The 121896-nt window shown below is 38.1% G+C and overlaps 1 protein-coding gene across 3 annotated transcripts; it reads right to left on the reverse strand.

Annotated features, from left to right (window-relative positions):
• Positions 1 to 14895: 14895 nt before the first annotated feature.
• Gbeta13F (guanine nucleotide-binding protein subunit beta-1) lies at positions 14896 to 120695 on the reverse strand. 3 transcript variants are annotated; one of them, XM_083135296.1, is made up of 9 exons: positions 120555 to 120695; positions 56077 to 56165; positions 36922 to 37067; positions 34114 to 34284; positions 29580 to 29702; positions 26072 to 26201; positions 24123 to 24194; positions 20920 to 21136; positions 14896 to 18325 (listed from the first exon to the last, which is right to left on the reverse strand). In XM_083135296.1, exons 2-9 carry the CDS (start codon positions 56131 to 56133, stop codon positions 18219 to 18221), a joined length of 1023 nt encoding a protein of 340 aa, XP_082991422.1. In that variant the 5' UTR covers positions 56134 to 56165; positions 120555 to 120695; the 3' UTR covers positions 14896 to 18218. The 3 variants fall into 3 exon arrangements, with proteins under 3 accessions (XP_082991422.1, XP_082991424.1, XP_082991425.1); XM_083135298.1 differs by lacking the exon at positions 120555 to 120695 and adding an exon at positions 89424 to 89797; XM_083135299.1 differs by lacking the exon at positions 120555 to 120695 and adding an exon at positions 68162 to 68550.
• Between the last annotated feature and the right edge of the window lie 1201 nt (positions 120696 to 121896).

The raw sequence follows: 121896 nt of genomic DNA on the forward strand, positions 1-121896 counted from the left end.
AAACACAGGAACAATTATGGATTCTTTCCACTGTTGAGGGATTTCTTCTTTATTCCATATTAAACAAATTAATTTATGAATTTGACATATTAATGAATTTCCACCATATTTAATTAACTCAGCTGGTATTAAATCAATGCCAGGTGCTTTGTTATTCTTTAGCCTTTTAATAGCATCTTTAACTTCAGTCAAGTTAGGTTCTGGAACTAAAGGTTCTGCTGTGTGTACTTCATTTACTTCTGATTTATCTCATACACGGACATTTAAAAGGTCATTAAAGTAGTTCTTCCATGTATTTAGAAGTAAAATGCATTCTTTTAAAAGGCTTCTTCTTCTATTCTTCCTTCTAATTTGGGATAAGGCTTCTTCTTCTTTTATCAATATCATCTATGGTAATACGAAGCCTTCTTCTTTCATCAATTTCTTCTATGATTATATATATTATATATATGTTTTTTTTCTCTGTATTTTGTATGGTTATCAGAATATAGATCCGCATTTTACTATATCCTCTTGGCTATAAAACGCATTTTTATTTGGAATTCTCAAATAAAGAACCTATCCCCATGAGATTAAGATATCTGCAGCCGTGGTAAATAACATTTAAGTACGTACCCCCAAGGGGCGTAGCATTAATGGCGACCAACGTTGCGGCTAGCAGAATTGTGAATAAGAAAGCAAAGAGAGAGAAAGCCAAGATGGAGGAAGAAAATAAAGTCGAGGACGAGAACAGAGAAACTACAGCGGAGGAAAAGCAAGAGAAAATAAAATAAATGACCGTGAAAGAAATGTTCCAGAAGTTATCGATGCAGATGGAAGAGTATAGCAGAAGATTAGAAAGAAAGTTAAAAGAGAATAGCAGAGAAGCAAAAGAGTATAATAGAGAATTAAAAACACAGATGGAAGAAAAAGAAGATGAAAGAAGAAAGTTCTAATGACGAGCATGACAGCAAGATAGAAGAAGTAGATATAAAATTACGAGAAAACAAACACTCAGGAACTTAAAGAGGTCAAAGAAGAGGAACATGAGAAAATAGAAGAAGAAGAAAGAGGAATAGAAGGAGATGAAAAATTTAGTTGTCAATGTAATGATGAAGAGATCAATGTCGAAATGAAGATGAAAGAAGAAAGTTCCAGTGACGAGTCTCTGACGGAGGAAGAAAAGAAGTATAAGCCTAGCAGAAGATGTAAACAAAGAAGAAAGAAAAGTAAAATGAAATTTAGATATATTCACGTAAAGACATGGAAGAAGAAGAAGAGAAAGAAATTAAAAATAGAAATGAACCTGAAGAAAGTTAAGAATATGCTAAAAAGGGTCAACATAGATCAAATGGATTTTGATGCTACTTCGCCAAAGAGAAGGAAGAAGAAGACGAAACGGAAAAGACAAGGAGAGCATGCATTTTATGAAGATGTTGTAGAACATAAGAAGAAATCTTGGCAGAAACCAGATTGGAAGAAGAGAGAAATGAAAGTAATTTCTTTACTGGAAGAAAGTTGGAAGAGGAGGAAGAAGGATCTTGAGAAGAATAGAAAAGAAAATAGAAGAAAGAAAAGAAAAAGGGGAAGAGAAAAAGAAAACAAGATATTGACAAGCAACGAGTATTTGAAAGAATCGGAAGGAACAAATAAGACTGAATAGTGCAAAGGAAGGAGATGTTATGATTTACAGAATAGCAAGCGTACGTTTCTAGAATTATTAAAGTTGTCTGAAAAATTTCCAGTTCACCAGAAGAAAAATTCGTGGAATTATATAAGTTTGAGCAAATAATAATGATCTATTTGAAAGAAGAAAATTTTAGTTCTTTAATGTTAGTTTCTGTAAAAAGATATATATGATAGCCATCGTTGGAGGAAAATCTATTCTGCAAGTTATGTCTTAAGAAAGAATAATGACTGTTAATTTATATCACCACCCCATTGAACAATGAGACTGATAGCGAAAGATCAAACCTATAAAAGGAAATATGCCAAAGAAAGTAGTATGGGAAATGGAAGTAAACTTTTCAATTGTACGAACAGAAGAACGAAGAAGCTACAACAGTTAGGCACAGAAGGAAGTTAATTATGAAGAAAACTCTCAGGAAAAGGAGAAGACAATATGAAACAAGATCGAATAGTATCAGTGAAATGTATTCTTTGTAAGCTTAGACGACTAAAAGTCATCGTGTATTTAGAAAAGTGTAAAAGAAATGGGTTGTAATCCCAGAAGTTAAAGAAGAATCGGTTGTATTCCGAGAATTGTGTTGTAATCCCAGAAAATAAATATATCTAGATACATGCTGATATGAAATTAAGGCTGATGTGAAGAATTATTGTAGCTGATGGTCAACTTAGAGAACAGAGAGAGTTCTTTGAAACGGAAAAATCTGAGCTAACTGATAATCTGCAGAGAGATTGCTGAAAGAAGAAAAGTGAAACGAAAATTACTATTTTGGCAGGACATCATAAGGTAAAATCTATCTTGGAGAAATTAGACGAGTAGATTTGCAGGAGATGAACTATTGAAGAATTATATTTTATATTTAAAAATAACTTGAGAGGTCACGAATATTTCCGGAACGTTGTGATAAGATATCTAGAAACGAAAATAGAAAGAAGCAGTAGAAATGAGAGCCAATGAGAAGAGTCAAATGAGATGTAGAAAAAGTGGAAAAATTTATCTATTTCCAAAAGATTTCTTCCAATATCAGAATATAAATCTGCATTTTACTATATCCTCTTGGCTATAAAACGCATTTTTATTTGGAATTCTCAAATAAAGAACCTATCCCCCTGAGATTAAGATATCTGTAGCCGTGGTAAATAACATTTAAGTACGTACCCCCAAGGGGCGTAGCATCGGGAACAAATTTATTGAGTCAAGTATCACTTCGTAGGTTTCTGAAGGACATAGAGAGACGAAACCTGTTGATACAAGCAGGACGAGAAAGGACTGGTACCCGGAAAGGATTTTTACGACTTACATTTTGTTACAAACATGTTGATCGTTTATTTGCGTATTATGTTGTGATGAAAAGCACACTCTTAGTGAGGTTTCAAACCGAAGCGACACGCAACAGCAGTGGTTCGTACCGAAGTGACAAGCGACACAGGCCCATTTAGTCTATAAATAAGCATTTACAGCTCATGGGAAATCAAGTCTCAGGCGGCACAATACACGCCATTGGGAATCTGAGCGACACGTCCAGCTTGTCGTGTCGCTTCGGTTCGAAAAATTTCATTGATCATTGAGGATTTACTTTATTTTAAGTGGCACGGAGATTACACACCGAAGCGACAAGCAACAGCCTCTTTACTCTAAAGGAACCAATTCATCTTGCATACGAGTACAACAGAGCGAGGTGACACGATGTATGGTACTAAGAAAACAACAGTCCAGTCCAAGTGACGCGTAAGGAAGCTTTCAGACTGCAGCGATACGTGTCTCTTGGAAATCAATATTAAAAAATAAACAATACCTTCCGAACGACAAATTGCAGGTGTCGATTGTCGCTCGGACTGGGCCGCTTTATCAATACCGTGCATTGTGTTGCCCCTGCCTGTTATTTGCGCAAGCGTGACTTGTGAATGGTTTGCTTTAGATCGAATGCTTCTGTGCGAAACCCCGATATCGCTTGTCGCTTCAATCTGAAAACTCCCTTGTTGCTTGAAGTAAATTCATGCAAGTGAAAGTGGCATGCCATATCATAGGTTTTCCCTAAATCGCTCAGGCGGAAAGGCGACGTTGAAAGCACATATATTTACTAGCATTTGTTATGTGTCATTACTTCTGCAGATTTGTTGGCAAAGATTCACTTAAGCATACTTTATAATATAATACTATCACTTGTTTTATAGAATTATCTTTCTTTCCATTTACAATATAATTCAATATATTTAAACGTTCGTCATGCGTGTACATGAGATACTTGTATGTACGTAGATTCTGTGGTACGTAGTGTGCTATACAACTGGCGGCCACAAAGACACGTCATATTTTAATAATCTGCTCTGCAGTTGATCATCCGACGGATTCTAGACGTCCACTCCTTCATAGTAGAACTTTAACAAATACCTTTCTTTACTATCGTCGCATAACTGATGAAAACAAGTGCTCATTTCTTACTTCGTATGCTGGTGAATCTGTACTGGCAACAACGGGGACTGACATAAACCGGAAGTTCCGGGGGACCGGGCAAGACCTCACCAATGTTTATGTTTACATTTTTAACACGGTCTATATTTCATAAGTGAAAATCCGGGACACTACTGACTGGTAGCTTGTTAGGGAGCGGGGGGAGAGGGGGGGGGGCTGGACCCATTAAAGTTGTATGTATGTACAACATGATTGTCATCAGTGGCGTAGCGTTATAGTACGCCCGTACGCCCGGCGTTCCCAGATTTAAAATTTCAAAAATGCTAAAATGCTGTGATTATAAAGTAAAACGTGACTAATTTCAAATATGTATGTTTAGTATTCATTTGAAAACTCTTAACATCGAATGGTCTCTGGACAAAATTATTTTAAAATGTTTATCAGCATTCTCAAGATGTAATAAACAGTGGTCTGAATTACTAATCGGCACTGTTACGTCAGTAGAGTGTACGATATTTGGATCATCCACTCTGCTATGCACAGTGCGCCAAGACGACAGAGGTCCCTGGTTCGAATCCCAGCGTGAGCACGGGTGTTCTTTGTCAGTGTCCCTTCATCAATATCATCACTCATATTCATATTCGCGATTAACCAAAAGTGGTAGAAAAGCGAAGTAAAATAAACCAAATCAATGGGTAGTTGGATCAACCACAACAATGACGTCTGCTGTTGTTCAAAGGCGCTTGTGATTCAGGTAGATTTTCTAATGACTTGCGTCATGCAGAAAGGTATAAAACACCAGAGTTCAAAACATTTGCGGCATAGTGAGGCATCTAATTGTCTAGCTAAAACATGCATGGATGATGTTTTATTGAAAACCCAGCTGACTTCAGGCAAATAAACAATACCTGTGGCGACTAATACCATAAGTAAGTTATTAAGCAAGAAAGGGCCGACCCTTCCTTCGGACTTGGCGTTCCCACCCGAAATGTCCATGCTACGCCACTGATTGTCATTTACATCACATATTGTGTGGGAATTTTATTTGAGAACTGCGGACTGAACAGACAGGCACCCTAGCAAGGACTCTTTATAATAAGCAGGTTACTATACAATAGAAGAGAATCGTAACTGAAATTCAGCACTGCTAGCTGATGTTTGCAGTACCCTCTGTATCTCATTAACTTTGTATTATGGAGAGGGAGTGATTCAATGTAGAGTTAGATTGTTTTGTAAAATGAGCATTTTAAAATTACGTCCACGCATTTAAATATAAAAAAAAAAGTTCAGGAAAGTATAGTCTTAATCATTTCTTCTTTCCCATCCGATTCCTAATAACGTAGGCATTTAGCCTAAAATTAAAAAGCTTTCTCCCGTGACGCCAGAACAAAAGGTTGCTCAAGTGTTGTGCGATAAGTGAGATTCAATGAGAAGACAATGGGCCCGTTCCGAAAGTCGCACAAGTTTAACGCGTTAAACGAGTTATGGTAACTGCGTGTCCCATATGTGCTTCCGTGCGTTTCGTGAGGTTCATTATGCTGTCCCAAAACTCGCATTCCGTGCGTCTCGTGAGAGAACGAGATTCACCAAACGCACGGGCCAGGAGGCTGGTTTGTTCGGTGAGAATCGTCTGCTTCTCGCAGACAAGGTGCGTGCATGATGGCTTCGAACTGCACTAGTTCAGAAAATGTATTATATTTTTAACAGAGAGCAATATGAAGCAACATGCACAAGATGAGTGTGCCTTAACTCTTCTTACAATGTGATTAAAATTAGTAACAGTGTTCGAAGCAGAGTTTATTTATGCCAGAAGGACATGCCTTCCGCTGGACGCCATGCGGAATATTTCTATAAACAAAACGCTGCGCCTGCGCTTTCGTCTGGAGAGTCCCATAAGTCTGTAAAATAACTGGTTTCAGAATGTTCACGAGACCAGTTACTTTTGATCGATTCGTTCGTTTCGTCAAGACTTTCGGAACGCACCCAAGGTTGTCAAACAAAAAAAATATCACAGACTATAAAATATCAAATACCAAAATGTGTTTTAAACACTTCTAAAAAAACATGTTTAAAACACATTGTTTTAAACGTTTAAAACATTTGTAAAGAAACAAAGTGTTTTAAACACTTTTGTTTTAAACATGCCAACCCTGGATGTATCCGATTAAAATCTTGTGCAATGGCATGCCAACTTCTCTCCCTAGACGTCACTTTGATCTCGATGCGTTACCGATGTGCTAAACAAATTTTAAGGCATTTTTCTAACACCTCGAAAAGGAGTAAATTGGTACAAGGATTCAGTCATAACTTTTTACTGGTTAAAGATACATAAAAAAAACCTTCACCATTGCATTTCTCGTGAAATTCTAGCCTGATTAGATATATCACATTACCCCCTTCCCATTTAAAATTCTGAAGTTGAATTCAAGATGGCCGCCGTCCATGCGTGTGGCGTCGATGTGGTTCGCCCTTGGCCTGGCAACGATTGGTCATCACCATTTCCATGTTGCGCGCTGCAGTGGCCTTGTACCGGGGGTGTTAAGTAACTTTTTGAGCCACCCTGTATATATCTCACTCCCTTAATTCTACCACCCATTACATCAGCACCATCAAAAAAGGTTATTGGGCCAATCCGTTGTTTACTCGTGATGACGAAACGACGGTAAGAAGTGAATTTATCAATGAAATGAATTCCAAATCTATGCGCTAGTGTTGCACTATGCAGATAGGAAAACCATACCATAAACTGAACACACGAAATCGAGTACACAAATGAGCATTTCCACCCATTTACATTTTGTGGCTTTAGACAAATTGAAAATAAATATCGATAGGTACTTATTATTATGCGGGACAGAATATTATTGATCGGAACGGGATTTTTTTTTAAAATCCCGTCATTCGGGACGGGAAATATTCGCAATTTCTCGACTAGTCGGGAAATTTCCGAAATTTTCCGACGCTCTGGAAATTTCAAATTCTACACGTCATTTTCACCTTAAGTGATTGTCTTTGTATTTCTGGAATGAAAACTAACAATTTCCGATAAGTTCCAGGCACTTACAATGTAGAAAATAAAATAATTAATACCGTTTTGAAATGACCATTCGGTATTTCCCGACTGCTCGGGATCCAGAAAAGTAGGGAAGTCATTTGCTGAAGTCGGGATCGGGACAGAATTTTTCTTTCCGATCCCGGTCCCGACTTTTCTAGATACCGCACACCACTTGTTATTATTATTTATTACAAGATACATCTTCCAAGTACGTTGAACATAATGTACTGTGTATACCAGAAAAGAAAAGTTCAAATGAGCATTTATGTACGCTATATTTACACTAGGCTATGCACTTGTATTTTTCTCTTAGGTGCACAACATGTTTCCGCGAATATATCAAAGTCTGCCTAACATGAAATGTAATATTGTACAACTTTGTTTTCACGCAAACTTGGCATAAAGTAATATTTCATTCTCACAGGCAGTGGTGTGCCCAAGGGTAAGTTGGTGGTTGTTATAACCCTTCCCGTTGGCCCAGTATTCCTAAGAAGAAAGAACGTCAAATGTAGGAAAAGATGGCAAAATGAGGGATGACTACCAAAAATAGTGTACGTAACCCCTCCCTTTCGAAAATCCTGGGAACGCCACTGCAGTCTCAGGTCAACATGCAAGGGCAGATTTTTTCCACCTTTCGATGTGTAGTCTTTAATTTCTGCAGTAGAAACCAAGTGTGGCTTCTTACCGATGTGTAAAATGATTAATACAACTTTCGTGTCGGTATTTTATAAGCACAACATATACACGAAGTTTTGTTCAAAGCTAAGTTGCGTTACTGCGAAGCCGTAATTAGATTTTGATCAGCTGTAGGAGTTTAGCTTAATGGTTTAATTTTTGCTTTGTAACTTGGCCATAAAGCAGAATTGAGTTGCAGAAGTATTGTATTTTTTAATATCGCTTATACGTTCTATGAAATAAATGTTAATGTGTCTGTAATGGTCTTACATAGTAGTATACATTTTTAAGAATACTTCAGTGAATTGAACACGTTGCCACAAATATTTAAAATACTATTACTAATTTGTATAATACATTTGAAACTTGTGCTCTATAGAATCCTTCAAAATGTCACCAGTATTTTTTTCATACAATCAAAAGAACATCACGTTTTGAATCTCCTGCATGTGATTGCAGAGTAATCAAACGAACGCGAAATTATCTATTCTTCCATTGCACGTTAAGGAACAAACACAGACACGCCCTTTTTTAACAGACTACACAGAGCCAAGATACCATTTCCTGTATCATACACTCCCTGTTATCGTCTCCCCACCCCCTCGTACAATGTGAATACTATATAGTTTTGCAGGCCAGATTGGTATTTAATTTTAAAATTTGTGTGTATATGCAAGTTTGTGAAGTATAGTATTGCGATATCTATATGACCACAGCTACTACTACGAATTCAATTCTATGATAGTCCTCCACAATTCCCAGTGTTCTACACCTTAGATCCTTGACCAAGACTGCCACATACCCGGCGGTGAGGGTCACGAAGGAGAAGAATTACAAACGCTGTCTTGACTTTTTTATATTTTTTAATCAGCACTATATGCCTTAACTTTGTTGAGATGTCAAATGGGAGAGGTCTATGATGCGCTCCTTCAAATAATTGGCGACAATAAAACTGTCCAAATGGTCGCACATGAGGCTCGGTGTATTGTAGTTGTGTGGCTTTACATTTCTTTGCTCACTAGTTATATGGTACGTATGACTTCTTATTCCACGTAATGTAATGAGCAAATGCCTTCAAAATATTAATGTAAATTGATGAGATTTAGTAAATCATTTAATGAAGCGACTAATCGCAAAGGACATAATCAGCTCAGATCCTATTACTTCTTCATGGTATGTGACGTAAAGTTCCCGCTCAACAGTTTGACGGCGTTAGTGGCTATCGCATCTCCTTTTCCACAGCCTGTAGTACACATCCTCATCTAGACAGTGTTCTTGTTCTGGTGTTTAATATCTGCATACTGCAACACTGTCGTTTTGTCATTTCACGTGACTTTACATTGAAGTGATGGATTCACTTGGCCGGTCACACGTCATCGTAAGCAAAAACTTCAACCGTTACCATGGTTTTGGGCCAGGGCTGCCATCAAATCTATTTGGATATCCAATTCCGATCTAGAATTTGGAATATGGTTTATCGACTTTCGGGATTATCAAACAGTTCGAAAATTTCAAATTATCAAAAAATTAGAACCTAAGGAATACTTAAATCTTGAATGGTAACAAACCATATCGGGAACTTGTAATGCAATTATAATGTTCGCGCTATAAGTTCACAAACAGCTAGCTGCTTCGGGCAGAAATTACATGTAGCAACTATAGAATTTGTAAAATGTCAGGAGTTTTCTGAGTATTTTCCAGAGAAACTACGAAACTATCAGGAAATGCAGACATTTGCTTTGCAGTCCCATCTGGTGTGTGGAATTAATTTCCCATCCGTATCACGTTCTATACGCTTGTAATTTATGAGAACAACGTAAGTCTGAAGAATTTTTTACGAAGAAGTCTCTGTGCATAGCGGATAGAACAGGTAATCTGGTAATTTTACTGAACCTATGGAAGGGTTGGACCCGTTGAACCCCCCCCCCCCTCCCTTAAATACGCCCATGCACATACTCTATTTTATATATTAGGCGACAGTAATAGAAAGTGTGATGGTAGACAATGGTGAAGAATTAAATTACTTTCTCGTAAATACATGTTCCTGATCATATTATTTTCATCATATGAGTTTTTGACTGAAACTTTGGGATTAACGATCACTTTTCTTGGCATACAAAGTTATTGCAACTGACAAATGTATCTGAATAAAAAGGTAAAGTGTTCCCCTGTGCTTAGCACCACGCCATGAAGGCGTATAGGGGGTGTGGGGGTAACGCCCCACACTTTCTTGATCCGGTCGTGAGTGGGGGTGATGTGATCAGCATCACGCCCCTGACCGCCTTTACCCCCCAGGGTTTCCCCCAGGTACCCATCTTATTCGACGCTGGGTGGGCGCCGGGGCCGCTTCCATCTGAATGTTTGGAGTAAAGTCGATCGAGTGCCAAAACTTGGGGGCAAGGACAGCTTACATTTTTGATAGAAAAGTCTTAGCATTAAGAGGCCATAGCGCGGGTGCAACAAGTTGCAAAATGTGCCGAAGGGGATCTCCCCCCCTCGCTCCTCCTAATTGCCGCCACTAAGTATTTGGATTAAAATTAATGTCTTATTGGGAATGTAAACACACACACACACACGGAAAAAACAATTCATTGTTAATTCTGCATAAAGTATCCCTAGGCTTATGAAAGATTATTTTGACAAAATATCGCTGAAAAGTAATAATCAGCCGGCCCCTGTAGCAGAGTGGTTAGCACATCGCGCTACGACGACAGGGTCTCGGGTTCGAATCCTGGCCTGGGCATGGATGTTTGTGAGTGTCTATTCATCAATTTCATCATATCGTCACTCATTCCCATCTTCGCAAATTAGCCAAAAGTGGCACAAAAAGCGAAGTAAAATAAAGCAAATCATAATTCATAAAAAAAAGTAATAATCAAGTAACATTGAAAAATCTGTTAAGAATTGAATAGATTATTTGCTACGTTGCTATTGGTTTTCTGAAGTAAGTCTTTGTTACTCATGCGGGAGAAGTAACACACATCTGGTTAGATGAACACATGCACTCAGGGGTGTCCACAGAGGGGATCATTGACGTGCTTGCGTCATGGGAAATTTTGGGGGGACAAGATTTTATACCAATTCTATAAATCTTCACACAAAAATGGGGGGAGGATAGTTTCGTTTGATTGACTTGTTATTGGTTTTTAGTTATGGTTATTATGTACAGTTTCTCAATCTACCTGTGGGTGATCGCGGCGTTGGGGTGAAATGAAACACCACCTCTTATGCCTTTAGAATCGGTTTGGATCCCGATCTCATCTTGACCATACCCTGCATAATTTTGCACCTCCTAAGCCTAGTAGCTGCTTATAATCACAGAAGTATTCAATTGATCACAGTTTTTTTGTTTCAAAATCTCTTAATTCCTTTTGCTTTCTAATGACAAAGTTAAAACAACTTTTATGGAATGATGATATGTGAACATTTCTAGTATAGATAATATTCATGAGTAAAATATACATGTAATGAACACCAGATTACACTTATAGATTGGAACATTCACATATTCACAAGTAAGTGCTTTCCAATAAGAATGATATGATTTTGAAATGAACTGGCAACTGTTTCATTTCTCGTGAAGTTCTAGCCTGATTTGTATATCACTTCACACCCTTTCCTTTGAAATTTGTGTTGAATTCAATATGGCGGTCAACAATGTGCCGGACCTGCGCATGACACAGAGCTAGGGATCTCCCTGTGCCTAACCTATTTTTTTCAGGACCAAGATAACTCCTTTACATTTTGTAGGGGGTGTTAAAAGACTTTGACTCGTCATAGTTCATGTAATGAGGCTTTTTATCAGTCACATAGTTACACATAATATTTTGTATCTTCTGATTCCATTGCAGTCCCAGAATGATTTTTGATATGTTTTATAGTATGGCATGAGGGACCAAATAGATTTTTTTTCACGATTTTTGGTGATGACATGTTTTGATATATTCAATGTCAAAAGTCAAGGTCACGCAACAAAATTATATTTTTATCCAAAGGTAGGCTTGTTATATATCACTTGAAAGCTTGTTCAATTCCATGTACAATAAGCTTTATTTGAGCTTCCTAGGCGAAATAGGGGCAGAGTTACAGCACATTTAGTACAGCTAAGCGGGCTCAAAAAGGGCAATTTCTGCTAACTTTGACCTTGAATAATTTAACAATTAAAAGATGCACAGGACTAAAAATTTTCATAGTTACTAAGTTCCATGCATAGTTTCAACTCCCCAAATTTCATGAAAATCTGAGATGGTCAGGTTGAAAATTGCACATATCTGTGTTGATTTGGCATGGAATGACTCATAACACTGGTAAACACACTTTTTATTGCCAACGAAAATAGTCATTCTACGGTATCTTTGCCATTGTGATTTCAAATATGATAGCAGTTTTTCTACATTGGCTCTAGTATTTGAGTAATGGCTGTCCCTTAAAGAACATAAAAAAGCATGAAATCTCATTGTTAATCACTCTTAATGATAAGAAAGTCTTCTTTTTGAGATTTTCTTGTGTGTAGGGTGTCAGAACAATCACGTTTAATATCCCACCAATAGTATGCCACACTAGCAACGATTGGGTACTAGAACAGGGAGGGGGCAGGTGCAAGGACAGTTTCGTCTCCCTTAGTAGACATGACTTATCATTAAGAGACCATGGTGCGGAGGCAAAACGTGTGTGGGAAACGTCCTCCACATCCCTCCTAATCGCCACCACTGCTATCTCGTATCTGTCCCATCTGCCTTGAAATATTTCCTCCATCATCTCCTTTATATATTGGTGGACCTCTCCACTTGTTTTTCATTAAAATCACCAAGATTATCTGAAAAACTGTCACAGTGGATTTGGAGGAAATTTACAGTATCTTTATGCTCATATTAATACAAAAATATTTGAATTGATTTATTGATTTGTTTTAAGTCCACTTATGCACAGAAAGGCTAATCGGGACTGGACCTACAGTTTAAAGTGGGATCTGAAACACTTGTGCCTCCGCCGGGTATCGAACCCGGGACCCTTGATTACAAGATTTGAAGTTTGTGAGCAAGTTTTGCACAAGTTCTTCATAGTTTTCGTGTTTGTGATTGCCGAAGAAGTTCTTGGCAACTGAGACATAACTGAATCATGTAGAAGCTTCAATATCGCTCTAAAATTTGAGAGATTTGAATCATTAATGAGTTTACGAGTTTGAGCCCCATCAAAGATCCCCATTTTTAGTTTCTCAGTACTCAGTCCATGAAAGGAACTAAGTATGTAATGAAACACTCGCCACCTTTATCCAAAACTTAACTTCAATATGCAACATATACTAACTTTACACAGTCAGTGGTGTTTTTCTTTGTTTCTGCACAGAATATTCCCCACAAATGCAGCACAATCCATCAGGATCATTTACACGGCCTGCTCGTGAAGAACTCGTTTTATTCCCCTAAATTATAGAAACTCAAAAATAAAACAAAGAAAAAATAACTTTTAATAAATACATTCTGTGCAATGGATGGACTAGAGAACTATTTTTATATTCTAAAATAAAAGCCATGCCCTATTTCATATCAACATCTATAACTCTTATTGAAATAAACTTAAAATCGAAGGATATCAAGTATCTCAAGAACTACAGCGAAGTTGGCAAACTTCAGCACAATCAAAAACAAACAAATACCTAGAGGCACATATTTTTGGTAAATAAAAAAGCAAAATTTCGGTACAAAGACGGAGCCAATTTCGGGTTCAAAAGCGGTAAATAATATAAAATATCGGTGTTATAGCGGTGAAAAAATGGATGGAAAGTGGTATATAAAAAGACATATTGGTTTTAAAATTGTGAATATAATCCTAAATTTGATTTAAAAACTACATTTATTCCACAGAATTAACATTTCACTTCTAATAGCATATTTATGTAGTTAGCAGAGTATTAAGTTTATTTCTGTGTAAAGGAGTCCATTTTTGTTTCTCCAATATTAACAGCAGAATTAATCAATTTTCCGGGAATTATCTCAGGATAATTCAGACCTCAGAAGGTGTCGCGTCGGTGAATAAACCCTGAATTTCGTGTGTAAGAGTTAATTTCGCTTTTTACAGTTCATTTCGCATTATTTCGTGACAAAATATGGTCACAAAATGCATCTCACACCTTTCAAAAACATAAAAAATTAACACTACAATGTGTTTTTCCAAATTTCGTTTTTTTCGTCAAAAACGAAATATGCATGCCCCTACAAATACCATAAACTTGTTCAAAAATCTTCGGCACTAAAAAAAAATATTTTTTTTTTTTGTAGACCTGTGTACATCAATGTGGATCACAAAATTGTGTTACCTTGACAGTGAAAGTATGCCTGATATTGGATTTTCATAATCTAAACAAACTATTTTAAATTCCCCAAATTGTGGTTGTTGCTTCCATATTGTCTATAATCTGATGGGCAAACATTTAAGTGGTACAAAATGTTACAGGCTTCCTTGTATTTCTGTCCTAGGTTAATAATCTTTGAAGTGCAACATGCAATACCACCTCTGTCCCAGATGCTGTAACCCAGGAATATAAAGGCAGTCAGTGTTGCCAATTTAAAGGGCCTGTGGGGTCAAAGCCCACCGAATAATTTGTCATTATTATACACTTGTTATCGTGATTCGTGAATTGCTTATTGCAATCAGTAAATATTTTTTTTTTCCCTTTTCTTTTTTAAAAAGTGTGGATGTGATGGCTTGTGTTCGTCCCTTTTGGTCTAGTTGATCTGTCACGCAGCGTGTCTACAACAATGAACAATTGTCAATTTTCTGGGGTGAGGGAGGAGTGGGGTTTACCAACTCTGCAACGAACAAATCAGCTGAAGTAAGTTTGGATTTGCATGAACATTGTAATGTGGTTGTGGTTCCTCTTAATCAGTTTGCAGAATAAGGGCAATTTGTAAACCTGAAGTTTCTTTTCCAAGACCTTTCACATTGTTTTCATAAATGCCTTACCTATCAAGAGCTCAACAGTTCCCATGACAAATATGCATTTAAATTGAATGGTTTCCTTATATAGGCACACAAATACAAGTCAGCAAAAACATAACAGGGGTAATTACAAACAGACATCACTAAATATATTTAAAGACAAATAGCTTTATTGGACAAGTGAGATATACTTACATGACAGATCACAAACAGGATTCTTTAAGCTACATTTTCAACTGTTCAATGAATGATGAAAATAAAAATTACAATTCACACCCTGCTGCAGCATATCCCTCACTTAATTTACCATTAAATTTCATGCATCATTATTATCAGCTTGGTACAGAATGCTTATTGTGTGTAATTACAGTGAGGGGATACATGCTACTCACTAGCCTTCCAAAAAGGCTTTGAACAGGTAGAGGCATGAAGTAACATAATTCATTGGGAAAGGGATGGTAAACCTTTGCGTGGTTGGTAAGCCCTTAAAAAAATTGACTTTAGGATCAGTGACAAATGTGGTGTGATGTCTTGCACTGGAGGTCTCCAGGACAAGGAGTTGGAGGGGGGCATTGAAATGTAAATACGAAGGGACCAAAATACTAGGCAGTGCTTCCCAATTTACCAGTATGTCACCATTTTTAATGATATGGAACAGCACTTCCAAGGAGGTTACTATCTACATGTGCAGTTTTTCATTTCTGTACAGATTCAAAAAAAAGGGCAGCAACGTTTTTTTCCCAATACAATGAGGAATCGTGTTAATGCTACAACTGACACACACACACACTCGGGGGATTCATCTTACGACAGGATTACCATTTGTTAATTTAACATTTGCAGGAGAACTACTACCATTACTTTTATTAGAAACTTGGACATACATCCAACCCACTGAACCATTCGCTCATAGTGGCCCCATGCAGGCGATATCAGTGTCAACATTTAGATATGCTAATGAAACAGGTAAAATGTACAGCTTTTTATATATATGTATATATATAAAGAACGAGGCATGAGGTAAACTTCTGAATGATGACACTGACCAAATCACCATCATTTGTTGTGCAAAATGAGTTCCTAGAGTTTCTTTGGTTAACTTGAAATCCACAGAACAGTCCTGAGCCCTTGCACTGGATGGTAAAAAATGCAGCTGTTCTATGAACCTCCAAGTACAGAAACTACATGTGGGAACAAAACATCGTGGATGTTTCATTTTGCTCAACTGAGCTGGTACCAGATGTGCTTTATACAATGAGTTGGCAAAAACATACATTGGGAACAAAAATTTACAGAATCATAAATAAGTTACTTTTCACAAAGAAAAACACTTGAATGCTGAATCTGTACTCACAGTTTTTTTTCACCTAATACTTATTTCACACAGTCACACCATAAGCAACCCAGCACTTATTCACATAACTTCTTTTTTTTTTACATTTTTTTAAAATTACATTTTAAACATTGAGGGGCAAGGGGGAAACAATGTCACGCTCATCAAAAGAAATGCAAGCACCTGAATCTTAAGACTTTGTTGTGTTCAACGAGCAGGGTGAGTAGATGGTACATGAAATTGTCCACCACACATTTCATCAAGCATATCTTACATGATTCAAAACATGATTGTGCTTCTTTTGGTAGTGTGTGTGTGTACTGAAAAACCGTACTTTTTTTGTGCTTGTCTATTCACCATAAAAAAAGAGCACCACTTGTGATGCACTATCCCTTCAAGGTTGCAGTTTTGTGACCAGAAGTCTCTCTGCGAGAGACCTTACCAAATTGTGGGATACATATGGACATCACAAGCTGGGTAAGGATGAAGTGAAGAAGTTTTTTTTTTCCTTAGGAACTAATCTGCATAATGCATATGTATTTTTACTTATTTGTAGAAATCCTAAATGTATCATCGTTCACATAGCACACCTACTCTCATACATTGACATGTAGAAATCAGAAGATAGCTTTTGAATATAAGAAGCTTATCATATGAAAGGTCATATGGCACAAAGGAGATTGCTACAACTTTTTCTTTATAACAAAACACTTTTTCACAAGTTTATGAGCTTCTACTTGAAAAATGTATTGTATCAAAGCAATAGCTAGAATTCGCAAGCAGTGACATGACATCTAGTTTCAATTGTACCTTCCAAATCTTGCCATCAATACAAATTGATTGGCAACATGAACTCAGCTAAGATGTTATAAATATGGCTTCCCTGACTAATCTACTAAAAGCTATGGACACCTACCCACCTCCTCATGTAGCAAATTTATCATAAAGCAAAAATACACAACGGTCCTTCCTCCTAGCCACTAGCTTAGTGCAAGAAACATTCAACATGGCAGTTTTTTTGTTGGAGGTCTCTCACCACTGCACTTTTTTTGGTTTAATATATATATATCATGCCTCATTGCATCACTCCAATCAATAACCATGTGGTCCCAATAAACACTCCCAAAACATCATCATTACCTTGTTGGCAACATGTATACAAAAGGAAAGCAGCGAAAGAAAAGAAGTGGAATTATTTAATTAAGCACCTTCACAGGTTGCTAGTATTTTGAGGAAGTTTGCCATGTAAGGCAATTCTTCTGCCACTCAAGGCATTTATGAACACATCAACCTTGATATAAATACACTATATGTATCGTCTAACAGTCTTTGGTTAGTTCTTGGCATTATGTAGCCACATTAGAACAATACTGCTGCCAAAAGATGGTGCTCCTGTACATACACTGTACAGCCACCCTTCCATGACCTAACTCTGGTTCCACTTCAGTCACATATTGAACTACTCTTGACATGGTCTCTGTTTCCCTTAACATGACAAATTAAAAGACCAAAAGTGCACAGGAAGTAACTAACAATTCATCTGCATACCTTTCTCCTCTTTTTCTTTTTGACTAGACTGAAAAATCAAATTCTTTTAGCAAATGTAGTCAGTTGATCAGAAGTACAGTGAAGTGAACCATCGTCAAGGGATATACACCATTTTCTCTTTATTTGTATGACAGGAATCACTCATTACTTCAAGGCAATAAGAAGTTCGTATAAAACAGTGCACAATTGGCCTTCCTCAAGTGATGAACTATGTTGTTTATAAGTACTTGTGTTCTCCAATAACAAGTTAGCTTATCAAAGTGGAAAATAAGAAGTTTGATAGAAGAGAAGCCTGACTTTATCAAATAGTTCTATGTTTATTCATCTTCTTTGTTCATCAGTTTCTGGTATTTTGTACTCTTGTGAGACAACCTCCAATTCAAAGAGCACAAGACACTCAGAAACTGCACACTCCGATCCAATTATGTTGAAAGCGATTTAGCAACAAACACAATTAACTTGTCCAGATGATACACAATGCTCTTCTGTAGGCACCAGCCCATGCAGCAGCCTCAGAACTCATCGAGGTTCCCCATGAGTTTCTGAAAACTTTAGATGATCGTGTATGAACCGATTAACTCCTAGTTATCTTAATTCCAGATTCTCAGGAAGCTGTCCCAGGATCCGGTGGCCACTGCCATGCCATCTTCTGTAACACCTAAACAGCTTACTCTGTTATCATGACCAGCAAGGATTCCTGAAATTAAAACATAATTATGAGCATAATGCAATTTATAAGTGGTTCAACTTGTACAAATTAGAGATATTATTTGCACTGCACTCTATATATTTAGATCTAAAACCTTCGGGTGATATGAGACCAGCACTGATCCAGTGTTGACTTTTCAATTGCTTAATATGCTACTGATTTTGTATTTTACTGAAGCCCCCTCCCTTCTATTAACAGAATTGGTGCTCCATCTACTTTCAATCTTAATCTCACTCTTTGTAAGGTCTCCAACTACATCTCTTGCAATGTCAAATCTTTTCTGGTCCCAGTAGAATTTTCAAGATTTTATTTTGATATGCCATAGATTCCTAGAGAACATGTAAGAAAGGTTTCACTGAACCTACGTATCAAGTCGAAAACTTGACAGTGAACAAATTTTATTTTGACACTTTTTCAATTTCAACTTTATTATTATTGTGTGGGGAATGCAGATTTCATAATATTTTGTTTGACTGAACGATTTAGTCGGTAGGCTAATGCACACATTTTTCTGACAGTAGGTTAACTGGTATTATTATTTTGGTTTGAGTTGATGTTATAAATCCACTTTATGCACAGTAAGGCTAATCGGGACTGGACCTATAGTTTAAAGTGGGATCCAAACCACTATGTACCTCCACCAGGTGTCGAACATGGGAACCCTTGATTACAAGCTGATGACGCTACCACTGTGCCATCGGGGAGGCCCTGGTATTATTGTGAATATAGAAACAAACACTAACTTCAATGCCTTCAATAGTAATGAAGAAAATAATAATTTCATTTTCAAGGCATCAAGTAACAAAATGGCTTGGTGTGGGTAAGACAATCTGAGCATAGTCAGAAGACTACTGCATTTGAAAGTGATATTTCACTACAGAACTGTAGTGTATCATATCCTTCACAACAAAACACAGACAGAATTCCTTTGGTCTGAAGAACGACCAACAATTTTCAATGCATTTGCACTTCTCAACTTTTCAAATCTTGTTGCCTAATTAAGAAATTCACTTACATACAGTAACACCTACAACAATAAAAAGTAACATGCAAATGGAAAATTGAACAGATGCTTATACTAGGTAATGTTGCTTACAACACAGAAAAATACAAGAAAAAACAACTTTATTTTTTGTAAGAAAAGGAAAATTCCACATTTTCAATAAAGCTATATGATGAACTCTTCACTGTCAAAAATAAAAATTGCCAGTCTATTTTTTTTTTTTAAAAAAAAAAAAACAACTTGTGACTGGTAGATATGATCATGAAAATCTTTAAAAGCCAGCAGAGACATGTGTGTCTCAGAAACATCAGTCAAGCCATTTTTCCAAAACAACAGATTCACATCAAAACTTCATTTTCCTCAACTCCCAACAACTGTACTCCACCAAAAACTTTACATCTGTATGGTATATACTTGTCCATTCTCTGTTGTACATTACTATATTTGGAAAGCTCTTGTCCCTCACAGGCTTGCAGGAATAATATGAGTAGGTCATGTTTGCTCAAGGTTAGCATGATAATGATACACAGTTGCCAATAACAAATGAAATGTAATTTTTAAAAAAAAGGTTCTAAATTTTAGTTTGATTGACTGGTTTCTTGTTATTGTGTTGGAAGTGATGAAACAACTTGGAGTAAGAAAATGTGTTATCTATGCTTACAACACACACACATGTACAAAATGGTGGAATGGATGTGGCCTGGGAAAACGCACAGCCTTCATATGTTGGAATACTTACGTATGTTTTATTTACATTTCTAGCTCTTCTGTTACACATTATATTTCAACTTTATAAAACAGTCCTTATGAGATGATTATACATTAACATTGCAATCATCTGAAAATAACTCAACAGCTTTTTGACAAGAGATAATTTGTGCCAGAAACATAAATAATGTTAATTAGTGAGAGTTTTTTTTTCAGTACAATAAATATTTCAAATTAATTTTGAAATTGTTCTTAAAGTTTGCATGTTGTACAAAATAATGCAATAAATGTTCTTTTAGCGACATTTCATACTGGTTCCCCAGAAGGTTGTTTGTATGTGTATCTTGGTACCGAGTGTGAAAAAGTTCCGAGGAACCACGAAAAGCATTACTAGAAGAATATTATATAACAATGATTGTAATTTTTGTAATAATTTATTTGGAAGCATTAAAGTGCTGTACAACAAAATTATGAATTCGAGCTAAGGAACCATAGGAAATCTACGAGAGGGTAAAAATTGTCTGTTATGGAAGAGAAAAATCATCAGTACAATGACATGTAAAATGGGATCATTGTCATGAGAACATTGACAGCCCCGGATGAAGTATATCAAACATATAATTTAAGATGTGTATTCGAAAGCTAAAGAGAAATGAAGGCACAGAGGAAGACTGGAACAAATGGAGAAATGCAACAAAGAAAAATAAGTAAGTTCCACAACCCACAAAGAAGAAAGAACAGAAGGAAATATGAAGTGAGCTGGGAAAAAATAGGGGAGTAAATTCGAATGGAGATAAAGAGCTTTAGCAAACCAACACTAGTGTGTGAACACCTAAGTAGTAAAGGTTACCTGTTCAAGACGTTATCTTACCTGCTCGTTCAGTTTTCATGGAATCCCACACATTGCAATTGAAGTCGTCATATCCAGCAAGGAGTAATCTTCCAGACTTAGAAAAGGCGACTGAGGTAATGCCGCAGATGATATTATCATGAGAATACATTGCCAATTCTTGGTCTGCTCTGATATCAAACAGCCGGCATGTTGCATCATCTGATCCAGTAGCAAATGCATGTCCATTGGGGAAAAACTGAGGGAACACAAAACATTTTCATTACAACCAAGATTTTTCACTCACCCACTCTCAAAAATCAATTACAAAACTTTACAGAAGGAAGAAATAACTATAATTAAATCATGGCAATATACCTGGTTAAAATTCTCCATGTTGATAACTTCTTACCACCAACATTAACATAAACTACATGCAAAACCATCTGAAAATACTCCTTCTATTATATTAGGAGAGGTAGTTCAGGGTGTGTGTGTCTTATTTTCTGTGCTATCCTTTTCCTACATTTACATTCCTGTGGCTTATGGATAGGATTATGCATATTTAAATATATAGAACAAATTTCCCTGCATATTTTCTGGAGTCTGGATTATTATGCAAGTTAAGCACAATTCCAGAACACTGATTAATTTTTGTCGCACCATTCATAAACTTTATAATACTGCAATAACTAGATAAATAGGTGAATCTAAACATACTTTAGAACATAACCCCATGGTCAAGTTATCAAATCGTTATCAGTTCAATTCCAGAATTATTACTCCTCATTAGAAAATAAAAGCATCTCTACTTGACAAAAAAACTTTCCTTTTCTTCTATAGCTAACATTCCAAATAGCTACCCATGATTTACTTCAAGAGAAACTTCAGGTATTAGGAACCATATAGTGCAGGTTATAGTGTGAAAAGATATAATTTGATATGTAGAATTTGATTCGGTAAATTCACTGTTTTATACTAAAAATCTAGAAATTTTTTATTCACAAAAAATATGCATCTGAATTTACATTTACAGGCCAAGCTTAAGATTGGTATGTAGATAGAGAGTGCTAGTGTATGAACTATATCTAATAATTAAGCTGTTACTAATAGCAAAATATTTGTCTCCCACATGAGCATAAATCTACAAAAAGCGATAATTTACATACAATTTAAGGAAACGCTTGAAAAGGTTGATATAATACTAAAAAAATTCCACATGTTAAAAAAAAGAGAGAGGGAGAGATTATAATACATCCAAGACAATTAACAACTATACAACAGCCTTTTTTGTGACTTCAAGCTGGAAATAATTTTTCAAATTGACATGACAGAGCCTCTAGTCGTCAGCCACCATTCATGCTTATGACTAGGGACATGCATATTTTCCTTTTTGGAACACACAATATGAGATTACCCACTGTCATGTTCATTTTTAGGTAACAAGTGGGAAGTGCATTTTTGTACATTTTGTCAAGAAATAGTGAAGACAAATTCTACACAAAATGTGAAAAAATAACAAGTGTGAAAGTTTTGAAACAAATTGAGATTTTTTTTCCCCATAACAAAAATGCCGACCACGCTAGGTACAGGATTTGAACCCAAAATTTGGTCTATTTTTGTACAGAAATTTTGATTCTTGTTCATCACACATGTACAGGGAAAAAACTTCACTTATTTGCTGCTTTATATTAAGATCATTGCAGGAATATATCATATAGTTAGTCTGCATTTTATGTACCTAGTCTGGCCATAAATACTGTTACAAACTTTCGGCTTGGACTGTACATTCGATAGTCAGGTTCATGAACCATGCTTGTGCTTAGCATGGAGTGGGGCGAATATGAAAACAGAGTAGCCGTAATTGCTCTGCATATGGTTGGGAAGTCACTCACCGAGATTTTCCAGCCCCTAAAAATCCCGAAGATCAGCAAAAGGTTTGTGTATCAGACAATCCAAAGATTCACTGATACTGGTAGCATGAAAGATCGCCCAAGAGTTGGTCGACTTCATACCATATGAACAGCGGCGGCTGTTAAAGCAGTGCTGGCTCGCATCCGCCGAAATCCCATCTGGAAGCAAGTGATAATGGCACAGGAGCTAAACAACAATCAATGTTTAGGGTACTTAATGAAGACCTTGGAATTGGAGCTTACCGATGGAGTACTGGAAATTTCCTGACGACACAAGTGAAGAAGCAGAGGGAACTGAAATCGAGACGGCTCCTGCAGCGGTACGTTGCCAATGGGCATTGCAGGATTCTCTTCACTGATAAGAAATTGATCACTACTGAATAAAGTTTTAGCCACCAAAAATGAAAGGAAGTATGCTTCAAACTCTCGAGAAGTTCGCGAGAGTTCCCAAAAATCAGAGATGCCACCAGGTCTTCCTCAGTCATGGTTAGTTGGGGGTTAAGCTATGAGAGTTCCATCAGGCCTCATTTTTGAGAAAAGGGCTTAAAAGCCACGCGAAAGTATATGTGGAAAGTGTCCTGGACCCTCTCGTGACACTGTTGAACCAAACAATGTTTCACAATGAATCCTGGATGTTCAAGAAATATTCTGTCCCAGCTCATATGGCAAGGATGACGTGACTGTGTCTGGAGACCAGTGTATTCGATTTCATCTCTACTTTTGATTGGCCATCTGATAGTCACGATCTCAGTACCTTGGACTACAAACTGTGCCCAGAGCTAGATGGGACTGTCTGCAAGAAGAGCCATCCTATAACTGAAAGTTAAAAGCGCTCCTTGATAGCAGCAATAGATGCCTGGCCAGGGAAACTTCGAGCAAAAAATGTGTACATTTTGAAAACTGATTGGTGCTATTTGTAAGTGTAACATACAAAAAGAACATTTAAAAATCTGAAACTATATTCAATTTATTCACAGAATAGTGTGTAACAGTATTTAAGGCCAGACTAGGTACTATGATTGTAAAAGGCTTGTGATGAGATCTCCCTGTAGGCAGACACACCAACACAAATATTTACATGAAACAACAGCATTGCAAGAGACAAAGAATTATTAACTAACAGAATTGGAGGTTCTAATGTCAGTTATACATACCTGCATGTGCTTGAGTACCTGGTTTGTATAGTTGCATAATAATTAATACATTTACCAATAATGGAAGCTATTGAAAATTGTAGCTTGTTGAATAATGTTGCACTAGCACACATTTTAATGGTACACTAATTGTTCAGACTTCAATGAAAATTCAAATGAAATTCATTAATATACTTACGGTAACAGCATTAATATCCGACTCATGACCTGGGAATGTTTGTTTGCACATTCCTTCCCTGATGTCCCACAACTGAAAATAAACAATATTAATCGTTATCATGGATTATTGCAATGGAACATAAATCTTAATAATTACAGGTTGTTTCAAAAGTGACAAAATTTCATCACATAAAATCAGGTTAGAATGTAATACATAATGACACACAAATTTATACAGCAATCAGATGCGCTATTTAAAAAATAGTATAACTATTGACAATCATATTAAAATTCCATATATTATATAAAGCTAGTTAAAAGTACATATTGAATGAACAAATGCATCTGATTTTTCTACTACAAAGATTGCTGTTGAGTACAAGTGCTACACATAATAGGATACACCAATGTGTATATTTTCAAGGCACTTTGTCAGGTTTGGCTGTTATGCCTATCATAAAATTTAGTAATAAAAGTCAGTGCTAAGATAGAAAATGCAACTATCTGGTATTGGTGTACAGTTCCTGTCCTGTACAAAATGTTTTGTGGGGTGAGAAAAACATTCATCTCAGAAGTAAAAAAGGTCATTTAATTACAAGCTGGAAATACCATAACACAGTGTTAAAATCAGAATTCTGTTACAGCTTAGTGAAATTTATTATAAGATTTATGACATTTCCAGAGGCTGACTACGAGAACTTTTCCAAAAATAGAGCAAAGAGGAAAATAAGATTGAAACAATATGTTAAACTATAGATAATAATAAATAGGTGGGCACATTCATTATATTATTGTAAGTTACTCTTAAAGAAAAATAGACATGCATATTTTAAACAGTTATTACATGTACAATACTATGTAGATAGTAAACTGCTCTTAGACCCAAATCAAAGAATGTTTATTAAGGAAATTCAACAAGAGCTCATTCAAGAGCATTTGACAAAATGTTAGTCCATATTATATACTTTTAATCAGTGTGGTATTTCAAAAATTTCCAGTCAGTGTGGGTTCATCAGTCAGTATCATCAGGATATTACAGTTGAGACTGCTTTATATGTAACTCAGTTCTGCGTAATTCTGTTCTATACGTAAATTACTGTAGGTCCCAGCAAAATATAATTTTAAAACATGTTAATTAAACCTTATTTGTATGTAATGCATTTATATGTAATTCTGTGTTACACATACAAATTTTCATAAAATACACTTGATTTGTATGTAACCAAGCTACAACTTTGTCACAGAAGTATACATTCTTGTTGTTACAAAAACATAAATACAAAACAGGATAAGCGGACATGGTGGCAGTCGGTCTCGAGTTGCGAGAAAGACAAGTGCAGCGGCGGTGTCACAGAGAAGGCAAGGAGAGGCAGCATGAAATCAGAGGAGAAAGATTTGCTGCAGTTGTTCAGAACACGATACCAATTTTATAAATATGTTGATAGCTGAGGTTTGCTGTGTTCCATAATAAAAACAGAACAATGGTTCCATCAGTGAAAGTTTTCAGTTGCTACTGGCCAGCCATGGAGAACAGAAAGAGGAGAAGTTACATGCTTGATCAGAATGTAAAATTTATATGGGAAGTGGATGCAAATCTACATAAAACTATTAAAGTGGCAAATGTAATGTACTTAAGAATCAAACTTTTAGATTTGTTAATTTACCGCTTTATGACAAAAATAACCTGTAATATACTGTATGTTGTAACTCAAAATAGATGCAAATACAGTATTTTAATAATGATATAACATCTTATCTAAATCTGATTTACAAGTAATTCTCTGTTACACGTATTATTTTCTCTTCATCTTGATATATGTATAACTCAGGTTCAACTGTATATAAATTAGTTCCCACCTCCCCTGACTAAAGACTTAAAAATCAGCAACCAGATGTGGAGAATCCCCCCTTCAAATACTACCCTGCTTTTAATTATGACATTTCCATACATTTATGATAAAAACTCACCTTGGCAGATGCATCGCAAGCACCTGACACAAACGTCCGCATATCTGGAGATAATGACAATGACATAACATCTCCTGTGTGACCTATGAATGACGTACATTGCTGACCTGTTTCTATGTCCCACAATGCACTAGAAAAGAAAGAAAGAAAGAAACCATTAGTGTGACCCATTCATACATACATTATGTGGTAGGGTTGGTAGGACATGAAATTATTTGCAGCTATAGAATTTACCTATGTCTACCTATAACTGGTTTGATATAAAACTAAATGTTTCTTGAAGACCTTAAACTGTTCATTAGTCTTTTTAATTAACATGTGTAATCAGGCAATGATGATGAGTTTTACCTAAAAAGCAAACTCTGTAATTTGACATTCACCTTACACCTTTACATTGCACATAGCGAAATGGCAGCATTTTATATTAAATTAAAGCCTATTTAAAGAAATGTCAGATTGATAAAATGTCTATATCAATTGAGTATCAATCTGGCCTGGGTTAACAAAAACAATATTTGGCACATATTAGACATGCTGGAAACATCTGGTGAAAAAATTCTTTGTATACTTAAAACTAATGTGATAGCTAGGCACAAGTGAATTTATTTCTTTAAACAGAAACATGAAGCACGATATTATACACTGTCACATTAATTTATTGGAGTATATGAAAGAAGATACTTGTATTTTTCTACCATATTTTGTCAAGAAATGATGCAAAATACATTATATTTGTAAGAACACAGTTTGGAGGTATTTACCTCCTTATATTTTTATGTAGTTAAGGTTATGGATGTGTTATTAAAATAGAAACTTTTGTTTTGTGTAATATGTGCAAATTTTGAATCAAATTCACGATTTTATTTCTACCATTATAAGACTGAAATGTAGTTCATATATTGCTTGTCATCTCAACTGTACTCAAGTTTTTGTATCATAATTTTGATTTTCAAATCACCACAAATGCACCACATGCACACCAGCTAGTACCTACCTTCCCTGGATGCAAAGAAAACTTTCTAAAATATATGAATCTCTTGACATGTTTATTATGTATCAGGTAACATTTATATTAAATTTACTGATTATCATCATTTATGGCCCTTAATAGAATATGGGGTAAGAGATTAGAAAAGGCAGTGGCGAAGATATAGTACAAGCAATGCAAGCACTGCTTGCACAATTAAAATATTATTTAATGTACTTAACGTTGAGTGCATTATTTATTTTCTATCGCACTCGATTTCACGAAATTTTACGGCCGCAAATTCTCTCCGCAGCCCGTTGGCAAGCAGCAACCTCTCTGCTTGCAGCCACTGTGCGGGAAACCAACGCTTCTCAAGTATCATATGGCGAAGGGTAGATGCTGGTGAAGGTACGGTCCCCAAACCACTAATAAAAGCTCTGCTTTTCGGAGCTTTTCGGTTTCTCGAAAACACCCGAGCCAAGCAGAAAGCAGACACTACTATCAGAAAACATATAAGTGTTAACATGATCTCGAAGATGTATATTTGCTTCATTATAAACACAGAATTATTCAAATAAATTATTATAACTGTTCCAAATTCCATGTAGATAAACCTTAAAGCATTACTTTGAGTTTCAAGATTTGTAAAACGTGTCAATAATGTCGACGTTCAGGGATTAAGACAAACATGGTGTTCCGGCACTGGGGAGCGCTGGAATCTGCAGAACAGCTGGCTGTTGTCTGCTTCACACTTCTCTTGTCTCAAATTACAACGCACGCCAGTGTTGACAACTACCAAATAATTTACACTATATTTATCGTAAGTTTTCATACAAACAATGAACTGATGTTTTTTCCGATAAAACGTATGTAAAAAAAAAAAGCAATGAAACTCTCTTCTGAGACCTGCAAATAGCAAAAATGTTAAGTTATAAATGCTATCCAACTCGAAATATTATTTTTATTAATATAATACATTATTAAAAAGAAGAAACAGCGCATGTTCTTCCTATTGTAATGGCCTATTATTCGAAAGCTTAATTAATTTTAAGCTTCAAGTCAGTTCTATTACTCCCCCGTGAACATTAATTTTTACAACGAGGTTGACATCACTTTTCTGTTAGCTTCTGAGCTTTTCGGAATATTTTCCATTTATGTGGGAAGAACGAGTGGTTGAAGTGAGTGTTCTCTTTTGTGAAACAAACATGAATATTTCAAATTTCGTACGGGAAGCTGTAAGTAATAGCAAGTATTTTATTATCAATAACGTGACAAGAATTTTGAACTTAGCAGTATGGCCGTTGAGAGAGGAGTTCATGGATATATTATTATTATTTAAAATGTCCTTTCTTTCCTAGAAAAACTAGGGCAATGGACTGTATAATTTATATACCCCCCCACCATTTTTCGGAGTACTGCATTGCTTTCCTTCCTCTTAAGACCATGCTTCGCTACTGAGAAAAGGGTGAGTCAGCATCGGTGCCAGTAGTATTGATATTGGAAAGTATCATAATACTTTTCTGGAGTTTGGTTATTTTGCAGAATTTGCAAAAATGTGACACTTTCTTTACATCCAATTATCCTGCAAAATTTGCAATTTACATTTATTTTGGAACAGTATTGTGTGAAAAAATTGTGATTAAGTGACAGCAATTTTTATATCCAATGTATTTCTTGAATACTTTAAAGCAAAACTCTGGCAAATTTATGCATATAATCGCAGCAGAATACTTACATACTAATTTTTACAATCTATATTTTGAACAACTTTTAATTGTTACAATTTTCAAGCATTGGTACTGCTGAGAATCTGGAAGAGTATTGGCATTTGTTCAAACTAGTATATGCCCAGCCCTAATTATACTTTTTTAGGTTCAATTTATTGCTTCGTTTCCTTAAACTTTGGTCATGTTTTTTGTGCAGACACAAGGTATGTGGATTCCCTGAGAAAGACTGATTTAACCAGTAACTGCCTTTCTAAATGATGGGAGCTCTAATCACACTTCATCCTCACTGTCGTATTTAGCCCAAAGTGGTAAAACATTGATGCTAAATAGGAAAAATACACATACAAAAGGGGTGTATACAAATAGATCAGGTAGCCTACAAGAAACAATCATAGTGAATCATAAACCTGCAGTATACTGTGTAACAGCACAAATACAGTAGTTGCCTTTGAGATTTTCTCACACTGTTTTTCTACATTCATTGTGACAATGAGAACAAAAGGTGTAGTAGAGATGTGGATGATAGAGCAAATGAAACGTCTATTCGTGACATGGGACTACAATGTAGGACCACTGGCTTTGTAGCACATTACACTAATAACTTCAACGTCACAATTTCAAGCTCTAGTAACTATTCAATGAGGAAATATGAAATTTTGGTGGCAAATAAATACAGGTAAAATTTCTTATATTTACCGTGATACTTTTCTCTTTCACAAATCACATTCAAGCAAGCATACAAACAGTACTGGGAACGATCCACTCATTTACTACTACTACTATCAAGATTTAAAAGCAGCATAAATGTACTTACCATGACATGTCTCCTGAACTAGTTACTATTTGATTATCATCAAGGAAACGACAGCAACTAAGGTATCCAGTGTGTCCTGGCAGTTCTCGGCTAACTCTAACATTTCCTTCCCGAGTTTTGAGACTGGAAGACAAGACACACAAAATGCATATAATACAAATTATTTTCTTTCCATATCATTCCAGATTCTACAAAAGCATTTGCATATGCTTTTTATAAGCTACCCTAACTGTAGACTACAAATCTAGCATGATCCTCAATGTGGTAGAAGATCGCTGTCTCTGATGTTTGTACTTTGCTCCTTTACCTTTACAATAATGCACATTAGAAACCTTTACAATAATGCACATTAAAAAATGTAAATAGCATAAGAAATTCTTGGCTACTAACTAAAGCGATTGAACAAAATACATAGGAAATCCTTTTCCGATATGAAAACTTTTTAAAGTAATGAATGACAAAATGAATAATAATATTAATTTTCAGTGTTCACAATAAAATTTGCCAATGTAAATTGAATTTCGAATAAACTATATATAATTACTAGGATTAAGAGCTGCTTCCTGATAACTATGTGGGTTATTTTTTAAGTAAGGTCAGTTTTGCAATAAAAACAAAGTAAGTAAATGTTTTTCCAAAAACTCTGCCACCTCTGATGATAGCCATCAATGTGCGCGCATCTAAGTGGGATTTTTAACGTGTTTGTGAGCCAAGCCTGTGTTCACACGGCCTTTTAGATCCGTTTCTTAACTTGTTTGTGTTAAGACCAGTGTTTAATGGCTTTTTAAATCAGTGTTTTACAGTTGGGAACATGGCAATTTTACGTAGGTGGGACCAGATGACCAAATGTTCCTCTTTACTCTTTTTTACCCAGCCCTAACATAAATTCCTAAATCCTTGTCATATCTGACGCAGCTAAGGTGTAGTTACAATGGCCAAGTTTGGTAACCTGATGAAGGGATCAGTGGAATCCTGAAACGTTGTTTTTGTTAAAACCAATTTTCACTAACATAAGTACCTTTCAGTATCCACATTTTATTGTATACTAACTTATTCAACGTGTGTAAGTCGGACGAGCACTAAATATGAATAGTTAGTAGTCGCTAGGCACAAGGTCTGTTTGTGAATACTATTTGAAATTGCGCATGCGCATGGGAATGAGTGCGCGTGCAGGCTCCTGGCATTCGTTGAGCAGCATCTGACGCCATTTGCATTCACGGTGTCAGTCTGTACGCTTCGTTAAAATGTTTAAGAAAATCGAGCGTCCCGCCAACTGTGAAATATGGTCAGTCATCTGATTCTTAACAGCAAGAAACATGAAACCTGCGGATATTCATCACCAGATGTGAAGTTTACGGAGACAATGCAATGAGTGACAGCAAAGTGCAAAAATGGGTGAGATTGTTCAAGGAAGATCAGGAAAACGTCCATGACGAATCGCACGCTGGTCGGCCATCTGTAATCACCAGAGGCACATATTTTTGGTAAATAAAAAAGCAAAAATTCGGTACAAAAATAGAGTCGATTTCGGGTTCAAAAGCAGTAAATAAAATAAAATTTCGGTGTTATAGCGGTGAATAATCACATCAAAAGTGCTATATAAGATGACATTTTGGTTTTAAAATTGTGAATACAATCCTAAATTTGATTTCAAACTGCACTTATTGCACAAAATACACTTATCCCCTCTAATAGCACATTTATGTAGTTACCAGAGTATTAAGTTTATTCCTGTGTAAAGTAAAGTAAAAAAAGGTAAAGAGCACCCCTGTGCTTAGCACCACGCCATGAAGGCTTATAGGGGTGTTGGGGTAACGCCCCACACTTTCTTCATCCAGTCGTGAGTGGGGGTGATGTGATCAGCATCATGCCCCTGACCACCTTTACCCCCCAGGGTTTCCCCCACGTACCCATGTTATTCGATGCTGGGTGTGCACCGGGGCCGCTTCCAATGTTAGAAAAGTTCCCGGATTTGAACCGGCCAGGGATCGAACCCAGGACCTTTAGCATGGTAGTCAGATGCGTTACCGACTGAGCCACTGCGGCCCCTGTGTAAAGGGGTCCATTTTTGCTTCTCAAAAATATTTACAGCAGAATTAATCAATTTTCCATGAATTGCATAACTCGCAGGATACTTCAGAAAGTGTCGCGTCGGTATATAAACGGTGAATTTCGTGTTTAAGAGTATATTTCGCATTTTGCAGTTTATTTTGCATTATTTCGTGACAAAACAAGGTAGAAAAATGCACCTCAGACCTTTCAGAAACATTAAAAATGAACATTACAGCATGTTATTTCATATTTCGTGTTTTCGTCAAAAACGAAATTTGCATGCCTCTAGTAATCACTGACAATTTGGTGCAGGCAGTTGACACCCACATTCACGCAGACAGGAGATTCACAATTTCCAAGTTGTCGTCGGAATGCCCACAAATTTCAAGGTCAGTCTCGTTTAAAATTGTGTCTGAGAACTTACAGTTCAAGAAATTTTGCTGCCAATGGGTTCCTAAACTGGTGAGTGAGGGAACACAAAAAGAAAAGATTGGCAAGTGCTTTAACATTTTTGACCCCTCTACAACGAGGAAGGTGATGCGTTTTTGAGTCATATCGTCACAGGAGATGAGACATGGGTGTCCCATGTGACTCCTGTGTCAAAACAACAATCGATGGAGTGCGAGTCATATCGTCACAGGAGATGAGACATTGGTGTCCCACGTGACTCCTGAGTCAAAAGAACAATCGATGGAGTGGCGACACACATCATTGCCGGTCAAAGTGAAAGCAAAACAGACACTTTCAAAGTGCAAGGACTTTGTTAATGAACTTTTTGCCGCAAGGAACAACAATTAACTCGGCGTCCTACTGTGAGACCCTAAGAAAACTTCGTCGAGCAATCCAGAACAAACGGCATGGAATGCTGTCAGCCGGTGTCGTACTGATTCATGACAATGCAAGAGGCCACATGCTGCGGTTCACACTCAAGATCTGATCAAATCTTTTGGCTGGGAGACCTTGCACCTAGCAACTACCACCTCTTCCGCCATCTGAAGACCTTCCTGGGCGGCAAGCGTTTAGACACTGATGAAGAAGTGAAAACAACCATGAGTAATTGGCTATCATCACAGGTGGCAGAGTTCTATCACGAGGGTATCCAAAAACTCATAGTTCGTTACGATAAATGTTTAAACCTGCAATGAAATTATGTAGAAAAATAGAGAAGTGTATGTAAATTCAGAAAAGATTTTTTTTTTGTTTGAAAACATTTACTTACTTACTTTTTATTGCAAAACGAACCTTACTTAAAAAATAACCCTAGTATTATCAATCTACTGCATCTTCCCTCAGATATCTCAATTACAAAGAACTGGAAATGAGCCACATATTGGCCAACAGTGCAAAATATGCAATTTTCTATAATTTTTAATGAATATGCAATGTACTAAAATACAGAATTGGTTCAAATTAAATTATTATATATTATTTATTTACATATTATATACTGGTTCATATTGTTGTGGAGTCCCAACATCTGTCATGTAAAATGCATTTACAAATGCAAAACCATTCATTAATTCTATGAAAAAATGTACACCCATCAAAAATTACTTGTTTAGTACAGTGTTTATTATGTAAGAATATACAAAATTTCATAAAATTCTGGAAGATTAGGATGATAACGAGATGATGTACTATATTTATGTTCTATTTTTCATAATTCAGTTAATCTATATAAAAAAATGGATATCTGTGTACGTGCGTGTGTGTATGTGTGTTTTCCCGCATAACTCTCGAATGGAGCAATTTCAACCAAACTTGGTACACGTATCACTTGCAATCTGGAAATAATATTTTTGGGGTAAGACAGCCCTGGCACCCCAGGGTGGGGTGGGAAGGGGTGACGTAAAAATAATCGAGATTGACCGATATTAAATCCTGCACAAACAGACATCCGTGACTATGCAATCTGCACAACGATAGTGTTTCTCAGGTTGTCTAACATTCAGGCTGTGTTGCGAATGGAATCCATAGTTCTCGTGACACTCCCAATGCGGTTCAACTCCAAGTTCATCACCTATCACCATGGGAGGTGAGAGGGAGTGAAAAATAAAATGCCACAAATGACCTAGATTTGTGTCGAATCCATAGTTTTCAGAGTCGCTAAGCTCATTGGTGACATTCACGATCACATTTAACAATAGTTACATTTTACACTATAGTTAGAATTCATTATTTTCCTGTCTAATACAAGGTTGGGATAAATAAATACTCGGGTAATGCTGGGTAATCAGATAGTTTTAAATAAATGTTAAGACACATACAACATATGGCATTGCCATCAGCAAGATTCATTACAATGACCATGCAATAACAAGTAATTAGTACATTTCTCCCTCCTAGAGCAATGGTGATAAATGAAGGGGCCTCTGTGACATATTTGTTCTTCATTTATGAGAACATTATCTTATAAGTGGATAATTAGGCATTTCAGTCATAAAAGAAAATTAAATCCCCTGTTCATTGGAAAAGCACCTACCTGTATATAGAGCAGATATTATCAAGGCCTCCACATGCCACAAAACTGCCTGAGGGAGCATAGGCACAGGTCATCACCCAGCTGGATCTTAAAGGGATGGCATGGACTTTGTTTGTTGTGTAACTGTCCCACACTATCAGCTTACCATCCTGAGATGCTGATACTAGGTTCCTGAAAATTAAACATATTTTATTCAGTAAACAAATTAATGTACGGTATTCTAAATAGACAAGAAAATAGCCACCAAATCAATGAAACACAAAAGAAACAGGCATCATAATGCTTAAAAAAGGTAAATCCACAATGAAAAGGGCACTTTTTGAAAGGTGTTAAAGAAAGTAAAAACAACATAAAAGATAACAAAGTTAAGAATATGTTTACCAAGTTTCATCAACTTAAACTGTCTAATAAATATGCAACATTAAATGAGAAATGGTTTCTACATTACACAGCACATACATATAAAGCAAAAACAATAAAGTTGTTAAAAAAGAATGGGCACTAACACAAGTCCAACACACACACACAAAATGGCACGGAAAAACTGAAATTACCGTATTTCACTGCATAATCATTGCAGATTTTATGCCAAATTCGTTTTGCAAAAAAGCGAGGTGCAACCATCATGTTAACCATTTTTTTAAAAAAATGAGCCCTTATTATGGGTACTTAAAATAATTTATTACCAGGTAATGTCTTTGCATGAATATATGTTAAAATTGAATAGTCGAAATCAATGCACATTATTTCTTTGTGGCAGTTTAGTGAACATTTTCTCTGTCTGAAAAAATGAACATACTACTTAACACACACACTCGCCAGCCTCCACGAGGGAGTGGTCAGCGCAGCATGCTATGTTGCCATGACACTGGGAAAAACTACACATTCTAATTGTGAATTCAAACACTACTGGATAGCTTCACTAGTGAAAAGAAAAATACACTCCTCACAAAAAGTTTGGAATATTGTTACGTTAGACAGTAGGTGAAAGACATGGCCTTACAATGCAACAACACATCAGTCTGGTGGACGTTATCGTCTTTTCGTCAACATATGCCACTGTGTCTATCACCTATTGCCTAACATAATAATATTCCAAACTTATTGTGCCTAATATAACAAAATTCCAAACTTTTTGTGAGGTGTGTATAAGATGCCCACGGAACTTAAGTAAATCAGGTACAAAGTACAAACTTATCAATGAGAAACATTGTTATTCAAGAGTCAGACATATAGACTACTAACTGGAGGGTTTCAATTATGCATCTTTGCACCAAACGATGAAACTGCCATTTGAATTTGGTGGTCAGTTTATGCAAGGTTTACGAAAGAGGAAAATTACTCTCATTATTAAGATTAATAGTAAATGCACAAATAAAAATAATTCAACATCTTGAAGAACTAATTATTCTCTGCAGCATATTCAAACAGAACTGAAGAGAGTGTTCTTGGCACATAAAAGTTCTTGAAAAATTCTCTTGAAGGTTTGGTAACATCCTCAGAGCGGGAGTAGCAAGTTAACAGACAACTGTCTGGTGCTGAAGAGCTGCTCACCCCACCAGAATCAATGCAAGTATTCATCTGTAGGAGATCATGCTATTACATGGTGTCTACCAAAATAACAAATCCAAAATTCTTTTGACTTTTTCTTGACCTTTTTTCCTTTTTCTTAACATGTATTTAACCGGTCCCTACTTAGGTATGGTTGGAAATTTAAAAAAATGATATTTTTATTCAATGAAAAACCCCTACCACAAGGCTGGTTAAGATGAAAACTGAAGCTGTACTTTACAAAGAGATTTAGATTTGCTTTAATTATTAATGCATGTAAAAATTAATGCTTCAGACTTCATGCTGGATGGGGAATGGCCACATTACTTTTAATATTTTTACAAAACTTCACGCATGTAAGACTGTAATTTTTAAGAAACAAAGCGAAAAAATTTTAATCACAACTCAATACAATTTTAGAGTTCCAAAGATTCAATTTAATCAAATCCCAGTAGAGGTATATAACAATGTGAATTCACCATACTGTAAACAAATAGCAAAAATTCTTGACCACAAGCATAATTTCTTGACTTTCTTGACCTACCTGTTGATTTCTTGACATTCTTAACCGAGAAGAATTTCCAAAAGCATGAGGAAAATTTAGACAAAAAAGTTTTAGGTTAACTTCTTGTTCAGATAGGCCAATTGGAACTGGACCTCGAGTTTAAAGAGATCTGAACCACTGTGCCAGATGCTTTAACTGGGAATAGAACATTGCTCACAAGAAGCAAATGTACAGTCGGGTTTAATAATAAAGAAGTGTCTAAATGTCGTCAGACACATGATTGAACCTTAATATTTTAATTTGCCAAGTTGAATTTTCGAGGATGATTCAGTTGTGTGTTGTGGCACTGTAGCATGTCTTCACTAGCCACTGTTGTCTCTATGTAAGATTATTGATGAGAGTGCAAATAAGAATATCCCATATTTAAAAAAAAATGACCTGTGTTGAAGCATTTCATTTGTATAAAGATTGTTACTCTGTGATTATTGAACAGAATCATCGTTAAAAAATCAAGTAAATGTGAATAATTACAATGCCTATTTTAGCATTTCTCTTTTTTTGGTTATCAGTGGAAACTGATGAGGTGATACAATCTATTCAGTTTCACAAAATATACAGTATTCACAACCATTCCTTGTAATTAAAAAAAAAAATGTTGGAAAGAATGACTAACCTTTTTCAGTTCAAAGTTTTCTTAAACCAATTCAATCAATATTATTATTTAACTATGAAAATATCGAAACTATTTTTACCTTGAATCTGAGCCCCAGTGCATTGCATATATTTTCGCCAAATGACCTCTGAGTGTCCGCCGTGTTCGCATTTGAATCCGGCCGATGGGCTCCATGTTATTTGTTGCCTGTACCAGGCTGGTATCACACGCTGCTTTTCGGGCATCCTGAGAAGAATAAAAAATAAGAAGATGAGTTTCATGTTGTATTTCTTTTTGACATTTTGAAAAATACAATAAATATTTAATAATCATACACATATACTCAAAAACAATATTGATTCCTTTTAAACGTTTTTACAGCAAGGATAAGGTGAAGAGTGCAAGATTTGAGACTTCATTTGCAGTTTTGACACACGTGTAGCAAAATACCAAACACCAGGAAAACTGAATATCACATGGTTTTGATATTAGTTTTCTTTAGTTTTTAGACAAGGATGTGGTTTTCAGCCATTATAATAATTTCAATCTACATTGTCAACTGGCATTTCAAATGGACTATTTTTTTGTCTCCTAGACCTATACACTTGTTTTATGACATTCCTGTATGTAAACAAATTATACTTATCTGCTTTCACAGTATATCAAGTAATAAATATAACATTATGAGCTACTTAATGCTGAACACCCACCTCCCTTCTCTCTCCTCTTGTGAACTACGTTTTTCATTTTTGAATTATTAACATCAGATGCAAAACAACTTAAATTCTTGGGTATACATAAATCTCTCTCAAAGGTATTTTGTGTGTGGGACTCTGCAATTGTTTTACAGCTTTAGGGACAATTTACCTCAAGCATTTTTATGATATGATGTTTGAAAGGTTGGTGTTCTACTATTGTAAAGGTAGGGGAAAATTTCAAGCTTTTTGTTATTTGATGTACTGCCAGATTGTACACAAATTGCAAAATCAAAACTTCCGCATTCCAGATGACATTGATAAAGGCTTTTCAGCGTACATAAAAATTCACCAAGGACCTTGCTTTTACATATTAACCATATATCCATATTGGGCATGAAATATGGTGGAGGTTGATGGCAATAGAACAAGCTTACCCTTGAAAAGAAATGGAACTGCATGGTCAGCACTGCACAATAGGTTGACTAGTGGTGGCATGTAGAGGGGAGGGGGATGGTTAATGGGGGCCATAACCCTCCTTAGGGTGGTCATTAAAAAAAGGTTGAAAATTCTGGGCATGCCACCATGGACATCCTCAGTTTTTTTCAGGGGGAGTCAAAAAAGGTATTCCTTTCTAGGGGGTGGGGGCAAATGAGGCCCCGATAATAGCATTATCCCTCAAACACTCCTTCAGTATGAGGTAATGTTCCTGCAACGCCCTTATAGCAGGGTGGATAAAAATCATGATTTTTTAAAAAAAATCACGCTTAAAATTGCCGGTATGGTTTTTGGCACCATAGATATAATAGTATATGAACATCCTATGGAAATGTTTGTTGAATGTGTTAATGAACCTACAATACATAATTCCAGTAACTTCTCCTCCAGTGAAAATAAAACATTCTGGATGTACACTACAATTATAACAAAGTATTTTTGTTAAGCGTTTGTAGTTGAATTTTGGAATTTTTTTAAATGATAGCGGGCAAGTTTATTTACAGTTTAATGATAATGACACTATTTATCGTTTAACATGAATAGTAGTTTGTATATTTTTCAACAAAAAACATTTGCTATTTTGCCTATAAAAATTATTGAATTTTAAATCTCTCTCTTCTCTCTTCTTCTCCTCCCTTATGCGCACTTAGGCGTCGGGTCCTTTCAGCCACTTCTTAAAAGAAGTTCTATCCTGTGCCAATCTTTTCACTTCGTCCGGTGTCTTCCCTCTCTTCTGTGCCAGTCCATAAATGTACTGGTTCCAGTTCAACCTGGGTCGTCCCCTTCCTCTCTTTCCTTCTGGTCGGGCCTCAAATATTTGTTTCGGTTTATGCTCTTCCACCATCCTAATAAGATGTCCAAGCCAGCCTAATTCCCTCTTCTCGATGATTTCAATCAGTGGTTCCTGATTCAGGCATTCTCTTCTTATTGTTGTGTTTCGTATCATATCTCTCCTTGTCTTTCCTACAGTTTGTCTTAAGAATTTCATTTCAGTAGCAGTAAGTCTGCTCTCCAATTTAGTTTGCATTATCCAGCTTTCTGATCCATATAATAGCGTGGGGAGATAGACTGTTTTATATATTTTCATTTTTGTTTCTTTACTAATCTCCTTTTTACCTGTAATGGTGTTACTAATATTATAGTACAGATTATTTGCTTTCTGAATTCTGTGATTAATTTCAGAGCGCATTTTCCCGTCCGCAGTTAGTATGGTTCCTAAATATTCAAACTGTTCTACTTGTTCCAATGAATGCGCATCCTTGCTGGTTCTTGTTTAGTGAAGTGCATAACTTTCGTCCAGCGGTAGAAGCCTCAATGAAGCTTTTTTCCGATGCGAGCCTCAGCAACTGGGCAGGTCGCAGGTGGCGGATAGCGAACGGCCACCAGATATGGTGGTTAGCTGCGAATAAGGCAATGCCAAATAAGCAGTCCTGGACCGAGGCGACAATGCTAACAGGACCTGGGAAGGATGGTCTTTGGCAAGTCCATACTCAATAAAAACCCAGAAAAGCCCAATGACAGCATTGTGACATGGCGAGGAAGTGCCGCCATTAAATAAGCACTGCCCCTACTGCCTTGTAGGGAGGGGAGGGATCCCCAAAGGCTAAGGGAAGGAACCCTAACAGAAAACCGGCCAACGGCTCTAGAGATGGAATTTTAAATCAAGAGGATTTAAGTGTTTTTACAGTTTACATATTACATTTCCTTTCCTATGAGCTTCACCCCATCACCCCATTTTGTTTCTTTCCTTTTCCTTTCTTAGAGCCTAATAAACACCATTAAATGATTACGAGATTAATGTACTTTCCCCAAAAGTGATTCTTATATACAAAATCCCTATGTACATTATTCTATAAATTATTTATTTAAAGTGATTTAAATCATTGATTTTTTTTAAAAAAATCACCTGATTTAAATCGCGATTTAAATCAATCCACCTGGCCTTATAATAACTAACATAAATCACTGTGACTGAATTGAAATTATGTGGGAAGCAGTGGTGGCGATTGGGTTCCAAAACGTGGGGGGGGGGGGCAAGGGCCGTTTATTTTCCCTTGGTAGATAAGGTTTAGTATAGTGCGGGAGCAAGTGTGGCAAAAAAATGTGCCCCCTCGCCCCTCCTAATCCTCGCCACTGGTGCGAAGTATATAATTGGTATTCATTTTCGGAGGATAGGGGAGCTTCTTGTCTCCCCTTCCGGATGTCCATGCTTCTCACTGAACTAGTAATTGGTTTAGAATACACTAATTAGGATTTAGTCTTCCACATCCAAGCTCCTGAAACATTATCTCATCTTACAATAATGAAGCTTTTGCCTTCTCCTTGGCGGCAGAGCGTTTAAGTACCGCTTCGAGATCTCGCCACCGACAGTCCAGATTCGAGTCGCAGCTTGGACATGAAGTTCCTTTGTGAAGATCCTAAATCAATTTCATCATCATCGTCACGATAAGCTAAAAAGTGAAAAGGCACTAGCTTAGCGCAGGATATTCTTTTCGGATGGGAATAGAATTGTAAAGGTAGATATTACATAGTTGCATTCCAGGAGGTGGTTTTACACGCTATACAAAATTTCGTAATTAGATTTTTTAAACTTCGTTTAAAGCTGTTCAAAGATAAAAATGGTAATCAGGCTCATTATTAGTTGGGTTTGCATTTAAAACTTTCGTTTCTCCCGAATTCTTTACTGCTTTCATTTGAAAATTTTGATTTTTCTCAAATTTCGGGAGGGTCTGTGTTTAACCTGCGTACGCTAGTGGACAAAGGAGATGTAGAATGAGAAAATGAAACAACAACTAGGTTTCGTCAGAACGCTCCCCAACTTTTACTGTATATATATCTGGTTCACTTCTGAGTATTTGTTGTGACAAATAGTCTTATACCAAAGTGATTTACTCACAGAAGGTAATCAGGATCATAAGCGCAGACTGGGGGGGGGGGGGGTGCGCACTATCTGGCCCTCAATATTTATATGAAGTTGGCTCCTCTGATTACGGTTTAAATACCAAGTTTTAAATAGGATCCAAACCAGTGATATATTCCAAATGAGAATCAACCTCGGAATCCTAGATTTCAATTAAAACAATTCTTAGTCTGTTTGTTTATACTTCCTTTGAAAATATTACCCGCGCGTTACGATCAATATCGTAGAGAGATGATATACGTAGTTAGCGGGCCAGGGGGAGCACCCGCCCCTCCACATTCCTGGTAGTTTATTAAAATTTACATGATAGGGGTGTTTTCTAAACCTTCTTGAACCTGAAGCTCATGCCCCCCAACCCAATAAGGCCCAAAGTTACGCTGTTGCCATCGACGATACACACATCTCACATTGTAATTTGGGACTAAATACAACATAACCAATCGAACCTATTTAGCTGGCTGAAAAAAGATTTTATGTGACGGTCGCATCTGTTCATATCAACTATCGGTATCGAAGAAAATACAAGAGCTACACAAACAAAATCTCGTGGACTGATACACCTGTCAAATAAGAGCTCAGCGCGACAGAAACTCGGATCAGCCGTCAGTCTGGTCGATCAAACATGGCCTGTTGATATTTCAGGAACTATCAAATGTGAGAATCCAAAGACTTCTACAAATGCAGTCCTAGTAAATGTTAGTTTAACAGACATCAATTATATTTTGATTGGTCCGTCAGTCTGTCTATGAGTGTCAACAATTAACACATTTTCGATATCTCTGGAACCATTCGAGTAATAAATACAAAATATTGAGAGCTGAAAGAACAGATCTATCAACTTCATGTGATATCCATTTTTCAAATCGGCCCGTCAATATTCTGTTTTAAACAATCCAACCAATTTATACATATAGATAGATCGAAACAAAATTCGGTGGACAGAAACATATAACCCATATTAACCTAACGCGATGAAGGCTCGATCTGATTGTCTAGAGCAGTCAAACAATCCACACGTTTATAACTTTTGATATCTCAAATAAAACTACAAACATGTAATTTCGTGCACCGAAGGACATACAAAATATTGACGTGATTCTAGAAAATTTCCTTAATGTTCGTTCATGTCAACAATAAAATCATTTTATATCTGTCGATTGATAGGAAACTACTACATACATAAAGATACAATTTCGTGAACTGAAAGTGAGATATTTAATATTTTCAATCTGAGTAAAAATATTTACAACTGCCACTTTAGCGACAAATTCATTCCAAATAAAAAAAAATATTTCTTTTGTACTACGTAAAATGCTATCTAGGAAACTACAAATGCCACAGATAACATTTTATGTAATGAAATCGGATTCAAATGTTAATTATGACAAATTATTCTCATCAGTATGTTAAAAATCTGTAACAAACAAACCAGAGGATACATCAAGTACGTTGGAGCATATCACAGGTTTTGTACTGCTCTAATAAGAACCATGTTAAGAGTTTTTGGGTTTGCGTTTATTGTTGTTAAGTCCACTTTGTGCACAGATAGACTAATCGGGATCCGAACCACTACGTGCCTTCACCGGGTATTTAATCCAGAACCGCACGATTACAAGGCGATGACGTCTTAACTACATCATCGGGGAGGCCCCAGAACCATGTTAGAATTTATATCATTGCATTATTATTACCCTGATTATTTTCGCAGTGCACATTTCCTGCGCTCCCAACTACAATGTGGTATACGGTAATCAAGGCAAGCATTTGTATATTCAGTAGCCAACCTCCAGCACCCACCTCCAATCGAATGACGTCCATCGTTATTACGCAAGGCGACTATACACGAAGTTCAGAGCTCCTCGAAAACGGACGATATGTAAGGCCTCAGCAATTCATGGCAATGGCATTCATGTAATTTTATTTGTGTGCTCAAATACGTAACTAATGTAACAACGTTTCTGCATGACGTTCCGAAGAACTCCGCGATAACAGTGGGTGTGAACTTCAGCCCAAGCCGGGGTTTTGACGTCATTACAGTGTTGCCAAGCCGCACAGGCCCATGTTAGTCGAGACTATCACGTGACTTTCTCCATGATTCAGTCCTGTGTTGCAGCGGCGATGGGGCGGGGTCGATCAATACGCACCTCGGACCCGGATTCCCCATCCTCTTGCAAGCAAGCAAGGACCCCCGTCACACATTTTGCATCCCCCCTCTTTTTCCTTACAGGTGCACGCATTCTTTAATTGCATTAAATCCGTAACATTGCCTGCGACGAAATCGCCCAATGCGTAAACGCAAGGTGACTGACTGTACATCCGCTTACAGGAAACAACGCCATGCTGCAATACGGTACAGAGTGTTTTTCCCGCCGGAAATGGTGCAAAGACAAACTATAATTTAAAAAACGTCGTATCCTTACAGAACTCTGAACATAATGCATTTTCTCTATGAAAACTCTTGTCTTTTCTGATATTTTAAGATTGGTATTTTAAGATTGGTATAAGTGGAATCTACAGGTTTTCCGATAACTGGCTACAGCAAAACTGAGATAAACATAATGATACCAGACGTCCCGGTTTAGTCGGAACGGACCTTTCTTTGTAGTACAAATCCCGACTTTTTTCGACGGCAGTCGGCACGGGGAAACGACACACAGTCGTTATTTCTGCTATGAAAACAACTGATGATAATGATTAATTACAATTTTAGTTAGTTCAAATGCAAGTGAAAACGCTTAACTAAATTCGTGGTTAAATAATTTGAACTTTCTGTTTGTGTTTAGCTCTTCACTTAGAATGCGTTAGAAATATACGGAAAACTTTCTCTTGTACTTAAACGATGAATTTTCGTGTCATTTGAAAGCGAATGGAAAAAAGGCAAACACACTGTGTCGTTTTTCTGCCTCTTCAGGATAAACGCGAAGGCGATGTTCAATTACAATTAGCTGAAATTGATGGATACACAAAGGGACAACCCCGCCAATCCCGGGAATTGAACACCTACCTTCGTTGGTACTGGGAGTACTACTTGGCCACCAAGATAGTTAAGCAAGGAATAAATACGCTGACTATAACAAGGAAGTGGAATAGCGACCGGAATTTTCAATTCCCCTACACGATCTTTCCTCCCTTACTCTAACCCAGTAGTTTCCAAACGAAATATTCCAATATATTCAATCAATGATAAGAATGTTCCAAATATGTGCTTATTTAGTACTTTTCACATATACAATGTTTCTGAATTAAATATATATGTTTATTTTTTTAACTTAAGGCAAGAAACCTAACCACACGAACCGAGCGTGGGAAGTTTTAGATAGGTCTACATTCTGACTTGGACATGGAAAAAATCGTGACACTAAGAGTGCCGTGAAATGAAAAAGTTTGGGAACCCGTGCTCTAACCCTTGGTTTGGAGAAGGGTCTGGTGCGTGGCACATCCGGCTGACTAAACCTGGCCTCCGAACATAACCACATATGCATTATTAGACCTAAGCGGAATTGTAGGTCAGGGGTCCCAAAGCAGCCTCGATTTCACACTGAAAATGGGCAGCTTCAGGGACATTTCACAAATAAAGTGGAGGCTTGTGCAGCATGTCGTTACGGGTTGGTACAATGCTGTTGATTAGTTCGTTCCCTCCCAAGTGATGCGTGTACCATGTCCCTTGTCACTCCGGTGTGAAAGGTGCCTTATATAACACATGCCCGGCAAGAAGGAAAATTTAATTTCTCTCCTTGGTATAGGATTTCCTTCCGTCAGAGTTCTCGTTGAAGACTTCCTCTGCATTAGTCATGGACAGAAGTTGGAGCTACGAAGACAGCTCCAGACGCGCATTCAGGGATTGCTTTATAATTAATTTTGCCATAATTGTGCAAAAATTCACATTTGTTGCCAACCTGTTTATTCCCTCGACAAAAAGCGGAGATTCAATTATAATGTACTTAGTGAAAGTAACGGAATGATGTATCTTAACACGCTGAGTACTTGCTGTCGATTTCACAATATTTACATATCTTGTTCTTGTTCGGACTGTGGTAAGTTAATTATTTCGTATACATGTTCTACTGTTACCTCTACGATTTTTTTATTTTCGCCTAATGTTATTGAGACATTGCTATTAGTATGGATACATATATTTTTCTGCAACAAAGTTTTAATGCATTCAACGTTACGCAACCTCCGAAAAATATTCACGAACTCCTTCTTCTCCAAGGATTTTTGTTCGATGAAACATCCTGAAATACAGTATGTAATTTTCTGCTCTATGAAGTCCTTACATTAAATTTATCAATCCTGTTTTAGATAGCAAGTAGCCGATGACCAAAAGGAAATTTTAATTCGCTATTTAGTATGATATTTCCTTCCGCCATAGTTCACGTTGAAGACCTCATCCTCTGCATTAGTCATGGACAGAAGTTGGAGCTACGAACACAGCTCCTCCAGGGCATGTTCTATGGGTGCGTGTGAGTAATTTCACGTAGAAAAAAATGTCTGATTTGTTGGTTGGTTTACCGCGGCTCTTAGTTTCCTCGACTTTCGATCCGGCCACCGAGGATTCGAGTCCGGTCTTTCCATGGGTGTTATTTGTTGAGCGTCGTCTATTCATCGGTTTTATATCACTCATCCTCATCGTCACGATTAGCCTAAAGTGGCAGAAGAGCTTCGCTAAATAACAATCAATTCAATCAAATCACAGATTTCATCGATTCATCACTCATCCCCATCGTCGCGACTAAGAGACAAATAAACGACAAAAATACGCATACCCTTTTCCCTTCTCGTGCTCACGTATTTGCTGAAGAAGGTGGGTGCTGCTGATTTATCACCTGCTCTTACTTGTTGCGTTTCCCCATTTATTCCTGCCTTTGGCTAAAGTAGCTTTCGTAGTCTCTACCCTTAACGATGCGGACCTAAGAACGTGGCTTATCTTTAATTTGTTTCCATTACTCCTTAGTGTCTCAGGATAAGGTCACCACCCTGCAGCTTTTTTGGACGATCCACATCCAGAAATTTCTCATACTATGAGTGTATCTCAAGACAAAGTTTAGAATTAAACTATGCATGTAACTTTCGCGCTTTCAGTTAATATACTTATTATTTTTAGTCAACAGTAAGCCGAGTAGACGATGTTAGTTTCACACCAGTCAGATGTATTGTCAATGTTAGTACTGATGGCATTTCAAGGCACGGAAAGTTAACTAGCTGCCTCGACGGTCTCAGGTTTGAATTCCGGTTTGGCATACTTTGCTACTTTGCGAGTGTCCCTTCATCAATTTCATCCACTCATCCTTGTCGTCGTGATTACTCAAAAGGGAGACGTAAAATAAACATTCACGAGTTACTTCTGTCATTTGAAATATTTGTACTGTAAACGTGAATATTATGCTGTAAAGGGGACATAAAACAATCACTGCCAAGCGAGGAGCAACCCCCAGTAGCGTATTCAGGAGGAGGGGAGAGGAGGTTGGTACACGAAAACATGGGAAACTAAAGCAACAACTGGACACGCAGTTACGAAGGATACTATACCTAGTTCGAGGGGGTGGGAGGCCAGGGTCCTCTCTTCAACCATACCGTTAGTATTTTGTGTGTGTGTGTGTGTTACGAACAGACAGGCAGGAACTTAGAAAGGGCCACAATGAGGAAATTAAGCCAATCAAACGTTTGTGTCCCTTTAAAGATAAGGCAATCACATCTGAATCTAAAGAGAAAATTGCAAAATATTCCATTTGTAGTGTACGCGAGGATTTATGAAAATGCGAACTTCAACACGTTATATCGAATTTCATTGAATGATAAATGAAATGTTCGTGCGGAATACCATTTGCACAAAATATAACATTTCTTAACAAAAACCACGAGAACACGATTTAGTAACAATATAGGTTGTTTCCTAAAGGAAGAACTTTTACTACCAGCTAGATACAACAAATAGTAACATGCAAATACCGATTACAGATTACAAATGTCATAATCGAGATTCGAATCAAGGACCTGTGGCTTATCGGTGCTTTCAGTAACAACTACAGTGGCAGCATTACTATGGGAGATCTTTTACAAAACTGAAATAACAGTTCAACAACACATTAATGACAGTTCAATGTCTTCTGTTATTTACAAACTTAAAAAAGAGTTTGGAAACGTCATGAGTAAATTTATTATTGTTGTTATGTTTTCTGAGAGAAGATAGAAAGAAGTCACAAGAATGTTTTACGTTCTTGTGAGAGAAAAAAAGATCAAGTTTTTTTCTCACGATTCGCTTTCATCGTGTACTCACAGTTTCTTCCCACCAGTTTTGCACGCAAGGGATAGCGAACGACCAAGAAGTCTGTTGGTTTAGCGTTTGGATACTAACAAGTATATCCGCTAGTAAGGTAATTCGTGATGGAGGCGATGATAATCATAGACGGAAAAAGCAAACTCAAATGGAGTACACAACGTGCCTCTTAACAAAATCTTACTGAACTTCCCGAGTTGAGGGAACAGAATCATATATTTATGGTAGGCTACTTTTCATCATTTTTTACCAATTCAATCGGAAAGAAATGATTAATGAAATAGACGAAATAAATAGAACCAATATACAATCACATTGCTATCGAACTCGAATCTAGGACATGTCGCCAGAACCTCACAAGCCTGCAAGAAGAAGCAATTCCCAGTAGTTGAAGAAGAGAGGTTGGAATCTGATCAAGTGAAACCTTTCCTTATTCCATGTTGAAAACGTAATTATCAATTTCAAGACGAAATCAGTGAGAGGTTTCCCTTCAATTTTACCAACTTCTTATCTTTAATTTATTCGGTTTTATATTTGTATACTTTGAGAACTATTTCTATACTTACAGCTGTATTGATTATCTAAACACACACGCACATATACTGTATATTTCTAATACAAAATTAAAAAAAAAAAAAAACTTTTGAAGAATGAAAAACGTCAAATTAGCTCTAGAGGGATCACGCATAGCGGCCTACAGACACACACCACTAGCATATATACAACTTTCTTGCATTTCATGTGTTCAATATTTTCTCTCGTTTGAGAATACAGGCGAGTAAACTGATTCATAATATCAATTATCTTTGTTTTCATCTTTAATAGCTCACTGCCATGATTGTTCTCGTAATACAGTACACAAATCCTAATGGTGCGGAACGCATGGATGCATGCATCAGCACCATGGCTAGATATACTTATTTAAGTGAGGGTACAATAGCCCTCATAGTCACACATGAGATTATAGCAAATATATGGACAATACATATCTTCGATGACTGACACAATTACACACAGTGTGCGGGACAGAAAGTTCAACTCTTAACGGAAACTTGTGATAATGACTGCATATCACCTAGATGTGTTTCTGAAGGTCGGTATATACCATTTTTCGTCGTCGTCTTCTAAACCAAACCCAACTAGCCTAACATAACCACCACAGATTATTTACTACCCCAAAAAGCTACCAGCCAATGGCAAGGCTTGAAACAGTTGTAGCAGCCATCACTACCATTTCTGAATGAGGTACACGCTTCTGGACGGAAGAAAAAGTGTGGAAGATGACGGGCGCCCAGCACATCAATTATAATTATTGATTCGAAAGATTGAAGGCTCACTGTTAGTGGACAGAAAGTGTTCGACGGATTCTCATCAAGCAACTGAACGTCCTATGTTTCTGAATAGCATCGCGCTGTTTGCAATGTTGTGCGCGGCTATCTAGGCACTTGGCATTATTTCAGTCTATCCATTAAAATAAATTTAATGTGACATGCAGCCATTATCATAATGTTCCGAGAAAAGCTGGGAAGTTACCACCGTAACCTTATTCAGGTTTAATATATGGCCCATAGGCCGCGTCTGAAAAGTGCAAGAACGAGCATACTTCGAGAATGTTCTGGCAGTTAAATCCTGGAAGCCTTGGGACTGGAAGCTAAAAATCTTTGGAATTGTACTTCGACTGCAGCGCCAAATACGATCAGTAGGTAAAACTAAGAACGCATTGTTTTTTCAGCGTTATAAAAATTTGTTTTTCTCCACAGAAATCACATAGCATTTTAAAAAGTTATTATATTTCCATTTCCACACATTAGAACAACCAATATCTGTCGAACTTTCATAATTTCAAACAAATGAACATCAAGTGTTCATGCCTGCATATCGCGTGCTCCGTGCTGGGGTCTCGATTGCTCGTTTACTTGGGGCTTTCGAACTGCACTACACTTCCGACAAGACCATAATTCACTTCAAGACTGCTTTTTTTAACCTTTCTGACAGAGCCATAAGCACACTTTCACAGATATAGCCTTGGTCGTGACCAGCAAGTGCGCATGCGCTGGACGAGTCCACTGGCATAAGAGGGGTGGGACGAATAAGGGAAACATGCGCAGTAACGCCGCCGGCAAAATACGCTTAGAGTTAGAAAAACCGTCCCAGACCCAACAGAGCAAGCGATAATAAACAAAACAACCGTAAGCATTCAAACGAAATACTGATATGAAACCTACGGCGTTTCGTGCACGTTTCTACCCACTTCCCCTATTGCATGTGGATTCGTCCTCTCGAGCTAGTCTTGTCTTCCGTGGCCGGACAAAGATCACCAATCAAGACAATTCGATACGATTCCTCTCGCTCGTCATCTCCAAGCTAGAAGAGTACTTCTGTATTCTTGTGTGTGTGTGTGTGTGTGTGTGTGTGTCACATATCGTATATATTTGTATGAACTTGACGATGTTTATGGTTGAAGATGTTGCAATCGAAAGCAGAGCTATGCAATTGTCAAGCAATTAGAGTCAGGAGGGTGGTTAGCACCAAAGTGGTACGTGTCGCTTGGCGCTTAACCATGTGAACGCGGCCTTAACCATTTAATTAGTTTATCAAATAAGGACATCATTCACATTGTAATTACTGGCTTTCAAAACAGAAGATAGCTACGGTAAATATCAATCTGAAAACACAAGGCACACCCCCTGAGGTTATTGCAGACGCAGTTTTACCATTATTGGGAACACTGGTCGAAGCGAAAGCATGTAGGAAAACTCTTTGCGCGTGCGTCACCCTATCTGCTTAATTTTCAGTTTTTGAACAATAACAGCATCCCCATGCCTATCCATTTCTTTTCTAAGGTTCTAGCAACCCCCTGAGAGCAAGTTTCATTCCAAACACCCGAGGACGCATCTACTCTGTTTACGACACACACAGAATGGCGTACGCAGAAGGGAGGCTGACAGCCCCCACCAAAATTTAGAATAAAACTTACATTTTCAAATAAAATCCGTGAAGAACCAGGGGAACACCGATGGACATTTTTAAGAGTGGAAAGTTCTAAAAATACGACATATTGTGTGTGTGTGTGTGCTTCCCCCCTACCCCCGCCGAAAGCAGTTATGTACTATCCACAACTACAATTCGAGAGCCCCAGGGAAAAAGTCCTTCCTACGCCAGTGCGCGTGCACTCCCCCCCCACACTGACAGAGAGAGATGGGGAAGGGAGGAGATATTTCGATTCCTTAGTACTTTCTTCTACAACGCAAAAATTCCTTTCATGGTATACATCACTGGCTAGATTTAAATCCTGAGCTATCTCACAATACCGTACAGTGTTCGAATGAACAAAAAAAATGTGCTGGGGAAGGAGGTTCTTTCGCATTCATTTTTGCGATTTGCAAATGAACTGACAATGTAGGCTAATTACAAATAACTTAGATGCCTCAAATGACAAATTATTATGAAAATGTATCACTAAATGAATAACAGTAAGGAAATAATTTAAAGTATTTCATGCTTCTTTTATGCTCAATTTTAAGTTCGGGAAGTGATGGCTCAAGAACAATTTTAACTAATTGAAACGAAGAATTTTATGCACATTTTCTAATCCAGTTTTTCTTCTGTATTGTAGTCTGTGGATCTTGGGCTTCGCAAATACCCTAGAAATATACGCTTCTGGTATGCATATACCACGGAACTTAAGGATACACAATCATATCATACTTAAGCAACAACGTACTTCCAAAAAGACAATTTGTTCCGATTACCTAAAACACTAAAGCAACAGTTGATAAAAAAGGGAGAAAATGGATATCTTCGCACATCTGGTGAAAAATTATCGTGTTACGACCTAGAATTGAGTGCTTTTATACTACACAGGATTCACAGCACTGCATGAAATGAATAACTGCTGCAAGCGAAATGAACTACCCGATGCTAGTTTTATGTTTGAGGCGATAGCAATAAAATGGGTGATTTCCTTACAAACTGGACAATAAATAAAAGCTAACGATCTGACAGCGTGTTACGACGGTTAGTCTTCACAGTCTCTGAACAACCAACACGGAAATTACATGCGAGGAAGCACGAGCTGCAGGATGAAGCCACATTCGCCGAATATCGTATCGAACAAGCAAAACACGAAAAAGGTGCCGAGCTTTTCTTTACTAGAAATACGCAGAGATTAAGACTCGAAAAACCTAAAAAGAATTGAATCAGCTTAGAATTCCTTCTGGAACATTTATCTTACTTTCAATAGTTTCGTGATTTGGTTAAGTCTATTAAACTATTGCTATTGATTGATTTAATTTTTCAGATTTTGGAATATCGCAGCGGTTATTAGAAAGGACATGAAAATTTGAAAACATCTGCTCTGGCGACGGCCAAAGGTTCGACCGAGCCGTAAGTCAACTTTATGCTCAAATAGGCTAATCGGGACTTGACCTATAGTTCAAAGAGAGGTCGGAACCACTTTGTAATGTGTCTCCACAGAGTATGGAATCCGGGACCACTTGACTAGCATCGGCGAGGTCATGGAAAGACGCTGATGCACTGATCTCTAATTCCGAGGTATATATTCTTGGTGATTGGATGGTAAGATTCTTCGCTCAATTTCGCCTACACATTCAATATAAAGGAATGTTTAATGTGTTCGGTGGGAACGCTGTAGTTCCGAAGATATCCGAATATATATATTCAAAGGTTTAAAACGAAACTGGGCCCAGCTTATGCACAGTATAAAGTTGGGCTACATTCAATGAATGTTCAGGAACCAAGTCGTTCGAGTTACGTCAGTCATCCGGATTCTGATTCGTCCAAAATGAGTTAATACGTTTGCAAGGTATTGGAGATGCGAGATTGAAAATGACAGTAAACTGTACGTAGAATTTTTAAAATAAAAGCATATTTGTTATGTTTGTTATTAACAGATATTTCGTAATGAACGAATAAGTTAAAATTTTTGGGTGCGTCGGCACATATGGTCATTTTAGCACCCTTCGAAGCATATAGAGGAAAAATTCCGTACTTAAATCCTTGCCTGATTGTTAAAGAAAGGGATGTAAAAAGCACCTTGAGAATGGTTAAAAGTGTAATGTTCTACAGGGACGTGCACAGACAATATACAACAGATTAAAAAGGTAAGGATACATTAAAAACTTTAGAGTGTAAAGGCCTAACAAATACATTACTTAAAACACTATTCTCATCTTCCAAAACGGATGACAAACAGTTGGGAAGGCTATTCGAGAGTCTTGGCGCGGGGTGGGGGTAACAATTTTTCTCTTGAGATTTCGGCCATTGTATGGAATCGGTAGTCACCCATCATCGCGAGGAAATTGGGGAGCTACGAATGAGCAGTGCAACCAGGACAACGACGACTTTAGGTTCGTCGTGCTGACCACACGTCACCCCGTTTCTGGTTGGAATACCTCCAACTTCTGCTAAGGCAGTGAGGAGTGAGGCCGACGTCGTTAGGTACGCCTTGGCCCTCACGGGTTATGTTACATGACATCTCTTGCAGCAAAATGACAATGTGCGAGAGCGCTGTGTCCAATGCGAAGCCCAGTTAAATGTTGTGTTTAAAGTACGTATCAGTTCATAACATCGAAGATTTTCATTTATATAGTACGGAATTGCTTTATCGCAGATAATTTTACACTAGGATCAATACTTAGACCTTTACACATAGGCATCATTTAGCAATAAATTCATAATATTTAGATGAAAGCTAACAACCTAGTCGCAAGTGCGATCATAAATCATACGCATTCGATGTTCTTGAACCAAGAAACAACTGCACAGAGCTAATCGGTGGGAAATCAAACATTGGAATCGCATTTTGCGACCGTTAATTTCAAACACCTTACACTACCAAAAACGTAAGATTTTCGAGATTTTACGAATTAGTAAATATAAACTATGATAGTGAATCAAAACCTTCTTTACCTCTTGCTCCTTGATCGATAACGTTCATTTAACGAGATGCGAGATGGAATGGTAGTGGCGGATCAAAGACAAACTATCGCGGGAGGAATTTTTAAAATAAACACCGCCTGCTAGTTTCACTGAATGTTTATGGTTAGTTTGAGAAGTGGTTTCTATGGGTGATCGTTTAATTTTAGATGTCACAATGGGGAGATCAATTTTTTAGGCGTCAAATGAAAGAGTTTGCTTTCCCCAGTCCGCTACTCCCTATTGTCATCAAATGTACATGGTATTTAATGATATAATACAGGGTGGGTAAAAAAAAAACAACAAAAAAACAAAGAGGCCCGAAGAGATGGGACAGTTTGATTTAGGAAGTGCAACGTTAGTTAAGTAAACTGTAAACAACAAATCAGGAGTTATCAATGTAAACAAATTAGAAGTGCCAATGGGTGTTTGACTGCTTTCTTCGCGATTAGACGAAAGTGGTAGAAAAGCACAAAGTAATATGAAGTAAATTAATGTAAAAAATAATAATAGAACTGCTGCTTTCATGTCAGTGGCCCCTGTGCACACATGGCTGACTAAAGTGGACCCACAGGCAAAACAACCTGCGCAGAACCGCGTGCCCTGTGCATCGTACTCGCGACTGGATTAGAAGATGCGGGAAGGCTTTTGGCCGAAGGTTCTTTGTTTGTGGTAGCTCTATGGCACAAAACATTTTCGTTCACCCATCGGAGCTTAGTACACATTTTTGGCTTTTTCAAGTCTGAGTTAGTATCTATGTACAGTCAACGGCAAAGATAACAGTCGGCAAATTGTCCATCACTATTTTCATTACTCTTTATTCCACACCCTGTGTTGTTTTAAGGGATGAATTTCTGTTGTCCTCTGCCTATTGACGTTTTTACTTCAATTCATGATCACCACATTGTGGAACACGGACTGAATAAAAATGGTGGACAATTTGCCTACTATTTCTTTTGCCGTCGGGTGTACCACAAGACGAATATAATCTTTGGGATGTACGTGCAGTAGTTCTGTATGGGAAACATGCATAGAAATATTGGATTTTCCTTCGTTGACGGAGAATTTCTGTACGTTTTAGACTTCGGGGGGGGGGGGGGGGGAGCAAGAAACCACTGCTCTTCACTGGTTCAAGTGTGTGGCGCAAGCGTCATCCTTACAATGACAAAACTCGAGTTTTGAAGCTCACTTTCTCAGTGTTGCAGCCTTGAGATCGTTTTGTAAATAACAGGTTATATCTCGTGTAAATTTGAGATGTACACAGTCATAATTTCTTTTTTCTATCGAGCTTTTAAGGTAGACTTTTTCTCGTATGTTCATTTCCAGCTCGTGGCATGTTCTATCACCGTTCTTTGTCAACATTTAAAAACAACCTACATGACAGTGGGTACTAGTTGGGTTAAGACGATCCAAAGACGCTGTATGTGTGTGTTGAGACTAGCAGACATTGTCTTTCGTTGTGTGGTTCAACCTGCATTTGTTGACAGAGTTGCTATGGGTAACTGCGCAATGTTTATTAATTAGTTAAAATTCTCGCGGGCAATGGAGGATATTGTTACTGATGTTGGGGTAATAATATTCCAATGAATGATGGTCCTATTCAGAGGCATATCCAGGATTTTACGTCTGGAGGGTGTAAGCTTGGTATAAGTTCGTTCGAATTTAGGAGTGTGCAAAGGTAAATTTATGGCCAAAATAAGGATAAATTAGATCTTTGTGGGGAAAAATTGGGGATTTTCAGGAAATTTAAGGGGGGGGGCGGATAAATCAATTGGTTCGGGAGAGAAACCTAGAAGAATCTCGAGCAAGCATTCACGTTTCTTTATCGAAATGCAATAATTATTCACGACTCTCCATGGTATATATTTAAATAGAACTTCGCACAAAACAAGGTGTCTATTCACTGGACTTTTTATTTCTTAGAATCATATGTACAGTGCCATGGTCAGGAAGGCAGTGGGAATTATAAGCATACTTTTTCTAGAAAAAAAAAGGCGTCAAGTGCAGGAAAATATGAAAATATATAAGACTGTCTGCTACCCTTGCCACCTGACACCACCCTTAGGCTAACATCCGCAGTCATGTAAAATTTCCGGCCACGCCACTCAACGTCGGAAGCACTGGTGACAAATATCCCTTCTCCGTGAATTTCGTTCAACGTTTATTTGGTCGCTTTGCCAATCTATTTGGTATATATTATTTGTAAATTTTGGTGCATATTTAGTATTTTCTTAATGCATATAAATCCGCACCCCAGTCATATTATAAAGATATGCATATTTTCAATATATACCTATCGCCAAATACAAAAAAAAATTGCAACACAATGTGCCGAAGACGGTATCAATTGCAGTTTTACATCTACGCTAATGCTATGCAACGTACTTTCTACACATTATGAGGTAAAACGTGGACAAACAATGCTTAAACACACACAAGCTGTAGGGTGGCGCACCGAGTGTAATGGTGGTCGCTCGCAAACAGAGGTGCTGACTCAATGAATTTTCATAATCACTTTAAATAATATTGGCATTTTTAACGTATCAAATTGCCCTGATTGAAGGTTAAGCCAGGTTTATGTAACGAATTTTCTTGCGCTAGCGATTCTTTATAATCCATTGTTTCTCAAGGATAACTCGGAACAATACGTGCGTATAATGTGGTTTACAAAAGGCTATTCTTTCTGTGCTAAAGTGAGGCTTTGCCTCAATAATGTTTCCCTATGACCTCCACACCCAATACATACTCCCGATAAGAAAAATCAAGGAAATTAAATCGATGGATATTGGATTGTCTGGGATACTGAAAACATAAGACAGCATTCTAATCCACAAAGATAATCCACAAAAAAACTGGTAACAAAAACGTAAGTGCAACTCGGTGCCTTTGTTATGTGGGGAAAAAAATTGGAAGAAAAACTGTACTTACCCTGATAGCATTTTTTAACGTTTCAGCTTCTTGTCGTAGGCTATCTAACTCATTCATACTTGCTTTATAAAAACAGGATTATAAATATTCTGAAAAGAGAGGAAAAAATATATGCAATAAATATAAACAAAATACACATTCAAATTGTAAATAGTCTAAAACATCAGTTTGTATCTTAATTCAAGCTTTTTTATATTACCTCGAACTACATTAACTTTAGGTGTTCATAAACACACAAAGGTCTACTCCCTCCCGTTAACCTTCCAATTGTAGAGGGAGAGCTACTTAATTTTGAGTCTCACATCTTACAAGACTCAACCAACCTCCAGCCTTTTGTCCTCTGACGTCTGCCGAAATGCGTTGTTAGGTTCAGTTCTCTTATCATAAGTAATACATTGTTGGCCAAGTCCTGAAAAACTGCAGAGAATGCGGAGGTTGGCTGAGGGTTGTGCGATAAGTGAAGCCCTTCCTCTGAATTTACTTTCCCAGAGCAATGCATTCATAAATTAATTCCTAACCGGAGGAAAAAAATATATGTTCGATCATCGTTATTTTAAATTATTCGTCACAGATTTGTAGTATCAAACTAACTTTAAGGAGAGAAAGTGATAATTGTACAACGGCAAGTCAAAATTACATGAAAAGAATGAAAATCTTCGAATTGCAATTGTTAAAACGAACATTTGTTTCTTCAATGGTTGAAATTCATTAATATGCTCGACGCTTCGACGTACTGCACATACATTATTTTCAAGAGACAATATTACGAGGGCAATTCGTAAAAAAACCTCCGTTTGGTTATCAATGACAGACACTCGTAGATACAGAACTTTTATTATACACATTAGAAAAGTACAACATTACATTACTTTTCGACATCACCATTCAAATTGAGGAACTTGTCATAACGTTTTACAAGATTTGAAATTCCTTCTGCAAAAAAATTTCCCGCCTGCATTGTCATTGCCGAAGCGGTGCGACGCAAGCCACTGTTTCATGTGCCTGAAGAGAAATTGTGTGACACTGTTAGTGTTGTGGACACGGGTATCATTAGCTGGAACAATGTTGTATGTATTTGCTCGGTGCCAAATCTGGGCTATAGGGAGGATGATCAAAAGCATCCCAACGGAACCGCTCCAAAAGTAGTTGTGTGTGTCCAGCGGTGTGCGGGCGAGCATTATTGTGAACCAACACCACACCGGAAGTCAGCATTCCCCGACGCTTGTCAATTTCATTGCTGACTACAGATGGGCGCCCACTTCTTGCCGCATCTTGCACGTCAGTTCATTCATGTTTAAACATACCACCATTCACGTATGACACCTTCACGCATCACGTTTGGTCCGTAAACATTGCACAGTTCACGATGCATCGCAGCTGCCGAAAGTTTTTTCGCACACAGAAATCGTATTCCTGCGCGAACTTCGCATTTGGCGGGATTTTCTATTGTAGCGGACGAGTCAACTGCAACACAACCTTCTCCTTTCACTTCTCACTGCCTGCTGAACTACTGCGCACAGCGCCACAAGACTGACGTCGCTATCCCGGGCTATTTCACGCACATGCGCAAACGGAGTTTTTTTTCTTTCGAATTGCCCTCGTACAAGATTGACTGTCAGAAACTCTCATACCAAAATGATTTGCTACTTCTATTACACTTCTCAAAGGGATTCTCTCAGGAGAGTTATTATTCAAGAAATGTAACTGTCTTCTTAATAAGTATTTTCAACGCAAAAAGCAAGACGTTCGAAATTAATCACCACGAAGCAGTCATATGTCAACTTCAGCGGAACACATGAATCCTCACAAAATCCTACTTCATCAAGTTAAATTCATCACTGATTGATTCCTCTTGGAGGACAGCGACACGATGGCCGTTCTGTTGCGCGTCACATCGACAGAAGACCAACCATCGAATAGATTAATCTCTCGCGTTTTGTATGATGGAGTGGCACGTGTTGATAAACAAGGGAGCAATACTTTCTCTACTTAATTTCGCGCATGAAAATCAATGATTAAAATCGTCTATAAAAAAGTACATGCAATCTTTTCTACTCAAGTATGTAAATAAATATTTTGTGCAAAAGTACACACATCCGGCGTCGCCGAAGGTGGTAAGGGTAAATGATCATACATAAAGTATTCTCGTCCTCCGTCAGTTTCCCCACTAAATATTTGCTGGTGCCATTACTGTGCACATCTTGTGTAGTAGTCTCTTTGTTGGGAAAGTGGTTGGAATTAATAAGAGGGAAACTTCTGATCTGTACTCCCTCATTTTTTGCACGTACTCTACACAGATAAAGTCCAATTTCGAACTAAAAATTGTAAATACTATTGAAGCCTCGTCCCAGTCTATGTTTTACTCGCCACGTCATCCGATCTAAGCCATGGACTGCAGCACAACCGCTGTATTATATGAGTTGGCTGGGGCGTAAGTCATAGCAACTATATTTTTTTTTCTCAAAGTATAAAAGGTGATATCACAATATGACAGTTATGTCTTGGAGAACATGGCACCCATACTATGTGGACAGGTCACTAGATGGCAGTGTGATGAACGGTTACTGTACGAACAGAGGGCAGTGACAATTCATTGTCGAGTCAATCGCCGTGCTACTGCGTTAACAGTGTAAGTGTATCAAAATATCTGTTCTTCGGGGGAGAAATGCCAGAAAATGCCAGATAGAGCTGGTAGAAGCTGTGTGAAAATAAGTGTTCTACCGTAGAATGCGCCTCATGCTTTCAGCCTTGTAAACAGATGTGACACGATGCTATCTTTAAGAATGTTTGCTCGCTTTCATATCTACAGCTAGTACACATGATCTGTATTGTTCATACATTGTACATTACCAAACACTGACCCCTTCCACTTGTATTCCGGTCCCGCATTCTCGCGGAAAAAAAAATATATATATACTACCTCTGTCCCATAATTATAGTCCGGTATGCCAAAATGGTAGTACAGGAATGACAGACGAAGAGGCAGATGGAAAGCAAAATTTGTACTGATCCTTGAGTAGTAAAGTTGTATGACTCATGTTCTTCTTCTGTATACACCAATGTCACAGTTTGAATATCGGGCAATTATTATGAGACAACAAACAAAGGTGTACCGGACAATAATTATGGGACAGAGGGAGTAGTTGCCATGACTTACGCCCCATGATACGCGGTTGAAGTATCCTAAATCCTAATTGAGATATAATTAACTTCGATGAACTGGTTGAGCATGGTTGAGGGAGAATTCTCACCGAAGAAACATGCGACACGAGTATTTCGCACTGAACACAAAAGGTGCACGCGACACGCGGCAAGACAACTTGTTTCTTGGCTCAGTTCGCATGATGGTATCGATATAATTGCATTAATCAGTTCATTAGTCAACCGAAAAAACGTAACAAGATACATTGTTACATGTAAATCGCGTTGTAGAATTTGTGCAAGTTATTGAAACTCGGGAGAGGCATGTTGTGCATGAGAAAACTAAAAAATAATATGCACTGACCTCAAACTGTATACGCTAGACTTTCCAGCCTGAATAAAACGAATACCTAAACACTAGAGAAGTGGTTCTCAACCTTCGTGAAACCATGTCCCGGTATTTTTTTAAGTCAATGCCCTTAGCCCAAGAATTTTCCTTGTAAATACCTTTATTTAAGATTTTATGCATGAATTAACATGTACCTATGAAATTAAAAATTGATGAATAAATTCTGGCATTATCATAAAGAGTAATAATAGTTTGATTACGTGTAGGATTGTTGACAAATATAAAAATATGGATGACGAAGTGGTAACGTCGCCTCCTTGTAATTAAGTGATCCCGGGTTCGATAACTGGCGGAGGGACATAGTTGCGCGGGTCCCACTTTAAACAGTATGTCGAGTCCTGATAAGCATATTTGTGCATAAAATGGCCTTAAGAAACGAAAACTCACAACTCAAATATGATATTGGGATTATGATAGTTGTCAACAATTTTCAGCAGAACCATTCGCAGCTCAGTATAGTTGCAGGGTTGCTACGATTTTTTGATTATGAAATTCCCAGACATTTCCAGGTTTTCCAGTCTAAAAATTATTTTTTCCCAGACATATTTATCATCATGATTTTTGCTTTCGAAACCCTTATGTTTTTCAATTAAATACATAGCCCGTTAATTATTATAAATATTCACTTTCACACAACTATTTTTAGCAAATTTCATTCTCCACACACAAGAACACGAAAATTCGAAGAGTAAAATGAATTACTATCGGCATCAAATGTATTGGGTGCTACAATCACGTGCATCTAGCCTTCAGGCTAAGGTAACAGAGGTACATTATTTCATCATAACAGATCTCCGCAATATAAAAAGAGAAAAGTTCATAAATCATACACAATTTTTCATTTTCTGGCAATTTTTAGTGTTGTAGAAAATGCTGTTTTTTGCTTACATTTATAAGTATACAGCATCTAGAGAATTTTTGTTGCATATAGGAATCCAATAGGAAATGCCAACAAGACTAAGATTTATAAAATAATAGACGATAGCTAACCTCATCTTCACCAACCTTTCCAATAATTATGATTATATTGTCAATGTACGTACTTTAGTTATCAATCAGATATGCAGACTGCAAGTTTCACTTTGCTGTTCTTTCTAATATCTAGTATCGTAAAAGTGAAAATTTATTGCAGAAATTCGAAGGAACCATAATTTTGCACAAGACTGAGAATCATAAGAACGAAAGAAACAAGTTTCTAAACTGAATCTTTTTGGGGAGTGGAATCACAAGAACCGAATCCAGAAGTGGAAGTGAACTGCTTGTTCATTTTGCAACTTTTCTCTTGCAGACTTCAAAATGCACGTAAATTCCAGACGATCTGTAAAATTCCCTGACATTTCCCTGTTTTCCAGGATTTCCAGATGTGTAGCAACCCTGAGTTGATACGAGGGCACGGTATCGGGTCGCGGCCCGGCGGTTGAGTACTTTACCACGTTGACTGATCTATTTTGGACTAAAATGCTTCCATATGCTCCTTTTTTTTTTTTTTTTTTTTAAATAAAAACAGTTACGTCGTAAATGGTCAAAACACGGGCATCTTTACACGATGTTAAAGGCAAATTACAGCATCAAAAAATTGATAAAGCGAAAAGAACGTTGGGTTTAAATCTTAAAACATTGTACATATCGATACTTTATTGTATCAACAAATTAGAGGTTCAAATGATGTTGGTTGGGCTCTCTTCTAAGAGTCTAAATATAGCTCGTTGGAATAAAGAATTCGCTGCGTATACGCGAACAACAAATTGAGGCGACACAATGCACGGTATTGAGAAAACTGACCAGTCCGAGCGACATGCAACACGTTCAGCTTGCCGTGTCTCTTCGGTTCGAAAGGTTGCATTGATTACTGAGGGTTTGCTTCCAAGCGACCCGTGTTGTGTCGCATGTCTCTTCGGTGTGAATTCTCCCTTAGGTTTCGGGATAATGCACTCAGCTAGTTATTCATGTCAAGCTTCGTCTAACCATGATGACGTCACGTACGCTTGTATTAAAACGGCATTATCATAATGAGGCGGGTAACTGACTACATTTTCTGCGTCTGACTTCTCTACTTTTTTCACATGTAGACCACCATTTTTTTTTTAAATCTCGGCCCCCCCCCAAAAAAAGGGTCCATATGTATCCTCCTCGTCCCTAACTCCTGAGCAGGCCGCTGTTAAGATAATTAGGTCGGTTATTCCCCCGATGGCTCAGAGGCTAAAAATTTAAATTAATTACAAAATGCAACATAGCACGCAATCACAATCAAAAGTACAAATAGGTGAATTACAGACTGCATCAAACTTCTCTGCGTGATAGCACTGGGCTCTCTCAAGACCATTCGCACGAATATGTGGTCAATATAGACACATGTTGCGCGCGTCTGCGGGCAAGTTGCTGGACTGGCAGTGTTGCAAACTTCGATTACAAACTGAGGTCCAACATTGGTCTTTTCTTCGCAGTCGCCAGCCTGTACATGAGCCACGCACGCAACAGCTCAACAACATGGCACCATGAACTTTTTCTTTTGTGTTATAAGGTATCAAGGATATAAGGATAATATCTCTGTATTGCCAAGAAATATCTCGTGTAAACATCATGCATAGCGTACTACAACGCACACTTTTACGGTATATAGTGGTCATGTTATTATGTCATTGAAGCTGTTTTCACTTTGCTTTGTTTTGACGTCATGAACCCCAGAAAACAGGAATTTTATCCTGAATACATGCAACAACTGAAACCAATGAATTGGTTTGTACTTAGGATAAACAACAGATCTACACAAATCGTGTAGATATTGGCTTCATACGTCCGAAGAAGTCTCGTTGTTATGAGTTTTATAAAATTGGGGTGCGTCGCCACATCCTGCCATTTGCAAACTATTTTTTATGAGTTTTAACAAATTGGGTGCGTCGCCACATACGGTCATTTGGAAACTTCAAAGTATGTGGGGGGAAACCCCTTGTCTGAAATCCCTACCCGAGAGTTAAAAAAGGGGTGTAAAAAACAGCCCTGAGAATGGCCAAAAGTGCAAGGTTGCAAAGGTACCCGCACAGGACATACACAGCGCTTTAAAGAGGGAAGGAGGATACACTAACAATTTCTCAGAGACAATTTAAAAGACCCGTGTTTCTCAAATAGCTAAAAACATTAGTTAAAAAAAAAAAAACAATGTCATCATCACCCAAGATTGAATTGGGCAAATTTGTGAAATATCATACCAAGTCTCGAAGAATCTGGTCTCGTTCTAGTATAACCAAACTTGGTATAATTACATTTTGATATTTGTTGGTCCCCCGAAAAACGACTTCACTTGTTAAATTCCAAACTTTAACGTGTTGACAACTATCTAAAGTGTTGAAAACTATCTAAATAGAGGGAGTCGTGACATGAAAAAAAAGTCATATGCAAGATTCGATTTTATAATCGAAGGGGGAGGGGCATTTAGTACGGGCGGTCTAGAGTTCGATCCCCTATGAGCCCCATGTATAGTAGGAATAACTGGGGAGGTTACTTGGACTAGTAGCACAATCTGGTCTAGAAAACCAGATTAACAGAGGTAGAAATACTCGATGGGTCAGCCAAGAAAAACTGCTTTGCAGGTCCTGGGCCACAAGTTTATCAGACAGAATTCGAACATGGGACCTCTGGCTTTGTATGATGGCCACTCCGCGACAGAGACCGGCACAAAGTTTAGTATTTGTGCCAATTTCACCAAGTGTGTAGTGCATCTAGTTACAGATTACATTGATGGCAGACCATGCCGCTGCACTTCTTGTTACCCTCATGAGTAGGGGAAATCATCATCTTATTGGGGTAACCAATTATTAGTGCTTGGAATTCACTTTTTCAAAAGGGGTGTGTTCTTTACAAGTGAAAAACAGAAAAGTAAAAAAAAAAAGAAGAAGAAGGTTGAACTGAGTTTCTTTTGCGAAAATTACCCTCAATGATATGGTTGTTCTCGGACCCTGTAGCGAATATCTGCATTAAATTTGTAATCACAGAGAGCTTTGTCGCTAACATAAAAGCGAACCATATCAAAATCCGAGGGAAGGTCGGGCGCACTACGGTTATATATATACATACTTGCTTAGTTCAACAATTATTTATTTTTCAGAAACTTCGGATATAACACAAAACAAATACGAAAGGAAAGTTTCTGAAAAGTGAAAAAAATTCAATCAATTTAGAAAATAAAACATGTCGGGGATTTTTATTTTCAAACCTGGAGAGTGGTATCCGACGGTTGCCATTGAACGGGTTGACAGGGAGTCCAGATCACCTCTACTTTCCTACGTCTTAATTCGAGTGTTTATAAAAATTTCCCATTCATACGATTAGATAGGCTGAGATTTTCTCAAGTATAGCTTGAAATGTAGAAAATTTGGAGGGACCCTTGTTGTCCGACATCATATCTCCTGATATGAAATATTTCGAAATTAACAATAGGGTGTCTATCAAAATAACAAATCCAAAATTCTTGACTTTTTCCCCCTTTTTCCTTAACATTTATTTAATCAGTCCCTACTTAGGTATAGTTGGAAACTAAGAAAATATGAAAAACCCTACCACATGGGTGTTTAAGATGACTGAAGCCGTAAGGGTTTGATAAGTACGCTCACTTGTGTGGGTATCCCCGATGGCGTATTGGTAATGCTGTCGCCTTGTGAACAAGAGGTCCTGCGTTCTTTCCCCGGTGTAGGCACACTGCACAGTGGTCAAGGTTCCACTTTAAACTGTATGTCTAGTCCTGTTATACGTGACTTTCCGTCAAAGGTTTAGGTTTTTAGGAGTAGATTCCGCGCATAAAGAACAATCCATTACAACTCAGAAGTGTCCGTGACTGTACAATCTCAATCTGTTGGTCGCGGAAAAGATGCAAACAGGAAACAGGTTATCTGAAACCAAATACACGTCCCAATCCCAACACACGATTAAAGACTAAATTTATATAATTTATTTCTGAAACATAACCAGTATCCAAAAGTAACTAATTTATAGTTTCGATGAAACTAATACAAGGCAGTAATATTCAACTAATGCCACGCAGCGAATTGAAGGAGACAAATTCCATCCTACAAATACTATGAATCATTTTGTAAGAAACGAATGCTTCCAAGAATTTTGACAAGTTGTAGGACATTATATATATATATATATATATATATATATATATATATATATATATACACACACACACACACACACACACACACACACACACACACACACACACACACACATATATATATATATATATATATATATATATATATAAAAAAACTAAATCGACAACAATGGAGAGTACATACAACCATATAACCGTATCTTAGCACAATAATAAAACCTACGCGATCATTGGGAGTAGAAAATGCATATTCGACATGGTGATATAACCAAGACAGCACATCGTCAAAGACTATTCTTTTGCGGGAACAAGGCTCGTAAATCTATTCATACGTTGACTTCACTGTTATCCAACGAATTACGACTAGATGGAATTTATATTTACTCATATGTATACCTAGAATGAGAAATATTTCCTTTCTAAACGTATGTAACATTAACATTTAAATTATACACTGCCACATCCAGTACGTGGTGTGATCTTGGGCTGAAAATGATATGTAGAATGCTGATCAACATCTTAGGGTTGAATTTCTAAACATTATTACTCATATATACAGTACAACGTGCAAACTCAAAGGTGGTCTGGAGTTATGAGCAGTTGAATGAGTATAGAAACTACTGCGATCTAAAACTAATTCTACGTTAGATAGATACTTTCTTGTTCTAATTCGATGCCTCAGCTAGACTCAGATAAAACAATGAACTATGGCGCTTATCTGTGCCTTACCATACATAGTGATAACAAACTTGATTCTAGTTACATTATGGGTGCCCATAAGTTGAGATAATAGCATGGACCACAGATCGATTATTCATTTTTGGCCGGGGGGTGTATTTAAAATAAGACAATCAACATGTATATATTTTTCTAAAATATAGGAGAAAAAGTATACATTTTGGCACCATGTGCGATGTGGCAGGGGAGGGGGAATCAGAATATATTTCCATAGGAATTAATTTACTTTAGCTGGATCAAAGTCACTTTTGTTACTAGCTGCACTGTATTTAATCCGTTAGATGAAGAAACTGAAGAATTGGGGGGAGGGGACCAAGTGAAATATTGAATATTTTTTTCAAGAAGTGACTTTCAGTAACAGAATAGTAGTAGATACGCTGTCGTAATTAAATGCGTGGATTATGACATGATATGGAATGAGGTGCCATTAGCTTTGAGGGGGGGGGAGGGGATGGCACTCCTGGATAATCTTATACATTTTCTGCATTATACTCAATGAAGCGGCAAGTTATCACACTAACATATTACAAGAATCCACGTGTTCATTTTTCCGCTTCGATTAATTACTAAAAATTTATTCACATTCGGCTGTCTAGTTATTCCTTCCCGACTAAGGCACATTTCCAAGACGTATGTACCTTCTTAACGTCCAGAAAATTTTACAAACAAGTATGAACGTGTGTCAAAAACAACCGACAGGAATATAAGCCCGAAAAAGTGATAAACATTAAATAGCACTTCACAAATTAGATTTCCGCTTTATCCTCATTAGTTAATCAGAACGATAGCCTAGGTTCACTCGTTCGATGATAGGCCAGGACCCAAGCCCCGGATCCACTGATAAGGAAACATCAAGAATACTTTCACCGCTGAAAAGGGCTCGACACAACGTGAATTGTCCAATAAACTACTACCTAAATTCATAGAACAACTAGCATTTTCATATGGAATGCAGTATATTTTGGTTCATTTTTGTGCAATGCTGATAAGGCAGTTAGTTATTTCTTTGACTACGGTTGTCAATGTTATTTCTTACGATTAGTGAAGCCTGAAGCACACAAATTGTGAATAAAATTGTTCATTTCAATAAGAATATGAGGGTAATTCTGGAGTCAACAACCTGATATCTTAGGAATTTATCACCTGGCTGCCGTTGGCATGTCAACATGGCTTTCTTGAACACGCCAAGAACCTGCAAAATGGGTACCTAACCACTTGTATAAATCACAAATTTTCTGACCACACCTGCCTAAAATTATATTTTTTGAACTTAAAATTTTGACAGTAGTTAAATACTTTTGAAAGGCTGTTTTGGAAGTCTGTACGGCTTCCTAAACCCTACCGTAAGATTGGGTTGATTTCCGGGACAGTCCCGGAATGGTATAATTTATCCCAGTGTCCTGAAAAGTTTCTTCGGCAGTAAGCAAGCAGTGTGCCCGGGGTGCTATCTGTTCACTCTGCAGTTTTCAAAAGAGATTCGAAATTGTGAGATAGCAGCTTAGTTCATAATGGAACCGAATAGGAATCGTAAATCTAATCGTAGACTTCGAAGTGAATTTCCGTTTATTAAGAGGTGTAAAGAACATGGTAATGAGACCGTCAATAATATTTATGGTGTTCAACGCGTCCAGCCTCTCCCCAACAGGCTTCTGGTCAACGGCGTCCAGTTTGATTTTCACTTTTGAAATATAGCAACTCTACTGTAACAAATCTGTGGAAAATACACGTGATGGGTTTGACATAATTCTTTTCCTGACTGCTCGTAGCGACACATTGTGCACGACACAATAATATTTCATTGTGGTTCTTTTCGTCACTCTCCTTCTTCCCCTTGTTCACATCGTAACGATGAGAATGGAATGTGTAACAGACGAGGGGAAAAAAGCCTTTCCCAGGACTGAAACCGGAAGCTATAGCTTACACACAGCGAACTAGATGTATCACATCTACTTGATGCACCAGAAACGCAACGATTTATGCACTAAAGTGTGTTTTCTGACCGTTGCCAAAGAACCAGGTTTACAGTTTATGAATTTTTGTGCAGCGTTTGTATAGATAACGCCGACGTGCATCACATGATGCATATGATTTATTTCTATGTCGAGGAGTACTTTACTGCATCAATTGATGCACCTTCCTGCATCTTTTTGATGATACATTTAACCATTTGGTCTGGGTTACATACTTGATGCATTTTCTTTGTTTCAGCCGATGCATTTACTTTTTGGTGTGTAGAAGCACGTTACTCTGACCGCAAGTTCATGAAAACTGGCAGCAAAGTGAATAGCATCATGCAGAGGTATCGAGACAGGGGAGAGTAAAGGTCGATATTAAAACACCCATTAAGAAGAGGGTTCGTTCAGCACAGTACATGGCGCAGTTTAGATGGAAATAATAATTTCCAGCGTGTAAACAGCAGCAAAACGGCACTATTGCTCTCGAAAGAATAATTTACACAAGGGAAAATATAACAATATGAAAAAGCAACTAGTTACGTTAACAGCTGTGTGCCGGTGAACCCAGAGAAAAAAATCCCTATGCAAATAACTGATTAACGGGAGTGTTCACTGTGCTGAATTAAGCATACATTAAGGATGGATTTAGGCATTGTCTTATCCACTCATGAGCTTCACAGGGCTACCCCAATATGAAATTTTAAGAAAAGCCTGGCACGAGCAACTGACCTTGATTTCGTTGACTGAAGATGGTCAGAAAAGATGTTCCACAGTGGCAGCCATATCATCTCCCTGCAATCCCTGTAAATTAAACCATAAATGGTTTCCCCTCACGCAGTTCCGTAGGACGTACCACACTAGAAGGAAAGCTCTGCACGCGGCTTCTTCATTTTAACCCAAAATGGCGGACGCCTGGCGAAATTCATAATCCCCGGAGCAGACACACTCACGAACGCGGCGAACTGTCTGAGGAGTGTGTGAAACCTCCAGCACACGCACCGGATGGCACTCTTGTTCCTATTCGATCACAGCACGGCACCAACATACGCAACAGCCACACGCAAAAAGCGTTCGAAACCCGCAAGTTCTCTACCCGCACAGGGAATGTTCCGCTCCAAGTATTGATCAATGACAAAGTACATTACCACGGCGCGACTAAGCAGTTACCTCTACGCATCTACACCTGCCAAGCAACATGCGCTTTTCCTTTCTCACGAGACATCGGGAATGTAAGAAGTGCATCAATGAAAACTTACCTTCCCGTGTGTGATTAAGCCACTGTGCACACCTGAAGCACATTAGATCCCAGGGCATTTACAATAGCACCTGCGAGTCCACATCGCTTCCATTTCGTAACGAGCTTAACCATTTTTTAAAATAACCTGTGTTCACGAAACTTACATAATGGCCTTTTCTGCACTTTTTCTGTCAAAAAAATCTGCTTGTCCTTGTAGGAAGACAATAGGAAAAACAACAAAAAAAGGTCTCTTGGCCACTTAAGTGGCTACGTATATCTCTCACACGCTTGTTCCTTCCACCCTTCAAGAATGCACGCAAGCAGGAAAAGGTTGCAAAGTTTGGTTTGTCTTAATTCGCCTCATGTTAAGGCTGAGACTGCAATTGGATTATGTGATCACATGCGAGGAATCCAACTCTAGATCTCGCGATTTGTAATCGACCCTTAGCTCCTTCGCGAAGAAACGTAATCAGATAGAAAAACTGAAATTCTAACCTTTCCAAAGTTTGCTTCCTTCATATTATATGCATTAATCAAATTATTTATTTAAGCAAATATACGAATATGGAAAAGGAAATTGCACGATGCTATTCCAGCACCATACGCTTAATGACCACTACGAGTCAAATAAATGGGGGAATGGTAAGAGGAAGGTAAAGTTCGCCGTGCACTTTGCACCATGCCATCAGGGATGTATAAGGGGATGTAGGTATAGAGTCCTCGGCCATGTTGGAGGTGATGTGATCAGCACCATGCTCCGACCGCCTTTACCCCCAGGTACCCGTTTAGTTGAGGCTAGGTGAGCCCCAGAACAGCTTTATGCGGGAACAAGGCAGGAAAAATTCCGAGCTACTTAAGCTGCTCGTCAAGTCAACCTTGCAGCAGGTTTTCGCATATGTAGTTCCAAACGTGCGCGCAAGAACATAGTTCCACTGAGACGGGTTCTATTCCGACACAACTGCATACTTGCAAGAAAACAGTTATTTAATTTGTAATATACAGACAAAATAGTACATCCATTAGCAGGTATGGACTTAATTGGTTGCAATCACTGTGCAGACGAACTTAGAACCGTAGATTCGCCAACTGCAATGTGTAGTGCGTTGAAGAGACACTGAAACTTTAGAGCGAGTCGAGCGAGACTGAATGCGTTGCAGAACGCGTGGAATCGGCGATACCAGTGTTGCACATCCCACTCTTTTAACCCTATGTTTATTGTAGAGCGGCGAGAATGGCTGAATCTACTGTTTACGCGCGGTTTTACCCGAATGTTATTTTGGACTTCGTCCGAAGGGAAATTTTCTTCAAAGACAAGCAAGTTGTTTTGAATGCATAATCCTCCTTGCGGCAACAAGATCAAAGTAAAACAGGGCATGAGGTGATTTGCCGTCAATGTGCGCACGAATTGTATCACGGGTGTTGAATGATTTGCTGTTTGAGTTTAGCAAGAGGAAACGATTGTTTGTTTTTTGACGACAAAATAATCTCCGCGGTATTAAAAGATATCGCAGTGAGAAGAAACATGTTTATTATTTGGACGAGACGTCCTTCAACTCGGTGGGTGGGGGAAGGGGGAATAAAACATGGAAGGATACCAGCATGCAAAACCACGCCAGGGCTGAAGAAACCAACGATGAGGGGAAGGGGGAGGCTTATTGTTTCACCCACTGGCGGCAATGAAAGCTTTGTTGAAGGTGCATATTTACTGTTCCGCGCAAAGAAAGGGAACGGTGATTATCCGCAAGAAATGGACAGACCAAGATTTGAATCCTGGTTTAGTGAAGTGATTCATAAATTGAAACCAGAGTAATAGCGACAGACAATGCACCTGATTGTATATATCACCAATAACAAATCATGTTTTTTTGGTGGTATAACTTGAATTGCGTGTGTCTTACAGGAACGGATGTATTGCGGACGAAGCAACCACGTTTTTCATAAATGTATTTCTTTCTAAACCAAAAAAAAAAATTGTCATTAAATTCAAGAGGGCCTATCGTTGTTTACTTTTATCTTTGTTCATTTTTATTTTTGCGTGCTCGAAATATACACACACGCTCTCATGTTTCGAAGATATTTCGCATTTATATTAAGTAATGACACATTTATTAAATAATCTATGCGCAGAAAGTACTTTTAAAATTTTATGTTTCAGGAGACAAAGAGAAGCAAAAATACATTCCACTTGACATGCATGCGGGTTTTGATGTGTTGTGCGGTTGGCAATACTGTGGATTTTCTCAGTGTCTGCGATGTAAGCAGCTCGGCGGTTGAGGAAAGACTGGCACGGAAGATTCTGAGCTCAGTTCTCGCGCGGATTGATACATAAAACCTGCTGCAAGGTTGACTTGACGAGCAGCTTAGGCTCAAATGGATATATAAAATGATTAGAGCCTGGTGCCCAGTAATGGCGCCAGAAAAGTAGTAGTGGCTGTGTGAGAGAGGATGGGTCACATTTGGACTGACGATCATTTAATTCTTTAATTTTGTTGTTTGCTGAAGAGGATAGGCTGGTACCATGGCGGTGCTCACCCCCTTCCCCGTCTCACACCATACAACACCTCGATTAATGGCGAAGTTCAATAATTTGGCTAATCACAACGATGAGGATGAGTGATGACACGATGAAACTGACGAATGGAATCTCTTAAAATAACATCCATCACGTCCACACCGAGATTTGAATCCGGGAACATCGGTGGCGAGTTCCAAGGTCCAGTTCAATTGACGCGTCTTATGGCACCGCGTCAAGTGCAGATGGCATTACCTTTCACTATAGACTGTTACGTTATAGGCAATGGAAGTGGATTATTTCGCCAAGTAAAGCACTGTTTACCACCCTCTAAATCAATAACAAATACACAAAACGTGACTGGTACTAAAAAAAAGGTCAGCTACAAAAAGATAATGAAGAACGAAGCTGCTATAGTACTCAAAAACCCTGATGAAAGCTAAACTTGTTGCATGATAATAATACGAAAACCAATCCAGTACTTGAAATATGTCTTGAAGCTTTCCTGGAGACGAATAATGACCATATTTGTTCGAGTGAGTTCTTGAAACGTCTCGAGCTTTCGAGGGCTAACACCGCTCTCACCTTCTGGGCAGAAGTGAAGATGGTCTATCGCTATCTTGAAAATGAGAGTGACTTTAGCTATCGAAAGCTCAGAAACCTTTCCAGAACTCAAGCCTGACTGATAGCCGGAGAAAAATTGTTCATCAATCTAGTGAGTCTCAGAAGAAATGTGTACGTAATATCAACACATTTAATTCGTGACGGTTCAGACATTGGTTATAACTAGAGACCGGATGTTTAGGCACTAAAAACATAAAATAGGCAGGCAAATAAGCACTTATAATTTTCAAAATAGGCAGTAAAATAGGCATTAAAATACAAATAGGCAATAAAAAAGGCAATGAAATTTAACTCAAAATAATGAAGATAGACATACAAAAAGAAATAGGCGTTTAAATAATATAGAAACATACCTGTACATTCTTTATAGTTGCTTAAAATAAACGAGGAGCTTACCATTAGAGACAGCAGTCCAATATTGTACTTAATAAATCACTGCAAACAGGAGTCACGTCAGCGCAAAATTTTCCATTGTATAATGGCTACAGACAGTAGTCTGACAAAAGAAATTGTTGGCTATTTCCAACGAGTACGCAAATTATTTAAATATACACTCTATCACTGCACACAGGGTTATTTCAGTTAAAAAATTTGCACTATATATTCCACACAGCAGTTTGAACTAAGAAACTGTTTAAATGCATTTCAAGTTTGTACTGTACGGTTTGGCAGTCTCTGAATAAGAAGCACTAATTGCGGTTGCACATCACAACAAGGTATTTCTTCAGGTGATCAACCGACAAGTTATGTCTGCGATCGGACAACACATTTTTTTAGAATTGAAAGAGATCTTTCAACCTCCACAGATGTTACCGGAGCATACTTAAGACACGCGAGAACATGTGGATCTAACTCAGTTTGTATATTTTCACCTTTCAGAACTTGTTGAATTGCCCTTAATTTGTCCAAGTCCTTATTATCTGCAATAACTCGCTAACTGTTATTTTTAAATTTCTTGGAAGCATCGGAAAATAATCCTGGGAACAGGAAATTGTATGCACAGAGTTCAGTCACGTCCCAATTTTAAAGAAAATGCCTAAAATAGGCAATATCCTGGGAACAGAAAATTGTATGCACAGAGTTCAGTCACGTCCCAATTTTAAAGAAAATGCCTAAAATAGGCAATATCCTGGGAACAGAAAATTGTATGCACAGAGTTCAGTCACGTCCCAATTTTAAAGAAAATGCCTAAAATAGGCAATATCCGGCATTTATGAAATAATATAGGCAATATCGTATGAAATAGGCAAAATTAAATTGCCTTTAATTGAAGCTAATCCCTCTCCCCTGGCCTTTGCAACATTCGTTTTCATCATATCGTTAACAGGAAAGAATAGGCATTTTGCCTAACATCCGGTCTCTAGTTATAACAGTTGCAAAATTGATTGATTTTGTTTATTTTACATATCTTTTCTGCCAATTTTGGCTAATCGCGAAGATGAGGATGGGTGATGACATGATTAAATTAATGAAGCCACATTCACAAAGAACATCCATTACACAACTCGAACCACTTTACCACGGAGGTCGGCAAAAGTTGCAAGAAAAGAAAGGCCGGACAGTTGTTCAAAAGGTCAGATTCGATGTTTAAGGTCACGATAACCGCTGTTATTTATTCAGTGCAATGCAGCCGAAGTGAGATGTGTACATAGGCAAGAGGACACCAGCAAGCGTATGATGAATGCTCATTTCCATAAGAATACTGTTGAAACTCTCAGCAGTGTTCCCACGTGAACTTGAAATGTATTTTCCCTGAGGTTTTTATAATCTTAATTTTTTCCCCCCAGAGTAGTCAATACACAGTGAACTATTGTTTAATTTTTTTTTTTACAATAGCCTCCCATTTCCTCTCATAGCCACAAAATCAGCACCATATTATTATTATTATAGAAGATGAGATGGACTAGCTCATTGATTGATTTAACATTTTTAGGTGCTTCGGCGTTTGTGGCCATTTTGCACCCTTCTAAGTATACGAGGAAAATCACCTTATCTAAAAACCCTTACCTTAAAATTAAAAAAAGGGGTGTAAAGAGACTTCCACAGGACAACATGAAATTTAAAAAATTGCAAGGATAGTCTAAAAACTTCCTCAGAAACAGTGTAAAGAGGCTCGCTCTTCACAAAAAGAAGATAACATTGGATAAAACACTGTCATCATATCCCAACATGGATGGATGATAAATCGTCTGAGGAAATTAAAATCAGCACATGTGAGAAGAATGTGCCGAACACTTAATACAACGTTACAGATACGGCACAGCGGAGGATCAAGCCCTTGCAGCAAATGACAATGTGTCAGATTCGAAGGCAAGTTAAGATGACTTATTCTCGGCGAGAGAGAGAACTAGAAGATCGCCATCTGCATCAGCTCCTTCGTTTCCCTTGATGCCTACATGACTGGGGAACCCAGCAAAAGCAAACTAATTGTTACTCTATTGGTATGGACATATCTGTGTATCAGTAATATTACTGATAACTTTAGCCATTTTTTATTACTTATGAATAAAAAATACAATTTGTATGTCATGTTTTGTGAAGTACATGTCTAAATAAGCAGTTCATTATTAAAGTAAATCATATTGAATCACTTGGTTACATATATTAATTGAGGTGAATGAATGTTCTGCAAGAATAATTTGCAATTTTGCATTGGCTCAGTTATCGGAATCAGTAAAATTTATATCAGTAGTCTATCAGTACTGGGGAATACTTCATATCAGTTCACTTTCTGAAATCAAACTAAATGAAGAATCCCTGGGCACATATAATTAAGGACTACGGTTTTCCAACTGTATTTCAGTGCACAAAATAACAGTCCATATAGAATAAATATTTTCACACTTTTGAGAAACAGAAATTTACAAATGGACAAAATATCAATTAATCTGAAATGTATTACAAGCCTTCAAAGCAGCTTGTGTGAAGAAAATCAACAGGTAGGAGCATATCTAGCCCTTCCGATGTACTTCAATGTGACTCGCTGATCAATTAGGTGATTTTCCCTGAGAATTTTACTTTTATTCAAATTCCCCGAGATTTACAGATTTTTCCAAGTGTGTGGGAACCCTGTCTCAGGCACTCATATTTGATTATTATTAATAATCATAGAAAAACAGGATACTAGCACCACCGAAGAAATGAGTTTTTGTTTTAGGTACACTTTATGCACAGAAAGGCTTACTACAGACTGAACCTACAGTTTAAAGTGGGATCCGAACCACTATGTGCCTCCACCGGGTATCGAAGCCAGGAATCCTTGATTACAAGGTGATGACGATACCACTGAACAAATGTACGAGTACAAAGTATCAGAACAGCCAAGTGAGAAATCAAATTCAACTTAACAAACTAACAATCCGAAAATGTGTTATTTATAGAATTAAGAAACCAGCTTTGTAATAAATTTAATAGAGATCAACAATATCAGGCCAAAGTTTCGTCATGTAAAATGTAATGGCGGTGGGAGAGATGGAAGATAATGATTCAGTTCCACAATCAGACTCTCAATTGTCACTCGTTAGTCTCATCATGTGTCGTGTGGAATTGTCCGCGAATACAAAGTCACTGACTGCCCAGTGTCGTTCTCGAATAGACCCCACACACACTTATCAAAGCATTCAACAATAGGTCTTTGTCGTGATGATTACAACAATACTTAATGGACAACACCCTATTGCTGTCCGCAGACCGGAGAACATTTTACAAGCAACTATATGGTTCAACATTGCACGCTACCTTATTTATATCGGTGTCCATGTATTTTTATATAATCTGATGATACCAACATGTAAATGAACTTCAACGTGTTTGGACCCGTTTAGTGAGGGTATACTGAGCATATATTGGGGATAATGTTAGAAAGGCGTATTTTCATTTGTTTTCCTCTCTTTAAGTCTCGCTACATACTACCAACAGATATGAAAAAAGCTTCAAAAAGCAGTGTTAGATCATAATTGAAACTACAATTTGTCCACATTGATGCTGCACAATGGACTTGTTCTAGCAAATACTAGAAAATTTAAAAATAGTATTGCAGCCGAAAACGCCAATCGTCACAGCAGGTGATGCCACATGGGAACTGCAAGTTCATTCAACACGCCTCAAAACTCCCATTCAGCATTTTAATATTAAAATCTGTCACTGGAAGCAACTTCGAAAATCTAAATACACTAATTACAATAAAAATCCTCATGTCGGTAATTTACAGTGTCTCACTCATGTTTAAAGAAAGACCCCTTGCCAGACACTAGTAATTGATTATATTGCATTTGCAACCAGGTGTCCACATTTGGCCATGACGAAATCACAATAAGGGTATCTTCTTCCAGAACATCTCACTCTGTCTCTCTCACAACGTTTTGCTTTGCTATATCTTACTACGAGTCAAAGAAATAGTCTTGTTTGTCACGACTAAACTTGAATAACAGCATATTTCGAAACTATTCTAGCATATCGTCGTACCAATGACAAAACCACGAATGTGCAAATTTTGACTTCTTCACCTAAGTGCAGTTTCTGACTACTATTTGTTGATGGATTCCTAGGCTAACTTATACGAGCTAATAAACAGTTATACGTGGCTACATATTTTCCATTGACATTTAAATGCAAATGTAGAACCTGGTTTTTCGCCAGGAGCTTGATTAAAAAAGAAGAAGAAGAAGAATACCTCAAGAGTAAGATTTAGAACATTCATTGTTTTCGCATTTGTGCGACGATATACGAATCCGCTCTTAAATTACAACCGTGTAGTGAATAACACAATATTTCAACTCATATGATGATCTGACAGCAACAAACAGCTCTGTGATCTAGTAAAAAAGTAAACATTATCTAAGGCAAGCAAACCCATTCGCTTTTGCCTGTGAGCAGAGGTGAAAACTAGTCAAAACAAAAATCTTAGTAAAATTACTGACCATTTAATCTTTTTAAAGGGGTAGGGAGGATTCTGAAGAATGCACAGCCTCCACCCCCATACATTCGAGGGTATGTGGCTTGCGTCCTGATGCCTAATAAGACCAGGACGTCTATTTCGCGAATGCCAGTTCTCCAGTTTTTCTTTCTTCTCTTTATTGTTCGATTCTATAGGTGTCTTATGCAGACATTCTGCAGGGTTGCTCGGTATACAAATATATATTACAATAACTATAAGCTAAACTATTAATTTACATCATATTCATAAATGTATTATTGCTCTTAAATTATTTTCCGCCATCCAACATCAATGTAACCAATCATGACACGTCTTGAACAATAAACTCGTATTTTTAAAGTTCTTTTTGCACTACAAATCAGGTTTCAAACAAAGGCGACGCAGTACCATAATAGAATGTCAGAAAACCAAAAGTAGCCCTCAACCTGCAATATTTAATTTTCTCAACAAATCGGCAATTACGTTAGGAAAATTAAAAATAATGATTAATCTTCTACTGAGCTGGACAAAGAAATACTATCTCAATGCAGTACACCCAACACGAAAAACTCACAAATTCCAGTCACCAACACAAAATTTACTGGCTTAATTGACTATTTGAAAAAACTGGCAAATTAAAGCACACGATTCTGGTGACTAGAAACTAGTTTCCTATGCATCTTCGGTTTTCTAGATATTTGGCGGACAACCTTTAGTTGAGATTTTGGTGTCCCACTTCTCTTCGTTAAGAGAAATCCGGACTTGTCATTGCCCACAACAGGGTCAACGGTCTGTATATGGGTGCGTCCATAGCACTCGTATTGAATTCTCTTGATATCCAACTGCGTTAGTGTTCAATGCTCAAATGAGTTCAAGCTCTCTATTGAAGAGAGGCAGTGCCGGATCTATAAACCGTAAAACCTCGAGGGGGGGGGGGAGGTCTTGACAAGCAATGCACACACTTTAACATGTGTCTGTAAAACAACAAACGTAATAATTTGTCCAGCACCGCAGAACAAAGAAGAAACCACCATCGAAATATTGCAAGGTAAAAAGATTTGTTGTTCATTTAAGTCGGCTAAGACGCAGTAGTTTTCCGTTACTAGCTTCTGTTTAATGTCTCATACCACTAACTGAAGATTAATTCTTTCTAACCGCATGTATTACGTCCCTAGATCTGTGGTGTGGAACTAGGAGTACGTACATAGAAGCCCAACCCTGCGGAGCAAGAAGAAAATCCCGTAGATAGAACAAAATTACTACTTACTTTGGGAGCCCTTAAAACTGATTTTCTTACCTAAAGACTGCTGCATATCCAACCGAGCGCACGATGAACTGGTAGCAAAAGCAATTACAGAAATATTATGAAACAGGTATTGGCCCATCATTACAGCTGAATTCTCTCTTTAAACAGCCCCTCAACAGTAATTTAAAATCATCTGTACATGATTTTAGAAAACTTCTGCATGAAAAGCACAATATAACTTCGCCTAGCACTCCACAGGTATGCCGACCTCAGTGGCGGAGTGGTTAGCAAAGGGTTCGAATCCGGGCCTGGTCACGGCTGTTCTATGTGAGTGTTCCTTCCTATCATCATCCTCATCGTCGCGATTAGACAAAATCGGTAGAAAAGCGACGCTAACAAAAATCTTTTTTTCCCCAAAGGTCACTGAAGAAACTGAATAGCAAAAGCTTTGACATATCCTTTCAAAAGTACGTGTATTTTATGTGGAAGGGACCTTTAGTTAGTAATATTTTGCGGGAGAACCCAAAATTTGTAGATCTGGCACTGAAGAGAGGAATAGCAAATCCACAAACATTTTCTCTTTCAATTTCATTCAGCACCGCTCAACATACTGACCAAACTTCGACATGAATTTCGCACTCGATCCTGTTCAAACTGTTGCGCCGTTGTAAACGCGGCTAGTGTATTCCATAACTGCTTCACGTGACACAAGAGGGAGTACTCATCCACGATGATATCGATTGCTCGACTCTCGCTAGCAGACTGGTCGATCGAGATAATTTATACCACGTTAAAATAAGTACTACTAGGTAGTTCTATTTCCAATCCGCAAAATTTTATCTTTTATTCCCAGTAATTGTTGAGTTGGGTAAATGACGTGCATTGATTGGTTTTGATTGCTGACCATTACCGAAATTTATGAAAAAAAAAGAAGTGGGGGTGCGACCATTATGTGAAGCTTTTTTTTTTTAAAAAAAATGTGTGTGTACTACCCGTACTTAAAAATAATTTATTACTACGGAAACAGTCTTTGGTACAAGATTAGGATGTACGGAATACTCGTCATATATGTTTAAACTGAATAGTAAACATCGATGCACACCAGTTTTGCGAACATTTTTGCGATCTGAAAATAATAACAACAACAACACATTACTTATTTATTTTAGTCGAAATATTACACATGAAAAAATTTACTGTAGTGTTGCTAAGTACGAACTGTATATCCGAAGATTCTGCGCCGCTATTATTGGTTTCGTTATTGGACGCGCCGATACGACGATTACGAGGTGAAATATGGTACGCAATGCCATTGAGGTAGTTTATAGCTTCAAGCGTTTGATATAATGCAAGGTTTGAAATATGATTTCTGGTCTGGAGAGCTAGGAAACAGTGGCGATGGGACTTGTGTCGCCCAATGAAAAAGCCGCTTGCAAGGCTCCCGTCCTAAGAGAGATGTTGCTCCACGGAGTGTAGATTCAGATAAGTTTAAGGGGGTATTTAAACTGGTTTAGCGAAGTTTCCCCTAACTATAATGGTTCGTTTCAGACATATCGAGCAGCTAGGTAGATAACCGATGGAGATATGAAGCGTTGATAAATTTTAGAGCAGCTTCTCAACCGTCGGGTCGTGGCCCTGTACCAGGTCTTGGCATTAATTACTAGGGAACGGAACTCTAGGTAATTAAATGTTTTTTCTGCGATAAGATAGAGACCCTCGTTTTTGCCAAAATTCTGATCATAGCCTTATATGTCAACACAGCAAATTTTATTTTACATAAAAACACATATTTTCCAGTTTTCCGTATGTAAATACATATTTTTCGAATTTTTATTTTAAATACATAAAATCACTTATTGGCTTCATCTACCTCGAAATCCTCGAAGGAAAAATGTTTATTCTCCGCACCTCTTTCATATCGAGATTTCTAGGTTTGTTTTGTCTTTGAACACGCTCGCTGGCAGACTTCTGGCGTCTCGCCTACGATCCTATTGGGGGAAAATATTACCCCCACCACTGGATCTAACGCACAAGTGCTAACGTCAAAATATACAGAATTTTTTTGGGAAGAAACAAGGTTTTCAAACTTTGTGCCAAATTGCACGTGTTTTTGGAAGCTGAAGTAGAGGAAGAGGAAGCTTTGGAAAACTTCAGCGTTAGTGGCATTTCTTGTGACGTGGAGCGGTCTTTCTCGCAATATAAGATGCTTTTTAGAGATAATCGTCACAGATTTACAGCGGAGAATTTGGAAAAACTATGGTGATTCAATGAAATTCTTCCAAAAAATAGCTCGCTAGGAGGTAAGCATTTAGAAACTGATTTCAGCTGTTAAAATGCATGTAATATTTTGTTTTTGATACCAAATGTTTTTCATTTTTGTCACATATTTTCCTGTTTTTATCACATATTTTCAACATTTATGACACATAAGAAAATAAATATTTGAGTTTTTTAGCACATAAAGTTCCGTTCCCTATTAATTACACCGGATTGGAGAGGTTTTGCTGGAAGTTGTCACTTTAGCTTGACCAGCAATTTTCATTATTAAGTATCTTGTAGATGAAACATTCTGGTAATTGGGACCTTTGGTGTTAAAAATTCAACCGGTTGACTACTTTCTAGTTCTAAAACTTAAACTGGTAACAAGACACCTACGGAAGAACGGAAACAGCTGACGCGTAAAGGCACAGTTTACAGCTGTTCCATTTAGTGGAGAAGATAGTTACGCACCATGTGTGCATTTATTTGAATATAGTCGGAATGGGGAATGATACTGAAGAAAAACGTGGGGGTACAAGAGAGTATGAATTTTTCCACATGTGGCAGGTCGAAGCGTTTTTCAAAGTTGATTATTAAGCTAGATACGATCTGTAAAAAATATGACGAAAAAGAATTATCGGAATCCCATGTATTTCTTATGGGGAATCAACTTCAACATCAAGTTACGGCTAATGAAACTCGAGTATCGACTTTTCTGCTGTGCAATCACTTCTTCAAACTGCCCTCTTCCCGTTGATATCATTTTCTATTCCATCGGAAGTTTGATATTCCCAAGATAACATATCAAAAAATACTCCCATATGCCCAATGCATTTCTCCTTGCCTCCTGACAAGTGTTGCCAAACCTGGTGCGCACAAAAGAGCTAAATGTCACCTTAAATGGAGTTAAAACTGACTTTCAAGGAGCTAGATTTACGAAGTGCTTCCTAGAGTAATGTTAGTTGCCAAAGGTGTGGGGCGCTGCTATTACCGTTAACTCTAAATTGATGACAATTTATTCTTAGTTTTCGCCATTTAGATACGGCGGCATCACCCATCTCATGGTCGTACGAAATCGAAAATAAAGGATTTCCTAATAACAATATTATGCCAATTTCACGTCAACACGGCGATATAAAAAAAAAAAGTAGCTGGGGATATAAGAGGAGATGGGGCGACGCAGCCAATATAATAATATCACGTCACGTGCAAAATGTATAATCATGGCAAAAGTTGGTCTATGTGGGCCGGAACCAGCGATGGTATCATAGTGAGGCACGGGGGCGGGCGCCCCAGTTCACAGGCAAACGAGTGCACGAAAGAGCCAGATCTGGCTCCAAGAGAGCTAAGTTGGCAAGACTGACTCGGAGGGAAAAGCCGGGCGGAGACTGTCTCGCATGCCCTTAAAATGAATATAGGTGCTCAAAAAGGATAATATTACACAGGGGATTTCCTTAGTTTTACCAATAGTATAGACATGTGACATAATAACCACGTGTGCTACAAGAAACACTATTCCTTCAACCAGCACTTGTGTAGTGTCTGCTGAATGTATTGAAATGCTTTGTGGAACAGCGATCTGTGTCGTGCAAAAAAGGAAACAAATGTACCGGAAGTGGTGTTCAAAACCTGTATTCACGCACACCTGCGGCCATCCCCCTGTTTCACAATTCCGTTGCGGCACCTTCACTCTGTTGAGTGTGTGTGTGTGTGCCTGAAGAGTATTCATTGTAGAAGTAACTACTCGTACTTCGCCGAAATGTCATGCAAACTGGAAGACAAAAGCATAGGTTCTCGAGTCTTTGCATGGGCATGTGGTCATTTACAAAACAGTAAACTCCTAATTGCTTTTTCCCGTTGTTCATCTGTTACGGTAACTACCATACGCTGTTTTTCTTCCCTTCATCAAGACGAAGGACAATGGTACGATAAAACTAACACATAAATGTCAAGACCGTTTGGTGCAATTTCGATTCTGATAAAAAGTTCATTGGTCATACCGAGATAGCAAAATTGCAATTAACCGGCGAACACACTCGACCTTGTTGACACTAACATTAAGAACTAGGAGTTCTAATTGCAGCAGACGAAGCAAGTTAGAGTTCTGCTTAGGATACTATATGCATTATATCTCCATACCCGCTATGCCACAGGTGGGTTTCATGTGACGTCAGGATGCGGCCAATTTTATTTTGTCGTTTACAAGGAATATCTACCACGTAGCGTTCGTTACGTCTGCACCAACTGCACGTTTGCTTTTAATCACGAATGTCTGCGTTAGTATCTACCGCCCGACAGCTTGAATTTCGTATGCTTACAAGAACTGGCCTCAATCATGGCTGCTCCAAGTCACAATGCAACAGTTTGTGACGTAGGTGAAAGGCACCTATACAGTATTTCATGGCATAATCGTAGCAATTCTTATGCCTAAGTGCGGGCCCTATGCATTCTTCCGGATACCTTTTATATTCAAGATCCATCTTTCTAAGTGTAAATCACAAATTGCGGTAGACAGTCAACGTAATAAACCACACATATTCTATGGGGACCCTAGACATATTTCTAGCGGTGGTTTGTTGAATATGGAAAACGGCAATCCACAGTAAAAGCGAGATAATTTACACGGAAAGCAGCTAGCGAGCTTCTGTTCAGTTCCTGACACCGATTAGGGTGGAATAAAGAACAAACTTGGAACATTTTTATGTTGCGTCGCTTTTCAGTATTTTAGGCTAATCGCGACCATGCAGATGAAGGACACTCAGGGTATTTACAATTTCGTAAAAGCAAAATTCCCTGTCCCTTCATCAATTTCATCATATCATCAAGTATCCTCATCGTCGCGATTAGCCAAAAGTGGCAGAAAGCCTAATTCAATCAATCAACGAATCAGTGGTACAGTGGGATGCACAAATATTGATCGGCAAATGGTCAAAGACTATTTTCATTATTCGTTCTCTCATATCCCAAGTGTTTTACATGCTGGCGCAGATTTTTAGCAGCTTCTTTTGGGTTCTGCTACAATTCTTGGAAGCACTTAAAGGGTAAAACAAAGAGGCAATCGGGACTTGTCCTACAGTTTAAAGAGGAATCCAAATCATATATACTCCTCTGGGTATAAAACCCGGGACCCCTTGATTACAAGGCGACGACGTTACTGCTACGCCATAGGCGAGGCCCTCACGATTTCTCTAGTGAAAGTGGTTCGATCCTAATTCCAAGTGATCATCAACCCTCACTTTATGATCCGAAACCAGAGTTGAAAAATTAGTTAAAAAAATCTACTTGATGTGTAAAATAGGTAGGCCAAACATTTTAAGACGCTGTCTCAACAAACTATAGGCGAACATTCGAAATCTATTATTCTATTACTGTATGTATTATGTCTAAAGCTTGAAGTGGAAATTGATGACCTTTTCGTTCGGGGTTCACCAGCGAGACAGGAGAAAATCCTTTCTCGCCAATGATGGTGAGAAATCAAAGCCACAGCCCCTACAGAGGGAAGTCACTCGTGCAGCTTCCAAAAATTTGAATTTTAAGGGTTGGGTCTTTCTCAAGTTAAAGCCGGGCGGGTGGAGCGACTTGCAGTCCAAACTAGCCACCACCTGGTAGAGTTTCCCTGCAGTGGCAGTTTGCGATCAAACGATTTAACCAGGAGGCACGTTGCTTCCCCCCCTCCAAATTTGACGGTTAACGGGCGGGCACCACTGTCAATTTAGTTTGTGCAGCAATTTTTATTTACAAATATACTGAAGTGGAAATATTCTGACTAATTGGAATTTTTGTGTGTCCGAGTTCATGCCAATGCAAATCAGCACTTAACCAAATTTTAACTATATTGGCCAAAGGAAACTAAAAGATTTAATTAGATCCAGTCGCTGTCAACTAATTTAAACCGGATTTTGTGCGTCGACAAGTCTGTATGAACTAATACTCTCTATGATGTTGCCATAATTTATTTATTAAATTTCAGGAGTAACGCATTCATTAAAGTATAACCGCAAAAAATAAATAAATATATAAACCTATTTACGAGTTAAATTGTTGGAATATATATATATATATATATATATATATATATATATATATATATATACCGGCTGCATGCTCACGAAGAAGCACTGACTTAGACCATACAACTATTGGTCTGTTTCATTTCCCTACATTGGAACATACATAAAATACGAGGAGTCGTCAAATGAAAACCTTAAAAGTGTCATAAAATGTTTAATAATTATGCCATTGTGATGAGATTTGGTGGTGCTGTTGCTCGTACTTTACTTTCTCTCCAATTGGTGGTAGAACAGTGTTGGTGACCAGTCGTCGTTGTAGGAGCACTTTCAAGATGGCCGCCCCACTAACAACTTGCACCATGGAAGAACAGCGTTCCGTGATCAGATTTTTGATGAGTGGAGGTATTAAATCTATGGATATTCATCGTAGAATGAAGACGCAGTATGGTGAAGCTTGTGTGTCACAGCAACAGGTATATGAGTGGAGTAGGAAATTCAGAAGTGGTGTGACATCTGTTGCAGATGCTCCTCGCCCAGGCCAAGCACATCGAGTTGTGACGCAGAGAATATAGCGGTTGCTAGAGGCCGTTCTACGGGATAACCGCCGAGTGACTGTGGATGAAATAGCTGCCATTATAGGTATTAGTCATGGTTCAGCACATAACATAATTCATGACGTGCCCCTGTTTCGTCAAGTGTTGGCCAGGTGGGCACCACGTCACCTGACAGACGAGCTGAAAATGCGACGTGTTGATGCCTGTGAGGAACTTTTGCGTAGCTTCAAACAAGAGGGTAATGATTTTTTAAAGAGACTTGTAACTGGAGATGAAACATGGGTCCATTATTACACTCCCGAAACAAAGAAAACAAGCATGGAATGAACCCATTCATCTTCCCCTAAACCCAAAAAGTTTCGTTCACAAGCATCTGCCGGTAAGGTCATGCTGACCCTTTTCTGGGACCAAAACGGCGTTAGTCTGGAGCACTACACGCCTAGGGGGGACACAGTAATTAGTGCTTCATATTGTGATCTCATGAAGAACCATCTGAAACCTGCAATAAGGTCAAAGTGACGCGGACTGCTGTCGTCAGATGTCATTTTGCAGCATGACAAAGCCACATACTGCCCGAACGACTGTTGCGACAATTAACGACTTGCATTTTGAGTGCCTACCCCATCCTCCTTAGTCCCCAGATTTGGCCCCAAGTGATTACCACTTGTTTCAACCACTTAAAAGAAGCCCTAGGACAGAAGTTCCGTTCTGATTACGCGACTGTGCATACGTGGTTATGCAATCAACCAAAATACTTTTTTTTTTCGGGGCATACAATCACTTTGTAAACGATGGGAAACTTGCATTCAATGTGGAGGGGATTATGTAGAAAAATGATAACCATTTGCTTCACTTCCACTGAATACATATATTTTTACAGCACTTTTAAGGTTTTCATTTGACTCACCCTCGTACATAAAACCCGACTGTGACACCAGATTTCTGCAAAAAAAGAGTACCCATCCTTGGTTCTTAGAGCAGTAATTACTTCACTGAGCGATCGTGCTTAACATACCATTTTATACATTACAAATGTAGCACCAGAATGTCAGAGTGAGAGAGAGGAGAGAGAGAGAGAGAGAGAGAGAGAGAGAGAGAGAGTGAGAGAGAGAGAGGAGGGGTCTCCCTCTCTCTTCCATAACTACATGTTCAAATTCACAAATAACTTGTTTTTTTAATAAAATATATATTTTTTACATCACACAGGTAACATCAACTGCAATGTGCCAAGTTGTTTACTAGTAAACAAAGCGTAAGTTTCATAAAATATTTATCAACTAAATGACCTACCCTGTCTGAGAAGAGTATTTTTAAAAGTCAACTATTACCGAAAAATACAGTGCTATTTCCATTTTGGTACGAGTGATTCAGGTTTGATCCCTGGTATGAGCACCAAATTTGTCTGACCCAGCCGTGTAAGACCGTGGTGGTCTAGAAAGCCAAACAAAAGCAGGGATGGGACCATAAGGTGACCACGTGCCATAGGATGAAAAGGGAGGCAATTGGTTTATTATTTTACCTAGGTGAATGCCTTGGGAAAAGGAACGGTTGTCAGTGAGAATATGGGAAAATTCTATTATTTACAGCAAGAAGAGGTGCTACAGGGTGCTACACAACAAGGCTGACCAAGTAACTTACCTCTTTTGGAAATGCTCAATATTGTACGATGATATCAGGTGCCATGTTGTCCTTTTGTGGGAAACGTGATATACTTCTGACAAATTCATGCAGTTCACCAGATCCTTCTTCAAGGACACTAGCTACCTCAGCACCAGATTTGACACATCAGACTTTTTCCTTTGAGGAATGATGTAATGAACAAAACCAGCCGACACACTTTGGATAAACTGAAGTACATCAGCACTAACATTGCCATCGTCACTCCTGTTATGCTTGCTGCAATCCTAGTCAATATCAGACTTGTAATATTGTGTTTACAACAGAGAGTGGTTACTGCATTTGTCATAATTACAACTTATTCAGGCATGCTGTATCACAGTGTGATACTGTTACAATAATTAACATTTCTGTAATCTTTATTTTACTGGGGTCAACCTAGTAGTGGAATACTATTCAAATCAATAACTCTCCAAACACAAAATTAAATTTGTCACTTCGTTGATTGACTGTACACTCACCTCAATTAGTACCCGGGCAGTTTGTTTCTTTATACAGCATATTTAGAGAAGACACAATTCAACTTACAAGTGTATCAATATACGTTATATAAAACACATCTTATTACTAACTTCGTTGACTCTGTACGACAACTATAATGCTGAACTTAAGTGGCCAATCCAAGTGAGGGAGTCCTACTTTTAAGAGTGCCATGATAGGTGACACAGGTGAGGTGCTAAAAAGGTTTCTTTCTCCAAACCACACCCAAATAGAAAAAAATTCAATTCCATTTTTATATGTAATACATACGGGGGGTGCCCACAGGAGGGATAACGGGGCAGAGCACACCATTAACATTCTTGTGGGGATTTGCAATATATATGTGAAGAAGAGAGTTTACACCTTGGCACCATGCGATGAAGCGGGTGGAGATCAGAATAGATTTCCTAAGTAATTTATTTACTACTAGGTGCACCATATTTAATCCTTTAGATGAAGAAAAGGAAGAATTTGGGAAAGGGGGGGCAGATGAAGTAAGGTGCTCAGTAAATTAAAAAAAAATGACTAGGTAATAGGACAGTAGTAGACATGCTGTCTTAATTAAATACTTTACGGAGATTATGACATTAGGGGGTGTGCCATTGGCCTTGGGGGGAGATGGGTACATCAGAACACACATACATTAGTTTAATTAAAACAAATGTCTGTACTACATTTAAAAGATTTCACGGGCTACTTTAAAGGTTAACAGGAAAACTTATATATATATATAAAAATCAAGCTTAAAGCAAGAGACTTTAGCTTTAGCCCAAGTTAGTGTGTTTGTTATAGTACATTTTCTTTTTCAATTTAATGAGGATGAATAAACGTTAAGGAAGAAATTTGGGATACTGTTTTCAGTGTAATCTGAGCCTCTGTGCTGTGCATCCACTGGGGATCAAAATCGGATTTGATTACAATGCGATATCTTTACCTAATCTTTCTTGAATCTCTCTTAATGGAAATAAATTTATGTACCCCTCCTATGAAAACCCGAAGCGCACATCACACCGAAGCCGCACATTATTTAATATGTACTGCCTAAAAGCATGCTACTAATTTTAAATGTGCTGGGAATAAAAAAAAAAAACTGCAAGTATTCTGGAATCGCCACCCCAGTGTCAATACCTCAATCCACGTCATCTTTGTTTTTACGTCGCTTTTCTGCCATTTGTTCGGTTAATCGCTTCGATGGGTAAGATTGGTGTTAAGATGAACAACATTCGTGCCCAGGCCTGGTGTAGAACTCTACGCCATCGCTGGCGGGTTCAAAATCAGACCATTTTGGGAGATCGGGCACAGAGGCAGCATCTGCAAGTTTTGAAACTAGTACCAAGCAGTGTGCTTAAATAGAAATTTTGACTGATACAGTAACATATTTACATGTATTTACGTCCAATATACTAAATAATGTTGAATCCAAGACTTGCGGTCTCTGAAAACTTTCCTGTTTATTTAACAAAAAAGGCATATTTATTGTTATACGATATGTACAAAAAACACTGTAGCGATTTACAAACATCACTATTCTGAGTTTTAGCTGCAATTTTTTGTACATGAATCATTTCATGAAGCTCGCAATAAAAAAATACAATGGAGAAAAAAGACAATGGAGTGATAATCATACACGTTCAGATTGGACAAGAAATGCTGTTAAATGGACCGAGAGAACGACAAATGACAAAGTGTTTTCTATTACATTCGATTCACCGACTGGCACACTATATCCACGAAAGAAAGTTACTACAATGGGTGTTAAAAAGACTTTTGAACAAAAATTGCACCGTAATCAACAAAGACCAGAATACACAGTGATTTTTCTAAAAGACGAATAAAATCCAATCCTCCTCCATCAAACACGCACAGGAAGCACATCTGACCCTGGTGTCAATTCCAGGACCTTTGGCTTCCGCACGGATCACGCTAAGCTTTGAGTTGATTTTTGTTATTTAGCGTCGCTTATCTGCCACTTTTAGCTAACCGCGACGATGAGGATGAGTGATTATATATTGAAGAAAGGACGAAGAACACCCGTGCCCAGGCCTGGATTCGAACCCGGGACCCCTGGTGTCGCAGCGTGTTGTGCTAACCACTCCGCCATGAAGCTCGGCTGCACCATGAAAATCGTTAACCACAGACACCGGTGGCGGGTTATATCGAACGGGTATAAGTTCTAGTGTATCAGAAAGCACAGTGCTGAAAATCAGATCTAGCCTCAATTATGCCATTTCCCAGATGTATTTCAGTTCAGTTTTAGCATTAATCAGACCATTATTAAAAACCTAGGTTACCGGTGAGCATAATATACATGAACTTTTATGTGCCTATACCTGCCAATGTATTGTGAATGGGCTAAAATAACCACTGTTCGGGATTCCACACATCCTCAAAGCTATAAAAGGAACCAACGTAACCATGAAACTTCATTTTCCTGCAAGGCGGAAACCAATAAAATGACGTAAACCGTGCATAATTACCTGAAACTTTTAACTTCTCATGATTCCTTTGTACAGTACGGCCAGGGTCTGCTTTCCACCTTCACAAGCTTTCAATGCACACGGCAGGAAACGAATGTTTATCACATCAGCTAATAGGTATGCTAATAGAAATTCAACTGGTTCCACTGCATTACATAACATAGGAACACTTTGCTATTTGTGTCTGCGAGAACTCAAAATTCATGCACCTCGAGTTTCTGAAAGCACAAACTGTTCCAACGAACACTCGATTTTTCGACTAACATGGCGAACACCTTTACACATCCCTTGCTTTTCCAAACACACTAGCAGGAACACACTACAGATGCTGCACTCCGACAGTGACCGCGCCACACCCTTCTCCCTCGATCAGAGTTTCCATGACGACAATCCAGCTCTTCTCCGAGCATGACGGCGCCATCTCTTGACGGAACAACAAATTAAACACAGGGTGGCCCAAAGTAGTACGTTTTTCTGCACTGTTGCGTACCGGTGAGCGCACCTAACGTGTAGCTGTCACGTTCTTGTGAACGCTTTGTCACGAAATGTTACACATGACATACCTCCCGCATGTGGATGTATTTTTTTAATCTTTACACAAGAAGGGTGGAGGCACATAGTGGATCGGTTCCCAATTTAAACTGTAGGTCCACTCCCAATTTGCCTTTTTGCGCATATAGCGGACTTTAAAAAATCAAACAAAAACAAGGAAATACGTCGGACCATGTTTTCATTTGGTAAAACGTAAAAGTTCCCGTGCCATGAAGGAGTAAGTATCGATAGAATTTTCTTCGCCGATACCACCAATGATCTTGAATGGCTAAAAGAGCGGCCAAGAAAAACAACTCATTTGTCAAGATTTGTACTTTTCAAAGGTTCATTCACCCTTACTTGGGACCTGGGGGTCCATGTAGATTTCCGAGAAATGTTGTACCCTCTGGGAAGCAGATGACAAGGCAGGGCTAAAGTGCGACACCCAAATGTGACATTGAAGGCATGCAACTTTTACCTGGTGGTCAACGCTATGTGGAAATAAAAGAAACCTTTAATTCTCGATCTAGGTAATTTCTGGGGGTGATGTAATCAGCACAACGCTCCAACCACCTCTACCCTCAGGTAACCAATCATTTCTTTGAGGTTGGATATACCCCAGAACCACTCTATGCAGTGACAAGGTCGGGCAAATTCCGACCTTATATCACCCACCCCGGGAATCGCATCAGTCTCTCCTGTGTTGCAGTCAGACGTCCTACCGACTAGACCAGGAGTTTCCAACTGGCGGCCCGCAAAGCCAGTTTGCAAAATACATTAATTTTATGTATTTTTATTAAAATACGTTCTATTTATGGACTTCCTTAAACAACTGGCGTTTCTAACAGATATCACAGGTCATATGAACGAACTGAACTTGAAACTGCAGGGAAGAAACCAGCTGGTGTCAGATTAAATGGGAAACATAAATGGGTTTCGTAATAAACTGAAGATTTTCAACGTTACTTTGGAGAGGAATAACGTGGTCCATTTTCCAATCTGTCGGCGGCTAGCAGAAGATGAAGAAACACTGGACTTTTCTGAATTCAGTGCAGATATTAAAGAAATAATGGATGAGTTTGACTCCAGACAAAGATTTTGAAGAACTTAAAAGCAGCATCCAGCTATTTAGCAATCCTCTTGGCGTTAACATCGAAGAATAAGAAGCTTCTCTCCAACTTGAATTGTGTGGTTTGCAAGGCGATGTGTTCCTTCAAACTAGCCAAGAAAAGGGGCCAGAGTTTTTCAAATACCTTCCAAAGGAACGCTTTCGAAACTTTTGTAGTTTCGGGCAAAGAATAACATCGATGTTCGGCAGCACATACACGTGTGAAAGTGTTTTTTCTTCAATGAAGTTCATCAAGAACCGCTACAGAAGCCGACTGGCAGATCCTTCACTGCTTCACCTTCTGAGACTTTCAAATGCAGAAATTCAAGTGGACATTCCAAGTTTAATAAAAGAAGCAGATCGGTCTCAATTTTCACATTGAACACTTACTGTGAAGGATTCTTATTTGTATGGTGTGTTTTTCATTTCTTTGAATTCATCCATAAGTATTGGGTTTTTGTGAAATAAATTCTAATTATACAATTTTGATTTGTGATTCTTGTTTTTATTGCCTAATTTTAGAAATTTAGGTCATGCGTAAGTACAATACTTACAGTTTTTGTAATTTTTAATCCCCTCCCCCCCAAAAAAGAATGCGGCCCGCCAATCAACTGCTGGATATAATTTTGGCCCTCGGACCTTTTGAAGTTGGAAACCACTGGACTAGACCATCACGGCTTCTATATTATCTTTTAGTGAGTAATGTATTCGTGCATCTTATCAACATTGTTTATCAAAAGAAAAAAAAACAAAGTTTGGTGATGCCGGAACACTATAAATATATTTAGTACGAGCTATAAAGGAATTAGTGTCTCTCATAAGCGCAATGATGAAATCTGCGGTCTTCTAATCAAACAGGTCCGGGTTCGATTACAGATCGAGTTCACTTTGAATTTTATACCTCTGTTTTTACATTTAAAAGTATGTTAATTTATAATTAAAATAATGTTAGTTGTGTATGATTTATCAGTGCAAAAGAACAGCCAGCTTGAAATTCGTGCACGAATAATGTCCTATCTGGAACAATATAACTGTCACTATTTAAAAATTAACTTTCCAAAGCGATGATTTTCGTGGATATCCATAACAGCTGCAGGAGGGTGTTCCTTGCGAGTGTCCCTTCATCAATTTCATCACATCATCACTCACCCAGCCAAAAGTGGCAGAAAAGCGAAGTAAAATACACTAAATCAACCAATGAAGCCTTGGCTAATAGTAAATAATCGAATACTCTTACTATGTTATTTGTGAAGTGGTAATAAGATTGATGACAGCTCGAGAACAGTTTGATCTTTAAGTTCTGTTGAAATCCAAACATTACTGGGAAAATTTGGCAAGTAAGTTCTTTTCTCTACACCACGAAACTCTTTCACACAAAAAAGAGACCCAAAAGCTATAATGACCACACTCGCAACTGTATTATCCTAATTCTACAAGTATACGTCCCTAATTGGTCCCTATTTTTCTTGGTCCAATTTAATCTCAACTACAAATTCCGAATGCAGATACTGTATATTCGAGTTCGAAAATCAAGGACAGTGATAAAGAGTATTTCCTTCGAGAGTTTCAAAGATAAAGTAGCCCTTCTACTAGTACTACACAATGGGAAAAGTGTTAACAGTCATAAATAGTTAACAAAAGGCATGCCATATCTTATGACATTTGTTTATAAACTGAACATTGAACTTGTTGTCATTATTCATGGGTGTTCGTGATAAGAACAATAACAATTTAAAATAATAAAATAATATCTGCTCCGTTGAATCTTTGCCCCCTGTGGTATTCTACCTTAGCATCAACTTGCTACAACATTGCAAGTGCAACCTCGCTGAAATTTTGTACTAATCGAATGGGCTTTAGAGAAGGAAAGATTATGTGTTTTTCGTTCAAGGTTCCTCTCCCGAAATTGGTGTTTATGGCATTAGTAACCTATAGGGGATGAAAGTTTAACCTATAGGGGATGAAAGTTTGTTGCCAACAGACGTCCCAATTTGTCGGGACAGTCCCTTTAGCACATTAGGCATATTCATTTCTTTCGTTATCAACGTCTGCGAAAGGGGTGGGGTGAATTACATCTTGAAGTTTCTGAAATCATTTAGTCACACTGTTCCCATTTGGAAAATGAGTTTTTTTTTTTTTAAAAAAAAATATTATTCAAATAGGGAATCTTGCATTAAATCTAGGTCGAGTTGGTAAAGTGCATGTCTCAGAAGAGGCAAGTTTCGTGGGACTGACAGAACATAGAATATAAGTCCACTTTATGGGCAGATAGGCAAATTGGGACTGAACCTGCAGTTCGAGTTTCCTTTTTATTGTCTCTTTATCTGATCCCCTTCATCCTCATTGTCGCTAATATCTAAAACCATCGGAAAAGCGACATAAAATAAAAATACAAAATAATTTAAACCTCCATTGTTTCACAGCTGTATTTAGAGCAGCATCAACAGCATGAATGAAACAGGTTATAGTATAATTCCGATTCTCCAATACAATCCGCAGATTCGTGGCTTCGGGAGTCCGCTTTCCCGTTCTGAAAATATGGCAGCCCCGTGAAAGTTCAAATCCACTTTTAAATGTTAAGTATACCCTGAATGAGTTAGCCCCTCTCTTTCGTGACCAACACTAACAAATAAAAATATCATGAAAGCCAAAAACACATTTTTTTTGTTGGCAAACATGGCTTTGCATCACTGTACATGACGCACTTTTAAACCGACATCAAGAACAGTAAGTCCACAGTGGAGATTATGCACAAGCGCATACTTATTGTCAACACGGGTTTATCACTACAGAACATACTAACGACATGACGTGTCCTTGTACTTCTCCCCTTGGGTCGGACTCTGTACAATTCGTATCCGGTTGAACGGGGTATGCCATTTCATAATGATTTCACTGACAACCAAAATGTATTTATATACGTCATGCATAAAAGTTAATACTGCAATTCCGAACCGACTGTGGGTATCATTCACGCAAAAAGTCAGGATAGCGTAATTTCAAAATATCTTTTGACAAACTACATCACGGATAAACACGTTCTTTGTAAGGATTTCTCGATTAAATAAGTGATTCACAATTTTACATCACTATCAGCGATAGTGCTCAAACCGAGGGGGGGGGGGGGGTACCCTCAGCTAAGGATTTTTTTTTTTTTTTTTTTTTTTGCAAAGCATCCCTTAGCTATTTCCAAGGCTCGACCAAACACCTCCTCCTAAAATTTTCACGTTCATGCGCTGATCAGCGTCAAGCAACAACGTTGACACGCACTTTGGTGTACGTGCGTGGACAAGAATTCATACGTTCTATTCAACTAAAAATATATTTGCTTCTTTATGATAACTTTGTCAAAACATATTCTGGGAAATATATGGCATTAACTTGAACCACAAATGATAATGACACGATTATACCCTGTAGTGTACAACTTGATTGATTGATTGGGTATATATTACTTCGCTTCACCACCTTTTTTGGATAATCTCGAAGGTGGGGATGGTTATGATATGATGAAAGTGATGAACGGACATTCACAAAAAACACCCATGTCCACTCTGGATTCAAACCTGGGACCACTAACGTCGTAGCGCGCTATGCTAAGGCCAGACGCACACCGGATCCGAAAAGACGTGACGAGTAGTTTTCTTGCAAAGACTCGGAAATAGGCCCCTGCCCCCTCCCTCGATAGACCGAAGTGAATGAAAAAACGTAGTATGTAGCGGTGGTACATTTCTACAACATTGGGTCGAGTAATCTTGAGTCACGTTGCGACGGTTTGCGACAAAAATATCTGCGCATACGTGGATACATTCATTCAGCCACAGACCTCTAATTACAGACTAACTGCATCCCAAAATTTCCTAACTGGAGGAAATTATCATGGCGATGGTGGTGTAATAAACTGTGTTCCAGTTTTGTAACGATGCACGATAACATTGCGTGAAATATTGTTCTGTTCTTATAATTCACAAATATTATATATGATTTTGTGCCTTTGTAGTTTATGTGCAAAATGTCAATATAATGTCGATGCCAAGTTAATATAATATGAATCCGTGCCACTACCAGCAGTTAAGGTAGTTTTCACCGATTATAGAAAACAAAAGTTGTTGCTGGAAATGCAAATGTAAAAGCAAGAACTTGTTTAGAAAATATGATATTTTGGTATGTGACAATGCGCTTCAGCGTATATGGACAAAATCTGCTATGAAATTTTAGCTAACAAACAAAATGAGTCGCCGTGTCGCTTTGTGAGCGTCGTGTAAGTAAATTTCTTAACAAATTCCATGTATTTTTTCTAGTTCTCTTCATCATTTATGAGAATGAATGATAATTAAACTGACGAAAGACACTCACAATGGATCACCGAATCCGTGGTAATACAAGTATCGGTGCCATATACGAGGAGCCTCAAAAAGTAATGCCACACATTTTTTTCTCATTACTGGTTCAAGATATCGAAGTGTTCTGTTCCTCAGTCCGACCGTGATGCTTCCTTAGTTTGTGTGCAGAGTTTCACGTTCGACCGATAGGCGGTAGCAGTGTAGTGGTGAGTAGAGATGCGGGTCTGTGTAACACTCGTTACAAACAAGAGAGCGGTAATTGAATTCTTGGTGGCCGAGGACGAAAGTGTGGTGAATATTCACAAACGGGTTGTGGGCACACCATTACGAACCAGAGACAAAGAAACAATCGATGGAGTGGCACCAGACACAATCACCAAGAAAGAAGAAGTTAAAAACAACGGCCTCTGCCGGTAAAGTGATGATCACAATGTTCTGGGACATGTTTGGGGTCGTTCTTGTTGATGTTTTGGCCCAAGGTGAAACAGTAAATTCTGACAGGTACATAAACACGTTGGAGCAACTGAAGAAACGCTACAGGAGAGTGAGACCAGCCAGAAATGTGAAGGGTGTGTTGCTTTTGCATGCAAAACCACACACGAGCCTGAAAACCACCGAGGCAATCGCCAGATTGGGATTCTCTGTACTCCCCCATTCTCCTTACAGCCCTGATCTCGCTCCTTCCGACTTCTATCTCTTCGGGCCAATGAAGGATGCACTGCGCGGTGTGAAATTTGAGGACAAAGAGGGTGTGGTTCGTGCTGCAAAAACATGGTTGAAGAAACAGCCCGCAAACTGCTACAGGGATGGCATACCAGCCCTTTTTCCAAGTTGTCGTAAGGCTGTATCAGTGAAGGGAGAGTATGTTGAAAAATAACATGTATAGAGGATACATACAACAATATTCTGTAGCAATATCATTAACGTCAATTAAATATAAGCTGAGAAAAAAATGTGGGGCATTACTTTTTGAGCGCTCCTCGTATATGCACACGCTTTCGTAGGATCATCAAGGAGTGAAATACATGATCAATCCACTCAAAACCTTCCTTGGAGAACATTGTTCTCATTGGTGCGCTACTGGTTAGTTTATATTCACTCAACAGAGAATTCTCGCCTTCATAATTAGAGACCTGCACAAGACCCGGAAAAAACCCGTCTGCGAGGAGGCGCGCCTACAATAATATGCGACACGCACGTCAAGCCCAGGTGTTCGAAATGGTGCAAGCGAGCTTCGCGTCACAGTTGTGCACAGGCATCGATGCCTGCCAGGTTTTTCTATTACCCGGGTTTTAAGAAGACCCGTGAGACTCGATGTAGTTCTTGCATGTAGACGGCGAGCACTACTGTCAGTGTTGCCAACGGCCATTATATTTCACTACGCATGGAAATATTTGAATTTCTGCTAGGCGCAGGTGCCTTGAGGTTGTATAACCATTGGCGTAGCAAGGGGTGAGCGAAGTGGGCGACCACCCTGGGCCTCGCGCATATAGGGGCCTCGCGTCCTATGAGGTTGATACGAAAAACGTAATAAATGGAAGTGAGAAAGATAGAAAAGGCTAATTTTTTTGGGCAATAAAATTAAAACTTTTTTTTTATCTGGCTTTATATTCTAGTTTAACATTATAATTTGAATGAATACGTCAAATCAGAGGCGGGCGGGAGCTCTAAGCCTAAGGGGTCCCAAAAAAGTCAAAACAATTCTCATTTCTCATGTGAAACATTAACGCAAAAATTGCTTGGACAATTTTATCCAATTATTATTTTCTTGAATAGAAAGCGCTTTGTCTTGGCTTTTCTTCTGTCTCGTGACCTTGCATAGCCTACACGATTTTAATATGTTAATGATAAAGCACCTCAAACTGCCACGGAGCAAAGTATGGGGCATTTAAATGCTCCCGGTGTTTTAAACTGAGGAAGGGTATGGATAATATTTGTAGTTCTTCCTTCCTTCCTACAGATGCAGCTATTGCCCTCTGTAACGGGCACGAAGATGATTTATCTTCAGAATATCCTGATAAAGTTTTACGTTTCAGGAATGTGCTTAAATCTGAAATCAAGTGCTTTGGCAAAGTTTATTCTCCTGATAGCTCTACACTAGCTTCCAGTGTTCTCTGTATCCTGTACCGCCTTCTGTTTTTTTTCCTACTCTTCAAGTAACAACCACGAAAAAGGAACTTTCTCAAAATTGAAACTTAGGAAAAACTTCTGGAAGGTAGTGTCGAATGGCATGATTCAGCCCAAATTTACCGGCATTGGCAAAATTACACCAGAGAGAAAATCTGTTTGATTGATTGATTCATTTATTTGGTCAATTTATGCACAATAAGGCTAATCGGGACTGGACCTACAGTTTAAAGTGGGATCCGAACCACCATGTGCCTCCACCGGGTATCGAACCCGGTACCCCTTGATCACAAGGCGACGACACTACCACTGCGCTATAGGGGAGCACCCCGCCCCCCGCAAAGGTATAATGTAGAACAACCACAAGTAACACAAAGTCCAAAATATTTACGATGGCACTTTTTACAAAACTTGGTTCGTACTCCTTTACAGGTGTCAGCAGTGGCGGCAATTAGGGGCGGGGCCGAGAGAGTGCAGTTGCCTCTCCCCCCACCCCCGACTTTTTGAAACTTTTGCACCACGCTAACCTCATGTATCAAGGGAAATTAAACTGTCCTTGCCCACCCCCCACCCCCACTTTTGCATCTTGGCCCCTTAGTTTTGGAACCCAATCGCCGCCACTAGGTGTGAGTGATACAAATGTTTTCTAGCAAGGAATAAATGTCTGCAATTTCAAATTGATAAAAGTGATGAACATTTTAAGTGCTCCTAGAACAGTTTAGAATCTAAAAGTTGGCAACGGTGACTGCGTGACTCATGTATCTGGAGATGGTGCAAAACCGGAAAGAGCGAACGCTGAAGATAAGCGAGCTTCGTCTTGCAAGGCCTTCCAGTTACCCGTGGGCTTTCGATGCTTGACGGGTCAAAACTCAGGTATATAGTTTTACTCGCCCGCCCGACCAGCCAGGCGGGCCTAGTAAGCGATTCTGACCGATATGCAGCCCTCTGTTCATAATTAATAATACATAACCGATACGTAATTACTAGAGCTACGAAGTTGATGAAAACCATACTTCTTTCTGGGCCCTGAAGACAATACAAACCCGATAGAAGCCAGTTTCAATTCTGCTAGGACCAGGAAACATTGTTTTTTTTATTTATTGTTTTCTTCCTATTAGGTTGTCTTTCAGTATTTTGTTGTCGTTTTGTTTCATTTTTAAAGTTTAAAGGTTTATTTTTGCTCCTTCCCTGTTGCTTCTGTATTTTAAATGTATTTGCTCGTATAACTTACATATTCAAATTTCGTAACATGGGCTTTTCTTTTTTTTTTTAAGCAAGTACGCCATTAATTGATAATATAGTCATTGAAACTGCACAATGATATTTTGACTGAAATCTTTGGCAATGGATGAAATAATTAATTGTGGTAAATTTATTTTTCCCCAGTAAAGTTAAATTACTGTGAGTGAAGCCTTCTTTCAGTTTACGCTAGACGGACACTATTATCGCTTTAATCTATTCTTTTAAAGTGAAGTTAGTCACAACGTAAAATAATAATAATCTGATGGAAGCGAAATACAAGTGCATTTTCAAATGCTGACTGACTACTGTTTCGTGCACGGCCCACTCTGAAAGGAGGTGAATGGCATACAGGAAAATCACGTAACTTTGAAGTAAAAATAAATAAGCAATTTACACTACCAAAGAACGGACTTTATCGAATTATTCTACTACTCTCTTGTGATTTATATATATAAAAATATTTTAAGAGGGAAAATTTTTAGGTTATTTTTAATAATTTTAAGGTCATTCTACTGGTCATTTTTGAGATTTTTTTTAGGTCATCAACTTCCGAGACCTATAAATTACTTTTCTCTCTAAACTTACCAAAGACCCCGCATCTCATTTACAATGTATCTAAGAAATATGATCCACGTTAACACCACCACTCCATTATTTTCTCTCAGTCTTTCACGTGACAAGATTCGTGAATTCTCCAACAATGCTGGGATCCAACAAAAGAAGATTGCAGATCCAGCCTACTGCCGCCACGAACAGGCTGCCGCAGGAAACAGAGGTAAAGCGAGGGGAGGGACTTCCCCTCTCGGGAAGTTTCATCTCCCAGTCCACTAGTTCTTTCCCACCAACCTTCTTCCGGTGTCAACGTCATTTCCTGCGTTTATCACTACACAAGAACAGATTGGAGCTTTACAGAGGATAAAGCATTCCTATGCATTGATATCATCTATCACGCCCAATTACTTTTTTGGTACTAAACAGTTAGTGTATTGTTTTAGTACAAATTTGTAGGGGTAATTTCTGTTTCAAGTATCACCTGGAAAGGATTCGAGTCCTGTCCATGTCATGGATATTCAGTTCTTTGCTTCCCCATCTCCATCGTCGCGAACAACAAATGATTAAAACAACTGATGTAAAAAGGCATAAATACATTGTAAAAAGGCCATTTTAAGCTGCGACTTGTGCCATCTTGTAATTTAAAACCACATGAACATAATCATGTGTGATAAATTGAAGCTAACAATTAGTTACAATCAGGGGGTGCCTATCCCCCCCCCCCCCAGACCGCACGACGCACTAACACCGCTTTAGGTAAATTATTACGGCACACTAAAAGTTCAGAAAATTGTCAAAACCTTTTTAAGAATAAAAGCTAGTTCAGCCTGGAACCCCAAACAGTGGAATTAGCTCTTTATGTGCACTGCCACAAAAATGATTCTCGAAATCCTAAAAAGCATTAGGGTAGTTAATTAATACAAATCCCTAAAATGGTCAAATGAGGTTTAGTGTGATACTTCGCTCTTCTACTGTAAATCTATTTCAGTGTCAACGTCATATTTAATTATGATCATAATTTTACAAATCTGAAATCATCATCTCGATTGTACGGTTACATATGCACCGAACCAAAGCTTGAGTTTTCCACGTCCGGGTGGAGAACAGATCTTGGCATCCCCTGAGACGAATTCCCCAATCTCCCCCAACACATTTGGAAAATATTCTTTAATGATCGTAGTTTAGTACCTTCATACCCTCTGAGGGTACTAATCAGAAGAACCTGAAAAAGTACCCTTACCCAAAGCCTGCACATGGGAGGTGCCAGGGGTGGCTGGGCAGCCCCTAATGTGTGCTAAAAAATAAAAATGTAGAAACTAGCGTTAAACTAATAAAAATAATATCCATGTTAAAAAACAAGGATATTAGATTCAGCTGAGATACATCCACTCCTCCCCCCGAAAATTGTGATATTGTTTACTATAGAAATCAGTAATCACGCAGTCAAGAAGATGCTTTTTTCACTTTATAAATCCCACAGAGCTCCTCCAAAAATTGGGTTGCACTTATCCCTCTCCCGAGCACAGCCTCAATTCCTAATGCAACCTTCAACTCACAAGGCATATGTGCTTACTTACATTTACACACAAGAAGAACATTGGGGGTAGCAATCGAAACCATGCCCCCAAGAAAAATAAATGCAAACCGATTTATGGAGGAGCCCAGTGCAATTTATTAATATAGTGATTACAGTAATTATAAGTTCTTTTTGACGATTGATCTGGCAGCGAGGCTAATAGCTTCTGTGAAAAGGAAACAGACTCCCTTTAAGGTAAGCCCAAATAAATTATTCTCTCCATCCCTATGTCCTTACCCTTATGCGAGGATCGCATCAATCTGCCATCCTGTGTCAACCATCGATGTCTCAGAAACTACAAGAGCGATAAAAAAAAAAATGGTGGACTAATAAGTCTACCAAATAATACCTAAAAGCAGCAATCAATCAAACGTGATCTATCATTTTCCCGGAAACCAGCAAGCATTTCTACTAATGGAATCCTAGTAAATGCGATGACATAAATAATTTAGACTGGCACCTCCGAATGTCTATAGGGGTCCCACAAGTACTCAAAGCAAGGGTAATTTAGGGATGATCCCCCAGTTAAGGAAATTTTTACAAAGTAGCCCCCCCTCCCCCGGTTAGGATAAGTTGCATTGGCGCCAATGTTTGAGAAGCATTGGGTCGACTCTAACACTAAAGCTCTAAGTTCCTCTTCCTCCTACATTATAGAACAACTGGTCTATTTAAGGTCAGTTTCTTTTTAAATTGTAGGTAAATTTACAAAGATGCAGTGAATGTAGTATTGGAAGAGGAGTGGGGGGATGCCATTCTCTCAGCTAAGCTAATTTATGTAATGCACTCCTTCCCAGCTAATTGCCAAGAATTGAACAAACATACCCCATCTACCACAAAAACTATTAAGAATTCAACTGCCGAAATAAGTAAATGTATTTACAGATTGCCCTATCACTTCTGAAACTTTGTCTTAAGGAGATATTTCATATATTCACTAGAAATTGTATATTTATAATTAGTTTACATGCAAAAACTTTCTCAGCTGCCTGAGCTTCAATCAGGAACAGTGCTTCATTTATTTTCTTAACAAGGCATTTCAAGATTGAAACATATTTGAAAATACAAAGAATGTAAGCTAAAGTCATTCCATGGGCGTGGTCTTGTCCTGATTATCCCTACCTCATTAAGCCCATGTGTGCATGTGCATGCTACAAGTTTAAATCCTGCGTATTATAGTGTGTTCCATAGAACATAAAAAGTTTAGAATATGCCACCAAAAATGACTTGAGAGAACCAAGGAAACCACTTCAACTTCTGCTCAGTTGTTCACGCTCTCCACATTCACATCCTCAAACTCAGTTGCTTCGTAGTCACATGTCTTTCCAACATATTTGCAATCTGACGACTCATACTTATTTGCTCTTCCTGCTCTGTAATTTTGTTTTCAAGATACTGGATGCTTTCACATGCTTTAACGTTCCGTATTTCACCGATGTCCACCACAGCTTTCCCCCGGTTAAGGGCATGAGGAATGGTTTCCACAAGTTTCTTCCCACCATGCAGCTGAGGAGTACTGTTGCCAACTTAGCTCTTTTGGAGCCAGATCTGGCATTTTTGTGAACTCGTTTCGTTGTGAACTGGGATGGTCACTCCCTCCCCTCCCCACACACATTTTGCACAGGATGTGATATTGTTATATTGGCTGCATTGCCCCAGCATCTATCACATCCCCTGCTACTTTTCTATTGTGCTGTGGCTGACGTGAAGATGACATGATTTTGTTATCCGGGAATCCTTTATTTTAGTTTTTATATGACCATTGGTGGATTATTGAGAGGGGTGATCGATTGAAATACTTATCTATGATATTTTTCAAACATCGTGTCTAGCTTAATAATCACTTCCACTTGCAACATGGAGAGAAATTCACACTTTATTGTCCAGCCAGAGGTTTCTTAGCAGGAGTGCCCATTCCAACAATACTGAAATAAATGCACAACTGGTGCAAAATTGTCACTCTCCCTCTTAAACCATGACATAAGCACTTTACACCGGCCTCCAGAGCTGTTGCAACTGGTGAATCAAAATGGCGTCGTCTGCTTTGAAACTGCTTCTGATTCATGATATCTGGTCTTTAGGCAATAGTATGGAATGTCACACCGATTTCATTCCACTGAAACCAAGTAAACTGGATGGAGGCCTAAACTGTCGACATTTTTAATAATACTGCTCCTTCACTTGCATGAAAAGTGAAAGTATGCTGAAGCATCAAAACATGCATCTGGGTTCTGCTGCAACATGCAGAAAAGCCTCCATTTGCAATACTAAATATTTTTACAAACCATTTAAATGAGATGCTGTTTAGTGAAAATATATAATATTCATGAAACACCTTCTGTGATTTAGTCACTACCAGTGACTTTCCTAATAAACGGGAATGTGTATGCGCTTTGCAGTCTTCATTTGTTTCAGTATGAAGTTTTCTGTATTTCACTGATTTTGATGTCATTTTTGTTTCACCAGTCTGATGCATGCTGGTGAATTCTGGAAAGTGCTGTGTGTGGACCACGCTCAAAATTGATTGAAAGAACAAATTACCTTGAATGTTGACTAAAGGTGGCATTTCATCCAACTTACATGCATTACAATTGCATATTCTTCCAACACCAGGATGGATACAGATAACTAAGGTAGACACAAATCGACACTGTATCTGTATCTCCTTTGTTTTTACATTAATGCATTATTTGAATATGTTACCTTTACATATTTCATGTCAACAGCACCTACATAAGATCATCAGAATATAAGCATTGAAATCATTGTCACAATTAATCATAATCTTCTCATTTCACCTGTACATTCCCAATGCTCACAAAGGCGACATGCAGAGGGCAAAGTATGCCAGTGTTTAAGGGAGTCCCCCATGCATTCCCTCCCCTCCCCATTGTGCATCACAATACATTACAAAAAAAATTATCAAAACATTAGTTCTCAGGACAATTAAAATAAATTTATTCACAATTATTGTGCTACAATACACACATGTGAATTTGTGTATGAACAGATATACAGGGTGTCCATAAATTATTTTTACAACTTTAGACTTGAATAACTTGAAAACTATACTAGATAATGACAAACGGTTTTCAACATGTGACAAGGAAACTCATAAAGTTTGTTTTATTTTCCAGGTGATGCAGATTTGACGAAAAATGTGGACACCACAGGAAAAAGCTCAGTGTGTAGCCTGGTTTATAGAGACGAAGTGCGATACCCAAGTGCAACGAAACTTTCGGTCATTTTTGGACTCATCTCCATCTTCACAATTAGCCAAAAGGAGCAGAAAAGTGAAGTTAAATAATCGAAATCAATTGATCAAAATTTCGGAAGGGACTGTAGCCCCATCAGTTCCCCTCTGTGTACACCAGTGGTGGAATCTAAACGTCCTAGCACCTAAGATGATTTAAAAATCGAATGCACGGTCGAGAAAGGCCTTCTTTAAATAGGACTCGTTCACCTTCCATTACGTCCGTACACATGTGTTCACAGGAAATGCGAGCAGCATTGCCTACATGTAGCTACGAATTACTGATATTAATTATTTGAATTATCAGTCCTTTAATTTTCTTAGAAAGAACTCTTATCTTGACTCAAAAACTCTCTAAACATTTGGTCTCAAATTCTGAAAGATCATCGCAACTAGTCTCAAAATTCGAGACGGGACAGTCGAGATTTCTCTCATCTCCTCACCATCTCTAATTTCAACAAAAAAACTCTCCATCGGCCAATAAGCAAAGTTTTCCGGACACTTTTTGACAAAGTTAATAACTTTAAGTTATGGGGAGAGGGGGGAATGGGTGATAATCTAATTTAGAGAAGCACTTAAAGCTAAGCTGGACCATTGGCTGACGACAACAAAGTAGTTTTATTAGTGTTTCTGTGACGTTTTGTATGAGGAGTCTATTCACAAAATATTAACAAGATCATTGTGCATTAAATAAATTTTAAATAGCATATAAATGAACCTAGCCGCGGTGGCTCAGTCGGTAACGCGTCTGACTACCATGCTAAAGGTCCTGGGTCCGATTCCCGGCCGGTTCAAATTCGGGAACTTTTCTAACGTTGGAAGCGGCCCCGGCGCCCACCCAGCGTCGAATAACATGGGTACCTGGGGAAACCTGGGGGGTAAAGGCAGTCAGGGGCATGGTGCTGATCACATCACCCCCACTCACGACCGGATCAAGAAAGTGTGGGGCGTTACCCACACACCCCCTATAAGCCTTCATTGCGTGGTGCTAAGCACAGGGGAACACTTTACCTTTTTACTTTACTAGTCACTTCCCAGTTGTTTCCGTAACTTTTGAATAACTAATTCTTCCCCCTTTTAAACTCGCCTTTTTCTTCGATAGTTTAATCAGTATTCGACCTACAGCTTAAATAAGGATACAACTTTTGAATCGAATTCAGGACACCTTGATTCAAAGGTAATAACAAACGTAAGCCATCAAAACTGTTCATTTGAATGCAAGACATCCATTTGGATTAACGTATTAAAAACAACTACTGTATATAGCTTCAGAGCAAGTCATGCACAATAATTAAATAAACAAATAAATAATTGCAGTTATTGTGAATTCCTTTTGAATACTTCTTGAATGCACAACTGCTTAAATGTAACAGATTAACAAATAATATTACACCAAAATAAGAACTTTCGTTTCGTATAAGCCTTAAATTATTTAATTTAGTATCATTTCAATATATTACATGTACAGTAATCTTCTTCAAGAGCTAAGAATACATTGATATCTAATACAGGGGATGGACAAAAATATGGAAACACCTGGTATAAAACAGGTAGCTATTTCAAACACGATTTGCGTCTGAATGGTAGGTGGCGCTGTGGTCACTGGCACTTCCTGCGAGGTATACACTCTGGCCAACCTGACAAGACTTTCAAAGAGTGCAAATTGTGGGAGCTTCCGTGACAAAAGTAGCGGAAATGTTTGCTGTATCAAGAGGCACAGTCTCGAAGATGATGACTGCCTATGAGACTTCCGGAAAAACTGTATCAGCGAAGCACCAGTGTGGATGCAAGTGTGTGTTGCGTGACAGACAGACGAGATGCACATTGGGTAGGATTGTGACCAAGCAGAAGATCACCACGGTTCCAAAAGTCACTGCTGAGCTGAATACAGTGCTTATGATCCCTGTTAGCATCAAAACAGTCAGAAGAGAACTCCACAAGCAGGGTATTCATGGCAGATCTGCAATTCCCAAACCACTCGTGACTGTTGACCATGCTGCCAGACGGAGATAGTGGTGCAACACCCATAAAAACTGGACAATGGAGCAGTGGAAGACTGTAATCTGGCCGGATGAGTCATCCTTTACATTGTTTCCAACTGCTGGCCGAGTGTACGTGTGGAGAGCGCCAGCACAAGCGTACGATACAGACTGTCTGTTACCGAGAGTGAAGCATGGCGGTGGTTCAGTGATGATTTGGGCAGCCATCTCCTGGTATTCTGCCGGACCCATCATCACCCTGCATGGACATGTCACTGCCAGGGACTACGTAACCATTTTGATTGACCAGCTGCATCCCACCACCATCGTCTCTACAACTTGCAGTTGCTTTGGAGGAAGAATGGTACAACATCCCTTGGACAACCATACGCACCTTGTATTTGTCCATTCCTTGTCGACTGCAGGCGTTCTGCGTGCCGAAGGTGGTCCTACTCGATATTAATAAAGGTAATGTGCATTTCTGCAGGTGTTTCTATATTTTTGTCCATCCCCTGTATATTACAGTATATCTGCAAAGATTTGAGTAACAGATCGGACAGGGGAAGAACACAATATTTTTTTTAAAGTGTGCGTATTCTCACCCGACCCAAAATAGGAACAGTTATTTCAAACGATTTTGAACGTCTGCCATTCTCCCTAAATCCATTGTCAGCATGTTTATAATCCAGCAACGTTAATTCCATGCTGAATCTAAAAAATTATCAGATCTGCTGAAAATAATAGTTCTTCCTATTAACATTAAGTAAGTGAATGAACTCTTCCCTACTTGTCTGTTTCTCACAGTTGTTTCGAGTATCTGTGCTCGTTGTTCTTTATACGTGCATATTGCAACACTGTTCTTTCACATCTTGTAGGTAAGTACACAGACATGTAGAAATGCATGCGTCAATGCAAAAGCGTGGTCCTACATTTTGCATCAGATGATTGTCTGATGTTAGAAACAAGAGCAGTGTGGATTTTTTATGAAGTGGAGTGTACGGCAGATCAGGCATTCTGCATTTCTCTCCTGTCTGTGGTTGATTAATCCATACATGCTGTGAAATACGAAACGTTCCCACAAATGCATCACTACAAATATTCACAATTTTCAGTGTCAAATACCAAGCAAATTAATCATGCGAAGGAAAATTTCGATTTCAATGTTAGTTACGAACAATTAACACAGAATTAACTTTTTTATTTATGAATCTTCGTTTAAGCAGAGCATTACACACTTCTCGTATGTGAGATTTGATTTGTTCCCGCGATACGTCACTAGCAAGGAAAAAACAACAACTGAAGTAGCCTACTACTTAGCTACCGACCAGGGTTGGTTATATTCAATTGAACATCATTTTAATGAGACAATAATCGTAGAAACATAAAATCTCAGCCTAGGTAGTTTCAGCACATAATCATCTATTATATTTTCACATATCTTGGGAAGATACACAAAACTGCATTGTAACATGGAGATGTTCACTTAATTTTCAACTTCACTTAGTGTTTTACTTCACGATACATATTTAAGGACCCACTACCATAGACAAATGACGGAAATACATGTACTAATAGGGTTCGAGAGTTAGAGTGCATTCTGCTTGTTTGAGGATTTTTCGCTCGAGCAGAATACCTATCAATTTGTTATGCCATCTAGCATTGCCCATGTGAACTATTTGCCCCTCAAGCAAGAAACGCTTATTTCAGCAAACTAGTGCCTACTGTCAACCTCATGTTGCTATGAAGCTACAAGAAGAATGCACAAAGGTACGTATGGCACAATAAGCACTCCAACAAAAATGCAGCAAAATGTACTCATTTAATAAGATGTAAAGAAAAGTAAGGATCAAACTAGGAAGTCACAAAATATGTGCGTACATACTGGTGCCCTGGTTCCAATTCATTTCTTCTCCTATTGGCAGGGAAACTGTAGAGCAATTGCTAGCTTATGACGACACTGTTTCAACAAACTATTCAACAGCTTCTTGAGAAGAGCTGGTCTCCTCACATTAGTGTATTCTTACCTTTTTAATGAGTTGTGTTCCTCCTGTGCAGGTCTCTTTAAAACCTTGCACTTTTAACTTTTCCCAAGGGTCTTTTTAAGTCTCTCTTTCTTAACTCTCAGGTAATAATTTTAGATAAGGGGCTATTTCTCCGTATACATTGAAGGGTGCAAAATGACCATATGTGCCGAAACACCTAACAATTTAAATTCCTTTATTCATTCATTAGCAGGTTGAACAGAATGTGGTATACATATTGTGTGCAAAGATACATTTGTCCTGTATTCAAGGAAAGAAAACCTAGGTCACAGAATTTATGTTTGTTGAAGGTGTTCGTGAATTATATTTCCTTTCTCTGTAAATACCGAGATTATTTACAAATGTGTGATAGGAATATTTTATTAGGCAGAGTAAACTTTGCTGAAGTTCGGTGTTAATGGGATATGATCAAGGTTTAAGAAGTCCCATCAAACACATATTTCACATATGTAACAAACACTAAGAAATTGACCTATTAAGAATACAATATGAGATAAAGCATGTTCTTCTGACTGTCCACCATGCACAAATATCATTATGCACTAAAGTAGATTGTAGCTTTCCTGGCGACATGATTTGAACAAGTAATCTCGGGTTACCAGCCAGGTTAAATCGGCATTAGCCTCAAACATTTTGAGTACATTGTAACGATTGAAATTTTTTTTGGCAAATCTTTTTAATATTTAATAGCCCTCGTATAAATTCATTTGGAGTTTTAATCTTTTGAATGTACATTTTTATCTTTTATCTTTGTTAACATTGTAACGCAGTTTCGGCCCAACGAGAAAGAACGCAAAGCAAGTAGAAGCTTGCGTTGTTTTTCTTCCTTAACAACAATGAGTTCTTTTCGTTCGGCGCTGCGTGGGTTTGTAAATAAGTTTAGCTTGCATTGTGTTTCTGGATATGTCTTTTGGAAAGGGTAATTGTTAGATGCTAAAAATAACTTTTCAGTTTGTCGAAATCTTTTGTTGAGAAATAGGATTGCGCAATCTCGCAAGTATAAATATCAGCGTTCTCGCTGGCAGATTAATTCAGTATAGCAGTAGATTCCGGAATCGTTAGGTGATTAAATCGCTTGTTGAGGTCCAGGGCTGGGAGAACACAGGCATTGTGAGGGGAGTGGCTGGTCAGCTCTCCCTTCTACAATGTCCTGAGTTTTCCGTAAGCCACCTTTCTGGATTTGTGCTGGTCAGCATGATCCTTAAAGGGGATTTTGGCAGGCTTGTAAATAATTTGATTTATACATAATTAATCTTAATAATTTAAAATTTTGTTTCATAAATTCTATCGAAGTTGGCACTGGTCAGTGTGACTCCGGTATAAATTCAAGTTATACTTCCTTCTCGTCGAGTTATTTGTTTTAATTCTTAAATCATTTTGAATTCTCCTGGTCAGGAGGTTCATTTAAATAAATTTGTTTCTTTGATACTTAAATCCGAGAGCATACCTCTGGTCAGAGGATGTCTCTTAAATCTAATAACTTATATAGTTTTACGTCCGTTTCTAAAGTCTGAGTATCCGGAACGTTTAATGGGTTTTCTTATTTTGGTTTTATGTTAGATATAATTTAGAAACAGTTATAATAGGTGACCGGTCGAGTAAATGTTTTTATAGAAATTCGTTTTATGTAAAAGTCTATTGTTTTGCTTTTGCAATGTAAGTAGCCAAAGAGGGTAGACAGTGTCCCCTGTTATGTTATGGAATTCCAAGCGAACATTTGTAGTTTGTGGCCGAGAGATGGCTTTGGTAATTGGGTAGAGACAGGCTCCCCTTATCTTTAGTTATGAATGTTATTGGAGGTTGGCCCCGAAGAGGGTAGTATACCTCGAGAGTTCTAAAGAACATAATACTGAAGTGAAAATATGACAGAAGCACAAATAGATATTTACGGATAAGAAGTTTATGTAATTTTCTTTTGGTTTTGGTTAATGGAAATTGTCGATCATTACTGTTAATTTGTCACCTGTTTATTGAAACCAAGTTAAGCTGGGATATGGACGATATATATATATCTATATAAGAGAGAGCTCTCTGGATTGTATTTTATGAGAAAGCAAGTTTCAGTCTATGTTTTTCGGAAGTTATTTGAACAGAAATTTAAATTTTGGCATTGTAATTTTCTCTCGATCTGAAGATTGTATACTTTCTTTTATCCTAACGTATATATGGATTAGTAAATAAATTTATAATCGTTATTTGGTATTTCTTTGAAGTAAGTTTACCTAATAAGTATAAATTAACTGACTTCCTTTTGGTTGGAGAGGTGTCCCGCCGTTACTGGTCAGTGAGGCGGAGGCCTTATCAACCCAAAGGATGCCAGAATTGATTATGCTGATTTCAATCGCGAATCGTATGCGTATCCTCACTGGTCAGTGGGATGCGGGTGCGATTGCGGTGGAGTTCAAGCATGAGAAAGGGCTAATATAATTTGAAGTCTTGGTTATGTAAGTGTAAATTTATCTTTTGATTATATTATTATCTTGAAACAGACCCTTACCCGAACTTTGGGATGCGGGGTCCCATGCCCCACAGGAACTGAGCGTAGTCGTGGCATTTATATATTTATAACAAAGATATTTGGTAGGCAGCGACACCCGGTCTTTGTCTGTCGAGGGGACCGAGCCGGTGTGTCGTGTGTCTTGGCAACGGGCTATCCGCCTACTTGTTGCAAGTGGCGCCATAACGTGTGGGCTCGATAAAAAAAGGGAACCTGTAATTGCTCATATTGTAAAAAAAAAAATAGTTGTATATTATTCCATAAAATATTCTTATTGTATATAGAATGCATGCACAAAAGTAAAGTGAAAAGACACTGGATGTAGTGCAGATAAGTGAGAATTGTGTTTGAACTGAGATTGTCTTGGAAAGTGGACTACAATTTGAAGTGACACACTTATTGATACCTGACTGAAAGTGAAGATTCTTGGACTTTGACGAAACCCGAGGAAGAGATTGAAATGGAAATACGAAGTAGTAAAATCAGCAGAGAAAATGGACTCTTTGGAAATTTGTGACTTGGTGAAAGCAGAGGATGAGATAAGTGACACGAAATTTTAGTGCAAATAATTCCAGTGTCAAAATGAAAGAAAAGTAGAATGCTGTTGAAGAAGTTTCGTCCAGAGAACACCTCGTCTGGAAACAGTAGACTGAGACAATGGATCGCCAATCAATGAAGACCTCAAACAGGATGAATGTGTCCACGAACATAGTGCAGTGAGTTCCGGTGAAGAGTACAGTGAACGAGAAAACAGCGACAATGGATCGCCAATCAATGAAGAAGCGGGAGATAATTTGGATGGTTGGAGTTTCTCGTCACGTGAAAGAGAGGATGAGGAAGTGATACAGGTGTACCGCGACCTACTTGAAGATGGAAAAATGTCAGTTGGAAAATTAATGAAAGAACTTGAGCGCCGAGGGATAACAAAGACCACTTGTGGGAATTTTTTTTCGGTTAAAAAGAAAAGCCATCGTGGTAAAAAAGGGCATGGCTTTTCTTAAAGTCTGAGGTATTTGTTTGAGTGTATATATATATATATATGTATGTAAATTAGTATTGTCATAGAGTGTAGATTAGTAAGTAAGTTAAAGGCAATCGTTAGCTAATTGAATTTTCATTTGAGAATTTTTCTCCAAAAGGAAGGAATTTAATTTTTTTTTTCTTTTGAGAAAAATTCTCCCAAAAAAAGAAAGGGGCATATTGTAACGATTGAAATTTTTTTTGGCAAATCTTTTTAATATTTAATAGCCCTCGTATAAATTCATTTGGAGTTTTAATCTTTTGAATGTACATTTTTATCTTTTATCTTTGTTAACATTGTAACGCAGTTTCGGCCCAACGAGAAAGAACGCAAAGCAAGTAGAAGCTTGCGTTGTTTTTCTTCCTTAACAACAATGAGTTCTTTTCGTTCGGCGCTGCGTGGGTTTGTAAATAAGTTTAGCTTGCATTGTGTTTCTGGATATGTCTTTTGGAAAGGGTAATTGTTAGATGCTAAAAATAACTTTTCAGTTTGTCGAAATCTTTTGTTGAGAAATAGGATTGCGCAATCTCGCAAGTATAAATATCAGCGTTCTCGCTGGCAGATTAATTCAGTATAGCAGTAGATTCCGGAATCGTTAGGTGATTAAATCGCTTGTTGAGGTCCAGGGCTGGGAGAACACAGGCATTGTGAGGGGAGTGGCTGGTCAGCTCTCCCTTCTACAATGTCCTGAGTTTTCCGTAAGCCACCTTTCTGGATTTGTGCTGGTCAGCATGATCCTTAAAGGGGATTTTGGCAGGCTTGTAAATAATTTGATTTATACATAATTAATCTTAATAATTTAAAATTTTGTTTCATAAATTCTATCGAAGTTGGCACTGGTCAGTGTGACTCCGGTATAAATTCAAGTTATACTTCCTTCTCGTCGAGTTATTTGTTTTAATTCTTAAATCATTTTGAATTCTCCTGGTCAGGAGGTTCATTTAAATAAATTTGTTTCTTTGATACTTAAATCCGAGAGCATACCTCTGGTCAGAGGATGTCTCTTAAATCTAATAACTTATATAGTTTTACGTCCGTTTCTAAAGTCTGAGTATCCGGAACGTTTAATGGGTTTTCTTATTTTGGTTTTATGTTAGATATAATTTAGAAACAGTTATAATAGGTGACCGGTCGAGTAAATGTTTTTATAGAAATTCGTTTTATGTAAAAGTCTATTGTTTTGCTTTTGCAATGTAAGTAGCCAAAGAGGGTAGACAGTGTCCCCTGTTATGTTATGGAATTCCAAGCGAACATTTGTAGTTTGTGGCCGAGAGATGGCTTTGGTAATTGGGTAGAGACAGGCTCCCCTTATCTTTAGTTATGAATGTTATTGGAGGTTGGCCCCGAAGAGGGTAGTATACCTCGAGAGTTCTAAAGAACATAATACTGAAGTGAAAATATGACAGAAGCACAAATAGATATTTACGGATAAGAAGTTTATGTAATTTTCTTTTGGTTTTGGTTAATGGAAATTGTCGATCATTACTGTTAATTTGTCACCTGTTTATTGAAACCAAGTTAAGCTGGGATATGGACGATATATATATATATCTATATAAGAGAGAGCTCTCTGGATTGTATTTTATGAGAAAGCAAGTTTCAGTCTATGTTTTTCGGAAGTTATTTGAACAGAAATTTAAATTTTGGCATTGTAATTTTCTCTCGATCTGAAGATTGTATACTTTCTTTTATCCTAACGTATATATGGATTAGTAAATAAATTTATAATCGTTATTTGGTATTTCTTTGAAGTAAGTTTACCTAATAAGTATAAATTAACTGACTTCCTTAGGGTTGGAGAGGTGTCCCGCCGTTACTGGTCAGTGAGGCGTAGGCCTTATCAACCCAAAGGACGCCAGAATTGATTATGCTGATTTCAATCGCGAATCGTATGCGTATCCTCACTGGTCAGTGGGATGCGGGTGCGATTGCGGTGGAGTTCAAGCATGAGAAAGGGCTAATATAATTTGAAGTCTTGGTTATGTAAGTGTAAATTTATCTTTTGATTATATTATTATCTTGAAACAGACCCTTACCCGAACTTTGGGATGCGGGGTCCCATGCCCCGCAGGAACTGAGCGTAGTCGTGGCATTTATATATTTATAACAGAAAGATATTTGGTAGGCAGCGACGCCCGGTCTTTGTCTGTCGAGGGGACCGAGCCGGTGTGTCGTGTGTCTTGGCAACGGGCTATCCGCCTACTTGTTGCAACATACATTGCCCTCATCATCACGGAATGTATTATTGGAGATCAATGTAGGGTTCAATATTAGACCATGATAGGGCAGAGCTTGGACACTATCTTCCTATTGGTTCGCTCTGGATCATGGTGTTCTTATTGGCTGGTGTCATGTTTTTACGGAGGAGTGGGATCCAGGTGTGAGTCCAGCCTCCAGAGGTCCGACCTCAGCCTCCAAGAGACTTGCGAAGCTGACGCTTGCCGGAGCAAAGTCAAATAGACATCTCTCCCTAAACAAAAGCAGAATTCAATCACACAAAGCTTAATACCACCACGGAAGCTACATCTTGTTTCCAATAGATTGTACTATGAGAATTATTGAGAAATTCTGATTATATGAAACTGTCAGTCTTTCAGAAAGGAATCCTGGCTTCTACTATTGGTTGTTAGGAGACATGCCAGAGTTGATTTGAGCCTCGGGGCTTATATCCTACACCTCGATTTCCCTTCAAAATGGAATATCAGTCAGTTTTGAAACTAAATTTCAGCCATTTGCATTAGATATGGTGAAAAAAGGTACGGAACATAAAATATATCCTGAAATGTATTGAAAACAATGTTTTTTACCCCAGATTTCTATAATTTTTCTTAGCTGAGTTATCATAATTATCGCCAACTGTCTGCATAGGCCAAAAATGTTGCAAGTCATGAAACAAAAATGGCCACCATTTTCAAACAAAGTCTAGTTCTAGACAAATAATGCCTGTTTTGAACTACCCTTGTACAGGGGTTACGACAAACAAATGAAAAATTTTAAAAATGGTCGAGTGACCAGTGCTGTACCATTTGGTACGAATTGACCCTGAAATTTTAGGCAATTTCCAAAAAACATAAAATTTTCGTTAGAAGGAATAAAAAATCAATTTTTTAAAATTTTTTGTAGAGAAAGAGCATGTCTTTGCAATGATTTTCAACCTAAAAAGCTTTTGGTTCCATCATATCCACATGATGAAAATTCAGATTTTCGTAACCTAGTTTTCCCACCACAAAAATTAGGCTACAAATACATTATTTTATTAGTCTATTTATAGGCATTTGTAAAATTTTTTGAGTGCTGATGTATTTTTTTCTGAAATCCTCATTATTTCATTGAACTTTGTGTAAAATTTCAGAGAGATCTGATTATTGGTTAAGGAGAAAAGAAATAAAATGTAAGCAAGGGTATCTATCTTGTGTCGAGGGTCTCAAGAGTGACGGACAACACTGATTTGATGACATTTCAAAGTGCTGTAAAATGAAAACCGTTTGAGATGAGTGAAAAAATTTAGGGGATTTCTTTCAACCATAAAGGAATGGTGGATACCAAATTTAAGCAAAATTGGAGTTGGAGGGTATCATAACCTCATTGAAATGGCATGGAATTACCCACTGGTTAACTTTTGGAAATAATTCTAGTATATATACACATAAATAGTGTTTGATTATCATGGCTGGAGTGTATCTTAACTGAACCTTGCACTCGATTCAACAAATGCAATGTTACTAACATGAATGAAAAACCAAAAGTATGGTTTCCTCAATATAGCAATTACAGAACACACAGAACTCCACATGATAGAAAAGCCCAGTCTAGTTCGTTGCACTTTTTTACTCCCTTTGTACTCGCGTATCTAGTTGGTTATAAAGTGCAACAGTGAGTTGTTATTCACTTATTTGGTGTCTGCACTATTTACACTATGTTCTGGTATGTACACTACAGTGTGGTAAGTGCTAACTTAAAAATCAAATGAATGATAAAAGTGGCAGGAGGCAGGCACGTATCTAGAAATACATTTCAGGGAGGGGGGGACTAAGTATCTCAACTACAATAATATATTAAATATGTAAATTAATCAATATTGTATTATTATTAGATGAATAGCTAAAAAGATGGTAAAAGAAGAGATATATAACAGCATGTATTCATTATGTGTAGTCAAGATTGCCAAAATTTGAATAAAAACAACTCCTTCACAAGGAAATTAATGTCAAATAGATAAAGAATTGCATATTTGTTGAATAACAAAAAAAAAACAAGTTAGCTCCAATTGTAATAGGCAAAAATTATTGCCTATTATAACTGACGAAAAGTGAAGTTGTTAATATTTTATGCAGATTATCATAAGTAGTAGCACAGTGGTGGTAGTGTGCACAAATTTTCAGAACTGTCCTTCCAAGCTGCATGATCCCAATTCCTTGACTTCAGTGGAAACAAATGACCATCGAGTGTGTAACAAATGCTAAACAATTATAATTTGATTATTTTATTTTAATACTTGGTAAATCTATCAAGGGAGGGGTCTCTTGAGCCTGCTCCCCCTAAATACATCCTTGGTAAGAGGACATTTGTTGAAACTTCTGAACTTGAATACCACTATTCCTGCATACATCATCTACTTGGTTGAACACTATTTCCACTACCTACTGTCAAAAAGTGCAGCAAACTAGAATAGGCTACGGAACCTTTACACCCCATTTAAACTACAGACCAGTGCGTGAACATCCTTCACCTCGAATCTTGCTCTTATGAAACTGACGTGAATTCTTGGGAGGGAATTCAGGTCACGATACGATGCAACCAAAACAAATTAAGAATGAGTTGCACGAATTGCAAAACAAAGAATCAAGAACAAATAGCAAGTGTGTGTTAATTTTACTTTAATACTTGCTACAAGCTATACTTTGTAGTGGCAATTACCGTTATACAAGTCCCTGTCAATTAACCCACTGATGGTTTTATAAATGCAATGTTTCAATTCTTGTGCATGTAACACACAGAAAACAAAGTTATTTTACAATAGGAAGCGTTGGTAGAGACCAAGAAATTCACCAGACGTGCTATGTTAATATAACATATTACACTGGTCATGTATTAACACATTGAATCCGTGCATAGTACGGGCAATATCACTTGAATGTTTAGAGTTACAATGCTGGGCCATGCACATGGAGAATGTTCCTGCGAGTTCTTTTGGTATGACTCTGCATTGTGCTGTACTCTGGTGGTGAAATTTTGAACAGTCTTCTCATTGAATGGAAAACACATTCATTTCATTGATTGCAGTACTAGGCCTATATTTTTAGTGCTTTATCATCACTCACAAACACACACACTTGACCATGGCAGGCAGGAGGGTTCGAGCTCCCCTTCCTGGCTAATGGAATATAGTATGCTAACATTACTTCTTACGTTGATGACAGGATCCATTTCAGTACAACCTACATATGGAATCTTGAAGAGCCCCCTGAGAAAACTCCTATGGGTGCCCATGCACTTGACCAATGTGTTTACTTGAAATATCGAAAGAAATGGAACACTTATTTATTTACTTGTAATGAGTTATTTAGTTGCACACCCCCTGTTTCATAGTAAGGGTACATATGTTTAGTATTAGAAGTACAAACTTTTTCATTATATGAAAAACAAGGACTATGTTGAACATCTCTAGCACAAGCAAGAATACACAGATTCTAATTGTTTTTTTTTATCGTGTAGGCAAATAAATTGCCTTTATTTTGATGTATAAGACATGTATAGTAAGACCAAACAATAAATTGTTTCAGATTGTTGAAAATCGCATAAAATGCCCAGGTTTCTGAGTTATTGCCAATTTAAATACACTGGGATCAATGTGTTAAGGTAAAAATAAGTGTCAAAGCCAACTTGTGGTTTTATATTGCCAATTACATTATATAGAGTACTTTTTCCAATAGTTCCAAAGGTAATGCATGAACACAGATGGGGATGACGACATGGCTACCATTTGTTCATTGCCTCTTGATCAGTTTCATTCACTCAACCTCTTTCTTTCTTTCATATGATGCTCACAGAATGCTGGAGTGTGTCCACAATCTAGGGTGACCATACGTCCTGTTTCAGAGGCATGACCCGGTCGTCCCGTCGATATTATCCCGTTTCTGTAGCATCTTGAAAGTTCATGGAGGCGTTTTCTTTTGCCATGGAATCTATGTGACCAGGAATTCATGTGTTTTTTAAGAAAAATATCTCTCAGATGCACAATAGACGTTGCTTTCATTTGCTTCCTGTACATTTCATGACGTAACTCCCTGTCAGTGTTTGGGTCTAAGAAGCTAACCATTTTTTTAAACTATGTTTGCCTAACCTAACCTTACCAGACATGGTTCGTGGGGCTATCCGTCAATGGTTTGTGGGGTAGCCCCTCATCCCTCATACCATTCACAGATAGCCCCACGAACCATTTCCAGTAAGGTTAGGTTAGGTTGAGCAATCATAGTTAAAATTACAAAAAAAAATTTCCGTGCATTGTAGGTATTTTTGGTAACACTTTACTATACCAGAGACGGATTTCTTCAAATTTACAGGAGAAAGTTGTAGCGTTGTTGATGTTCGGGAATGTAGTTTTGATCCATTTTAATGCGAATGCATGTGGTTTTCTACGAAAATCTATTTCCGACGTATTATTGCTGCTGCCGCCATTTGGTTTCTGCACGAGAGCACAATACGTTCTATTGCTGCTGCTACAAGATGACATGTCGAGGATGCGTCGTGAAGTTGTTGCCGGGTGTGGAAGATGCCGTGGAATTTGTAATTTGACACGGAATCTTGAAGAAAGAAGTGGAATGCAGGACGTGAAAGGTTAAAATTAAAAGAATTCCGTGTATTTTCTTTCATCGAGAAAAACCGATGTTGTCCGTATATGCTAAATTGAACGAAAGGATTGCTAATGGAACCTAACCTAACAGGCCTAACCTAACCTAGTAGGCATGCCTCGTCCCCGTGATGGTTCGTGGGGTTATCGTGAATTTTTGGGCCAACGTCAATGGTTTTTGGGGCTACCCGTGGATGGTTTGTGGGAAATAAGGAACAACAGTAAGTACTCGTTAATGTAAGAAATATACATTATTTTCGTTACAAATTCATTATTTCACCTAAAGAAATGTTCAGCAATGCAGAATAGTACATTAGCAATATAAAAAATTGAGAAATAAATCATTGATAGGTGTCTCTGGTATAGTTAAGTATAGTGCAGAAGGCCTTAGAAAGAGCGTTTCGCGGGCTAACAGCAGACGTCGCTCGCACACTATTGCCGATACTCTCGTGTCGTCTGCTCCTCAGCCGAACAAACAGGCCGAGGTAGCAAGGGGCAGAGGTCATTCACCCTTCCAGAAGGGTGCAGCGAGTTAGCTGAGGCAACCGGGCTCGCTCATTCGCGTACCTAATTGGTTCTCGTAGACACACACCCATATTGTTGTCTGCTGTAAGCCCGCGAAGCGATCTTTCTAAGGCCTTCTGCACTATAGTACCGTATTTTTCGGTGAAGAAGATTGAAAACAGTGCATACCCACTGATGATGCACAACGCGACTCAAGCGGAGCCTGCCATATCATGTGTTACGCAAGCGAAAAAAGCAAGAACAATAATTACTGTTAATGTGAAAAATTGAAAATATTTTAGTTAAAAAAGCAAAAGGCAACCTTCAAGAATCTTTTGCAATGCAGAATACGTAAGTATGAATGTTAAAAATGCCGAAATAAATGAGTGAGAGGTGTTGTGCCCATACGACACTGTTACCCAAGAAGTGTACATGTAGTTTCAATTAAAACCTCCAACAAGAATTTAAATCCCTATTCAAACCTCCAACAAGAATTTAAATCCCTTTGTCTTGAAACAAACTCAAATGACAAATCACTTGTTGTGTGTCATATATTTGGGGCAAGTTTTTCGGGGTTTTATGAATGGTTGGTGAAGGATAAAGCTGTTGGCATTTCTCAACCTCAGCATAGATCTATCATCAAAGGTTGATCAGAAGGAACCAGAAACACTATGTAAGTCATATCGAGATTATAACAATTAATATATTTTGAAAATGAGAAATCATATTTCATTTATTATTTACGATGTATGTGATCCATACTTCAATAAATAATAATACGTTAATAAAAATTATTTTATAATTAGTCCTAAAAGGGTTTTAGGAAAAGTTGGGGGGGGGGGTTAACTGACTTTCTTGGGGTGTGTTCGATAAATTAGCACTAGTACACTTCCCTCCAAATATATTGAAGAGAAGCATACATAATATACTGGGGCGAAAACATTCATGGAGAAATGTACCATTTATTGACATACCTGTGTCAGCCGGAATAAAAGTCGATTTTATGTTATCCCATTGCGGCGACTCAACGTACACAACTTACGCCAGTTGGTACTGTGCAAAAATACCTCATCCGTTACAATTAGCCACGAAACTACCAGTTTCCGGTATGTCTCGACTTATGATTTATGGTACACTTTATTTATCTTCATTGACCAACACCATGATTTCAAAAGAAATATTAAATTTATACATGTCTGTTTCATTTGCAGTAATATTATGAATTTATCCAGTGGCAGATAGAGCAAACCCAGAACTGGAGTTCTCTCTTCCCATTATCAGCCATTACAATCAAGCGATAAACTAATCCGCATTCTGTAATATTTCACTTCAGCATTGCCGAAGAGGAAGTATTTGTCGGATAAGGTAAACAACTTGCAATTTTTCATTGAAAAAATGAGTTTTCACCTCCTCTTGCAATATATACTTCACGAAATACTTCGGCCTTAGTATACGTGCATCAACAACAGTTTTCTCAATAAATATAAATTAAGAAAGAAGTGTACTTACAATACAAAAAGTTATGGGTGTGTCTACTCCAGTCAAGGATGCATACAATCAAAATTCTACTTAATTATATCCCAAATTATGTCACGGATATCACTTGTTTACAGACTACTAAATGGGCTGGGTACGTTTCCCTCAACTAAGTTCTGGAAACCCCGTAGACGAATGACGTCACACGTAGTAAATCATCGATAGGTTTTTAGTTGTTGCATGTTCGAGATAAAAAAAAAAGAAAACGCCAATTAGTTGAAGCTAAATAATTTTTTTACGAATTGCTTAACACTTTCCATGTTTTTGTCTTATTAAAAATACACATTGTATAATTACATGACAAAAGATTTTCTAGAGCTCATCCATTACCGGAAGTCACTTTAAATTTCTGCAAAATGTGTGTTCCGCAAAGAGCTGTCATTTTGGTTGATTCTAAAATGTTATGAAGAACCTAATTTTAGAAATGAAACTCACTTTAAGAATGAAATTTAAGTTCGCTAGTTTGATTGGTGGCGTACCTAGTGTGTTTCACACATGAATGTGAGTTGCCGGGAAAGAAGAACAGGGTTTGAACGCGATGCACAAGTGGCGTACTTGAGTGGATATTGGGGCTACATAAAGATAATGTTTTTGTAGTCTCATAGGCAAGGCCCGCTGTGTTTGTAGTCCACTGTGCGTTATTTTTTTTCAAATCCCACTTCTCGAGCAAGCCTTAGCGGGGATTTTAAATTCTCGCACGGATTACCCTTGTAGCCCACAACCAGAAGCGGTAATTAAGGGGAAGTTGCCATCCACTTTTTGGCCCCACACTATGCCCTCTTAATGCTAAATCTTGTCTACTAAGATAAAGTAAATGGACCTTTCACCTCCCCTTCCACGTTTTGGCACTCAATCGCCTTTACTGCCTACCAATTACTTTTTCTAGTCACGTGTATTTTTTTTGTTAGAATTTTGGCAAATTATTTGTAAGCTGTTTTAATGGTTTGCTAAATTAGTAGAATGTTTTTTATTTATGCATTAATAATAATCCGTGGCTCGACAGCCTTGGCCAGTCTCCCTTCCACACGTGTAGAGGTGTGGAGATCTTTAACCGGTAATTGGATGATGTGGGGTCAGCACACAGATGCCAAAAAAAAAAAAAAATAGCAGGATTTCTCATAGTCTGGTCTTTTAATGTGAGGCATCACACATTTTAAAAACATATTTAAACAATACATTAATGTTAAAAAAAAAAATAGTTTCAATAATATACCATTCCCTCAGCGGAGGGACCAGGATGAATTATCTAGGGGTGCAGAATGAAATTTAGGGTGAGTAACTAGAAAAAGAAAAGGAAGAATAAAGCCTGAATCAC

The sequence above is a fragment of the Lepisma saccharinum genome, chromosome 14 (assembly GCF_977018435.1).
Source record: "Lepisma saccharinum chromosome 14, izLepSacc3.1, whole genome shotgun sequence".
Classification (NCBI taxonomy): domain Eukaryota; kingdom Metazoa; phylum Arthropoda; class Insecta; order Zygentoma; family Lepismatidae; genus Lepisma; species Lepisma saccharinum.

Excerpts from the sequence above, each read along its gene's own strand:
- Gbeta13F (XM_083135296.1), bottom strand. The coding sequence starts at position 56,133 with ATGAATGAGTTAGATAGCCTACGACAAGAAGCTGAAACGTTAAAAAAT. Across the intron at positions 37,068-56,076 it reads CGTTAAAAAATGCTATCAGG|GATGCCCGAAAAGCAGCGTG; the intron begins GTAAGTACAGTT and ends TATTCTTCTCAG. Across the intron at positions 21,137-24,122 it reads CGGATATTAATGCTGTTACC|TTTTTCCCCAATGGACATGC; the intron begins GTAAGTATATTA and ends GTGTTCCCTCAG.